Genomic DNA, 121,896 nt, shown 5'->3' with positions numbered 1-121,896 from the left:
AACAAAGGTGATAGAACTCCTAAATGGCAGAGAATTGAGTAGTGTAACTTAAAAGGAGTTATCTATACACCAAAACGGCTTCATTAAGCTAAAGTTGTTTTGGTGACTAGTGTCCCTTTAATTAAATGTTTGCATTCAGAGGTTTTTTTGTAAACTATATCTGCAAGCCCTTCAGCTTTGCTACAGCGATAACATGTTTTAGCATGAGATACATTTCAAACCGGATTGGAAAAGGGTTTTTTATTTCATTAGTTTGCTTTATAAGTAAATTTTTTGTGTACAAAATGCGAGTATTTAGCAGTTATACTGCAAAAGGCTAAAATTATTAAATAACTTTCTAAAAAGGTTTGTCATAAATTACATTAAGTTAAAAAAAAAAAAAATCCATCATGTGCAATAAAACTGATGAATAAACTGACAGAGAGACAGAGTCCAGAACAGTTCAGCAAAGAGTTTTAGATATTTAACCCAGACCGGGAAGTATGGTAAACAGGGAATGCACCAGCTCGAGAGACTGAATAGCGGTCACTGGCAAGGGTAAAATTTCTAAGAGGTCACATGTATATTTAGCAGCAGACAGGAAGAAAAAAAGGGAAACTGTGTAACCACGCAAAGAACGTGTTCAATTACGTAGTATTTCTGATTGGTTTAGAGGAAGCTTCCAAAGACCAATCCGTAAAATACTTTTCCATGGTAGAACGGGATTTGGGGCTTCCAACGTTAACTGTCGGGATTATTTTCTGAGGCTTACACCATTGAACAAAACGTTTCATTTCCAAGAAGCTGCTGTGTTCACTGTACGGTATACCTAAAATAGAAATATAAAAAAAAAAATATATAAAATATATATTTTGTCTAAAAACACAAACCAACCCACATCCCACCGAGAGCAGGCGTGGCCTCTGATAGACACAAAGACAGTTTGTACCATAAAGTGTGACTTTCCCTCTGGTCTCTGGTCTGAGATTTGTCACTGAACTGCATTGATCCGAATAAGTCCATCCTGTAGGCTTGAATGCCAAGACACGCTCATATTTCCCAGAAAACTTGTTGAGGTGAGCATACAAACCCTGTGTGGAACAAGAAAATATAGAGAAGACTTAAGAGACGTTACCTCGCTGTACTAGCTAAACTAAGAATACACACTACATATTGATACGCATATTACCAATAGTAAATGTTGGAGGAACTGAACATGTGAAAAAAATAAAAATAAATACATGAGCACACAATTTACGTTAATAAAATAGTTAAATATTTTATTTTTAACCAAACATGCAAATCCGTTATACAAGTTACAGCAATATTCCAAAATGCAAAAGTGAAGATGATATTCACCAAGTATCTTCAAATCAGAGAAACACAGATAATCCAAGTCAACAAACCACACCGAATATAGTACATACCATCAGATCCAGACAGCTATGAATGTGAGGAGAGAACCAGCAGATACCAAATAAGTCCAATAAGGCACTCAGCCTTTAAGGGAGGATTGAAGGTGGAGTGCAGTTATATTGCGGGGACTTATTTGGTATCTATTAGCACTCTACGCTCACATTCAAAGGGAATTCTAAGTCTATTTCAAGTTTAAGGTCAAAATAGCTGAATTGGAAAAATTCTGTAAGTCAGCAATGCATCAAGATCAGTTACTTTGGCCTTTGCCTGGTGCCTTACCAAGGTCAGCAGTTAAACGACTTCCAGACAGTTTGAGAACATAGTCGGGGCCTGCAAGGTGTCAGTCATCTCTTACTTTGAAGGCTGAAACTCGTGCATGGATCTTTACTGAACTAAGCCTTTGAGATGCTGAAGACATTCTCTTTCATTGTACGGTCTCCCACTCTAAGTAACCCATCAAAATGCACGAGGAAATTGAGCCTTACCTTAAAATTAACCTGCATCATGGGAAGAACATGAAGCGCAGTGCTGTGCCAGTCGGTAGTGACGAGCGAGCTGATTTCCTCGGACTCCAGACACAGCATTGTTTTATATTTGTCCTGAGACATGCTGACCTTACAGCCCAAGACTGCAGCGATAGCTGCACAGAGAAATAACATAAGACAGCGTTTACACAAAAATCAGACGTGGCTGGTAACGAGGGTACATTAGCCTTTGCAAAACACTCTTTCCATGATATTATGACGAGATTATAATATGGCTAAACCTATACAATTAACAGACAAATTGCCGAGAAGTGTAAGGATATAATTATTATTATTTTTTTTTAAACCAAACACACTTTTGCTGGGTCTGGGCAAAAGAGTTAAAGAAAAACCCATAATGGTGGTTAGAGTATGTGTTAGGGATCGACCGATATTGATACCGATATTCTGTGAACTTTCAGGCCGATAGCCGATATAATTTACCGATATTCTGTACATTTACCATTTTGGAAAATAAAAACTATTTCTAAAGGTAAATGCACAAAATATACATGCCACGTGTAGTGGATGCAGTGTGTTTAGACAGGGGAGCTGTGTATGTGTGTACTGGATGCAGTGTGTGTTTGTGTAGTGTGAGTGGTGTGGATGCAGTGTGTGTTTGTGTAGTGGATGCAGTGTGTATTTGTCTAGTGTGTATATAATGAAAGCAGAGTGTTTGTGTAGTGTGTGGGTAGTGTGCGTAAAGTGAATGCATTGTGTGTAAGGTGAATGCTGTATATACTAAATGCAAAGTGTGTGTGTTTGTGTAGTGTGTGTATATAAGGAATGCAGAGTGTGTGTATAGTGAATGTAGTGTGTTTATATAATGCAGAGTGTGTGTTTGTATAGTGTGTATATAATGCGCATTATATAAACACACTACACAAACACACACTGAATTATATAAACACACTACACAAACACACTGTATATAATGCAGTGTGTTTGTATAGTGTGTGCATATAATGCAGTGTGTGTTTGTATAGTGTGTATATAATGCAGTGTGTGCATATAATGCAGTGTGTTTGTATAGTGTGTGTATATAATGCAGTGTGTTTGTATAGTGTGTGTGTATATAAAATGCAGTGTGTTTGTATAGTGTGTGTGTATATAAAATGCAGTGTGTTTGTATAGTGTGTGTGTATATAAAATGCAGTGTGTTTGTATAGTGTGTGTGTATATAATTCAGTGTGTTTGTATAGTGTGTGTGTATATAATGCAGTGTGTATATAATACAGTGTGTTTGTGTAGTGTGCATTATATACACACACTATACAAACACACTGCATTATATACACACTATACAAACACTGCATTATACACACTATACAAACACACTGCATTATATACACACACACTATACAAACACACTGCATTACACACACACACTATACAAACACACTGCATTACACACACACACTATACAAACACACTGCATTACACACACACACTATACAAACACACTGCATTACACACACACACTATACAAACACACTGCATTACACACACACACTATACAAACACACTGCATTACACACACACACACACTATACAAACACACTGAATTATATACACAGTGTGTTTGTGTATAATAGAGTGTGTGTGAGGGGGCATTTTTTATTAAATGTTTTTTTTGTTTTTTTTATAGTAAATTATTATTTTTTTATATATTTAATTATAATTATTTATTTATTGTTGTCCCCCCCTCCCTGCTTGTTGCCTTGCCAGTGAGGGGGATATGTTAATCCCTGGTGGTCCAGTGGCATTGGCTTAGCTGGGGGAGGGGAGGGGAGGGAAGTGGGGTGGGCAGCAAGCGTTTACTCACCACCCAGCAGCTCCTCCAGCTCCCCAGTGTAAATCTCGCGAGACCCGCGGCCGTCAGAGCTGGCCGCGGGTCTCGCGAAATTTACACTGGGGAGCTGGAGGAGCTGCAGGGAGGTGAGTAAACGCTTGCTGCCCGCCCCTCCAGGACCGCCGGGCTTGTAATGAGCCTGGCGGTCCTGGGAGGTATTATCGGCAATATCGGTATCCCTATTGGCCGATACCGATATTGCTGAAAATACCGAATAGCGGCCGATTATATCGGTAAAACCGATAATCGGTCGATCCCTAGTATGTGTGAGCAATCATTGTGGGAGAGTCAGATGTGCGTACACAGGCAGCAGCGAATAGAACAAGTTCTCAATACACTAGAAACCGCCAGTAAATATAGCAATAAATTCCCCATCTAAAAACACTTCAGGCTGACAATGGGTGAAAACTGGCAGCAGGGCAGGAACCAAGCAGTTCTTGCAATATGGACATGGCCACGGTTAAAGTCACATAAACCATAAAACACTGAAATAATGTGGAAAATGGACATGAACATCTAGTCTGCATAGGGTTTTCCGTTGTGAGATATTAGTGACAGCAAGCAGAGAATACCTAGGAAGACTTTCTCCTTTCCAACAGAATAAGTTCCACAGACAACCAGTGTGCGTGGATGCGAGGTAACCATTTCAAAGGCAGCGTTTGCAGCAAACTCAATAACTTCGTGCTGGGGAGGGAAGGTGTATTCTGGGCTGCAGTATCTGGAACAGAATACGTAACAACTAATGAAGGAAAAATTATATTTGATCCAATGGGGAACTTATTCTATTTAATATTAACACTTATTAGCTTGTCATGTAATCTGCAGTAATAACCAACGACACGTCCTTAACTTGCACAGGGTGGAAGTCTGCAATTTGAGAAAAGTAACATCAGGGAGCCAAACGAGCCTCAGCTCAGACACAAACAAACTTGAAATCCTAAATCATTAAAAGCGCATGCTGCACCTCTCCGAAGCAGTCTGGAGAAGCATAACGTTTGTCAGAGATCCTTAAAATAGAGTTCCTGCATCAATGTATAAACAGAATTGTTTCAGGAGCAGTTTATTATATCGTACGACTAATGGGATGGTTTTGAAGGAAGAAACATTTTTATTAAAGCAGAAAGTCACTCCCCGGAGTGCATCTAGCAAAGAAACAGACTGTCCACAAAAGATGCAATCTGGCAAGAAGCTAAAATACTAGTGGACTAGCAGGTATGTCAACATATAATGTATTAGCTTTAGAATGCATTGCAATTGGTAGTGTTCATTTTCAGCATGTTATAACAAATTAAAGCTAGAAGGTTTTTGTTTTTGGTAAAAAAAAAACAAAAAATGTATTAAAAAAACAAAAAAAAAAAAAGCTGAAGGGATCTCTTAAATTCACCTCATCTTTGATTTATTTGTAATTTATATTTCTGCCACTTTCAGTAGACGTGAGCAGTTTGTTCTCCCTGAGAACAGATTTTCTAAACAGCAGAGTGGTGACAAAAGTCTTACGTGGTGTCGAGGTAGAGCGTGTTTATCTTCTGGCCAATTAGAGGCAGATAATTCTCCATTGATGGATCGGCACGGAAGTCTCCTGTATGCAATACTGTGGTCCCATTGGGGAGAACAAAGAGGAGCAAAACAGCCCCAGGGCAACTAGAAGAGAGCAGATCAGGGATAAGAGATAAATTCACCACAAGTAATTCTGTGCACAATAAGAATGCTTCATTGTAAATGAATGTTCTTTTAGCATGTATAAGCTGGCTGGAGGAATAAGTATTTATTTTTTAAACATACTTCAGAAAAAGTAAAAAAAAAAAAAATTTATATATATATATATATATATATATATAATCTATTTTCAATCCTTTATGTAATAATTTGGTTTTGTTTTTTTAATTGAGGCAACAGTTGTCATTTAAAGACAAGACATGATATAAAATAATATTTTTATAAGTAAGGTGCAAGTGTAATAAGCAGAGATAAACCTCAGAAGTTCCATAGATCTGTATCCAATTTAATACATTGTTTACAGTGTTTTTATCTCCTACCAACACCAAACACAGGAGACAGTGCTCTGGCAAAGACTTTATACCGGCAAAGTGTGGTTGATATAGTGACAGCTTACACGGCGCATGTTTGTGTTTTACTGGTGACTGGCAAGTATCAATGCAAGCTTGTAAACCATGACAAATTTGGAAACCAGTCACAAATTAGTAACCGCTGATAGCTACGAGTAACAATTTCCTGCAGAAATATATTGAGGAGGCTGGAAATGAGCCCATAGAGTATACAGACAGCTGCACAGGGCACACTGCAAAGCCCGGGCCATCTCAGGAAGCACAGGGCATTTGGCGGAGGGGCAGCTGTTGAAGTTGTATAGCAGGTGAAAATTTGTAATAGCAAGTAATTTAAGCCTGGCTAGTAGCAAGGCACTTCGATTTTGAGCCCTGTATTACCTCCCATTATTTTTCAGAGCCTATGTGCGGTGTGTTATGCAGGTGTGAACTAATTAAAACGCAACGTACTGATTGGCATCCAGCAGAAATACTTTGATGTTGTCCACCACGCACTCTGTGTTCATAGGTAGAACGTTTATAAATTCCTTCTCCACGCGCAGCTTGCTCTGTACCAGATTTCCTGTGATCTGGAAAACAAAGACACGAGAAAGCTCCATTTATCTGATACCGAATCCCACGTCTGGCCACTGACCTTACAGCTATGGTCTCCGTGCCACCAACAAACCCAAAAGAAAAACACACTCCTTCCTCTCAATTTGACTTCCTCCTTTCCCTCAGAACTGCCACCTTAATACACAACCTTGGATTTTGGAGTTACATCCTTATATATAACCTATAGGACGTTAATGGCTGCAGCTCATTTGTATCTTGTACAAATGATTACTCCCTCTACTGGACTGTTCTGTATAATGGTCTCATATGAAGACAAATCTACCTTCCAGGGGCACAGGCAATGCCCACCGCCAGGCATCCTTTCCAGGGGCACAGGCAATGCCCACCGCCAGGAATCCATTTAAATCACAGGGCAAAGCCCACCACCAGGCATCCATTTAAGGGCACACCAAGTTATTAGCAAGTAATGAAAAGATAAACCAATCCCATGCTAAGCAGCATGTTTTACCTTACTGCAGTAAATTGGGAATCGGAATTTCTTTGTGAGACCCCCATAGTGATCCGAGTGGAAATGAGTCAAAAAATATGCAGAACATCCCTCTATCTGTCCATACTGAAAGGCGTCCACAGTGAAGTTAGTCCCTGCAAAACACCAGAGAAAGATCACCACTTGGATTTATATTAGAAAAACACTTGGTGGCAAGTCTGCATTTTAATAAAGTTTTGTATATGTAGGGGAGGGAGGTGGGTAAGAAATACACACACACACACACACACACACACACACACACACACACACACACACAATCATTTTTGGCAGGTTCTTTTCTAACAACCCAACCTGCTTTAATGAGATTAACCATCTTACTTGGGAAATCGCTGCCGTGCAAGGTTAAATAAGGGCACTGAATTCAGGTACTTGTGACAAAGGGGCCAAAAAGAGAGTTGGCCTGGATACCCAAATATCACGTATTACAGGGCTTTGAATACACACCTCAATGCAGCCCAGAAAATGTAACAGTTGAATCTGGATTACAATTTGCTGGTTGACAATAGGCCACAACCCAGCTGGCTGAGTGAGATGTGAGTGAGACCCCAAACGTACCATGTATTATGGGGTGTATGAAGGGTGGCCTCACTAACCTCAGGAATATTGATAATGGAATTGCAAATATGAGGACAAAATAGCCAAAAAGAAGGTCTAAGTTAGAGGTTTTTTCACACAAAACCCAGTTGTGAAAATACTTTAGCAGCATTATTCGCTAACATCGTTATTAACAAGTGTTACTTGTGAGGAATTTATAGGGATTTCAAATTTTAGGTCACAATGGTTGAATCAAAAAAATTCTCTAGATCTCAGATCGACTACTATAGCCTGAAGTTTACTGAAAAGTTAAATCCGTACGCAGATTTATATTACAGGTCAGGGACAGGCGGCACATGGATTTTCTTTGCAGCAGGGGCCGGTGTTAGTCTTGACACAGGTGAAAAGAGGAGTTAAAATGTTTTCCCATAAAACCGCAGTAAGTCAGGACATACCTGGGATTTTCTTGTAGAATGGACATTTCTTCTTCCCACTCCCCTCTCCTGTTGAGTTTTGCCTGAATTTCTTCCCCTGTCTTTTGTGGCTCCCCATCTCCACTGAATTAGGAGTTTCATTAAGAGAATCGGTGTCTCCAAGCGAGCCCTGAGCTTTCCTCTTCCTTGGGCCGCGTTTATTACCCCCCTGGGCTGTAACATCATTCAAACTCTGGGACTTTAAAGGGAACACAGCTTCTTTCTCTATGACAGGTTTGGGTTTAAGCCCAAAGAACACCCCAATGTCCATCTGTTTCTTTGCCTTGGCAGGAGCGATTTCTACAGAGGGCATAGCAGCACTTCCCTGGGGTACAGGTATCTCTCCTATATGACCTTTTACTGCAGGTTGAGAAAGTCCTGGTGTGTGCTGCGGTTTCTGTGTACAGAGGAGACTAACCTGCTTTGTCCTGTCTTTCAAACTGTCACAAGCACTCCGTTCAGATTGAATGTTACCGAGTAAAATCACTTTGTTCATCTGGCTGGAAGAGACAATTAGTCTGTTATCACGTTCTGCTGTTAACCAATTGTTAAGCTCAGGGCGGTGTACATCCCAATCATTAATGCAGGAGGCAGGTGAGCTGTATATGGACCAATTATCATCTTCTGTGATTGGTGTAGTTTCAGGCTGATTAGCAGCACATGGGAAAGGCTCATGGGTGATGCTCTCTGAGAATAAGGGTTCTGAGCTACTTCTATTGCATGTTTCCCCATTGCTATGAGAGTCTTCAAGCTGCTGATTTCCAGCTAAACGCTCTTTATTCCTGTGCAAATTCTCCTCCGCAGACTGACAGGGAAGCGCACTCTTTATTGAGCCAGTGATGCTATCCTTCTCATCGCTGTATAGCTCCTCGTCACTGTGAAGAGGAGAATAAGAGATTTCACAATCAAAATAATTGGGGGCTTGATGTGGGAGGTTTGGGGCTGTGACATTGTTTAACCTATTATAAAGAGGATCAGTACGGCTGTTTGGGGACAGTGAACCTTGTGATGGCACACTTTTGGATGGGGATGAAAGCCAGACATCAAGCGATGTCTGTTTTACTGATTCCTGAGAGCTTGCAGGTGATTGTGAATGAGGAGATCTTTGGCTCCTAGGTGTATTGCTAATATCTAGTGCAGGAATGCAGTTTTCAGGTCTGATTTCATTGTCCTGTCCACGATTAGAACGATGAGTGGCTGGTGATTTGGCAGTTTCAAGAGATGAATGAAGGGCTGAGTATAGTGGAGAACAGTTAAGCTCATCCATTGCACGACTCTGAGCAAGCTGGAAGTGGCTGAACTTCTTGTAGTGTGACGGGATAGTGGAACTGCATGTAATGCCATCGGGGCATTCTGAAAAAGAAACAAAGGAACAGATGAATGTATACCCCAGTGTCCTATTGTAAACAGATCATTTGATAATTTACCATGTTCGACCATAACTGTGTAAGATGTCAATGGGCTTTAACTTATGAAATGCCAAAACAATCAAGCCTGTAAGAAAACATTATCTGGATTATTTACTAAACTGTTATCAGGAAAACACTAGGGGATTACAAAAAGCATGTCAGCTGGAGAGAAATACCGGAGTTGGATTTTTCAGATTGTCTATGTTGGTCTAGGGCAGTGATGGCTAACCTTGACACCCTAAATTGTTTCTGGACTACATTTGCCATGATGCTCAGCTAGCTTTTAGAGTCTTAAACATGAACATCAAAGGGAAATGTAGTCCAGAAACAATGTATGGTGTCCAGGTTAGCCATCACTGATCTAGGGTGTGTGATTCTCTGGCCAGTTCTTAGTTTAGCGAATAACCCTTTAAGTAAATCTAGAGAATGCTGAGACTTCTAGTCCTTGGCAGCTACAATCTGTTCTAAAAAGTCTGTAAATTCTACCTTTTCAATTATTGAATACATGTAACAACTAAACATTGTCAATGGTGAAGTTCCCATTACATAACTGAATTCCCTATATTTGCACATTTTAAGGTGAATTTTTTTTTTTGGTCCCGTTGTCTAGTTCCATGATATTAAACTGGGTTTAATTCCCCATTTTCTAGATCGGTGGTTCCCATACAACCTCATGGCCCATTCCAGGTTTTGTCAGAATCTCCGATGGAATAGAATAGAAAAATACATAAATCCTGGATTGTAGCTGGGTCATTAAGGATGGTTTAGGAACCACTGACCAAGAGGACTCTACTCTCCAATGGAAGCCTCACATGTTCTCTAAATCAGGGATCGGCAACATTCGCACTCCAGATGTTTTCGACTACATCTCCCATTATGCTTTGGCAGTAGATGGGGCTGTAAGAGCATTAAGGAAAATGTAGTTCACAACATCTGGAGTGCCAGCGGATGCCTAACCCTGCTCTAGATTTATATTTATATGTACTGGTCAAATGCTGGCAGTGTCCAACAATGCTGACTTACAGGAAAGTGCTAAAATCTACATTTGCCATTACCCACAAACAGATCTAACTTTGTTGTTGGAGTTGACTGGTTGAGAGTGATCGTAATTGGCATAAACCGGAGCTGCAGGAGGTCAGATTGATTTACCAGAAAGTAAAGGATGGGTTACCTTTATCTGTGAGAGCTGGCGTGTCCAAGCACTCGCTCACATGCCATCTGGGTGTCTGTACCAGGAGTATAGAAAATGGCATCTGGCAGCTGGGACAGTGCCCATTGTGCCGGGGGGAGCTGGTCCCAGGACTCTGGGTTTTATTGGACCTTTTTGTTGTTGGTGTACAAGTGCCAAGTCTGAGTCCATTTTGTTTCCCAGCTGTCCTGGGATCTTTTGTGGTATCTGCCTGCCTGGATTTCAATCTGTCTGTCTTTTCCTGCTCACGTTTGGCTGATGCTGCAGCTTGTCTGTTGTGTTGTTGTGCTGCAGCTTGTCTGTTGTGTTGTTGTGCTGTTCTCTCCTCACTGGTCTTTAACTGTTTACTTTTCCTCAGGGATTTATAATCCCATATATCGATTTCTGGGATTTCATTATCTGACATTACTGAAACAGAGTTACCGGTATGTAAAAATTTACATTCGAGTAATTTAGACATTACATGGTTATTAACACATTATAACAGTTATTCAGACATTAGGCACTTTAAAGATAAGATTATGTTTAACAGAAATATAACAGTAATGTCTGAGAATTTCTATCAACCTATAAATACTATAATATAATAATACTATAATATACTGCACTCACTATATAATACTATAATATACTGCACTGACTATCACAATATAATAATAATACTATAACACTATATAATAATATAATAATACTATAACACTATATAATACTAATAATAATACTATAACACTATATATAATAATATAACACTATATATAATAATATAACACTATATAATAATATAATAATACTATAACACTATATATAATAATATTAATATAACACTATATAATAATAATAATATAACACTATATATAATAATATAACACTATATATAATAATATAACACTATATAATAATAATATAACACTATATATAATATAACACTATATAATAATATTATAACACTATATATAATATAACATTATATATAATATAACACTATATAATAATAATATAACACTATATATAATATAACACTATATATAATAGTCACTGAGGTTAAGTGAAGTTCCATCTCGCGCCGATCACTTCCTGTCTGTCTGTTTAAATCAGCACTTTCCTCACACAATCATTATAAACATTAACATTATTATTATATTATATACCCAGTGATATCAGTCAGTGCTGAATTATATTATTATTATTATTATTATTATTTCCCGGATATTCTATTGTAGTAATAATAATAATTAATAATATTTGTGGAATCTGTGTGTGAAGCTTTTTACTGTGATTTCTGTCAGCACTTTCCTCACAGGTATTATTATATAATAATAATAATAATAATAACACAGTGCTGTATTTTATTATATATTATTATTATTATTTATTATTATTATATATTATTATTATTATTTATTATTCAGGTTCCAGTCAGGCCGGTACCCGGGGAGGTCACAGTGAATCTGCGGCTGCAGACTGTCTGCCAGGTGTTTCACGGGGTGGGCGGGACGGAGCCCAGTGGGCGGGGCGGAGCGGAGCAGTAAGATGGCGGCCTGGTCCCAGTGGGCGGGGTGGGGTGGAGCAGTAAGATGGCGGCCTGGTCCCAGTGGGCGGGGTGGGGTGGAGCAGTAAGATGGCGGCTCCGGGCAGCGTGTTGTCGCTCAGTGCCGGGCAGTCCTCGCTGGAGCTCGCCCTTGGGGAGGCCGGGAACCGGGAGGACAGAGAGCGGCTGGTCCTGGATTATGTGGGGAACCTGTCCACCCGGGCCGGAGAGCTCACAGTGCCAGAACTCGCTGCAGGTATCGCTATTTACTAAACGGCGATAAATGGCTCATAGCCTACTGTGACAGAGAAACTCTCACTTTTATAAATAATAATAATAACCTGACGGTAAATAATAGCCTGTCATTAAATAATAATACTCATTATAACCTGACAGTAAATAATAATCTTTCAGTAAATAATAATAATAATAACCTGACCGTAAATATTAATAAAAATCTGTCAGTAAATAATAATAATACTAATAATAACAACCTGCCCACCCGGGCCGGAGAGCTCACAGTGCCAGAACTCGCTGCAGGTATCGCTATTTACTGAACGGCGATAAATGGCTCATAGCCTACTGTGACAGAGAAACTCTCACTTTTATAAATAATGATAATAATAATAACCTGACAGTAAATAATAATACTAATAATAATAATCTTTCAGATAATAATAATAATCTTTCAGTAAATATTAATAATAACCTGACCGTAAATATTAATAATAATCTGTCAGTAAATAATAATAATCTTTCATAAATATTAATAATAACCTGACAGTAAATATTAATAATAATCTGTCAGTAAATAATAATAACCTGGCCACCGGGGCCGGAGAGCTAACAGTGCCAGAACTCGCTATTTACTAAACGGCGATAAATGGTTCATAGCATACTGTGACAGAGAAACTCTCACTTTTATTAATAATAATAATAATAATAACCTGACAACAGTAAATAATAACAACCTTATAGTAAATAATAATAATAACCTGACCGTAAATAATAATAATCTTTCAGTAAATATTAATAATAACCTGACCGTAAATAATAATAATCTGTCAGTAAATATTAATAATAACCTGACAGTAAATATTAATAATCTGTCAGTAGATAATAATAATAATTCTAATAATAACAACCTGCCCACCGGGGCCGGAGAGCTCACAGTGACAGAACTCGCTGCAGGTATCGCTATTTACTAAACGGCGATAAATGGCTCATAGCCTACTGTGACAGAGAAACTCTCACTTTAATAAATAATAATAATAACCTGACGGTAAACAATAGCCTGTCATTAAATAATAATAACCTGACAGTAAATAATACTAATAATAATCTTTCAGTAAATATTAATAATAATCTGTCAGTAAATAATAATACTAATAATAACAACCTGCCCACCCGGGCCGGAGAGCTCACAGTGCCAGAACTCGCTGCAGGTATCGCTATTTACTAAACGGCGATAAATGGCTCATAGCCTACTGTGACAGAGAAACTCTCACTTTAATAAATAATAATAATAATCTTTCAGTAAATATTAATAATAATCTGTCAGTAAATAATAATAATCTTTCAGTAAATAATAACCTGACAGTAAGTATTAATAATAATCTGTCAGTAAATAATAATACTAATAATAACAACCTGCCCACCGGGGCCGGAGAGCTCACAGTGCCAGAACTCGCTATTTACTAAACGGCGATAAATGGCTCATAGCCTACTGTGACAGAGAAACTCTCACCTTAATAAATAATAATAATAATCTTTCAGTAAATATTAATAATAATCTGTCAGTAAATAATAATAATCTTTCAGTAAATAATAACCTGACAGTAAGTATTAATAATAATCTGTCAGTAAATAATAATACTAATAATAACAACCTGCCCACCGGGGCCGGAGAGCTCACAGTGCCAGAACTCGCTATTTACTAAACGGCGATAAATGGCTCATAGCCTACTGTGACAGAGAAACTCTCACTTTAATAAATAATAATAATAACCTGACAGTAAATAATAATAATAATAACCTGACGGTGAATAATAATAACCTGACAGTAAATAATAATACTAATAATAGTCTTTCAGTAAATATTAATAATAATCTGTCAGTAAATAATAATACTAATAATAACAACCTGCCCACCCGGGCCAGAGAGCTCACAGTGCCAGAACTCGCTGCAGGTATCGCTATTTACTAAACGGCGATAAATGGCTCATAGCCTACTGTGACAGAGAAACTCTCACTTTAATAAATAATAATAACCTGACGGTTAATAATACTAATAATAACTGTGGCGAAACCAGCTTCGCCACTGTGAACTGGAGAGGCCTGGCTGCTAGCCTCCTGCCCTGCGACTACGGCCCCTGGACATATTGCTCTAGAAACACTATATTTGGGCATGTAATAATTCATATTGCTGCTACTGGCCCTTTAAAAGCAGCGATGGACATATTGGGACTTTTGGGACTACTGTACCTTTAAGACTGTGGAGCGTAGTACAGTAATCCTGCCTTTAATACTTTAATGTCATGTATGTATTTTTGTATGCAGTTTAACCCCTTCAGGACGGAGTCAATAGTGCACGTTCTGATCAAAACAAAACGTAAACAAAAACTGGAATTTGCGCTATGTGTCTGTTCACCCGTAGTTCCCCTCTTTCAAATTATATGCACCCACACTTATTATATATCATTTTGTTCAGGAGAAACAGGGCTTTAATCTATCATTAACTATTCATATATGGAACATCATTTATTATGAATAAAAGTAAAAAAAATGTGAGAAAATAAGATTTTTTTTTAAATTTGCATTTCCGTCTGACATTTTAACTGTGAATGTCATAATACTGTTAGGTTTTACTGCAAAAAAAATGCACATATTTGTAATCAGCGATGTCTCACGAGTACAACAGTACCCCCCATTAACAGGTTTTATGTTGTTTTGGAAAGTTACAGGGTCAAATATAGAACATTACATTTTCAAATTGAAATTTGCCAGATTGGTAATGTTACCTTTGAGACGGTGTGGTAGCCCAGGAATGAGAATTACCCCCATAATGGCATACCTTTTGAAAAAGTAGACAAGCCAAGGTATTGAAAGTGGGGTATGTTTAGTCTTTTTTAGTAGCCACTTAGTCACAAACACTGGCCAAAGTTAGCGTTCATATTTGTTTTTGTGTGAAAAAAGCAAAAAACGAATATTTGGCCAGTGTTTGTGACTAAGTGGCTACTAAGAAAGACTGGACATACCCCACTTGCAATACCTCGGGTTGTCTACTTTTGCAAATGGTATGCCATCATGGGGGTAATTCTCATTCCTGGGCTGCCATACGCTCTCAAAGGCAACATAACCAATCTGGCAAATTTCAATGTGAAAAAAATGAAATGCAAGCCTTATATGTGACTCTCTAACGTTCCAAAACACCATAAAACCTGTACATGGGGGGTACTGTTATTCTCGGGAGACTTCACTAAACACAAATATTAGTGTTTTAAAACAGTAAAACATATTACAACAATAATATAGACCATAAAAGTGCAGTTCGCTTGTAAAAAATGCAAAAAACGTCACTTTTACTTAAAATATCATCGTTGTAATACAATTTACCAGTTTGAAACACGAATATTTGAGTTCAGCGAAGTCTCCCGGGTAAAACAGTACCCCCTATGTACAGGGTCAAATATAGTGCTTGCAAATTAATTTCTCTGCACTTTCTCCCTGTGTTGTCATGCATGTCAATCAAATTTTAATTAATCAAATCACATAATTACGTTAAAAGATTATTTAAATATACATGTAGAATTTTAATATATATGCATTTATAGGTATTTAAATTCTACGTGTATACTGATGTAATCTTTTATGTAATTATATGTATTTATCTATATATATATATATTTGCGGTTATTTGCATTTTATATATAGATAGATATATATAGAATGTCATTCTAAGTGTATTTTGTTACCGATATATATATATATATATATTAATAACAAAATACAGTTAGAATGAAATTACATATGCATATATAATTTATATTAAATTTTGTTTCAATATTTTATTTATTTATTTTATTTAATTTATTTATTATTTTAATTATACGTATTTATATATAATATATATATGTACATCTATTATATATATAATATATATACATATTATATATATGTAATGTCATTCTAAGTGTATTTTAATATTAATATATATACTTATATTAATATTAAAATACACTTTGTATAACGTTACATATATATAATATGTATATATATTATATATATAATATATATACATATTATATATATATAAAAATGCATTTATTTTATTTTTACACATGTCTAATTATTTTTTTTAATTCTTCCCACCAGCAGGGGGACTGTCTGATATTTCAAACAGTCCCCCTGCTGGCATATCCACAGCCAGCTATAGAGGGCCATGTGATCGCTCTTTGAGAGCGATCACATGGCCCCCGGGGGCCTCATTTGCCGTGGGAGGGCTGCCTGGGCTGTGAGGCAGTCCTCCCGAAGCGGATCGCGGCGGAGGTAAGTATAACTTACCTCCTGGGGCTGCAAGCCGTTACGGCGTGCTATGCCGTCATAACGGCGTTAAAGCCCACTTAACCCGTGACGGCATAGCACGCCGTAACGGCGTTAAGGGGTTAACCTGGGTTATATATATGTACAGCATTCATCTGATTGTTCGGTAGAATCACTCCATTCATTATATTGAGGAAACTACCGAACAACCAGACCACCCAGGACTAAGTGTGCCTCCAATTACCGTTTGCAACAATGTTGCAAACGGGTAATTGGCAATCAGTGTAATGTATTCTTTGTCCTCTGGGTGGCCGCCATTCGGGAAACAAACACGTGGCGGCGGCCATCTTAAACTACCGAACAGCGGTGTTTTGCCGTCGAGTGTCTGGAACTAAAATCGGACACTTGACTAGGCAAACACCGCTGAGACCTCCATACTTCCAGAAATTCGTATGGAAACTACCGAATGACCCGCCGTTCGGTAGAAAGAACCCCACAAACAAGGGAATTTATTCAAACCCTCTCCAGGCTCTATAACACAGGCAATTCGTCTGTTTCATTCACTTGTTTGTGACCGACCGCAGGGCCAAAATGCATGGAACTGTTTTCGGATACTTTACCCATGCGGTCGGTCAATACTTTAAAGTCCCATAACTCCCGAACCGTTTATCCGAATGGGCTGATTCTTGCATATGTTGTCCCCCTGAATAAGGGCTATCAGGGGATACCTGTTTTGGAGGTGTAGCCTATGTATTTGGGGTACATCCAGGAATTGGGGAAAAAGGTGTACGGTATAATTGTGTTAAGTGTTAATCTAAGGGGAGGAAATGTGTGGGAGGTACATCCATGTGATTGGTTAATTTCATCCTCCCCCTGGGAGTGTCCTGTATGTACTTGTTTGTAATAAAAGCCAGACTGGGTGTCCCAGTCCACAGTTCTTGCTTAACCCTCAAAGCGATGTGTCGTCTCGGTCTTTGGGGGAATGGGATTGTATGCTGACTGCCAAGAGTGTAAGCCGATGTCTGCTTTTCTTGTTCAGCTGTTCCAGTGTTCGTGTGGTTCCAGTCGGGAGAATGGTGTTTGCAGTAGCTGCCTGTGCATCTGTAAAGGGGATTATCGCCTAAACTGGGTTTTATTCTCTTGTAAGTGAAACGGTCCGTTACAATAACCTGACCGTAAATAATAATAATAATAACCTGACATTAAGTAATAATAACCTTATAGTAAATAATAATAATAATAATAACCTTATAGTAAATAATAATCTGACAGTAAATAATAATAACAACCTTATAGTTAATAATAATAATAACCTGACCATAAATAATAATAGTAATAATAATAACCTGACCGTAAATAATAATAATAACCAGTCAGTAAATAATAATAATAATAATCTTATAGTTAATAATAATAACCTGTCAGTAAATAATAATAATCACCGGTCAGTAAATAATAATAATCTTATAGTAAATAATAATAACGTGATAGTAAGTAATAATAACCTTATAGTAAATAATAATAACCGGTCAGTTAATAATAATAATAACCTTATAGTAAATAATAATAACCTGACAGTAAATAATAATCTTTCAGTACATATTAATAATAACCTGACCGTAAATGTTAATAATAATCTGTCAGTAAATAATAATAATCTTTCTGTAAATATTAATAATATTAACCAGTCAGTAAATAATAACAGGTCAGATAATAATAATCTATAATAATAATAACCTGCCAGTAAATGTTAGTAAATAATAATAATCATAACCCATCAGTAAATAATAATAACCAGTCAGTAAATATTAATAATAACCTGACGGTAAATAATAATAACCTGACAGTAAATAATAATACTAATAATAATATTTCAGTAAATATTAATAACCTGTCAGTAAATATTATTAACCTGACAGTAAATAATAATACTAATAATAATCTTTCAGTTAATAATACTAATAATAGTCTCAGTAAATATTAATAATAATCTGTCAGTAAATAATAATACTAATAATAACAACCTGCCCACCGGGGCCGGAGAGCTCACAGTGCCAGAACTCGCTGCAGGTATCGCTATTTACTAAACGGCGATAAATGGCTCATAGCCTACTGTGACAGAGAAACTCTCACTTTAATAAATAATAATACTAATAATAACCTGACTGTAAATAATACTAATAATAACAACCTGCCCACCCGGGCCGGAGAGCTCACAGTGCCAGAACTCGCTGCAGGTATCGCTATTTACTAAACGGCGATAAATGGCTCATAGCCTACTGTGACAGAGAAACTCTCACTTTAATAAATAATAATACTAATAATAACCTGACGGTAAATAATACTAATAATAACAACCTGCCCACCCGGGCCGGAGAGCTCACAGTGCCAGAACTCGCTGCAGGTATCGCTATTTACTAAACGGCGATAAATGGCTCATAGCCTACTGTGACAGAGAAACTCTCACTTTAATAAATAATAATACTAATAATAACCTGACGGTAAATAATACTAATAATAACAACCTGCCCACCCGGGCCGGAGAGCTCACAGTGCCAGAACTCGCTGCAGGTATCGCTATTTACTAAACGGCGATAAATGGCTCATAGCCTACTGTGACAGAGAAACTCTCACTTTTATAAATAATGATAATAATAATAACCTGACAGTAAATAATACTAATAATAATAATCTTTCAGTTAATAATAATAATAATCTTTCAGTAAATATTAATAATAACCTGACCGTAAATAATAATAATATTTCAGTAAATATTAATATTAATAATAACCTGACAGTAAATAATACTAATAATAGTCTTTCAGTAAATATTAATAATAATCTGTCAGTAGATAATAATAATTCTAATAATAATAACCTGCCCACCCGGGCCAGAGAGCTCACAGTGCCAGAACTCGCTGCAGGTATCGCTATTTACTAAACGGCGATAAATGGCTCATAGCCTACTGTGACAGAGAAACTCTCACTTTAATAAATAATAATACTAATAATAACCTGACGGTAAATAATAGCCTGTCATTAAATAATAATACTAATAATAACCTGACGGTAAATAATAGCCTGTCATTAAATAATAATACTAATAATAACCTGACCGTAAATAATATTAACCTGTCAGTAAATAATATTAACCTGACCGTAAATAATAATACTAATAATAATCTTTCAGTAAATATTAATAATAACCTGACAGTAAATAATAATAATAATCTGTCAGTAGATAATAATAATACTAATAACAACCTGCCCACCGGGGCCGGAGAGCTAACAGTGCCAGAACTCGCTGCAGGTATCGCTATTTACTAAACGGCGATAAATGGCTCATAGCCTACTGTGACAGAGAAACTCTCACTTTTATAAATAATAATAATAACTTGTCAGTAAATAATAATAACCTGTCCACCCGTTATCGCTATTTATTAACCCCTTAAGGACAGACGACGGATGTATTCCGTCATGATTCCCTTTTATTCCAGAAGTTGTGTCATTAAGGGGCTAAACTGCAAGATAATGATGATAACCTGTTGGTAAATAATAATAATACAAATAACAGCCTGTCAGTGTCTCTTCAATTTGGCTTTTAGTAGATAACCACCAGGCGTGGTGACTAAAGTGTGAATTGCCAGGAATTCGGTGTATATTTCATAGTTTTAGGTCAGAGTAACTAAAACTTCACACATGCCAACTTTTATTATTTCATGAAATATTGTACAGTTTTAATCAAAATTATTCAACCCCCATTGAATAACAGGTTTATTGTCGAAATGTACAGACTTTCAGCTGTTTGCAATGAACCAATCAAACAAAAGCAATTTAAATTAACTCAACACAACAAATGATTCAAGTATAATGACTTCTCCACTCTCAAAATTCTTCAACGCCTTTATGGCCAGTATCTGTAGTACTTATAGCGCTCCCTTTAGCTGTTAAGATCTGTGACAAATGAGATGCATCGTTTCTGAGGAATCTTAGCCCATTGCTCATGAGCAGCGGCCTCCAGTTCAACCACCTTCTTCATATCCTTAACCCCTTAAGGACACATGACATGTGTGGCATGTCATGATTCCCTTTTATTCCAGAAGTTTGGTCCTTAAGGGGTTAAAGGACCACTATAGGCACCCAGACCCTTCAGCTCAATGAAGTGGTCTGGGTGCCAGGTCCCTCTAATGTTAACAACCCTGCAGCTGAGGGTTAATCAAGCCTCTTTTAACCCCTTCAGCCCAGCGGGGGTGGGGGGAACAGAATGACCCTATAGTGCCAGGAAAACAAGATTGTTTTCCTGGCACTATAGTGGTCCTTTAATTGTTATATCAGTTGTTCGTTAACTACTTCCCAGCAGGTAACCTTAGTAGATTCCCAGTTTGCCACCAATAATTTTGCAGCCAACAATATGTGTATAACCAATGCAGAGAATTGCCTAAATATTTGAAGCATGTTTAGATGCAATACAAAAATATAGAAAGTATTTAAATAAAAAGATTTAACTTACAAGGAAAGGTTAAAGGATCTTAACATGTATAGCTTGGAGAAAAGACGGGAATCAACACAGTAAAGGAGGAGACTACATTTAATAGAAGAAAAACTACCACAAGAAGAGGACATAGTCTTAAATCAGAGGGGCAAAGGTTTAAAAATAATATCAGGAAGTATTACTTTACTGAGATGGTAGTGGATGCATGGAATAGCCTTCCAGCTGAAGTGGTAGAGGTTAACACAGTAAAGGAGTTTAAATTGGGCAGACTAGATGGGCCGAATGGTTCTTATCTGCCGTCACATTCTATAAGATGCAAGGGAGTAAATCGAACTCCATAGTAGTCAACTTCTTTATTTTTGTGGCTATTGTGGCAAACCTAGCCACTTCTGGACACTTAGGGTGAATATTTTGTTAACTGTTGCTATGCTCGTTTTATATGCAGTGTGGAGCAGTCGTCTGAATATTATATCAGTTATGTTTTTTTTTATGTAAAACTGTATATTTTGCTGTACGGAGAGATAATGTGATTAACAGTACATTCTTGCACGCTTATCTCTCCTGTACAGCAAGGCATGCTGGGAAACAGCCTTGCAGGCTAAGTTCCCCACACAGTTCTCTGTAGTAAAACCCCTGGAATGTCATTCAGGAAACCCCTTGCATGGGGACTTGCATAAATACTGTGACCGTGGAATCAAATAACAGTTGGCTCCCAGACTGTGTGTCGTCTAGTCCTTGGGGAAGAGGGATTATTATTATGCTGCCTGTGTTTTACCTGCTTTATCCTGACTACCAGTGGAGATACTGTGATTATACTGCTACTCCGCTACAGCCATCATAATCCAAAAAAGAAATGACGCGCAATCCCACCAGATATGTATCAACCCTCCCATTACGAGAGTCGCATCTCCAGCTTCCATCAAAGATATTTAAATTAATTTTTGCAAATCTGCTTAGAGTTGAGTACCATTTATTCGTGATCTTATACTGTACCTCGGACAAATTGAGACCATGAATATTCCTTGAAACTATACCTATGGATCTTTTCCATTCATCATAACTTATATTAATATGTATATCTTTTTCCCTGTTTATTTATTGTGAAACGGATAAGATTTTCAGGATCTCTTTCATATAGATTTAAACAGTTTGACATTATTTTCTTTATAGCATTTCAGTTTTGTAAATTTTTTTATTCAAGTTTTACTTGTTTGATTTATCCTTGATTAAATGGTAGTTCAGATATCCCTTCACCCTTATATAAGTGAATATCTCTTTACTATCAATATTAACAGATTAAAAACATTAAAGTAATTTTAATTTTACTGTTTCTTACCATATCGTCAATTGCCTTAATACCATGGTTAATCCATTTCTATATATTTAAGTCAATCATGTTGCTGTTTGGTTGGCATATGGGAAGACTAGCAAATATTTTATCTTGCATTTAAAAGTAATTTCTAATCTTACTCCATCTCTTTAAGATATTATTTAGAATTAGACTATTTGAGTCGAAGTGATACCTAAATTTATTTTTACCTCTCTTTATCCAAAATAAAGTACTTAATTCCTCCTTCTGTTTTCCTTTGTTATATAAAAATTGTTCCATTTTTATACCATATTTGGTTCTTTGCATTGTCAGATTGGGTAATACCGTAATTGCCGGTGCAATATTACACGCTTTCCATGTTTGTTGTAACTGGAATACCCAAGCCCCCTTGGTTAATCTTTTACGCCAATTGGTTAGAACCAATGCGTGGGCGTTTCCCTGCCCAAATGAACTTATTGAATATCGATTGAACCAAAGACAACGAACTTTCTGGACAGTGTAGAGATACCATGCGGAAGAGATAAATCCACTTTGGATATATATATATATATATATATCATTTTTTTTAATTTTTTTTTTATTATATTGATTCTCCCCCACCATGATACCTCCACACATTTCTATTTGAGGGTTTTACTCATATATTTCAACAAATCTAACAAGTTGCGTTTCATCATTCTGGTTGGCTTTTTGGTAACTTCTATTCCCAAGCACTCAAAAGAATTTTTAGTACAATCAAAACCAAATTTTTCTATTTTACTGTTTGTGATAAATTAAAAGACGTGCTGTAGATTTATTTAGATTTAATTTATATCCTGAGTATAATGAGAACTCGCTTATAATATCCGTTACCTTATCCATGGATATCAGAGGGGCGCTCAACGTGAGTATCACGTTGTCTGCATACATTGTAAGTTTTATTATCTCTTCTGATACCTCTACCTTTAATGGAATCTTTCTCTTATTATACTCGCCAGTGGTTCTATTGTCATTAAATATATTTAATAATATATATATTGGTGGGGAGTGTGGGCACCCCTGCCTTGTGCCATTCCTCAGCTGCAACCACCTTTTTCAGATCCCACCAGAGATATTTTTTTTATGGGGTTCAAGTCAGGTGACTGCAGAAGTCGTCCTGGAAAATTCTACAGTGGCAATCACAACCAAACTTTGGTGGAATATGAGGTATGCTTGGGGTCATTGTTTTGTTGGCAGGTTCAATAACTGCCACGCTTGAGCTTCCTCAGAGATGGCATGATGTTTTCTACTAGGATTTCCTGCTACTTTAATGAATCCATCTTGCCTTCCACACACTACAGGTTTTCAGTGCCAGAGGATACAAAGCAGCCCCAGACTATCACCGAGCCACCACCATGCTTAACTGTAGGCAGAGTGTTTATTTGTGTATGCGTCATTCTGCTTAATTCAGAAATACCGCTGACCCATTGCGCTGAAAAGTTCCAGTTTTGTTTCATAACTCTACAGAATCCCAAACTTCTGTAGCTTATTTATAGGATTTTGAGCATAGTGGAGCAGATTTTTCTCGTCCCTTTTGGGTTGGAACTCTTCTGCGTTTTAGTACACACCTTACTGTGCTCTCTGAAACCTCAGTGCCTGTTGCCACCAAGTCTTGTTGAATTTAGGGAAGCCACTTGAGAACTGAGCGTGGATCCAGCGAAGGGCAGGCTATTTGAGCTGCTGTCCATTCTCAGCACTCTCTTGTGACTAGTTTTTTGCTTTCATTGTGTTGAATTATTTCAATTGCTTTTGTTTGATTTGTTCATTGCAAACAGCTGAAAGTCTGTACATTTCGACAATAAACCTGTTATTCAATGGCTGTTGAATAATTGCATTACAACTGTATGATAGATATAAATATATCATTTCTCTCTTTTTTTTTCTTATTTCAAATTTGCAAAATATAAAATATGAATATGAAATATAAAAAATGAAGCAAAAATAGCCAGTATGTGGCTTAACCTAAGCAGTAGAACTCCTCAAATTTAGCAATTTTAAACCCAAGTTCGCAGTTAAAGGAACACTGGAGCTTTAGGAATGCAGATGTATGAAACGTGGAAAGGAAGCTTACAGGAAGGGGGTGTACTGACCAAAACACTCTTTTCTTACAACACAGTTTTGTTGGAGTAACTTTTTCATTTTCAATCAGGTGAAAATTCTGGGCCGAGACCGAAACCAAAAATTTAGGATGCCCTTGGGCGAAAACCGAAAATGACTTTTTTCCCCAAATTACCGTATATACTCTAGTATAAGCCGACCCGAATATAAGCCGAGGCCCCTAATTTTACCCCATAAAACTGGGAAAACTTATTGACTCGAGTATAAGCCTAGGGTGGGAAATGCAGCAGCTACGGGTAAATTTCTAAATAAAATTAGATCACAATAAAATTACATTAATTGAATATTTATTTACAGTGTGTGTGTATATAATGAATGCAGTGTGTGTTTGCATTCATTATATACACACTGCATTCATTATATACACACACTGCATTCATTATATACACACACTACATTCATTATCCACACACACTGCATTCATTATCCACACACACTGCATTCATTATCCACACACACTGCATTCATTATCCACACACACACTGCATTCATTATATACACACACTGCATTCATTATATACACACACTGCATTCATTATATACACACACTGCATTCATTATATACACACACTACATTCATTATCCACACACACTGCATTCATTATCCACACACACTGCATTCATTATCCACACACACACTGCATTCATTATATACACACTGCATTCATACAGCGTGCGTTTGTGTGAATGCAATGTGTGTATATAATGCTGTGTGTTTGTGTGAATGCAGTGTGTGTTTGTGTAAATGCAGTGTGTGTATATAATGCAGTGTGTGTTTGTGTGAATGCAATGTGTGTATATAATGCAGTGTGTGTATATAATGCAGTGTGTGTGTGTGTGTGTTTGTGTAGTGTGTGTAAACTGGGTGAGGTGGAGGGCATTTTTATTACTTTAATTTTTTAATTTTAATATCATTTTAATATTAATATATTTTAATATTATTATTTAAATATTATTATATTATTTTAATATAATTTTATTTTAATATTTGTATTTTTTTATTGGTTTTTGTCCTCCCTCCCTGCTTGTTGCCTGGCCAGGGAGGGGGGCTCTGTTAATCCCTGGTGGTCCAGTGGCATTGGCTGTTCAGTGGGGGGGCTGGCAGCGAGCTGTTACTTACCTCCCAGCAGCTCCTGTCAGCTCCTCCGTGCAGCTCCCCTGTCAGCTCCGTTCTGCTCACAGATTAAGTCTCGCGGTCTGTGTGCCGCGCGGAGCGTTGCCACGGTAACCCGTGGCAACGTTCTGACGGCCGCGGGTGTCGCGAGACTTACTCTGTGAGCAGAACGGAGCTGACAGGGGAGCTGCACGGAGGAGCTGACAGGAGCTGCTGGGAGGTAAGTAACAGCTCGCTGCCAGCCCCCAACAGGACCGCCAGGCTTGTAATGAGCCCGGCGGTCCTGGTCTTTAGACATTAACTCGAGTATAAGCCGAGTGGGGGTTTTTCAGCACAAAAAATGTGCTGAAAAACTCTGCTTATACTCGAGTATATACGGTATTTAAAAAAAGTTTTTTTCCTATAATTTTATTAATATTAGACTTTTTAATGAATTTAATTAAAAGGACCACTATAGGCACCCAGACCACTTCAGCTCAATGAAGTGGTCTGGGTGCCAGGTCCCTCTAGGGTTAACCCTGCAGCTGTAAACATAGCAGCTTCAGAGAAACTGCTATGTTTACATTAGGGTTAATCCAGCCTCTAGTGGCTGTCTCATTGACAGCCGCTAGAGGCGCTTCTGCTCTTGTCACTGTGAAAATCACAGTGAGAAGACGCTGCCGTCCATAGGAAAGCATTGAGACATGCTTTCCTATGGACTGATTGAATGCGCGCGCAGCTCTTGCCGCGCATGCGCATTTAAGCGGACTTTGGCAGAGGGAGGAGAGTTCCCCCAGAGGGAGGAGAGTTCCCCAGAGAAAGGTAAGTCAATAACCCCTCTTGAGCCTGGCGGGAGGGGGCCCAAAAGACCCTATAGTGCCAGGAAAACGAGTTTGTTTTCCTGGCACTATAGTGGTCCTTTAATCTAATATGAAAAACTTCCCTTCTCTTTTAGTGGTCCCCCATAGTGTTCCTCTCCCCTCCCTTTTTTTTTTTTGTGTTCTTTCCTCCCCAGTCCCAGTTAATGCAAGCATGTCTGTTAAGCTATACACTACCAAAATAAAAAATGTTGAAACTTTTTTTTTTTTTTTACATTTTGGCAAATTTGATACGTTTTTGGCCGAAACGGGAAAGGCCCATTTTCGGTAGAAGATTTTGGTAGCCGACATTTCGGTACATCTCTAATCAGGTGTTTACTTCATACGTTTTTACCTCCTGCTATGTAAGTTGAACTTCAATCACACAAAGGAGGCTCTACAAGGCTTTTAACAGACCAGACAATATGATATTCTAGATCAGGGCTGTCCAACCTGCGGCCCCCCAGATGTTGCTGAACTACAACTCCCATGATTCTTTCCCAGGGAATCATGGGAGTTGTAGTTCAGCAACATCTGGGGGGCCGCAGGTTGAACAGCCCTGTTCTAGAATAAACAGATTGTGCAATAAAGGAAGTTTAAACATTACATGACACTTTGCAGGAAGGTGTTTAGGGAGGTGTGACTAGGGCTGTATAAGCAAAGTGACTTAACTCCTAAATGGCAGAGAATTAAGCAGGGGCAAGATCTGTACACCAAACCCACTTCATTAAGATACAATTATTTTGGTGACTATGGTGTCCCTTTAAATAGAAAATTGGTCCCTGGCCTGCCTCTTTGGCTGAGATCATCAGAATTGGTCATCTCCGCCAATTCAATGCTTTCCTATAGATCATCATTGCTGATGCCAGCAAGCAGATCAGGGGCAGAGTCAGCAGCATCAGACTGGAATAAATATACGATTTTACTATATTTAGGGGGGCTATATGGTGATTGTAACACTATAGGGTCAGGACTATATGTTTGTCTTCCATTAAATAAGGGATCCAAAAGCAACTAATTTACGTGATTGACTTCCCTTCTGTATGAATGATTCACAGGCTGTCATGATTTGCCGCCTCTAACGAAGTTCTAATTCTTCCAAAGCCACTGATGTACATTTTGGCCACCCCATTCCACTTACACATCTATTTGTAAACATGGCATACAGCCACAACTCCTTAAGGATGCTGGATGGAAATTTTCCCTCAAGGCAGTACTACCCTTAAAGGCACATGATGAAAAATTTCCAGAATTTACTAAAATTAACTCCAGATTGTCGCAATCATGGAAATTTGGGGTTAATGCTACTGCAGCCAGGCTCAATGTCAGAGGCAGACCGGCAGCAGCCAATTGCTCTGTCCCAGCCCATGTGATCGCTCTGACAGTCAGAGCGATCACATGTGCTGCAGGGTCTGCTGAGCCACCGCCCTCCAGTGACTGCTGTGACCAAAATACAGATAACAATATTTTATTTTTATTAAAGCCCTAAACATTAACATTTACTTAATTTTAACACTTGGGGGTTTCAATTTGTTTAATTTATTATTGTAATATGTAAAAACTATTTATTTAGCTGGGATGGGTGTAAGTTACTGGGATATTGAGAAATTTAGTATTATGCTATTTAAGGGTGTAAGGAACACTATAGGGTCATGTATTCCACCATTTACACCCCTCTCCACCCCTTACCCTCCTAGCCCCACTAGTATTACTTGTATCCTGCAGCTGCTGGCTCTGCCTCTAATCTGCCTTCTTGGCTGACCTCAACAGAAGTCATTCTCTGAGCTAATCACAATACTTTCCCATAGGATTGGCTGAAACTTTCGAGGAGCCAGATCAGGGGCAGAGTCAAACACAGCCCTGTCCAATTAGCATCTCCTCATAGAGATGTATTGAATCAATGCATCTCTATTAGGAAAGTTCAGTGTCTCCATGCAGAAGGAAGTACCTCTGGTAGCCATCTGAGGAGTTGCTGGTGGAGTTATCCCTAGGCTGTAATGTAAACACTGCATTTTCTCTGAAAAGACAGTGTTTACTGTAAAAAGCCTAAAAGGAATTATTATACTCACCAGAACAAATACAATTAGCTGTAGATGTTCTGCTGACAGTAATAAAAAGTTTACATACAAACAAAAAGTTTGCATTCGCAACCTGCTAAAATGCTCCAAAATGGGACATGGAACCAGCATCAGTATTCAAAGTTTTGAGGAAATAAACCCTGCAATGGCTGTGTCTCAAATGAGCCCATTCAAAATCCACATATACCTGGCAAAGGTACATATGGGGTAATTGCTGTACTCAGACGACATAGCTGAGAAACCTATGAAGTATTATACAGCAGTAGCACACATAAGGCTTGCAAAATATATAGTAAAAGCTCTTTGTACGTGTCAAAAAAGCAGAAAAAGGCTTAAGGTCAGCCTGCCTAGGCATAGGGCCCCCAGGGTATTAACCTCGAAGCATTACCCACACCAACGGAGAGATACCCGCCGCAGGCGTCGACTTACCACCAGGGCCTCCTGTCGCCCACGAGGTGGGATGGACTTGGTCTCCCTGAGCCTCCAGATCCATGGCTCAAAGTTGCTGGCCCGCGTGTCGGCCTAGGGCAGGGAGAATGTCCCGTCTTCCTCACACTGTGCCGTGGCCTCTATTGAATTCCCTGCCTCCATCATGAACTTCCCACATGTGGGCATCAGCTAAGCTTGGACTGGCTGTCTGTAAACCACTACTGTGCAGGATCCAGCTGGTTTTCTCTTGTATAGCCCCCCAGTGTGATATGAGGGGGGGAGGGGGGTATACAATCACTTTGGAGATGTATTGAATCACTTTGTCCCTTTAGCATGCTAGATTGGGGGTAAGTTATATGCTAAACATATGCTGAGGGTATATACCAACTTGCTTGAATTTGTAGGCTTCTACTAGGGATGGGGGTTCACACCTTTACTTATTGACTTGTGATATGGCTGTACATAATTTGCTTAGCAGGATTTCACTCAGCATGTTCATCTCTTTAGCCTGTGCATTCATTTATTTTCATTTCCACATGTCTAGCAAGTCCATATAGTTACTCAAAGCAATCTATTGTTAATCTCTCATGTCATGTGACATTGCTGAAACCTGTATTTAACTCTGCACTCAAAAATAAATATATATTTTTTTTTAAAGCAGAAAAAAATGCTTATTACCACTACATTTGGTACAAACGAGTGAAAAAATGACTTCACGCTTAGGTTCAAAATATGCCATTTGAAATATCCTGGGGTGTCTTCTTTAAGAAACCGTAAGCCATTATGTGGTAGTTTAAAAAGCAACCTGCTAAAATGCTCCAAAATTGAACACTGACCCATCAGCACCATCTATGAAAATCCACACTTCAAAAACTGAAATTGCCACGTCTCTTTTACAGCACTGTAACTTCACAAAATAGCCCTACCCACTGTAGGACTATTTTGTGAAGTTACAGTGCTGTAAAAGAGACGTGGCAATTTCATTGTTTTACTCAGAAGATGTAACGAATCATAATTTGGTGGATTTTATCACAGTGAAGACTTTTTTTTTCCCACCACAAAGTTTGACATAAATTGTTCAAAAAACAGAAAAAACAAAAACAATCTTACTACAATATTCAAGAAACGGCTACATAAAAGTGCCAAAATAACCTTGGTTAAATATCCCGTGATGTCTACTTCATGTAAATATACTCTTTTGTGTGGCAATTTTGTTTTCTGTGATGGCTATAAACTTACAAACATACAAACTTCTAAAATTGTTTCACATTGAATTTTTTTTTAGGCCTTGTATTTTGTAGCCTGTAACTTTGTGTAATCTATAATTCAAGACACATAAATGAATTATTTTGAATTACTTTTCCTAAGCTGGACATATTATTCACATGTTATTATTGCAGAAACTACGGGGGAATTATTATTATTTTTTTATATTAAATAAGAATTTATATTATGTGTTGGTGCAATAAATAAGAAAAATGCAAAATGTACCAAAATGGTTTGTGTCCTTAAGTGTCTCTCCAACTTCTGAAGCTGTGTCCTCAAGGGGTTAATACAATAAGAACCTGCAGAATTGTAGCATCTGAGGCGATTTGCTAGAAGTTGGTTGAGTTACACAAACCGCTCCTGCGCTTACGTCCGTGTTTGTACAATAACATGTTCAATGGCAGTTAAAGGGACACTATAGTCACCAGAACAACTACAGCTTAATGTAGTTCTGGTGAGTATAATAGCTCCCTTCAGGCATTTTCATGCAATTGCTGCCTTTTCAGAGAAGTCTATAACAAGTGGAAGTTGGGCTCTGTTTCAGCGCATGATGAGGGTCCTCCAACACGATCTGTTCCTGTCATTCAGTAACCATATTAAACAATTTTTCCGTGAAGCCAATGCTCGCTTCAGAAACCTGAAACCAAACCTTGTTCATTGTTTTATGTAAAACTGTAAAAGCAGAGTGTTGCTTTATTACAAGTGGCGTCTTGAAGCAGCCAATTGATTTGTTCTTGTTGAGCCGTTTTTATTAAATGGGTTCTATTGCTGTTCTAGGTCTGGAATGGTTGAACACAGAATGTCCGCTGTCTCTGCACGGCAATCTGCACGGGAAGGTTGTGGTTCTGGACTTCTTTACATACTGCTGTATCAACTGTATTCACCTCCTGCCGGATCTACATGCCCTCGAAAACAAATATTCTGATACAGGTATTAATTGCATTATTAATGGTAATTATAGAGCACTGCCATGTCCTGGACACATGAGCTTACTATCTAGAGCAGTAGTTCCCAATTCAGTTTTGAAAGCCATAAACCGTCCAGATTTCACAGATTTCCCAATTCTGTTCCAATGGTGGAACTGAGAGGATTGATGTGTGGGCTGAGAACCACTGAGACCATTAAAGGATGTTTTATTTTATTCTCCTTTTTATTATTTATTGACAACAGACAAACAATCTTAATCTTCTTTTAAAAGTGCTTTTCTGATGTAGAGGTTCTGATTGATGACACCAAGTGGCTTTCCCAAACATAAATAACCAAAAAGTGATGGCACTGGGGTAAATCCAATTTGTTTTTTTTATCAGGGTTCCAGCAGTAGAACTTCTTTGATTAATGATATAAATTTGCAGAGATCCTAGATATTCAAGGCTCGAGCACACCAATCTCCAGTTTTTTAGCACCTCGATACAGCGCACACAGAGAATTTGCAAGAAATTTCTTCTTTTTTTGATCCAAAGGTCAAAAATCGATCAATGTTTCAATGTCACATATTTACACACACAATCAATGCAAGAGGAGTTGCACGAAGACCTTTATCAAGGTGTATCATTTTTATTACTGGAAATTTAGTGACCTAATTAATAAATGACAATTCATGCAAATAAAGAAATGCAGCCCTTCCAGTTCTCTGTGCTCATTATACTTTTAAAGGTACGCTATAGTATCAGGATACAAACCTGTATTCCTGACACCATAGTGCTGGTGTGGCTGTTTAGGCCCCCAGTCCCTCACTCAGAAAAGCGAAAAGGTTATTTTACATTCCTGTATCCCAATATGATGATCTCAGCCAATTTGCTGTTTTCCCATTGTAAAGCATTGGGAGACTATTGCACATGCGCGGTAAAACTCCACGCTGCGCCAATCGGCATCTCCTCATAGAGATGTTTTGAATCAATGTATCTCCATGGGGAGCGTTCAGGATCTCCATGCAGTGCAGTGAGATGCTGTACGTGACACAGGAAGTACCTCTAGTGGCTGGCTGAGTGACTGCACCTAGAGGCGTTACTAGGCAGCAATGTAAACACTGCCTTTTCTCTGAAATGGCAGTGTTTACACTTGTATAGCCTGCAGTGACAGGCTTTAGACACCAGAACCACTACATTAAGCTGTATACTGTACATTAAGCTGTATACTGTACATTAAGCTGTAGTTGTTCTGGTGACTAGTGTCCCTTTAAATGCCATAAGACTCCAAGTTTAAAAGTCCTACAATTCATGTGTAATCTTTCTTCAGATGGTCTTGTCATTGTTGGTGTGCATTCGGCGAAATTTCCAAATGAAAAGGTTCTGGATAATATAAAGAGTGCGGTTCTCCGATACAACATCACGCATCCAGTGGTGAACGATGCTGACGCAACCTTTTGGCAGGAGCTGGAGATCACCTGCTGGCCCACTCTGGTTATACTGGGTCCTCAGGGAAACCTTTTATTCTCCCTGATTGGAGAAGGGCACAAGGATAAGTTGTTTCTGTTCACTGCCATGGCAATAAAGTTTTACAAAGACAGAGGCGAATTAAATTTGGAAAGAATTCCTGTGAAATTGTACAAGGACTCTCTGCCTCCTTCACTTCTGCTTTTTCCTGGGAAGGTGACTGTAGATGTTTCAGGGGACCGTCTGGTGGTGGCAGACACTGGGAATCATAGAATTCTGATTTTAAAGAAAAATGGTCACATCCTTCACATTGTAGGAGGTAAGTTACAAACACAATGCCAGTCTTGTCAAATGATGTTTTAAAGGGGCCTCACATAAGTTCAGGTGCAATGTGTAGGTTTGATGACTTAAATGAAAGGGATCACAGTATTTCGCTAATCTCACTGCACAATAGGGGAGAACAGGCCAAAGAATAGGTTGGTATGCAGTGCATCATAAGGTAGTTATAACAATATAATAAAATAACCCTTGCTATTAAGCAACAGTATTGTCATTCGTTATCAACATGAAAATACAATAAATCCAAAATAAAACAAAATTACTTGTACACTGCAACTCCATGAATGCACAATAATATGCGACTGGTTCAGGATCAGTTTCTGGTGAGAGACTTGCCAACGCTCTGTTTCCATATTCATAAACCTGGTTTACTTTATACATGGAGTTGAGTCACGGCAGCTGCAGTTCTAGGAATTGCTTACACCGCCATTTATAAAGTTTCTATATTACTTCTATCTGCTTTTAGAATACGGTTTATGATGATTGATTAGTTATTACTTTGCTTTCCTTCTTACAGCTGATTTTATGTTTACTGGGCTGTCATTAAATGGTCACTCTATCGACATTGCAGCTCATCGTGGTGACATTGAAGTCAAGTTTATGCCACCTCCCCTTCTCCCCCCTGCTGGCAATGATAGGTGGACAATGCCAGGGGCTTGGGTTACTTATATAAAATAATATAAGGAATCTAGTATAGGTATTCTCTCTCCATTATTTAAACCAAACGCATAACTTGCTTTATGCTAAATATTAAAAAATATCTCCTCCCTGCATGGTATGTAACGGCAGTGACCGTGATCGAGCTCCCAGCATGCTTCACTTTAAACCTGTCACCTTTCTGCATGGGAAGAAATCGTGCATGTTCTTGCATGCGAATGATTGTCAAGGGAAAGGTTTGCGATGCTGATGGCTGTGTCCCCTCCTTTGAAATTTGGGGACTTTTTCCAGTGTTCAAGGTCTCAGTGAAACAAAATAGATTTCTGGCACTTGGGACGCAAGCAATCGTACATCTAGATGTAAAAGACTCCACGGTAGAGTACATGCCAGCATCTACGTCTTAGGGAAACAGGTTTTTGTCTTTCTCTTACCTAATGAAGAAAAAAAAAAAACCTTTCACTAAATCTAGGCTTAATCCATGAATTCCCTGTCTGGTGTAGGACCTGAAAGTGGCTGGAAGGATGGAACTTTCTCAGAATCGTCCTTTAATTCCCCTCAGGGAGTCGCTATTAAAGACAATGTCATCTATGTGGCCGACACGGAGAACCATTTAATTAGAAAGGTAACGTGCGTATCTATAATTCCTATAGACAAACTGATGTGGATCCATAGAACAGGAACTACACTCGTCCAAACAGAACACGCAAGGTGCAATCTGTAACGAGGTCGGCACAACCTCCGTATACATATAACGCAGCAGAAGGCCCAGGCACACAAGGGTTCAGTGACAGTTTAAATGGGACTTTACGTACAAAACAAGCAGTGATCCTTGTGTGCCTGGATCTTTCTCGATGTTTCTATATGTAATGTGGATCCGTTCAAATAGAAAGGCAACATGTATGTGTATCTATAATTCCTATAAACTGATGATGATTAGAACGGTTAGCTGTATGGTTGGCGGGCAAGGCTGCAGAGAACCCGTTGTGCCCAGCAAGTGTACCATCCCTGAATACCCATGGTAACAATGGTAGCTGAACTCCTGTGCAGTATTCCCCCATTAGAAACAATGGTAGCTGAGTACCTGTGCAGTATTCCCCCATTAGAAACAATGGTAGCTGAGTACCTGTGCTGCAGCATTCCCCCATTAGAAACAATGGTAGCTGAATACCTGTGCAGTATTCCCCCATTAGAAACAATGGTAGCTGAATACCTGTGCAGTATTCCCCCATTAGAGACAATGGTAGCTGAACTCCTGTGCAGTATTCCCCCATTAGAAACAATGGTAGCTGAATACCTGTGCAGTATTCCCCCATTAGAAACAATGGTAGCTGAATACCTGTGCAGTATTCCCCCATTAGAGACAATGGTAGCTGAACTCCTGTGCAGTATTCCCCCATTAGAAACAATGGTAGCTGAATACCTGTGCAGTATTCCTCCATTAGAAACAATGGTAGCTGAATACCTGTGCAGTATTCCCCCATTAGAAACAATGGTAGCTGAATACCTGTGCAGAATTCCCTCATTAGAAACAATGGTAGCTGAACACCTGTGCAGTATTCCCTCATTAGAAACAATGGTAGCTGAATACCTGTGCAGTATTCCCCCATTAGAAACAATGGTAGCTGAATACCTGTGCAGTATTCCCTAATTAGAAACAATGGTAGCTGAATACCTGTGCAGTATTCCCCCATTAGAAACAATGGTAGCTGAATACCTGTGCAGTATTCCCTAATTAGAAACAATGGTAGCTGAATACCTGTGCAGTATTCCCCCATTAGAAACAATGGTAGCTGAATACCTGTGCTGTATTCCCCCATTAGAAACAATGGTAGCTGAATACCTGTGCTGTATTCCCCCATTAGAAACAATGGTAGCTGAATACCTGTGCAGAATTCCCTCATTAGAAACAATGGTAGCTGAACACCTGTGCAGTATTCCCTCATTAGAAACAATGGTAGCTGAATACCTGTGCAGTATTCCCCCATTAGAAACAATGGTAGCTGAATACCTGTGCAGAATTCCCCCATTAGAAACAATGGTAGCTGAATACCTGTGCAGTATTCCCTAATTAGAAACAATGGTAGCTGAATACCTGTGCAGTATTCCCCCATTAGAAACAATGGTAGCTGAATACCTGTGCTGTATTCCCCCATTAGAAACAATGGTAGCTGAATACCTGTGCTGTATTCCCCCATTAGAAACAATGGTAGCTGAATACCTGTGCAGAATTCCCTCATTAGAAACAATGGTAGCTGAACACCTGTGCAGTATTCCCTCATTAGAAACAATGGTAGCTGAATACCTGTGCAGTATTCCCCCATTAGAAACAATGGTAGCTGAATACCTGTGCAGAATTCCCCCATTAGAAACAATGGTAGCTGAATACCTGTGCAGAATTCCCTAATTAGAAACAATGGTAGCTGAACACCTGTGCAGAATTCCCTAATTCGAAACAATGGTAGCTGAATACCTGTGCAGAATTCCCTAATTCGAAACAATGGTAGCTGAATACCTGTGCAGTATTCCCCCATTAGAAACAATGGTACCTGAATACCTGTGCAGTATTCCCCCATTAGAAACAATGGTAGCTGAATACCTGTGCTGTATTCCCTAATTAGAAACAATGGTAGCTGAATACCTGTGCAGTATTCCCTAATTAGAAACAATGGTAGCTGAATACCTGTGCAGTATTCCCCCATTAGAAACAATGGTAGCTGAATACCTGTGCAGTATTCCCTCATTAGAAACAATGGGAGCTGAATACCTGTGCAGAATTCCCTAATTCGAAACAATGGTAGCTGAATACCTGTGCAGAATTCCCTAATTCGAAACAATGGTAGCTGAATACCTGTGCTGTATTCCCTAATTAGAAACAATGGTAGCTGAATACCTGTGCAGAATTCCCTAATTAGAAACAATGGTAGCTGAATACCTGTGCAGAATTCCCCCATTAGAAACAATGGTAGCTGAATACCTGTGCAGAATTCCCTAATTCGAAACAATGGTAGCTGAATACCTGTGTAGTATTCCCTCATTAGAAACAATGGTAGCTGAATACCTGTGCAGTATTCCCCCATTAGAAACAATGGTAGCTGAATACCTGTGCAGAATTCCCTAATTAGAAACAATGGTAGCTGAATACCTGTGCAGTATTCCCTCATTAGAAACAATGGGAGCTGAATACCTGTGCAGAATTCCCTAATTCGAAACAATGGGAGCTGAATACCTGTGCAGAATTCCCTAATTAGAAACAATGGTAGCTGAATACCTGTGCAGAATTCCCTAATTAGAAACAATGGTAGCTGAATACCTGTGCAGTATTCCCTAATTAGAAACAATGGTAGCTGAATACCTGTGCTGTATTCCCTAATTAGAAACAATGGTAGCTGAATACCTGTGCAGTATTCCCCCATTAGAAACAATGGTAGCTGAATACCTGTGCAGTATTCCCCCATTAGAGACAATGGTAGCTGAATACCTGTGCAGAATTCCCTAATTAGAAACAATGGTAGCTGAATACCTGTGCCGTATTCCCCCATTAGAAACAATGGTAGCTGAATACCTGTGCAGAATTCCCTAATTAGAAACAATGGTAGCTGAACACCTGTGCAGTATTCCCTCATTAGAAACAATGGTAGCTGAATACCTGTGCAGTATTCCCCCATTAGAAACAATGGTAGCTGAATACCTGTGCAGTATTCCCTAATTAGAAACAATGGTAGCTGAATACCTGTGCAGTATTCCCCCATTAGAAACAATGGTAGCTGAACACCTGTGCAGTATTCCCTCATTAGAAACAATGGTAGCTGAATACCTGTGCAGTATTCCCCCATTAGAGACAATGGTAGCTGAATACCTGTGCAGTATTCCCTCATTAGAAACAATGGTAGCTGAATACCTGTGCAGTATTCCCCCATTAGAAACAATGGTAGCTGAATACCTGTGCAGAATTCCCTAATTAGAAACAATGGTAGCTGAACACCTGTGCAGTATTCCCTCATTAGAAACAATGGTAGCTGAATACCTGTGCAGTATTCCCCCATTAGAAACAATGGTAGCTGAATACCTGTGCAGAATTCCCTAATTAGAAACAATGGTAGCTGAATACCTGTGCAGTATTCCCCCATTAGAAACAATGGTAGCTGAATACCTGTGCAGAATTCCCTAATTAGAAACAATGGTAGCTGAACACCTGTGCAGTATTCCCTCATTAGAAACAATGGTAGCTGAATACCTGTGCAGTATTCCCCCATTAGAAACAATGGTAGCTGAATACCTGTGCAGTATTCCCTAATTAGAAACAATGGTAGCTGAATACCTGTGCAGTATTCCCCCATTAGAAACAATGGTAGCTGAACACCTGTGCAGTATTCCCTCATTAGAAACAATGGTAGCTGAATACCTGTGCAGAATTCCCCCATTAGAAACAATGGTAGCTGAATACCTGTGCAGTATTCCCTAATTAGAAACAATGGTAGCTGAATACCTATGCAGTATTCCCTAATTAGAAACAATGGTAGCTGAATACCTGTGCAGAATTCCCTAATTAGAAACAATGGTAGCTGAATACCTGTGCAGTATTCCCCCATTAGAAACAATGGTAGCTGAATACCTGTGCAGTATTCCCCCATTAGAAACAATGGTAGCTGAATACCTGTGCTGTATTCCCTAATTAGAAACAATGGTAGCTGAATACCTGTGCAGAATTCCCTAATTAGAAACAATGGTAGCTGAATACCTGTGCAGTATTCCCCCATTAGAAACAATGGTAGCTGAATACCTGTGCAGTATTCCCTAATTAGAAACAATGGTAGCTGAATACCTGTGCAGAATTCCCTCATTAGAAACAATGGTAGCTGAATACCTGTGCAGTATTCCCTAATTCGAAACAATGGTAGCTGAATACCTGTGCAGTATTCCCCCATTAGAAACAATGGTAGCTGAATACCTGTGCAGAATTCCCCCATTAGAAACAATGGTAGCTGAATACCTGTGCAGTATTCCCTAATTAGAAACAATGGTAGCTGAATACCTGTGCAGTATTCCCCCATTAGAAACAATGGTAGCTGAATACCTGTGCAGTATTCCTCCATTAGAAACAATGGTAGCTGAACACCTGTGCAGTATTTCCTCATTAGAAACAATGGTAGCTGAATACCTGTGCAGTATTCCCTCATTAGAAACAATGGTAGCTGAATACCTGTGCAGTATTCCCCCATTAGAAACAATGGTAGCTGAATACCTGTGCAGTATTCCCCCATTAGAATCAGTGGTTGCTGAATACCTGTGCAGTATTCCCCCATTAGAGACAATGGTAGCTGAATACCTGTGCAGAATTCCCTAATTAGAAACAATGGTAGCTGAACACCTGTGCAGTATTCCCTCATTAGAAACAATGGTAGCTGAATACCTGTGCAGTATTCCCTCATTAGAAACAATGGTAGCTGAATACCTGTGCAGTATTCCCCCATTAGAAACAATGGTAGCTGAATACCTGTGCAGTATTCCCTAATTAGAAACAATGGTAGCTGAATACCTGTGCAGTATTCCCCCATTAGAAACAATGGTAGCTGAACACCTGTGCAGTATTTCCTCATTAGAAACAATGGTAGCTGAATACCTGTGCAGTATTCCCCCATTAGAGACAATGGTAGCTGAATACCTGTGCAGTATTCCCTCATTAGAAACAATGGTAGCTGAATACCTGTGCAGTATTCCCCCATTAGAAACAATGGTAGCTGAATACCTGTGCAGAATTCCCTAATTAGAAACAATGGTAGCTGAACACCTGTGCAGTATTCCCTCATTAGAAACAATGGTAGCTGAATACCTGTGCAGTATTCCCCCATTAGAAACAATGGTAGCTGAATACCTGTGCAGAATTCCCTAATTAGAAACAATGGTAGCTGAATACCTGTGCAGTATTCCCCCATTAGAAACAATGGTAGCTGAATACCTGTGCAGAATTCCCTAATTAGAAACAATGGTAGCTGAACACCTGTGCAGTATTCCCTCATTAGAAACAATGGTAGCTGAATACCTGTGCAGTATTCCCCCATTAGAAACAATGGTAGCTGAATACCTGTGCAGTATTCCCTAATTAGAAACAATGGTAGCTGAATACCTGTGCAGTATTCCCCCATTAGAAACAATGGTAGCTGAACACCTGTGCAGTATTCCCTCATTAGAAACAATGGTAGCTGAATACCTGTGCAGAATTCCCCCATTAGAAACAATGGTAGCTGAATACCTGTGCAGTATTCCCTAATTAGAAACAATGGTAGCTGAATACCTATGCAGTATTCCCTAATTAGAAACAATGGTAGCTGAATACCTGTGCAGAATTCCCTAATTAGAAACAATGGTAGCTGAATACCTGTGCAGTATTCCCCCATTAGAAACAATGGTAGCTGAATACCTGTGCAGTATTCCCCCATTAGAAACAATGGTAGCTGAATACCTGTGCTGTATTCCCTAATTAGAAACAATGGTAGCTGAATACCTGTGCAGAATTCCCTAATTAGAAACAATGGTAGCTGAATACCTGTGCAGTATTCCCCCATTAGAAACAATGGTAGCTGAATACCTGTGCAGTATTCCCTAATTAGAAACAATGGTAGCTGAATACCTGTGCAGAATTCCCTCATTAGAAACAATGGTAGCTGAATACCTGTGCAGTATTCCCTAATTCGAAACAATGGTAGCTGAATACCTGTGCAGTATTCCCCCATTAGAAACAATGGTAGCTGAATACCTGTAACGGACCGTTTCACTTACAAGAGGATAAAACCCAGTTTAGGCGATAATCCCCTTTCCAGATGCACAGGCAGCTACTGCAAACACCATTCTCCCGACTGGAACCACACGAACACTGGAACAGCTGAACAAGAAAAGCAGACATCGGCTTACACTCTTGGCAGTCAGCATATAATCCCATTCCCCCAAAGACCGAGACGACACATCGCTTTGAGGGTTAAGCAAGAACTCTAGACTGGGACACCCAGTCTGACTTTTATTTCCAACTCACACATACAGGCCACACCCAGGGGGAGGCATAAAATAACCAATGACATAGATGTTACCTCCCACACATCCCCTCCCCTTAGTGTGACACATAATCCCATTATGCATACAGTTTAAAATATACTTTTACACAACTTCCATAACTTTAAAACCATACATCACATTCACATAAAAATACATATCCACAATCAATCCATTCAGGGGAACAACATATTAAAAAATGGCATGAATCCGACCAGGGGTTTAAAAGTTACTAAAAGTATCTTTTGGGCCTGGGCTTGCAGCATGGCACAATCTGGCTCAAACAGAAGTAAAACATCCCCCACAATGCATCCCGGCTTCCTCCCTTCTGCCCTGGAGATAATTGGAGAAGTAATTCAATTATCTAGGACTAGAGTCAGACTCCATTAACCACATGGTTGCAAAAAGACAGTAAAAGACATAAACTTACATACTGATACATTTAACACATAAAACACCCATTTCTACATATCCCCAGTTTAACTGAACACATAAATACCTACATAATATTTAAGACAGTATTACTGTGATATGTTACAAAGTCTTAAAGGGACATTAGTCCCAAAAGTCCCAATATGTCCATCGCTGATTTTAAAGGGCCAGTAGCAGCAATATAAATTATTACATGCCCAAATATAGTGTTTATAGAGCAATATGTCCATGGGCCGTAGTCGCAGGGCAGGAGGCTAGCAGCCAGGCCTCTCCAGTTCACAGTGGCGAAGCTGGTTTCGCCACAATACCTGTGCAGAATTCCCCCATTAGAAACAATGGTAGCTGAATACCTGTGCAGTATTCCCTAATTAGAAACAATGGTAGCTGAATACCTGTGCAGTATTCCCCCATTAGAAACAATGGTAGCTGAATACCTGTGCAGTATTCCTCCATTAGAAACAATGGTAGCTGAACACCTGTGCAGTATTTCCTCATTAGAAACAATGGTAGCTGAATACCTGTGCAGTATTCCCTCATTAGAAACAATGGTAGCTGAATACCTGTGCAGTATTCCCCCATTAGAAACAATGGTAGCTGAATACCTGTGCAGTATTCCCCCATTAGAATCAGTGGTTGCTGAATACCTGTGAGGATTCCCCAATTAGAATCAGTGGTTGCTGAATACCTGTGAGGATTCCCCAATTAGAATCAGTGGTTGCTGAATACCTGTGCAGTATTCCCCAATTAGAATCAGTGGTTGCTGAATACCTGTGCAGCGTTCCTTTTAATGAGGACTATGCTCTATTAATGAATTGCTGCATGGATTATTTTTAGAAGAAACACAGTGATCCTCTAAGCGAGGAGGTGTGTCTGTTAATTAGTGCTTTAAAAAGGTTAATGGATAAAAGCAGCTCTTAAACCCTCCCCACAATCTAAGATAGAATGTGAAACAATGCTTTATAGGGTTTTAAGGCACATATAAATATAGTGGAGCGCTTACAAAAAGTAAACATACCATTAAGTATTTATTTTAATGATGTATTTCTGTCTGCTTGTAATTGTTCTCATCTTGTTTTCTAGATAGATCTTGACACTCGAATGGTCAGCACAGTGGCTGGTGTCGGAACTCAAGGAACCGACAAGGATGGAGGGGCACAAGGAACAGAGCAGCCAATCAGCTCCCCCTGGGATGTCACATTTGGGGCTTCAGGTATGCAACGCTGAGCACATGTCAGAACGATAATATATATATTTTATAACGGAATAAGTCATGGATTCCATCAAGGTGTATATTGGAATTCTTTGGTTACGGCAGTTGTAAACACTTCTCAAACCTCAGGACTCTGCCCTTAGGGTAATACCCACAACGTCTACGCGTTTCGCATTGTAAACTTTGTCCAGGCCAATATTGGGTTTGTATTGTACACGTTGCCTTGACTTAGTATTTTGTATTTATTTTATCTAATTGTTCTATTGATTGTCATTAATAGAGGCACGTTAGTATTCCGTTAATATCTGGCCGTGGTTCATTTTATTCAGATTATTGATTTACCCCAGTTATGCACTTCCGGATTCTTCATATGGAAATATTTTGGCCAACAATTTGCAATTCTTTCATTCTCGGAAAATATCAGCCTGTTTTGGATAGAAGCCCACAGCGTGCGTTAAAGCAGCCAGCGACTAAAATCTTCTAATTGGCCCTCTAGTTCTCCCTATTGGAGAGCTTACACTCTAAATATGTGCTGCTATACACAGCAGGTCCAAGCACTCAGACATTTGGGGTGGATAAATTCATCAATGTGTGTTGGAGTAAATGTGTTTCAAAGAACTTTTAATCCACAACTGGACAAATTGATCTGTCTGGGATTTACCTTATTGAATGAATAGGACTCCCCGGGCAAATTCCAGCCAATCGAATTGTTCTGGCTGGGATTAAAAGGCTTTAGATTAGCTTGTACCAGCTAAAACACATTTGTGGCAGAGAATAGCCTCAGCTGTAATGTGTAACTATTTAGTAGACAAAAGAATATAACAGTTTCCATATAATTAACATTGGGTGAATTAGTAAGCGTCCCTCTTCTTGTCTAAACTTTTTCTACCGGTCATAAACTTGCTGATAATTTTCCAGAGCTGGTTATTCCTAAAGAGAACATGGCACTAATCATGTTATTCTTAACGTTTGTGTAAATTGTACAGCAATTAATGACCTTACAGTGCACCTGTCATGCAGATATGCTTCATGGCTATACATTGTCATAGCCTAATGTGGCAAACATGCCTATGGCACGAGCTCCTGAAGGAGCCTGCTAGCTAGCCTCCCGCCCAAGGACTATGGGCAGTATTCAAATACCCTGTTTGAGAGTTAACCTGCCCGGCCTCCCCAAGCAACTTTGCCTCGGTGCCCCTGGTTCGGCATTTTCCCTTCTATTGAACTGAACCGAACGATAGCTCCCTGGTGGTTGTTCGCATGAAAAAACCCACGAATGGTCCTAAGCAGTACTTAGCCGCGACCGCTATAGAAATAATTTCGGCATGAGAGCTTTGTGGGTCTCCGGTCACCCCGCGAATGTTATGGAACTGTTTTCGGCATGATGTGACTGTGCGGTTTCCGAACAACTTGGCCTGGTGTTTTGAACCACTTTGAAACCCACCAGGAGAGCACTTTATGGAGGGAAGGTGTCTGAGACTAAGGGGAACATACTCTACCTGAGAGCCGGGTGGAGCACCCCGTAATTCGGGGCTGACCGGGAAAAACACCCTGGAATTATTTTGGGCATAGAACCACGAGTGCAGCCGGTCAGAACTTTGACACGTAGTGTTTCCCCTATACTGCATAGATCTGAGCACAATTTGTACACATTGGGCGCTCAGATCAAGGCTATTTGGTGATGTAAAATATGTGGGGTTACTGTATATTTTTATGATGATTTGGGGTATGTTGATGTTTTATGTTTGCTTCTCTGTTCCTGGGAGATAATTAACTCCATTATCTCCCAGGCACAGAGATCTTTGGGAGGGGCTTGCATTGTATTGTGTGGAGACCCCCTGCTGGGGGTTGTGTATATAAGCAGGCAACTTGGTCATAATAAACTAGTGACGGTCATCTTGTTTGCATGAACCAGGCAGTGGTGTTTGGTTGTCGAGTTCATGGAACTATTTTCGGACACTGAAACTCCCGAACACCGCTCGACTTCTGTGATCGCCTGGGTTCGGTTCTACAACACTTAGAAAGGCGCTGTTCAGTGGAAACGTCCCTACGAACAGGGGGAACAAGCTCCAGGATAAGAACATTGACTATGTTCGGTAGTTTGTTCGGTTTTTAAACTACCGAACTAGACCGACCACAAGCCCTGATTCTCCGGAACTGTTTTGGACATGCGACTATGCGTGCGGTCGGTCAAATTATGACTTCCAGGAAATTCCTGAACCTATCTGGGTGATTTTTGGATATGTTGGTTATCCAGATCGCGGCTATCAGGGGTTGTAACTTTTGTGGGGGATTTAAGGTACTTTTGGGGTGTTTGGGAAATGTGTGTGTTTTGTACCTGGAGCTAATTGAGTTTAATACAGTACTTAACTCGATTATCTCCCAGGCACAGAGGAGGGATTATCGTATGATGTATGGGAGTGTCCTGGATCTTAGAACCAATGTAATTGTGTATTTGCTTCTACTGTAGTCTACTCTCGGGTCCAGGGGGGAGTGCCCCTTGCATGGGGACCTGCATAGAAGGCCAGTTGTGGCTACCAATAAAGGTATTCCAGCTTGTACTCCAGAACTATGTGTCATCTGGTTACTGGAAGGGGAAAGGACTATTCTTCTATACTCACTGTTCCAGTGTGGAGGATTCAACTGGGAAAGAGTTCCCAGCACTGAGTGTCGTCCAGTGCCTGGAGGTGTCTAGAGCGAATTCCCCATTCAGCTCCAGCAGGGAGTGTCGTCCAGTGCCTAGGGGTTGCCATTCGGTTCCAGGACTCCAGTCAAACCACGGGGACTCAGGGCAAGAGTGCTGAGTTTTGTCCCCTGTTCCAGCGGAAGCAGTCCTTGGCGGAGGTACCCAGCCAGGGGTACAGGGAGCTCTGTCACACAGTCCTCAATAATTTTATATGTCCGCTTTAATTTATAAGAACCATCCGTAACATTGTATCTCTTTCATATGCAAATTATATAGATTTCCACATCATTTAGCCAATGAGAGACAAGGTTTCAACTAAGTGTTTTTTTTTGTTTTTTTTTTTTTTATATTGGTAAACAAAGAAATGACAGCAAAACTTGCTCTTCATGTATTTTCCAATTTATTTATTTTGTCTTCATTATTTCAGATGGAATCCAGCAATCCGTTCTGTGGATCGCTATGGCTGGAACACACCAAGTCTGGGCTCTCCTGTTGGAGGAAGGAAAGCTTCCAAAGGGGAGGTAGGTGGTTTTACCCAAGCATCGTAATATGCTATTATAAGTATGGCATTTCAATTGGAACATTATTAAAGGGACACTAAGCACTATCACAGCTTTCATTATTCTGTGATACTTTAGTAGGTATAGAGCATGGAATCTTAAGGTGCAGTGTCCTTCTGGTTCTTGTCAAACTGTTTTTTGTGTGGTATGAGATAGACTTGGGGTTCCAGATCCCAGCCACCTCTGCCAGTGACGAGTTAATGAGAAATTAGATTTGTTCCTTATGCCTGTTTGGATATAAAATAATGGCTGTGAGCACAGGATAATGCGGCCAGCCTTCTCAGTCTGTCATTGCTGTCCTCTCATTTGGGCAGATTTGGATGGTTAAAGGTTAAACCAACTAAAAACAGTGTTTTAATAAATGACTGTTTTGGGTGTAGTAACGCTTGCTGGCATGGCTAAACGTAACGTCGATCCCACACTGAGGCTAAGCTATCCCTGCAGCCAGACCCTCTGTAGTAACTTTCAATGGCCGGTCTGAGGGAGGACTGAGCGGAGAAGCTGCATTGGTAATCTGTGGGAATCATGCTTGCAAAGCGCTGGCGTTAACCAACGCTGTAACTGTCCATTGCTGGTTATGTGGGTAGTTTAGGTAGAGACAATTATAGGGCGAGTTTTATCAGATTTGTAACGGCAAAAATCTGTTAATGTGATTGGCTAGCATTTTTCAGGTGCGTGCATCACTGTAGAGATAGATATAGCAGCTTTTTTTGGTGGGCTAAACCTCTTCTTTCCGCTTACCAGGACAAGGATCCCACCCACCCCATTATCTGTCGTAAGCTTTAATGCCAAGGATAAGGTCGCCTCCAATTATTGGGGTCAGTGAAGGCGCAATAACAACAATCTGGCTCTGAGTGTTTTCCATGTGTTTGCATTTTATTATAATAAAAGAGAATTTATATATGTATATGTCAATATACATGTATATGCCTCTCGAACCCTTTAAATAAAAGCTACAGCCATTGTTTCCATTACATGATATTTGTGTTTTATTTTATTTCTCTAATAAGTTCTTTATTGTCCTTACAATGGACGTGTGCGTTCTGACGACGGACACCTTGTATTTACAGAAATGACATTAGCCTGGGACTGCCATGCTACTGCTGAGGGTAGAGTTACTCCTTGGCAGCAAAGTTCTGCACTACGACCACTCCAAATAATGGAAATTGTCATGGCACTTGGAATAACCCTGCAATGGGACATTGAACTCCTCTGTATACTGTGGCAAATCCAGGCACTCAGAGATCCAAACTGTAGTTTTAAAACGAATTGTATAATTTTCCTGCTATGCTTTGCATTTTGCAATGTATGCGGCATTCCTGTGTTACAGCACATGAATACCGCTAATGTTAAGCCTGAGTACCCACGAACAGTGAATCACCGCACTGTTCGTGGGATAAGCAAAGTACCGAATGGGAGACCACCCATAGCCGGTCGTTTGTCTCCAATTAAGTACTTTGCAACATTGTATCCAAGTTAATTGTGGTTTGTTGCGGGTGGCCGCCATTCGTGTACCGAACACGAGGCGGCGGGCATCTTTGTTCGTGGAAAGCCAGCGGGGTTTTGTCGTCGAGTGCCTGGAACTAAAATTGGCTACTCGACAACACAAGCCCCGCTGGAGCCGTTCGGGAGTTTACAGTTTTCGGGACTTTCATTCCCTCCATTCAGGCAATCGGTTAAACAAAGTGGTCCTGATAAGGGAAACTGAACGGCGTTCGGTTATTTGTGCTGGGATCTGGGCGCAAGTTTACTTAACTATGCGCCCAGGTCCCAGCTATGTAATAAATGGTTAAACAGCTGTATGGCATAAATATTATGTTATAGATTTTAATATGAAAACTGTGTTCCTCTGTACCAAGGGATACTCCCATTAGCAATGCATTCTGGGATAGTTATCTCCTTGGTACAGCAATGTATGATGGGTATTGTATGTGTAAAACCCAGTCCCCCGTGTAGTCCCCTACTGGACAAACCCTGCATTGAGACTTGGGAAACCCCGTACATCTGTAACCACATAAATACTGTGACTGTAATTAAAAACCTCAGTTGACCTCCAAGCTAGGTGTCGTCTAGTTCTTGGGAGGAAGGGATTGTAACTACGCTACCTGCATTTTGCCTGTTTTATACCTGCTTCATCCTGTCTACCAGCGGAGATACCGTGGATAATACTACTACTCTGCTACATATACAATACTGGGGAAGGTTTTCTAAATAGAGAAATAATTATCTTGGAGGTAGCAGATGTGGGTGGCACATCTTACTAATTCAGGGCGCAGGAAAATTACAGGTGCAGGAGTGATTGGCAACTGATTGCTGTGTGGTTTGATTTCAGTTTGTAAAGAGGCCTCTAGGGGCCGCTGTGGTAGTAATCCTTAGTTGAGCCAGCTGCTCAGTGTAGAGCTCCATGTGTATGCAGATTATAACTTCTAATATAAGGAAACTGCCTTTAATCAAATAGTTTAAATAAAGTATGTTTTCAAAGTAAAATCTGTGATTGCACTTGAAAGTAGAAGCCTGCACTGCTGGTAATTGTGCAATTATTCATGAATATCAACTGCAAGACAACTAATTTTTGCTCTATTTTCAGCCATAGCATCTTGTTAAATGTTTCATAAAAATTGACGAATAGGTCACTAAGGAAATGGCATGTATGTAACCTGAATGCCTGCTAAGAAAGGTCAAGAATCTCTGCTGTAAAGGGTGATCTCCCATCTCTAGAAGTGACAGGTTCCACAACATTTTGGTAACTCAGGGCTCAGTACACCCATTGCAGGTTATTTCTGGGGCCCTGTGTGAATGTTACATGGTAAATTGACTCATTCCGATCTCCTTAGAGTTCAAAGATCCAGGCTGTCATATTGCCTCCTAACCTTAAAGCTTTAGTAGTTATGATTCTTAGCTCCATGACCTTGTCTCAACCTGCCTCCATCAGATTTATGGCGGTGCGTTGCTTCGGGAAACCTGCGTTCTGTGCTTCTACATGCGCAGGAGAAATATTTTGGTGACATATCTGCTTGTATTTACATGATTAGCATGACTGTAGCAAGAGTTATTTGTTTAGGAAACCAGCCTGCAATTACAAAACTCTCTCTACCCCACAGCCCTCTTCCCAAAGGATCATGCATTCGCTTCGCTGGGAATGGTAATGAGGAAAACCGAAACAATTCCTATCCGCACAAGGCTGCTTTTGCTCAGCCCTCTGGCCTGACCATGGGCTCCGAGTCGTGGAACTGTCTGTTTGTTGCAGATAGTGAGAGCAGCTCAATCCGGAGTGTCAGCCTACAGGATGGGGCAGTGAAACACGTTGTGGGTGGAGAGCGTGATCCAATGGTAATCCTCGTCACATGTGTTTATATGACTTAGCGTGTTCATTTAAAACATGAAATTACACCATGTAAACCGTATGTTATGTCCACTCTGAACATCTGGCTGGATAGTATTACCTGTCTTTATTTACATTGTGCAGTTCACAAATGGAAAATAAATCATCACACATTCAGCTACAAGTAAGAAAGCCTTTGTTCATTTCTAATTGGTCTCCGGGGCTAGCTGCAGTTACAAGTCATCATGTATTGGCGGCTCACTAGGCTGCTACCTTGGGTGCCGGCCATGTGTAAGTAGCAACTCTGAGAGGCATCCAAGGCATATTGTTCTAGTTCATCTAGATTAACCTCCACTTCTCATACTGAACACATCATCTAAAAAAACAAATCTTTCAGTATAAAAAAAGATTAAAGCTAAGATCACAGCTGGAGGGCCAGTGTTGGACAGCCCTGCTGCTACAGAGCAAGAACATGTGTATCCGCTTACAGACAGTACAACTCACAGCTAATCGTTGAGTGAAATCCTCGTGTTTATCAAAACAAGTAAAAAACTCCTAATGATTCATGATTTGCTTATTATTCATATCGGCTTAATGCGTGTGGAGTGACCTTAAAATGACACCCATCCCTCCTGTAATAACACGTTACCTGCACGGCTCTTATTAGTGACAGTGCAATTACTTTAATGGCCGAGCTATAATTGGGGATTTCAGCATAAGTATAGTATATTAAATCAGAAAATAACCCTTAAACAATGCAATAAACAGTATATTTATATTGGTTAATTTATGAGTTTGCTAAAAATACACAGCACTCTCTCATGACGGCTTAGAACAGATTTGTCCTAATTTCTCAGTTTTGTGGTGTCATTCTGACCAGGTTATTTGGAAAACATTACTATGGGTTCCCACTCTGCTATCCTCATCCTTTCTAATGTCCTGTCCGTTCCTGAATATTTTGCATTTAGTAAGAGACCCTGTGGTTAAAGAGGAGAGGAGAGACATTTAGTTAAAAATGGAATTGTAACATTTTGCCCGTGATTAGCTGGCTCCAACTATTTAAATCCCTTTTTATTCTTTTTCTAATAGTCTTATTCTATATGTGGCGTTATGTCCCATTTCTAGCCCAAATAACCTGTACAAATATTATAAAACTTACCTTGAATCCAACACTGGCCCAAGATCTCCCCATTCATTTTCACTCCTCATTGTCATACAGCCCATCTTCCAGAAATGCTGGCTCGGAGTCCTGAATGTAGCCCATAGCAAGCTTCCCCTAAGGGTGTAATACAAGAACCCAATCTGCACCCTTACAGCATCCTTAAAATGATTCTTTAAATCACTCCAACAATGCTTGTACGGTCAAACACCCATAACCTCTGTCCGTGTGTCCCACGAGTGACTGCACTTCAGAACTTCATTTTTTATCTTTGTCCATCAATGACACAGTGTGTGGTGTTCTCATTTATTGGGATCTTAATTCTAAAAGGAAAGCAGTTAATTCCTGATGCCAAAATGTCTCATTGATTGATTTGGACTGAATAATTGTGGTTTATACATGTACCAGCACTCCTACTGTGAGATAGTTTGTATTATTTCCAATCCTCGCGACTCTATCTTCATGGTTTTTAGGAAGGGCCTTTGACAGTGAGTGGCGTGTTAGGCATTGTCCCAGGTAAGTACACAGAATGTATACAGTCAGTGTCCCTGACCGTGCTCTGTTTTGCAATCCTCAGAATCTTTTTGCTTTTGGTGATATTGATGGAATTGGAATCAATGCTAAACTCCAGCATCCACTGGGAGTAGCGTGGAGCCCATACACTAATCTCTTATATGTGGCAGATTCGTATAACCACAAGGTAAGTCCTGCTTCTCAACCTTATCTTACTTTGTCCAAAGGCAGAGCAAGGTTATTCCATTTTAGAAGATACAAATCCTAGAAGTGTGGACTGTGCCATCAAAAAGGGGGGGGGGGGGATTTCTTCTAATTCTCCAGATTAGAGATACATAGATATATATAATTTGTTAATTTCTTTATATAAAGGAACACTTGGGGCACTTAAAACACTTGCTTTGTGTCTGAAGTCTTCCATTTTGTTTGTGTTGTATTTTTTAAAAAAAAACTGGTTATCAAAGTGTATATATCTGTAGCAATCAACGCTTTTATCACTGGGGCAGAAACCCCTCCCTGCCAATCATTTAGACACGAACCGCCATGGAGGTCTTCGGCCTCCGAGCTCCCCTGAGCTAAAACACGCTGCAGCCATCCCCCCTCAATTACCTGCGCTACAGCTTGCTGCGAAGCATTGGCCAGCATCTCTGGCACAGGCTGAAGGAGGGGGACAAGCCTGCGATGGCTACAGACAGTCAGTCTGCAGCTATTGGAAGTTGTTGTTTTTTCATATACCAGCAAGGCAACCTGCACAAAGACAATACATGCATGTCTCATGTGGTCGTATATCTTCTAAACAATTTTAAAAAAATTTAAAAAAAATTCTGTCAATTGTTATTTTTCAAATATTGGGTTTATTTTGAAAACATCTAATAGATACTTTGGCTGGATAAAAAAAAAAAAAAACCTTACAAATTATTACCTGATCGTATTCTGGTTCCATTGTGAACTGTCACCAGGTAAATCTAATATTCGGTATTTTGGGAAGTGATCGATTATTCGCTTTACTCCTCCACACCCACCCATATTCACCCTAATAAAATATGGTCGATTTATTTATTTAAATTCATTTTTTTCTTGTGAAGCGTTTTATATTAACAAATATTGCAATATCATCTCCGTGTCAGTCATCTGAATCCCTTTTTTATTGACTCTAGCTCCTGGGCACATTATTTTTTAATGTATGTGCGGATGTTGATTTCCATGGTGGAGGATTGGCTTCTGTCTAATAAATATTTATGTTGTGTTGAAAATCTCCCAGATGCCCCTATATTAGCTCCATGAAATCAGAGGCATTGCAGTAAGATCCTAAATCCTTGGCAGGTATTATCTCCCTGGGTTTGGCTGCTCTCCAGGCTCCTTATTGCAGAGTAATTCCTTCTTATTGGAATTATTTATTTGCTGCTTTCTGGATCACTCGGTGCAGCCACCTTTCAGGGAAGCTCAGGGTGTATGTACACACCCTTTCGCTTTTTTACAGCCGCGTGTAAAGTAAAATTACCAGTCTGACTGTCACTACACTCAATTCCTTTCATTTCTGGTCATGCAGCCTATTCACCTGAAGATCCAATATCACTTTTTCTTTCCATTTTGAGTTGTACTATTTACATCTTTGGTTGTTATAAATTATACCATTCTGCATATTATGCCTGAGGATTGCCGTTGGGGTACCTCAGGCTTGTATGTAGTATTCTTATGCACTGCAAAAAAAAATGAATCGGCCAATTAATTTTAAATCAAATTAGTGCAGCAGTCCAAATGACATATACATCGTGTTAGCTTGATGACCCAAACTAGCCAAATTGGCCGAGGAGTCTCCTGGTATGTAAAGAGACTTGTTTTACGATTTATTTTAAATGGCTAGCTAGCTGTAAATTTTAAAGGGCCAAAAGATTGTAACCAGGCCTGGGCTACTTAGTGATAATTAAATAAAACACAGACTCTGCAACATAGTATATGTTTATCCCACTTATAAAAACTCGAAACATGCTGTGGGAACTGGAGGGTTAAATGTCTGAGCAAATTCTGCCCGTTTACCCTCTTCAGCAATGTGATGGCGTAACGGACCTATTCTGGTGTCTATGGAAATGTTCACATTCATCTGTTTTCAAAACAAAACAAAATATTTTGCTAACAGTAGTGCTACCTCACCGAGGGCCATTTAACGTCACTTGGGAAACAAAATAAAACAATTGTACGCTTTCTGTTAGGGCTATAATTAATGGCTTCCTTTATTTTATGGGACTTGGTAGAGCTGGGAGGGAGGGATATAACTGCAGTTTCTAACCTGCAGCCGATACAGCTGTATTCCCATCATATATTTAATATCTGATGACATGGTATTCCATTTTAACCCTTTTGGTCCGGTTCTGTTAGATACCTGTAGCCGTGATGCAGTTAACAGTATTCCCTCATTTCCTTAACACTCTGAGCTGTAATCACAGCCACAATCCTGCAATGAATTTCACAAAACGGCGATTTAACCCTTTCTCTGCCTGAGAGCACAGAGACAAATATGGTCTTTTTTTTTTTTAAGTTCAGCTTTTTTCACAACCCTTTCTTATTAAGAATAACCTTAAGAAAGTACCTCTGATTTCAGTATATTTGATTCAGAAGGTTATATATATATATATATATATATTTCTATTTATATGTCAGTCGATATATCTTCGGCTTCTCACTCCAACTTTAATAAAAATATATTTCCCGGCGCTTGGCATCTCAGTAAATATTGTTCAGCATGAAACCAGCACTCAGGGATTTCCAATAAGCCTTCTTTATTCAAGTGCATCTAATATAGTCATCGTTTCAGTACCACGTGGGAACTTCCCTCAGGGCTATATATATATTATATTATTCCTTGCCATTTTAAATTATATACCTTTTAAAGGGGGGAATGTATTTGATTACAAATGTAGATTGTCATGTTTTAAAAAATTATATGTTGACCTCACATGTATGTCTGACCATATCAATGAATGTGTTAAATAGTTCACTTGTGTAATGTCACCCCTTAAAGGGACATTCTAAGCTGACCGTATGCCCCGTAATACAATGTGTGCAGGGAGACAGGGGACATCCTTACACCATAACCTTATAACTGCAGTTATAATACACTGTGTGTGGGGAGACAGGGGACCTCCTTACACCATAACCTTATAGCTGCAGTTATAATACACTGTGTGCGGGGAGACAGGGGACCTCCTTACACCATAACCTTATAGCTGCAGTTATAATACACTGTGTGCGGGGAGACAGGGGACCTACTTACACCATAATCTTATAGCTGCAGTTATAATACACGGTGTGCGGGGAGACAGGGGACCACCTTACACCATAACCTTATAGCTGCAGTTATAATACACTGTGTGCGGGGAGACAGGGGACCTACTTACACCATAATCTTATAGCTGCAGTTATAATACACTGTGAGACAGGGGACCTCCTTACACCATAACCTTATAGCTGCAGTTATAATACACTGTGTGCGGGGAGACAGGGGACCTACTTACACCATAATCTTATAGCTGCAGTTATAATACACTGTGAGACAGGGGACCTCCTTACACCATAACCTTATAGCTGCAGTTATAATACTTGGTGATTTAGGGTCCCTTTAAGGATTTTCCACCTACGGAGAAATTAAATATATATTGTATTTAAAACACAGGGCACAAACCTTGCCCGGGGGTGTCATTCAGCTACAGACTATCTTTGCTCTTTTGTGGTACTTTATTATTCATGTTCTGTTTAATTCAGTTAGAAAATCAAGTTTAGATTTTGATGCAGATTATTGTAGATAGACTTTGTAAAAGGAAGTCTGTTTTCACTGGTGACAAGGCCTGCAGACAGGGCTATGGTTTTCTTGTATCACCCTGTCCCGTGTTATGCTTCATCTAACTTGTATTTTTCCGATTTACGTCAGATCAAAGCTGTAGATCCGAAAACAAAGAACTGTGTTACCATAGCTGGCACTGGTGAGGCTGCTAATGTCGCTGGTGTAGACTTCACGCACGTGGCATTCAATGAACCTGGTGGTCTGTGCGTTGATGGCCACTTGTTGTATGTTGCAGACACCAATAATCATCAAATCAAAGTGCTGGACCTGGAGCGCAGGACTGTTACTGAGGTATGGCAACTAAATACATTGTGAACAATAACGCTCACTCAGAGGCTCCACAGTAGGGGTAACCCTTAAGGGATCCATAGACAAAAAATATTTTGCATGCGTCGGTAACAAAACAAGATAAAAGTGGTCTTTATTATCGCCAAGTAGGTGCTTATGATAATACATACAGATACAAATGGTATGCTTCACTCCTATCAAGGTGGACTAGTAAGCTCTATGAGCTCTCTGTATCCCTGCTACTCCTGTGTTCAGCCTATATTTATAGTTTGCCTACACCATAGAGAGCTGTTTCTTCCTACACCTCTAATGCTATCTTGCATTTGGTATGCAGTGCTGTATGCATTCTATTCATTAGACATATAGATTTCCTTGGAGAGCTCAGCAAATATCATTGTTCTCTTGTTACTGATACATCACTGGGCCACTGTGTTTTAATAAGGTGTTTTGTTTTTTCTCTATTGAGGTTATGTACATTCCAGCTTTATCGCACACACTCCTAGCGGTTACTTTTCGAATAGGAGAGAGAGAAAACGCATCCCTTGTAATGGCAGACTGCGAGCTGCATTGTCCGAGTATCTGTGTCTGAGAAATAAGTGAACCTTGCTGGAAACTCAACCCTCACAGCGCTCACTTTCAGACTTAATCCATTTTTTTAGTCCAAAATTGCAGATTTGTAAAACTTCCTGCCGATCAGGACTTCAGTAAATAACTCTGCAATGCTGTCAGTTTATTGATTGACACGTGAGCTGAGGAACCTGTTAAAAAATAAGCTACAGCGAGCGAGTCAAATGGTCTACCCTGCGTTATGTGGGTGGTTTGTTTATGTAGCGGAGAGGTAGTATAATCCACAAGGTCTCCGCTGGTAGACAGGAAAAACAGGCAATAACCCAAGTAGGCAAGTACAGCATACAATAATCCTGGTAGCGTTATAGAATCCTTCCCTCCCAAGAACTAGACAACACATAGGCTGGGAGTCAACTGAGGTCTTTATTCACAGTTCCAGTATTTATGCAAGTCCCCATGCAAGGGGTTTCCATACTGACATAACAGGGGCATTCTGCACATTTCTCCCATCAGGCACTGCTGGACGAGAGGGATACTCCCACTAAAATGTAAAGTTAAGTGGATTATCCCTCCGTGCAGCAGAACCGACAATTTACATTAAAACCCATAACTTTTGTAATATTCGTTACATTTAAACGTATAGACGTTTGGTAGATAGCTGGGGTCTAAACGCACATTTCGTGAAAGTACCGCTCAGATCCCAGCCCAAATAACCGAACGCCGCATGAAATACACATTACATTTATGTTCGCTTCAAACTACCGATTGAGCTTAGGGGACCACATTACCGAAGGACCGGGACTCCCGAACGGCTTGGAAGTCCAGCGGTATTCGTGCCGTCGAGTAGCCGATTTTAGTTCCAGGCGCTCGACGACCAAATACCGCTGGACGAACAAAGGATCCAAAATGGCCGACCGCCGCGTGGTCGGTAGTCGAACGGCGGCCACCCTGAATCCTCTTAAATACCGATTGCAACATAGTTGCAATCCTTAATGAGGGCCACACGACCTCCTGTTTGTGGTCTCCCTTCGGTAGTTTGTGTGTTTCACGAACAGTGACAAAATTCACCGTTCGTGAAACGATTTGCAGAGAGGCTGGCGGCTTTCCTGCCGCCAGCATACGAATACCATTGTTCGCAAGAACCACATTGCAGACTCTTGGTTCTTAAAGGAATCCACACTTGCAATAAAATACAGTAACAACAGTTTACATTGGCTGTGTTTGCCACAGTTTATATTCCTTGTCTTCCTCTTTTCGCTTTTCTAACATATCCATGATTGGCCCAGTTGCTATAGTTCGCTGTGTGGTTTATAGGAAAACTTGCTCTCATGCTGCCATTGTTTTTTGTGTGTAACGATAAGTGGCTTGAGGTTAAAGCAAGAAGTCCCAGTGTAGTTGGAGTATTACTCCGTGGGATGTTAATGTAACACGCTTTGCTTTATTTTAAATAGTTATGTAACGTGTTCCCGATCGTCCCATTATTTTGCCATCTCTTTGCAGTGCAGTGCAGAGTGGAGAATGATTTACTGATCAGACATTACAGAGTCCTAGTCATTATACAAGTGGTAGAGCAGCATAGCTTTACCCGTTACCACAAAACAAGGGCTAATAGCCCAAACAACTTACAGACACAATAGTAACATCAAAAGCCACTCTCTTTAAAGTAAGGAACACTCAATGTAAAAGGATTACGTTTTAGTGTCATTGGCTTTTTGTCTTAATTCTTTAAATGAATTCCTTCCATCAGGCCATGTCTACTATAAATCTGTCATAAATTTACATTAAAATAATCACATTAACATCATGGCCTCCAACCTGTGCTGCAATCACACAGACATGGTAGGTTCCCATAAAGCCGACTGGCCCACTCCCGGCCTTCAGATTTTAGAATTTTACTAGTATTGCAACTCTATGAACTAAGTGTTTGAAAACCATGACCAACAAAATGCTTGTTTCCCACCTGCGTTAGTGTTTGTTTTGTCCTCCATAAACTGTGATCATTCTCGGACCTTCGGGTTCCTGGCGTCACACTAGCAGACAATCTGTATAAGTGACTCTGCCACCAAAATGATTTATTATGTGTGTTAAAGAATTGAAAAAAAAACCACAAAAAGACATTATGGGAAATAAGCATAAAAAGTATCATTTAATAGTTTGTAGTTTAGAACTAAACTCCTGGCAGTATTTATTTAATTCAAGATATTGGAATAATAATAGATAATCCTAACACTGATAGTCTCACAAGGAGCAAGTTGTGTTCTTCCATCTTGTTCACTCCGCGATGGCTTCCATGGGGATAACTGGTGCTTGCTTCGTGAGTTGAATGCTCAGCACATGCTGCTAACTATCAGACACAATGTGGCTCAGTGTGTGGTGAATGCTCAGTACATGCTGCTAACTATCAGACACAATGTGGCTCAGTGTGTGGTGAATGCTCAGCACATGCTGCTATCAGACACAATGTAAAATATGGCGTATACTGCGCCCAAGGGTAATACGTACATACACCTCTGAGAGGGAGAGTTGGTAAATACCTCGGAGTGATAAAACAGAGAAAAAAATAATAGTGCAATACAGTATATTACAGTGCAAATATTTGTGCTGGATAACTGTAGGAAAACCACTCACATAGGGTAGAGCTATATAAGAGCTCTGCTTTGTTCAGCGTGGACGGTATAATCCCCGTCTAAGGATACAGGATGGTAAAGATGGTATTGGTCCTCCAGATGCAAATGTAAATAAAAGAGAGAAGCACTCTGATAGTGTAGTAAGTACTGTAAACCAGGATAATAGAATAAAGTATTGTACTTACAATTTGTAGAGCAAGACCTGCTCTAGTAATCACAGCATGGGTGGTACTATCCCCACCTAAGTACCTAAGTATCCAAGGAAATGTCTTAATCAACACTCCCGCCCTCTGTTCCAGACTCCCATTTACTTCCTGCCTGTCCTAGTGCCTAGTCTGACCTGTATTTACAAAGCTTTCCTCCACTCTAGTTTATTTGTGAGCCCAATGCATTGAATTAAAGGCTGCCAAGAAGAATAACCTCTAGACTGTCATTTTGGTAATTTCCTTCTTGCTGTCCCCTAGGACATTGGCCGTTGGCTGCCGTACATCCTGGAACCCATTAGACTTGTTGCAGGTTGTTTGTGCCATACACTCACCAAAACAACTTTAACCAAGATCACTGCATGATCTCCATATTGTTACATCTAAATGCAGTCTCCTGGCTCAGTTCTGTTTTATTGGGATTCACTGACCTCTATGATGCACGGGTATCTCCTGTTGTCCCAAAGGGCACATTGCATTTTATCTTTATAGCAGATGCTGATGTTATTCAATTATTAAACCTTGTTTAGTGCAACTATTCCATTTTGTGTCTCTTTCAATCTCCAGCCTCCTACTTCTCAAATAGTTTGAGATAACCTACTGCTTTTATTGTGTTTGAAAACCTTAGCAATACTTTTCTAAATTGTTTAAGTATTCTCCACAGTTTTATTTGGTTGCATCATGCCTAGTTTTTCTTTATGTAAACTTTAAAATAAGAACACGTTGTCTTATTTCATTTACAAAGTGGGCGTCTTCACATCAATCTAGCAGACAGTAAAGAATTCAGGGGTTAGTTGTATTAAAGGACCTGTCAATTTAACAAACTCATCAGCCTGGGAATTAAACCGTCCGCCCCCTCTATGATTAGCCCTACATCCACGCATCACATTGTACCATGCCTGTCTTCACATTTGATTTTTTTGTTTAATGGTGTCTTAAACAGTGTGTTCGCATGCAGATTAAATGAATAAAGTGCAGATGTTCGACACATTTGTCATTTTATTTTCCTTCTGAGAGATTCATTTTTTTTATTTACTTGAATGCAAAATTGGAACTTTTCTTTTAAAACCTGTGTTTTCTTTATATTGTAAAAAAAATTGTGCATTTTATTGTCAGGTGATACAAACTACAATCTACTTTGAAATGTATCTCTTAAGACGTAACACACAGATTTCTAAAATGTTGATGGGAGAGAAATTCTAATTAGATAAATGAATTTACAGATTTGTACTGATTGTTTTGTGTATGAATTTTTTTTTTTTTTTCTTAATGCAGAGAGGGGAGTGTGTTCGTGTTCCAGTGCCAATGTAAACAGAAGAAAATATACTTTTTGGATAAAAAAAAAATTAAAACTTTTTTTTATAAAGAACCAGGAGAGTCAAAACGTTGATTTACTCAACAGAGAGTGATCCAATATTTTCTTCTGTATATGTGTGATGGATATATATATATATCTCTCACAAACCGTGCAAATCTGTAAACTAATTGCTCTAATTATGAAGGGAATTCCTGAATTCCCCTGTTCTTTAAAGCAGGATTATTTTCTGTATATTAGTAATTATTCCCATGGATTGTTCTCTGCGCATGTCTGAGCTGTGTTGTAACTGTTGCCTATTTTTACTCCCCTCTAGCTGCACATTCTGACAAGTGAAGGACCAGATGTCGTGGACAGTAGGCTGCCAGAGAAATGTAACTTACCAAAGTTGCCCAAATCGGCTCCTAAAATTAATCTTGCACCCATAAGTGTGAAGCCCAATGCAGCCCTTCAATATTTATTAACCCTCAAGCTTCCAGCAGAGTCAAAGTTAACAGAAGGGGCTCCGAGTTTCTGGTTTCTTTCTGCAGAAGGTGCCGTTTTTCTTCTTCAATCATCATAGCAGCATTGTTTAGTATTATTTTAATGTTATATTAAGATATGGACCTTGATTCTCCCCCATACCAAAATGAAACAACTTCTTCAGTACACATATAATATTACTAAAGACCAGCTTGTGTTACCCGTGTCTCCCCATAGAATGTTTCCAGTCCCTGCTTTCTGTTAATATTACAGTAATACTCCCAACGCTGGCACCATTTATTTGTTCAGTGTTAAGAATATTGTCTTCTTACTATTTTTGTCTTGTCAGGACATGAATGGCTCCTTGAGGGACAGAAGACCTATGGTGAGATTGAAGATCTGACAAAGCCTGTTCAGATTGAGTTGGTGACCCCAACGGATTGTGCATTAACAAACGCTGTGCTCCAAATCAATGCGTGCCTTTATTACTGTGCCGAAAACAGCAGCGTTTGCATGATGAAGGCAGTTTCATTCATTCAACCATTACTAGTAACCACTGGCCCACCAAGCAGTGCCCTCCAAAGGGACCTCTCTTACACCTTCTAAGGCAATGCTACAAAATGCTGAATATCAAAATGTACTTATTTATACACAATTTGCAATATACCAAGCTTTTGCAGTGGCTACAAGAACGGGATAATCATACAGGTGCCTAGTTAAGAATCTTTTATAATTAACATAAGAATTGTCCTTCCCTCCTGATTAAGAACTTATATCTAAGGGGGTTATAGCTCAGTGATTCTTCTGTTATAAAAGGATATTGTTTTAGGGCCGCAGGTGGGAAGGGTCTGATTTCAGGAGCCGGATTGGAAGCCTCATGTTGGTTGGTGAAGATCATTTGGGTCACGTTGTCGTAAGGAATGCCCATGTCTACCCATTAAATCTGCATTACGGACACCTAGAAACGCTGAAACCGTGCATCACCAACAAGTAGATCTTAATCAAAAAACACATCTTGCCAAAAAGTCCTTAATTAAACCCATGAAGAGGTGCCTTTCTCCTCGAGTCCTGGATACACATGCCATGGATTAGAAATCTAATTTCCGTGTATTTATATTCGTTTAACCAATTATTAGAACTCACAACCAATGTGCCTTCTGGAGCATATTTACTGTTCCTTTAATGCCGCTGCACTTTGTGTATCTTGAACGCAAATTCACGCCTATAATCATGTTTATTTGAGGAACATATAAATGCCATAGCAACCTGCATGGTTTGTAAGGGAACCAGCAATTCCCAGTTTTGCCATTAAAGCTTATTTTTTTGAACCTAAAAATACGTTTTTTTTAATTTACTAAATGATCACAACCATGGCTTTCACTTTTCTATACGTCTCTCAGGGTCCCTGGGTAATATGAGAATTATTAAGGTATCAGAAGTAAAACTGGAAGCATAGGTGATTTGGAGAATGTTTAAAGTTTAGCTTCTTGAGGGCGGGGCCGGGCCGCCGAGCCGAGCGGTCGCAAGACAGACCAGCTCCTGCTCAATACAACCTACAGACCACCTTTTACGCCTGTAAATCGGGATTTTGGATTGCGTGACTAGCCCACAACTGCGACCCCAGACGTCTAGGGCTACCAGAGCTGAGGAGAGGCTTGCCCTATGGGTTTTAGTCCCTCAGGGGAGAGGTCCCTGCGGCAACAGGCGAGACCCTACCCGGCAGTGAGAGGAGTGGACGGCCGCCACACCACTAACCTGCCCACTGGAGCCCGTCGAACAGGGACTCCATCTGCGGACCCGGTCCTGATTCCCCCCCCCTCTGGACCGGGGGGGTGATCCCGGTCCTCACCCCAAGGGCCTGAGCGGGATGCAAAGGATGACACCGCTGCACACAAAATGGCGACCACCATGTGCGTAGGAGACCTGAGCCCCGATTACAGCGGGCCAAAAGGAACAAGCAGGGTGCCCCAGCATGAAGCTGAACATCCCCCTTACCACACTCCCAGCCTGCTCCCAAGCGACCACAAGCAGCAAACACTAAGCCTCCCACCACGGCTGACCCAGGCTCTCAGGGGACCAAGCAATCCGCAAAGCAGCCGCAGCCCACGAGCACCCTCACCGCACGCAAGCTCCTTAGACCTCGTGAGTTCAGAAGCTGAAGCCGGCGCACAATCCACAGAGCAGCAGAGAGGAACGGAGGTCGGAAGCCTGCTTTCCCACTGCCTAGAACGAGCTGCACTGGCATCGGTCGGCAGTGGAACTTCCCCTCCAAGAACTGACTCGAGACCACCAAGATGGCGGCTCCCCGCGGAGACAAAATTCAACTCCAGCAAGAAACCATGACGAACTGTCTAAGGGTCCAATGCTTGTGAGCTGCAGCACATTTAAATGCATTAATGTATAGCTTTGGGGGACTAAGGGGTGAAGCTGTGTCTCTCATGCTTTCTTAACGGCATCTATGTGTGTTTATGGGGGCCTGAGGGGTGACACTATGTCTCTCATACCTAAGCATGTACCTAGCTAAACTACCTACCCTGCCTGCATGTAACCTTACCTTGCAACTACTAGAAAATGTGCAATGTCTAGCAACTACTATGTGTTAAATGCAATATCTACTTAAAATTTAAGGGGCCACAGCAGTTCACCTCTCAAGCGACGCTAGCTCACAAACCGGTAACCACTCTTATGTTGCACGGCCACTTTAGTTGCATTGGCCTGCTTCCACAACTGCAATATTGTTTTCACTTCAACCGTAATGTTCAAAGCGTGGTGGCCAGATTGTTAAATTGTTAAATTAAGCTTAAGTGGCAGTGGTTTACCAAGCTGAACTAACACAATGGGTCATATTTCGTGGCAGTAAGCAGTTAACTACTAAGACCCTAATCCTACGTCATACAGCATACTGCCCCAGTTCAATAATCTATGTTGAATTTACCCACATGTTATTTTCCTTGTTTAGCACTACCTTAACACAATCATATATGCCTAACTAACCAGATATAGCGACATCCTTTAAAATATAAAATGAAGCAGACACTCATGAGAATGTATATCAATGTTAACTGTTATTACATATGTGTGTATACTTTGCTGATATATTATTCTTCCTTTTCTTCCTCTCTGTAACAAATTCACAGTGCTTCAATAAAACAAAGATTGACAAAAAAAAAAAAAAAAAAAGTTTAGCTTCTTATTCCAATCACCGTGATCATTTCAGTAATTTGAAGTGGTCCTGGTGGCTGGAGTCTGTATGTGCAAGCACATACAGAGTTTAACCCCTTTGCTGCCACCTTGTTTCTATCTATGGATTTATATAGCGTATAGACAGAACATATGAACCAATCAGTCTATGGATTCTACACACTCTGCGCATGGGTGTGTTGTTATTTGTTTCTGTATTACACAGCTGCTATGTGACATTGTTGCTGTCAATGTAATAGGACACGACTGGGTGAACAAGTTTGTAGGGGTTCATAGGAATACTCCTTTCTGTCTCATTGCTAGACTTCAGTTTCAGAATAATTAGAATTGGATCATAAAACAAACTAAAGCGGAAATGGACAAACGGTTTCATGATTCACAGTTCTTTTCGTGGCACCAAAGAAAATTAAAAGGGATTTATGAAAAAAAGATTATTTATGGGTAGGATACAGCCACTAAATGTTGATTTTATTCACCGATTGATATGTTGATATTATTTTTATTTATATTATGTACCTAATTTGCCAAACACTGATAGACGCAATTTGTGCCATTTTGCTTTGTACAAAATAAAACTCCATGTGGACAAAACAAAACCTTTCACAGACAAATCAATTCAAACCACATTTTATTTTATTTTTTTGCCATATACAAGTCGACTCTTAAGAGATTTTACCTTTTTTTTTTTTTTTAATTCTTTATTTTTTCCAGTACAAGACATCACAAGCAGTTCACATACAGTATCTATTAGTTTGAACAAACAGGCAAGTACATTGTGGTAATAACACATTACTTTAGCAAGATGAGGTAACAGCCTAGTTAATCCAAATCCCATGCCTATAGACTGCGAAGTGCCAGTATGTGTCCGATCCTTAGAGTATACGTAGCTCTATAGAAGCTCGGATATCCCGCCTGGGTTTTAATAATATATAAAACAGTAAACAGATAACAAATGACCAGTGAGGACCGCGCTAAAGGCACAAAGAAAATAATAGGGATGATACAGCTATGCATAGTATAAGAGCAAAACATTTCCCCATGAACCTATCTCATTCCCTAGTGAGTTCCATCATGCGCGGTCGGGCCTAAAAGTAAAAATTTTAAGAATTGGAAAAGAAAGAATAGAGGAAGTGCCCCGAAGATCCGAGGACTTAGAAAAAAGGGATAGGATAAGGGGGGGGGGGGGGTTGGTCCGAGGAATATTGCCCAAGAAGAGTGCGACTCGAATATTGTACTATACTGACCTCACCCTCGCTAGAGTCCGTATCGATTCTCCCCATGGCCTTTTTGAGTTAACATAATGCACCGCCTTTCGGAGATGACCCCAGATATGCGTGCGGGAGAGCTGACTCCCCCTCCCTATCTCAGACGTTCGCAGTGCTATTTGTCCAAGGGTCCCAGATTCTATCAAATTTCTTCAGTGTCCCCTTGACCTGTGCCGTCAGCTTATCCATCAGGAAAGTATCTTTAATTTTTTGTTTTACCATCACTATAGTAGGCGTCTCCCTCTGCAACCACACCTGCGCCAGAGCTCTCCTAGCTGCCAGGTTTATTTTTTGGACGAGGGTTTGTTCTGCTTTTGTCCATCCATCCATCCAGGGACCTAGACAACAGATACACCCATGGGTTCAAATTGACCTCTCTGTCAAAAACTTGTTGCTGCAAAGCAGCAATCCGTTTCCAATAGGTTTGTGCCTCCGGACAGTCCCACCACATATGTATATATGTTCCCTTGAGGCCACAACCTCTCCAGCACAGGTCCGTCGGATTTACACCCATTCGACACAGTTTCACTGGGGTGGTGTACCACCTGAACAACGTCTTATAGGACTGTTCCTGCAAGGATACGCACACCGAAGATTTTGCAGTGGCCTCCCAAATATCTTGCCATTCTACACCCTCCAAAACCTCATTGAGGTCTGCTTCCCACTGATCCGCATATGTGAGATCTCCCCATTCCAATGTGTGCGTGCTCAACTGGGAGTACAAACAGGAAATTAGGCCGCTTGGGAATTGTCCCTTCTTACACATCTTTTCGAAAAACGTCAATTGTGTCAGCGCGGCCGCCTTGATCCGGGGGTCTCTGGCAAAATCCCTAAGCTGAAGATACCGGAAATAATCAAAGGGGCGCAGTGGAGCTCTGCTTTGTAGCGCATCGAACGTGACGAAGGAGCCGTTGTCAAACATCTCACACAGTCTTTGCATCCCCGTGCCCTCTATACCTTTGAAGTCCCGGGGGTGCATGCCCGGCGCAAATGCCTTGTTTCGTAAGAATGGGGTCATGGGCGACAGAGCTGAAGTCAGGCCATACTTGATGGCGGCTGCGTCCCAAATCTTAAGGGAGTTGCGTATTGCTGGGCATATCACCTGATCAACAGGTCTCTGTTCTTTAGGGGTCCACATAAGGAACTGGGGCATATCCGGGCCCATCATGGAGGATTCCAGATCCACCCATCTCCTCTTATCTGGGGGTGAGTGCCATAATGCAATTTGGGCCAACTGGGCCGCCGCGTAATAATAATAAAGGTTTGGAAGGCCCAGGCCTCCCCTGTCCCTAGCTCTTTAGAGGATGTTTCGAGAGATCCTATGCCTTCTATTCTGCCAAATAAACTTACCTATAGCCTGTTGAAGTGGACCCAAATTAGACTTAGTCACATGTATCGGAAGGGCCTGGAATAAGAAGAGTATCCTTGGCAGCACATTCATTTTCACTGTATGTATTCGTCCGATCCACGAAATCGGCTTGTCAATCCAGTTCTCCATATCGTTTATCAACTGTCTAATCAGCGGGGTGTAATTTTGCTGATCTAGTCGTGAGGGGTCTGCTGTCAACCAAACGCCCAAGTATTTGATCTGGTCCCTCTCCACTCGGATGTGATAAGTCCTTCCTATATACGATGCCTCGACTTCGTTCATACCAATGGGGATCGCGCTTGATTTGCATAAATTGACTTTATAGCCAGCTACCTCGCCGTATTCTGCCAGAATCCCGGTCAGAGCTGCCATTGAAGCCCTCGGATCTGTGAGCGTCAGCAATACATCGTCCGCAAATCCCGAGACAACGTATTGCGTGTCCCCTACGGTAACACCTTTGATATCTGGGGCGTCCCGTATAGCTTGCATGAGGGGTTCGAGCGAGAGGACAAACGGCAGCGGCGAGAGGGGGCATCCTTGTCTTGTGCCGTTGCTCAAATGAAACGGTGCAATTCTCGCTCCTGAGATCTGAATCTGTGCCCTAACGTTGGAGTACATAGCCTGAACAGTCGTTACGAACCTGGCCGGCATGCCGAAGTGATGTAAAACTTCGAATAAATAAGGCCATTTGACCCTGTCGAATGCCTTTTCGGCATCGAGTGACAACATCAATGTCGGGGTGCCCTTCTTAACCTGTCTCCCGATAAGGTCTATATTGCGTCTCGTGTTCTTGAACAGTTGTCTGCCCCCCCCTCCTATGTGACCGCGGGATTCCCCTACATGGCCCCCTATCTATCGCCGGGGACGGAGCAGCATTAAAATCCCCCCCTACAACAACTATGCCGTGTGGCAGCCTGTGTACTATGTGCGTCAACTCCTTCCAGAATGCACTGGACGGATCGTTAGGAGCATATATGTTGAGGAAATGCATAGCCTGAGAATGCAAAGACCCCGACAGTAACACGTAGCGCCCACCCGGGTCAGCACTAACCGCGCTGACCCTGAATGGGCATCTATGATGCACAAGGATGGCGACACCAATCCTCTTATTGAGGGCTCTAGCCTCATATGTGGTTCTGTATAAGTGATCTTTAAGGGCGAACTTCGCCGATTTCGACAAGTGTGTCTCCTGTAGGAAGGCAATATCGGGGTTCATACGTTTTAATTCCCGAAACATGAGCCGTCTTTTTTTAGGGGCGTTTAGGCCTTTAACATTAAGGGATAATAGTTTCACAGGCATGAGTTAACCTGTAGGATAGTTCTGTATTTAAGCTTTCTGTTACTCCTGGTCGTAATCGAGCCTTCCTGAGCGTCCTCCGACTCCCCCCCCAGAGGAGAAAGATAAGGAAAAGGGACAGACGGGAGTAAGGGCAGAAAAAGAGTAAAGGATAGGAAAAGAAAGAAACCAAACAGTATGTACATGTATCGCCTGGTCTTACCCATCGCCAGGCGTAGTTGGGGTAGATGTCCCGACATCCCCGGAACGACAAGAGATCCCTGGGGCGTTGGGGACATGGACCAGCCAATAAAGGCACTACTAGAGTGCCAATGGAATCAACGTAAGAGAAAAAAAAACACATTATAGTCTGTGCCCCTGCACTTAGTACATAGGGCAGCGATGGAAGATCTATCTAGGTACATATCCACATAACTGAAAGCAGATTGTCAAATACAATGCACAATATATCTATAACTTTTTTTTTTTTTATCTTTTTTTTTTTTTTAGTTATTTTTTTTTTATAAATTAAATTAAGGGGAATCCACATACACCATGGTTAAGTTAGGAACATGAGAAAATAAGCCGGTCTTCAATACACGTTTAGTACTTAACAAGCAAATACGTTAGGAGAGCTTAACTACCCAATGACGCGGGGCTTCACGGCCACCGGTCCGTAGGGGCTTCCCCAGGGGTTATCCTCTAGCAGTGAGCCGTGCACTTGAAAGCCTTGGGGTAAGAGGGATCAGGAATACACTACACCAACTATAGAAGGGGTCCTCAGTACAGGCGAGCTACTCCGGTCCCCTCCCCCCGCCCTAGGGCGGATGCAAGAAAGGGCTCCAGATACCGGCCCCCCGCCGCGTCTACCCGCCCCCCTCCTTCCCCGATCCTGGATCCGATTATAAAAGATTCTGCCAGGTAGCCCCCCCCACCCTCCCAGCTTCCGCATAGGACCGAGCCGAGCTGACTGAGCGAGCTCAGGCGACCCACCCCAACATAGGCCGCAACCCTCCCTCACACACTCTCCTCCGGCTGTCGCCTATGCGATCCAAGTTGAAGCGCTATCTCTGCACCAACATAAACACATTATAATGCATACAGATAAATAAATACGTCCGGGTAACCGCCGCCCCCACCCCCCCATTCAATCGTGGGCACCGAAAGAAGACAACAACAAATATAAAAACATTTCAACAGTTCCGTGACCCGCTCCGTGCCGGCCACTGGGCGAAGAAGTGGCCCCGATTCCCCCCTCCCTCCGACAACACCGCCACCCATAAAAATAAAACATCAATGCATACAGTAAATATCGAAACCAGCACAGTGGAACATCCCTAGTCCACCCAAAGAGGGGAGAAGACCCCCCCATGCCCGTTATGACTTGGGATCAGCCCGCGCAGCACTAGCGGCTGCTCCCAATCCCAGCACCCCAAGAGGGCTCACCAGAGTGGACCAGGCCCCCAAACCAGCCATCCCACACGCAACCTACATACCCTCCCCGAGTGCTACAGCCGACTCGATCCCCCTCCTGCCGACCTCCTGTGGATCTGGACCGACCGACATCCGTGGGCCTCACTCACCCGCCTCAAACCACTCACGAGGGAGAGGACAGAGCACCTCTTCAGCCGGGGGGAACTCCGCCATCGTGACCGTGTCCTGTATGCCGAGGCCCCTCAGGAACTCCGCCGGGTCTCCATCAGCGTTCAGGATTTTAGTGCGACCATCTTTGAACGCCAGCAACCGGAATGGAAAGCCCCAAGCGTATTTGACTCCATGCTGCTGCAGAAGCCCCGTCACCGGGCGCCAAAGCCTTCGTTTTTGGAGGGTAGCAGGAGTCAGATCTTGAAATAAGGTAAGTTCCGCCCCTCCATATCGGATAGGGCCTTCCCTGCCTCGCTTCATGAGGGCTTCCTTCGTCCTGTAAAACAGGAATTTGATAATAACATCCCTCGGGCGGGTATCAGTCGCCCGTTTCGCCCTGAGGGCCCTGTGTACTCTCTCCATGTGCCATTGGTGTTCAGGCACATCGAGCAGCAAAGGTTTGAGGATCTTGGCCACCACCTCCATCAGCGGGCCTTCACCCTCTTGTTCAGGTAGGCCCCGAAGCCTGATATTGTTTCTCCGGGATCTGTTCCCCATGTCATCCAGGGCAGATTCCACCGTATTTAATCTGGTAGAGAGCCGGTTAATCTGGGCTACAGCAGCGTTGTGGGCCACCGCCGTGGACTCCGCCCGCCGCTCAAGCCCTGCCGTCCGCACACCCAAGGCCTGTATCTCGGCCTTTACTTCGTGGGTGTTCCTGGTGATTTCGGCCGCCAAATAACTGCGGACCTCAGCCAACTTGGCCAGGATTTGTGCAGTGTTAGCCATTGATACCTCCGAGGCCGCCACCGCGCGTGGGCTGGGAGGTGAGCGTGGCGCCAGCGGGCTCTCCCGTCCGCCATCTTGGGTGCTTGATCGCATGGCGCGGGAGGCCGCGAACATATCAGGCACCGTTGCTCCCTGTTCCGTCGGCTTTTTAGACGGTTTCTTCGGGGCCCGCTTGTCCATGTCGACTCCCCGGCCCGTTGCCTCAGTCAGATAAGTGTTTTCTTTGCTTTAGTTTGCTATTGGCCTCGTGGTCCTAGCGGAGCTTCACTTGGACACGTCCATCTCGCTCCGGCTGCAGACCACGCCCCCCCGAGATTTTACCTTTTAACTGAAAGCAGCAAAGTAAAATTATTGTAGGGCCCCTAAAAAGGTTTGCATTGACTGGGCAGGTGAGCTTACACTTTAATGGCCATTGGTGTTGTACTTAAAACCTCCTGTCCTTTAAATGTTCAGAGGGATTAAGGATAGTGTGCAGGTAACTTTGTTTGTTTTTTGTTCTATATATTTTGGCTGGCGTATTGTGTAATCATTGCTGCCGCCCAGGATTAGTGGGAGTTTGAGAGCAGGTTTTAATTTTGTGTAATTGCATCTGAATTAAACAGCCATGTTACTGTGCTACCATCCTCCACGGGTTAATAAGTGTGTAGGGATTTGGTATAGTGCACAGGTCCCTTTTTTGCTTTTGTTCTTACTATGAGCCTTAATTTTAAAGGAGAAGAAACGCTGAATATTTGATATTTCTATTTCCTGTTACCCTATATGTTTGTTAATGTAGAAGAAATCTGATTTACTTGGTAATTAGTGGTTTATTCATTTTTAATTCCACACATTTCAGTAGAGAAGCTGACTTACAAACCATATTATTTTATTGTCACATTTTTTACTTTATCCTGTTTCGTTGAAGACCCTTACTAAGTTTTATTACTGCTTGTTGAAGGGATTTTACAAACTCAGCTAAATGTTCTTAAATAGAGTAATACAAATTGGCCTTTATAGCCACACTCCCGCTATTTTCATCAATGGAATGCAGTAAATGGCTTCTGCAAATAATAAGGGATTATTCTAGCTTGAGTGAAGGAATAATCAAAATTTTATTTGAGACCGAAGGCGAATATTTGTTAATCTTTCTTAACTGAACCTCCCAACAGCAAAGAAACTGTTAACAGCAATGTAAAAAAAATTCAACCTTTTAAGAGTGTACAACCAGGGCCGGCCTTAGGGGTGTGCGAGCTGTGCGGCCGCACAGGGCGCCATGGTGCAGGGGGCGCCCTGCGGCCGCATAGCTCACACGGCATGTCTGTTAGCCGCAATGCTAACAAGACATTTGCCTTGGGCGGCATTTTCCAGGGGGCGGCAAAAAAAGCCGCCCCCAAATGCCCAAGGCAAATGTCTTGTTAGCCTTGCGGCTAACAGACATGCCTGGCTGCTGGGCGGTCGGGCGGCGCTGGCGGGCGGCTGGCGAGGGAGCACTTCCTCTGAGCTGTATGCTCAGCTCCCTCGCGCGCCGCACAGTGTGGCTGGGAGGTGGAGCCGGAATATGACGTCATATTCCGGCTCCCAGCCTCACTCTGCAGCGCGCGAGGGAGCTGAGCATACAGCTCAGAGGAAGTGCTCCCTCGCCAGCCGCCCGCCCGACCGCCCAGCAGCCACTGGACCACCAGGGAGGAAGAGACCCCCCCCCAGCATTCCCAAAGGTAAGGAGGCTGGGGGGGGTCTAAATAAATGTTACAAAATGTGTTAATGTGGGTGTGTGTGTGTGTGTGTGTGTGTTAGTGTGTGTCTGTGTGTGTGTGTGTATGTTAGTGTGTGTCTGTGTCTGTTAGTGTGTGTATGTTAGTGTGTGTGTGTCTGTTAGTGTGTATGTTAGTGTGTGTCTGTTAGTGTGTGTGTGTATGTTAGTGTGTGTATGTTAGTGTGTGTCTGTGTGTATGTTAGTGTGTGTGTGTATGTTAGTGTGTGTCTGTCTGTTAGTGTGTGTATGTTAGTGTGTGTGTGTCTGTGTCTGTTAGTGTGTGTCTGTGAGTGTGTTTGTCTGTTAGTGAGTGTGTGTGTCTGACTGTGTGTGTGTGTCTGTTTGCCTGTGTGTGTGTGTGTGTGTGTGTGAGACTGCGCGTGTGTGTGTGTGTGTGTGTGTATGTTAGTGTGTGTATATTAGTGTGTGTCTGTGTGTATGTTAGTGTGTGTCTGTTAGTGTGTGTGTGTGTATGTTAGTGTGTGTGTGTCTGTTAGTGTGTGTATGTTAGTGTGTGTCTGTATGTTAGTGTGTGTGTGTGTCTGTGTCTGTTAGTGTGTGTCTGTGAGTGTGTTTGTCTGTTAGTGTGTGTGTGTGTCTGTTTGCCTGTGTGTGTGTGTGTGTGTGTGTGTGACTGTCTGCGTGTGTGTGTGTGTGGGAAGGGGTAAGGAGTGGGGGAGGGGGGGACGGGAAGGGGGGGGGCGCTGTGAAGATTTTTTTGCACAGGGCGCCCAAATGCCTAAGGCCGGCCCTGTGTACAACAATATTATATAATGTCATCAAGCTCCTCCCAACTCCTCTTTCTTGCTGTAGCCGACACTAGCATAGATCAGCCATGTAAACAGAATAACTTCATGAGCAATGGACCAAACAGAAGGTCCTGTGCTTGGTCAACCCTGTAAACCGAGAACTGTTGAGCTGTAGGCTCACGACCGTAGAAAATCTTCACACTAGAAGTAAGGAGAGAGAATTCTGTGAAAGTATAGATTCTCTTACCAGAGAAAATCAAGTCTATTAATTACCCATGGTTAACTTTAATCATTAACATACCATCAATAGTAAGTATGGTGAGAATATAATAATTCTTCAATATGATTACCAGGTTGTGTTGCCTATGGCATATGGTACATAAGACTAAGTTGGAATGGATATGTACCCAACTATTTAATAACTTATATGGGAGTAGGAGATTTAAAGGGAGGGAAAATATTCACCTCCAGTCCTGTATGAGGAAGCAGCATGTGGCCTAGGTTTGAAATAGAAGGTACAAAACGTGGACTCTCTGGACCAATCCGCAGAGGATATGATGTCAGAAAGGGAACTTACTACTTGAAAGGCAGAGGATGCGGCCACTCCCCTGACTGAGTGTGCTCCAAAGGATGGGTCAATCCCAGCCTGGGTAAGAAGCCATCTGATCCACCATGCAAATGTGGGGGAGGAGATCGGTTTGTGCGGTCTGACATAAGAGACCAGGAGAGGTCCCGAGGGGGAACGCAGCGTAACCGTGGTATCAATATAATATCGAACACAACGCGTCATGTAGTTTGGCCAAGCAAATGCCTCGTAGAAGTCTACGAATGGAGGGATGTTTCCCTATCGAAATGTTATCAATGGAATTATGAGCTGCAGAGATAGCAGAATGAAACATTAATAGATCTATAGGATTTGCCCTCCAAAGAGGGTAGATAGGAAGTTTAGAATGGCTGTAAGAGGTGCTGAAAAGGGATCAGTGTCCCTTTCCAAACACCAGCTAACCCATGTCTGCCATGCAGAGATACAAGCACGTCTAGTGCCTGGGGCCCATGAATCCCACAGCTTGAGCTGTCTCCGAAAGTCCTGAGACATTCCAAGATCCCCTGAAACGGTCCATGCTACAAGCTGGAGATGTTCTTGAAGGGCAAGTGGATGACAGTCCGCTGCTGGGTTCCTGAGGATGTTTGGGTAAAAGAAGTGGGTAATTCACTGATAGTTCCAGAAGAGTAGGGAACCAAGTTACAGTTACAGTGACCCGTGACTATTAGAGCTTTGACCTGATAAAGGGTGCGTTGGATCATGGAAAAAGGCGGGAATGCATCGGCTGCCAGGGATTGGGGGTCTGGAAGCCAGCTGAAGGATGCCTCCGTCTGGCGGTTCAACCGAGACGCGAAAAGGTCCAGCGTGAGAGGACCTCGAAGGAGATAAATGTGATTAAACAATAGTGGGTCCAATTGCCAGTCGCTGACGTCCCTCCAATGTTGGGAGAACCAGTCTACGACTAGGTTGTCTGGGCTTGGAAGATATTCCGCCAGGTGGACAGATTCCTCTCTAGGCAAAAGTGGTAGAGATCTTTTGTAAGATCAGACAGTAGTTTGGATCGGGATCCTCCCAATCGATTCACATAGCGCACTGCGGAAACATTGTTGATGCGTAATACTAAGGAGCAATTGAAGAAATCTTTTGTAAAACTGCGGATTGCAAAGGATCAGTTTGAGACAGTTGATTTGTAGGGCCTGTTCCATAGAAGACGTTGCACCCCATCCCAGCAAGCTGGCATCAGATTCCAGAATAAAGTCTGGCTGCGAACTGAAAATGGCTTTGCTATTCCAGGCTTCTATGTTGTGACGCCACCAGTGAAGTTCTATACGGACTTTGTCCGTTAGGCAAATCAACTGGTTGTAGGAAGTGGACCGATGGAGATAAAATGTTTTTAACCGCTGCATAGCTCGATAATGTAAAGGTCTGGACGATATTCTGTATTTTCAGCAATATCGGCATCGGCCAATAATGATACCGATATTGCCGGTAATGCAGACCCGGGCCGCCATAAGGGTACTGGGGGGCCTGCGGCGATCCTGGGGGGTCCAGCACACTCTTACTTACCTTCCCTTCAGCTCCCCTGTCTAACTCTTGCGAGTCCCGCAGCCGTCAGAGCGTTGCCACAGAGTTAGCAATACTCCACGTGAGTTAGACAGGGGAGCTGAAGAGAGCTGCTGGGAAGGTAAGTAAGAATGTGCTGAGCCCTCCCTGTGCACAGTCCATGCCACTGGACCACCAGGGAATGCCATACTCCCCCCTCCCTGGATAGGTAAGACACAGGAAGGAGGGACTAAAACATTATTATTATTTTTTAACCCCTTAAGACCGCAGCCAAATGTACAAGTTGTGAACCAAAAAAAATGTAAACAAACCACAGATTTTGACTATATGTCTGTTCAACAATAATTTACCTCTTTCATATTAAATGCACCCACACTTATTATATATCATTTTGTTCAGGGGAAACAGGGCTTTCATTTAACATCAAATATTTAGGTATGGAACATAACGTAATATGAATAAAATATAAAAAAATGAGAGAAAATATGATTTTTTTTAAATTTTCTTAGTTCTATGTGACATTCTAACTGTGAATGTCATAATACTGTTTGCTTTTACTGCAATAAAATACACATATTTGTATTCAGCGATGTCTCACGTGTAAAACAGTACCCCCTATGTACAGGTTTATGGTGTTTTGGGAAGTTACAGGGTCAAATATAGCATGTTACACTTTTCAGTTTTTTCACATTGAAATTTGCCAGTTTGGTTATGTTGCCTTTGAGACTGTATGGTAGCCCAGGAATGAAAATTACCCTCATGATGGCATACCATTTGCAAAAGTAGACAACCCAAGGTATTGCAAATGGGGTATGTCCAGTCTTTTTTAGTAGCCACTTGGTCACAAACACTAGCCAAAGTTAACGTTAATATTTGTTTGTGTGTGAAAAATGCAAAAAACTAATTTGAAAGCCAATTTTGGCCAGTGTTTGTGACTACCGTATATACTCGAGTATAAGCCGACCCGAATATAAGCCGAGGCCCCTAATTTTTCCCCAAAAAACTGGGAAAACTTATTGACTCGAGTATAAGACTAGGGTGGGAAATGCAGCAGCTACTGGTAAATTTCTAAATAAAATTAGATCCTAAAAAAAATATATTAATTGAATATTTATTTACAGTGTGTGTATAATGAATGCAGTGTGTGCGTATGAGTGCAGCGTGTGTATGAGTGCAGCGTGTGTATGAGTGCAGCGTGTGTATGAGTGCAGCGTGTGTATGAGTGCAGCGTGTGTATGAATGCAGTGTTTGTATGAATGCAGTGTGTGTATGAATGCAGTGTGTGCAGGGCCGGTGCAAGGATATTTGCCCCCCCCCCCCATATGTCCTGACCTCCCCTCCTCCTCCCTCAGTGGTCCTTACCTCCCCACCCCCGTGTTCCTTCACCCCCCTCCCCCAGTGGTCCTGACTCACCCCTCCCCTAGTGGTCCTTACCCTCCCCTCCCCTAGTGGTCCTTACTTCCCCCTCCCCTCCCCTAGTGGTCCTTATCCCCCCTCCCTCCCATAGTGGTCCTTATCCCCCCTCCCTCCCATAGTGGTCCTTATCCCCCCCTCCCTCCCATAGTGGTCCTTATCCCCCCCTCCCTCCCATAGTGGTCCTTATCCCCCCCCCTCCCTCCCATAGTGGTCCTTATCCCCCCCCCTCCCTCCCATAGTGGTCCTTATCCCCCCCCCCCTCCCTCCCATAGTGGTCCTTATCCCCCCCCCCTCCCTCCCATAGTGGTCCTTATCCCACCCCCTCCCTCCCATAGTGGTCCTTATACCCCCCCCCCCCTCCCACAGTGGTCCTTATACCCCCTTTTTTTTTATTATTATTTTTTATTATTTTTATTATTATTTATTATTTTATTTTATTATTATTTTTTTTCGTCCCCCCTCCCTGCTTGATACATGGCAGGGAGGGGGGCTCTCCTTCCCTGGTGGTCCAGTGGCAGTTCAGTGGGGGGGGAGAGGGGGGCTGGCAGAGCTGTAACTTACCTGTTCTGCAGCTCCTGTCAGCTCTCTCCTCCTCTGCGCCGTCCGTGCAGCTCCTTCTATCAGCTCACACTGTAAGTCTCGCGAGAGCCGCGGCTCTCGCGAGATTTACACTGGGAGCTGACCGAGGTGCTGAACAGACGGCGCGGAGGAGGAGAGAGCTGACAGGAGCTGCAGAACAGGTAAGTTACAGCTCTGCCAGCCCCCACAGCCCCCAGTCTGTATTATGGCAATGCAAATTGCCATAATACAGACCTTGACTCGAGTATAAGCCGAGTTGGGGTTTTTCAGCCCAAAAAATGGGCTGAAAAACTCGGCTTATACTCGAGTATATACGGTAAGTGGCTACTAAAAAAGACTGAACATACCCCATTTGCAATACCTTGGGTTGTCTACTTTTGCAAATGGTATGCCATTATGGAGGTAATTCTTATTTCTGGGCTACTATACGGTCTCAAAGCCAACGTAACCAATCTGGCGAATTTCATTGTGAAAAAACTGAAACGCAAGCCTTATATTTGACTCTGTAACTTTTGAAAACACCATAAAACCTGTACATGAGGGGTACTGTTATACTCAGGAGACTTTGCTGAACACAAATATTTGTGTTTCAAAACAGTAAAAAGTATGACAGCAAAAATATTGTCAGTGTAAGTGCCGTTTGTGTGCGAAAAAGGCAATAAATTTCACTTTCCCTGACGATATCATTGTTGTAATAAATTTTACGGTTTTGAAACACAAATATTTGTATTCAGCGATGTCTCCCAAGTAAAACAGTACCCCCCATGTACAGGTTTTATAGTGTCTTGGAAAGTTATAGGGTTAAATATAGTGCTAGCAAATTAAATTCCCTATACTTTCGGCCTGGGTTGTTAGGCAGGTCCCGCTAATTGTAATTAATTAGGATACCTAATTATGTAAAATTATTACATAAATATATATGTAAAATTATTATATATACACGTGTGTGTGTGTATATATATATGTATATATATGTATATAATTTTTTTACTATTATTTTTATTTATATATAGGTATACATATAGTGATGTATACGTATATACTTGGGTATATACATATATATATTATTTCGTTCTACGTGTATTTTGATATCTATATATATATATATATCTATATATATATATATATATATATATGATCAAAATACAGTTAGAATGAAATTACACACATATATTTTTAATTATTTATTTTTTTATTTAAATTTTTTTTACGTATTTACATATTTTTTTATTATAATATATATATATATATATATATAATTATAATTATGTATATATTTAATCAATATCCTTCTACGTGTATTTTGATATTAATATATATATATATAATTATATATATAAATATTAAAATACACTTAGTGTATGTGTAAATGTGTGCGTATATATATATATTATATATAGATCATATATATAATATATATAAATGATGTAAGTGTATTTTATTTTTAACTTTAATTTTTTTTTTTTTTTTACATTAAGGGGTTAATAGGGGAGGAGAGGGGCAGAGACAGTGTCAGCCAGTGATTTTACATCACTGGCTGACACACAGGATCAGTGATCACAGTGACAGGCTGTCACTGTGATCACCTCCTGCAGATCGCGGTAATTGGCCACAGGGGGAGTGCCTGGGTGGCCAGGCATGCCCCCCACCGCGATCTGCAGGGGGATCCTGCCTGAAGTTACTATGGGTCAGCCAATAGGCTGACACATAGTAACTCTGATCGCAGTGACAGGCTGTCACTGCGATCAGATCGCAGGGAGAGGCTGTCTCTGCATTCAGATCGCAGAGACAGCCTCTCCCTGCGATCATACTCTGCAGATCGCGGTCACTGACCGCAGGGGGACTGCCTGGGGGGCCAGGCATGTCCCCCGACCGCGATCTGCTGCAGAGAATTCCGCCGGCTCCATGTGTCAGCCGATTTTAAAATCGGCTGACACATGGTAAATACCGATCGCAGTGACAGCCTGTCACTGCGATCGGAAGCTGCAGACCGTGGTCCCCAGGCACAGGGGGGCTGCCTGGGGGGCCAGGCATGCCCCCCGACCGCGATCTGCAGCGGCCATGTTCCGCCGGCCACGTGGGGGGTAAGACCGCCCAGGACGTACCATGCCGTCCTGCGGCGTTTAGAGCCGCCCAAATAAGGACGGCATGGTACGTCCTGCGGTCTTAAGGGGTTAAATTAAATATTTATAAAAAAATTTAAATGCCCCTTTCCCCCCATTTTACACGCTATACACACACTACACAAACACACACACACACTGCATTTATTATATACACACACTCTACACAAACACTGCATTCACTATACACACACTGCATTCATAATATACACACTACCCAAACCCACTGCATTCACTATATACACATTAAACAAACACACACACTGCGTCCACTATACATACACTACACAAACACACACTGCATTCACTAATCAAATACTCTCACTGCATCCACTATACACACACATATTCTTGAAAACATTCTGACTGGCATGTATATTTTGTGCATTTACCTTAATAAAAAAAAAAAGATTTGCAAATAAATAAACATGTTCAGTTAACAGTAGATTTGTGTAGAAATAGTTAATTTTTGTAAAAACTGTAAATGTACAGAGTATCGGTAAGTTATCGGCTATCGGCCTTAACGTTTACAGATTATCGGTATCGGCTCTAAAAAATCAAATCAGTCGAGCTCTACCGGGTATATATCTTGAATAGAGGCAGAAAGGAGACCTATGATATGAGCCAGATCGCGAAGGTGAATCCATTTTTTTTATGGATTTGATTTTTGCGGAAGGCAATTGTAAGATTGCCTGTATGGAATCTTTGAAATCCGAGGAACAGGTCTGATTTCTGGAAATTTATAACAAAGTCCGAGTTTTGCAGCAAGGGCATTGTCATGTTCGTCTGTTGACGGAGACGGATTGGGTCTTGAGCCATAATCAATATGTCATCCAAATATATAATGGAACGGATCTCCTGAGAACGGACTAATGCCATGACTGGAAAGTAGATGGGGAAGGCAATCGTTTGATTACCCCTTTCTCCCTGAGGTTGCCTAACGCTTGTTTGTAACGCTAAATCGTCTGTTACAGACATCCATATAGGTGTTGGAGGTGTCTCCTGAAAGGGTGGGGTGAGAGTCTATTTTGAAACCCTTAATTGCGGGAAGGATCCATTGATCTTGAGAAAGTCGTTCCCACTGTTAATTGGCCTGCAATAGGTACATTTAAAAAGGAAGGTTTATTACCTGGAGCAGTGCGTCCGCATAGCGAGGCAGATCCACGTGCCCGGATGGATCCTCTAACTAATTGTTAGTGGTAAGGTCGGGTGGTTCCCGAATTCCAATAGTCTGTGGGACAAGGCCTGTAGCCTGTGAAGGCAGCTCTGCTGGTGCCTTGGCCTCTGTAGCCCCCAGCTCTTCCAGAAAAACTCTGTGGGTGGGAGCGAAAGACCTTGAATAATAAAGCTTGGGCTTTATTTAAAGTGGTAAATACAGAGACATGTTTAGAGAGATCCCTCACAAAACTGTCTCCAAATAATAAGCTGTTGGCTTTAGGTCCTAATTAAGTCCTTGCTCAATACCCTTACGTGGGTCTTTGCCAGGCATACATTCCGATACAACACTACAGGGGCCTACAGTGTCATCTGGTGGAACAGTCTCCGATGACAACCAGTTACCACACATACAGTTGACTGTGGCCCATGACTCACCACATTACCCAACGCAGTTACCCTAAAAGCTAAACCACTGTTTTCTAAAGTTTACTGAAATACTGCTTGTTGCTACAATTGTGGCTCTACAAGCATCTGGCCACCACTCACACTACACTAATTCATGAAGACAACCAAACAGACCTCCCAACCCTTAAACGGTCACTGACCACAATGCGGGCACCTGCATTGGGGGTAGTGGGCTTAGTCTCATTATGGAATGATTGCTATTATTTCTCCACCAGAACCCAGTGGCATTTCTCAGTTTCTCTGTTCACGTGGCTAATCATGCTCCCAAAGATGATAAAACACATAACCCTCTGTATTAAGACATGTTTCTACAGCTTGTTTAGTTTATAAACATATAATTAGGCAGTTTATCTAAATACCAACCTAGTACTGTACACCTGTCATACAAATGTCATTTGCTTACCTGACCAAGCTCTGTTATTATCTTGTACTGTACCGTACCTTGCTTTAATAAAAAAAAAAAAAAAAATGTGAATGTCAAAAATAAACCAAAATATATACAGTGGGGGTTCATCCACTAAAAATATACAGCGGGGGTTCAACCACCTAAATGATGAAGTAAGGTGGGATATGACCACACAATTCAAAAGTGGGATTAATCATTGATAATTCAAATAGGTGATGTACACCTATAATTGTTAAACAGTGGGGGTCGCCCAGAACAATATTGGTGATATACACCTGAACAGTAAATAACAAGGTGGGGGTCACCCACAATAAGGTCAAACATAATATGCACATAACTAAATACATAGCAAAATGTTCTGGCGGCTCAGAGAGGAAGCAGGGGTGTGAAGAGAGCTATGGCGCTCGGCAATCGGCGGCCTTCGTCAGGAGAGGAAAAATATCACGCATTATAATAAACACTGTCCCACTGCCTGCAAGTAGAGTATTACAGGATAAAGGGAAATCCCCAATGCTAAGTAATTGGTTAATGAGAACAGAGATACTCGGTGGTCTGAGGGAGCAGTTAAAAGAGGGGTTACTGGGAGTGGGCTGTCATTTACAGCACATGCCCTGTTATAAGAATTGTAGTCTTAGTTTGAGTTTTTTTTTTACATTCTTTCATATGGTTTTCTTTGCTGCTGAGGAATAAAGAAAAGAGAGTAACATAATCAGAGCCTCCGTGTCGTTAATAAAATCCACACCGCTTTATCCTGTAACTGGGCGCCTCCATCTTAGCTCCCTGTCAATCATTGTTATAAGCTCCGCCCTTTACACCTGGCAGTCGGGATAGAGAGAGTCACCTCCATCTTAGCTCCCTGTCAATCATTGTTATAAGCTCCGCCCTTTACACCTGGCAGTCAGTATAGAGAGAACCACCTCCATCTTAGCTCCCTGTCAGTCATTGTTATAAGCTCCGCCCTTTACACCTGGCAGTCAGTATAGAGAGAGCCACCTCCATCTTAGCTCCCTGTCAATCATTGTTATAAGCTCCGCCCTTTACACCTGGCAGTCAGTATAGAGAGAGCCACCTCCATCTTAGCTCCCTGTCAATCATTGTTATAAGCTCCGCACTTTACACCTGGCAGTCAGTATAGAGAGAGCCACCTCCATCTTAGCTCCCTGTCAATCATTGTTATAAGCTCCGCCCTTTACACCTGGCAGTCAGTATAGAGAGAACCACCTCCATCTTAGCTCCCTGTCAATCATTGTTATAAGCTCCGCCCATTACACCTGGCAGTCAGTATAGAGAGAACCACCTCCATCTTAGCTCCCTGTCAATCATTGTTATAAGCTCCGCCCATTACACCTGGCAGTCAGTATAGAGAGAGCCACCTCCATCTTAGCTCCCTGTCAATCATTGTTATAAGCTCCGCCCTTTACACCTGGCAGTCAGTATAGAGAGAGCCACCTCCATCTTAGCTCCCTGTCAATCATTGTTATAAGCTCCGCCCTTTACACCTGGCAGTCAGTATAGAGAGAGCCACCTCCATCTTAGCTCCCTGTCAATCATTGTTATAAGCTCCGCCCTTTACACCTGGCAGTCAGTATAGAGAGAGCCACCTCCATCTTAGCTCCCTGTCAATCATTGTTATAAGCTCCGCACTTTACACCTGGCAGTCAGTATAGAGAGAGCCACCTCCATCTTAGCTCCCTGTCAATCATTGTTATAAGCTCCGCCCTTTACACCTGGCAGTCAGTATAGAGAGAACCACCTCCATCTTAGCTCCCTGTCAATCATTGTTATAAGCTCCGCCCATTACACCTGGCAGTCAGTATAGAGAGAGCCACCTCCATCTTAGCTCCCTGTCAATCATTGTTATAAGCTCCGCCCTTTACACCTGGCAGTCAGTATAGAGAGAGCCACCTCCATCTTAGCTCCCTGTCAATCATTGTTATAAGCTCCGCCCTTTACACCTGGCAGTCAGTATAGAGAGAGCCGCCTCCATCTTAGCTCCCTGTCAATCATTGTTATAAGCTCCGCCCTTTACACCTGGCAGTCAGTATAGAGAGAGCCGCCTCCATCTTAGCTCCCTGTCAATCATTGTTATAAGCTCCGCCCTTTACACCTGGCAGTCAGTATAGAGAGAGCCACCTCCATCTTAGCTCCCTGTCAGTCATTGTTATAAGCTCCGCCCTTTACACCTGGCAGTCAGTATAGAGAGAGCCACCTCCATCTTAGCTCCCTGTCAGTCATTGTTATAAGCTCCGCCCTTTACACCTGGCAGTCAGTATAGAGAGAGCCACCTCCATCTTAGCTCCCTGTCAATCATTGTTATAAGCTCTGCCCTTTACACCTGGCAGTCAGTATAGAGAGAGCCACCTCCATCTTAGCTCCCTGTCAATCATTGTTATAAGCTCCGCCCTTTACACCTGGCAGTCAGTATAGAGAGAGCCGCCTCCATCTTAGCTCCCTGTCAATCATTGTTATAAGCTCCGCCCTTTACACCTGGCAGTCAGTATAGAGAGAGCCGCCTCCATCTTAGCTCCCTGTCAATCATTGTTATAAGCTCCGCCCTTTACACCTGGCAGTCAGTATAGAGAGAGCCACCTCCATCTTAGCTCCCTGTCAGTCATTGTTATAAGCTCCGCCCTTTACACCTGGCAGTCAGTATAGAGAGAGCCACCTCCATCTTAGCTCCCTGTCAGTCATTGTTATAAGCTCCGCCCTTTACACCTGGCAGTCAGTATAGAGAGAGCCACCTCCATCTTAGCTCCCTGTCAATCATTGTTATAAGCTCTGCCCTTTACACCTGGCAGTCAGTATAGAGAGAGCCACCTCCATCTTAGCTCCCTGTCAATCATTGTTATAAGCTCCGCCCATCACACCTGGCAGTCAGTATAGAGAGAGCCACCTCCAGCTTAGCTCCCTGTCAATCATTGTTATAAGCTCTGCCCTTTACACCTGGCAGTCAGTATAGAGGGAGCCACTTCCATCTTAGCTCCCTGTCAATCATTGTTATAAGCTCCGCCCATTACACCTAGCAGTCAGTACAGAGAGACCATACTTAATTCCTTTTAAAGGAACATTACACACGCCATAACCAATAAAGTGCACCTTTATGCCTTTTCAGGGGGAAAAATAAAACTAACCAGCCTGCACTGACCTTTTAAGATCTATATTTTAGATCTATGTATGCATTGTATTTATTAAATTTTATTTTCTAGAATCCCCACACAAAGTAAAGCAAGGAAGCAATGGAGGACAGTCTCCAATTAATAGAAATGATCCTGACACTACCCCTCCCTCCGCGAGTTCCAGCGGTTTCCGGACTCCGTCCGAGATAAATAATAATGTGACTGACATTTACAAATAAATGCCTAGAATGGACAGCAGGCAATGTGGTTTAATCAGGAAACTTAAACAACTGAAATCGGTTTTCCATATATTTTCAGCGTGCGTTGCCGAAAGCAATATACAGGCGTTGCATTCATTACGTTTCAGCTGACGATCGCTTTGGGCGGTGGAGTTGGAATATTGTGCAGTATGTGCGATGTTTGTGAATAGAATGATACAAAGTAAGATTATTTTATTTCCCATCCTGAAGGCTCAATATCTAACCTTCTGCCGCCTTCCATCCAATCTATAAATATCGAAATGTAATAATCCGATTGGTGGCCGCAGCATGGGATGCTTCGCCTTATTTTAGCTCAGAGAACGTACAATAATTACATTTCTGTCCAGCTGTTCCACTGCCGAGCATGGAATTAGCCATAGTGTTATTACACTTATATTTCATTGTAAAGGGATTTCTGCTTTGTGACCCCCTCACCCCCAGCCACAAGAACCAGGAGTCCGATTCCTTGATGAAGATTCTGTCACGTGACGTAGCGATAGAGCACGTTTTATAAACTGAACAAAAGTGTAGGATGATGTGTTAAGGAAACCATAAAATGAATGCTTCAGAGAGTATATGTATTGCGAAGCAAAGCTAATGTATAAAATGAAGAAGGGATCCGGCTTATAATTACTGTTATACGGGGCGGAGCCTGACCAGCTTCCTGACTACACGCATGGCTGCAGAGCTCCTGCAACTAAAACTGAAAAACCACTAAATAATCAGGGAAAAAAGCGCTCACCCACATGAGACTGTCCTACCTAGACTCAGTGTGCCCCACCGAACACCCGGATACCTAACTCGAGAAAAACGGTGCACGGAGTCAAAAGATGCATGAACGCGACCTGTGGGCGCGGGAACCGGGGAGAGACGGCCACCTTCCCCGTCCTCTCGCAAGCAGCCTGGAATACATGGCGCTCCTGGATCAGTGGGGGTTATCCCGATCCAACCCTGGGAGAAAGCCCGGCTACCCAGGAGACAAGCGACAAACCCACACAGCAAGCCTGCAGCACCAGAGCAGGGCATAACGGCGGAAGCCAAATGCACAAAGCCCAAGACAACATGGGACTGTCCAGGCCCAAACAAAATGGCGACACGGACACAGCCTACCACAACACGCACACTAATCAAGCCTCCCAAGAAACCACAAGAGTTCTATGAGCGGATCTGCACCAGCCTTTGGAAAAAGCTTCATGCCCAGAGACGGATCTTTCAGATGGCGATAAGAGCGGTAGCTGCATGGATCCGCCCGGCAATCCGGCGCCGTCTAGGCGGGTATCCCTTTCGTACCTCCAGGGCGCCTCCCCGCCGGAGCCGAGGACCAGCACAGAGGGAAACAGCACCAGGTATCATGGGCACCAGCACACCTACCCTCACGCCTCAAGGATGGTCCCGCCGACAGGCTCGACCCGGCCGCACCTCAGCGGTCCCAACTACCCTCACCCAGCAAGGCGCAACCTCACACTCGACAACTCACAGTGCCGGTCGCAGCGCTGACCAGGAGCCAGAGCAGCTGGAAACTGGCGATAGACACAGGCGGAGAGCCCCTCCGTGGCCCACAAGAGGGAGAACCTCGACTTCTGAACACTATCTAGGGGCACCGGGACTTTACCTGACTGGCATGGGCTGAATAAAGAATAACTCACAAACTGTCAGTCCCGAGGACTAGAGCCATCTGGGCATATCAACCCACTATCACCCAGCGGTATTTCCCTCATTTTACATGACTCTTATTTGTTTGCTCTCTCTGGGGTATATCCCCAGCAGACCACCCATTATCGAACTCTAAGCGTGTTCACTTTTACTCTTACGTTTTTTTTAATGTCTTTTTTTTTTTTTAAGTTGTATTATGTTTTGAGAAGCCTTTTATTTTACAGTATTGTAATTGCTTCGAGCATTCAGGAAAAACGTAGCAGGCAGTGTGCTTTAACCAGCTCAGTTCTACTCCTTTACTATATGCAATGTGCTACTCGCTCATGCAATTCTCTTGATTCAGCAATGTAATTCGCAGCAAATCGTTTATTTAGATATGACATGTTCAGCCTGCATTTCGTCAGTGTTAAAACATACCCAAACCTGTACATAAAGCATCGTCAAGTTACATTTGCTCAGCATGTCCTCTACAAGTAACATTTAAACATTGCTATCACAGGATGCTAGAAAAGCTAGGATCTTATACTATGACCTGTTCACAGCCCAGGGCTGAGGTGCTTATCCAGGGAATACTCACCTTACTTACAATTGTTATGTTAGTGGCATTTCAGCTGAGTGATCGCTTACAACATGAAAACCAGACGGCCCTTTGAAGCACTAAGACACGCTGAGAGTTAACCAGTTATTACTTAACACAATAGTCATTATGACACAGCATCGCAGAAGGGCACAAATGTTGATACCATCTCATTGTTTTCTTTCTTAAGTGCAACTCTGAGGTCCAACGAAGTCAGGATGCTGCAAGCTTGTTCGTTCTCTAATAGTTTATCGTTTAGACATACCTGCCTAGCTTACTATGCCATTAAAACAAAAAATTTGCAAGTTTTCCATGCCACTGTTCAACCTATCTATGTTTATATGTAAGCGTACGCTGTTGTGGCGCATGACTATGCTCTGTACTTACAACAAAAATAAAGAATAAAAAAAAATAAAAAAACATCTGTAGGCCATAAGCCCTTAACTCAACTACAGGCAAGCCGTTGTTGTTAAATCTGTGATTCCGATGCTGTAGATTGTTTCAGAATCTAAAATCCGTGATTTTAAGAACTCATCCGAACTAACGTTACAGAATCGGTTGGACCAACTGAATCCTGACCGCATTTGGTGACTAATCCCGTTTATGGCTTTTCCCTAACCATCAATCATCTTTTTTTTTCCATTCAATTATCTTTATTTTTTTGGTGCCATGGGACAGAAGTTTGAACCCCAAATTAAACTGCTTGTTCATCCCTCGTTTTGTTTGTTTTGTGATTTGGCATATGACGATCCGGAAATTCAGACGGCTTGCTGATTGCACAAAATCTGGATGAATTAAGATTTGTTTGAAAATAAATGCACACTACTAAATGTCACTCATGGTTTTATAGGCCTAATCTATTTTTCCTGAAAAAACAATAGGCAGATTTGATAGTTGGATCTTATTTTCTGGATTTTGATAAATGATATATAGCTAATATGAAAATATACCATGTTTGTCCATGCATTTGGTTCAACTAGCAATATGGCTAACAATAAAAACGTGTTTAATATGAAAAAAAATAATAAAAAATTACTGTTATACACACTAGAATCTCAAAAGAGTGGTTTGTACTTTCGATTAATACCCAACATTCATTAGCCCCAGTAATAGGAGAATAGTTGTCTCATTTTTTAGACATGCCCTGTGAATAAAGTCTCGCACTGATTGATAGATTATAATTAATCAATTCAGTGCAGACCTTTCCTTTCTCTAAATCTTTGTGACATCAATAAGACCAAAGCTTTAGATGTCAAATACAGAATGAAATTACAGGAATCAGACGCCTCAATCAATAAGAGAAGGAAGAGCGATGGGAATTACATTAATACCTATTGAGACACATCTGGTAAACAGGCCGTGTGAGATGGATGTTACCCGTACCTACCTTATCGCCCGACTAAATGCTGCTCCGTAACTCGCTCGAGCCCCTTTGTGGGTAATTTTGAAATCCTATTTATTTCAAATTGGTGTTTAATAAATATAATTTTTTTCCTTGATTTTGTTTTGTTTAATAGAAAAAATAAACACTTTACTATAAGGCCGAGCTTTGTAATCAAAAAGAGAGAGGGTCTGCTCCCTTTTCGACATTCTTGGGAACCTGGCAAAGTTCCACATATATTGGGAAGCACTGATACTCCACCAAATCCGTGCTATATGTATTGTTACATGTAAGGGTGTTTTTTATTTGGCCCTGGCTACCACTGTAGGACTTGTTGTTTATACAACTCTGAAGATGAGGCGTTTAGTCTATCTGGTTTTTTTCATTGCATAGTGTTATGTGACCTCTAAATCCTGTATTCACTTCTTTTCTATACTTTTCTAACTTTTGTTTGTATACTGTATTGTGTCAATAAACCTTTACCGCACATTGCTTTAACCTCGGGATGGGTTTATAATGGAAGCTTCAACCGATGTCGGACGGGTTTATAATGGAAGGTTTAGCTGAGGTTGGGACAGTTTTATAATGGAAGGTTTAGCCGAGGTTGAGACAGGTTTATAATGGAAGGTTTAGCCTAGGTCAGGACGGGTTTATAATGGAAGCTTTAACCGAGGTCAGGATGGGTCTATAATGGAAAGTTTAACCGAGGTCAGGACGGTTTTATAATGGAAAGTTTAACCGAGGTCAGGACGGTTTTATAATGGAAGCTTTAGCCAAGGTCGGGACAGGTTTATAATGGAAGCTTAAGCCGAGGTCGGGACAGGTTTATAATGGAAGGTTTAGCCGAGGTCAGGATAGGTTTATAATGGAAGCTTAAGCCGAGGTCGGGACAGGTTTATAATGGAAGGTTTAGCCGAGGTCAGGATAGGTTTATAATGGAAGGTTTAGGTGAGGTTGGGACAGATTTATAATGGAAGGTTTAGCCGAGGTCAGGATAGGTTTATAATGGAAGGTTTAGCCGAGGTCAGGATAGGTTTATAATGGAAGGTTTAGCCGAGGTCAGGATAGGTTTATAATGGAGGGTTTAGCCGAGGTCAGGATAGGTTTATAATGGAAGGTTTAGCCGAGGTTGCAACAGGTTTATAATGGAAGGTTTAACCGAGGTCAGGACGGGTTTATAATGGAAGGTTTAACCGAGGTCAGGACGGATTCATAATGGAAGGTTTAACCGAGGTCAGGACGGGTTTATAATGGAAGCTTTAGCCGAGGTCGGGACAGATTTATAATGGAAGGTTTAGCCGAGGTCAGGATAGGTTTATAATGGAGGGTTTAGCCGAGGTCAGGATAGGTTTATAATGGAAGGTTTAGCCGAGGTCAGGATAGGTTTATAATGGAAGGTTTAGGTGAGGTTGGGACAGATTTATAATGGAAGGTTTAGCCGAGGTCAGGATAGGTTTATAATGGAAGGTTTAGCCGAGGTCAGGATAGGTTTATAATGGAAGGTTTAGCCGAGGTCAGGATAGGTTTATAATGGAGGGTTTAGCCGAGGTCAGGATAGGTTTATAATGGAAGGTTTAGCCGAGGTTGCAACAGGTTTATAATGGAAGGTTTAACCGAGGTCAGGACGGGTTTATAATGGAAGGTTTAACCGAGGTCAGGACGGATTCATAATGGAAGGTTTAACCGAGGTCAGGACGGGTTTATAATGGAAGCTTTAGCCGAGGTCGGGACAGATTTATAATGGAAGGTTTAGCCGAGGTCAGGATAGGTTTATAATGGAGGGTTTAGCCGAGGTCAGGATAGGTTTATAATGGAAGGTTTAGCCGAGGTCAGGATAGGTTTATAATGGAAGGTTTAGGTGAGGTTGGGACAGATTTATAATGGAAGGTTTAGCCGAGGTCAGGATAGGTTTATAATGGAAGGTTTAGCCGAGGTCAGGATAGGTTTATAATGGAAGGTTTAGCCGAGGTCAGGATAGGTTTATAATGGAGGGTTTAGCCGAGGTCAGGATAGGTTTATAATGGAAGGTTTAGCCGAGGTTGCAACAGGTTTATAATGGAAGGTTTAACCGAGGTCAGGACGGGTTTATAATGGAAGGTTTAACCGAGGTCAGGACGGATTCATAATGGAAGGTTTAACCGAGGTCAGGACGGGTTTATAATGGAAGCTTTAGCCGAGGTCGGGACAGATTTATAATGGAAGGTTTAGCCGAGGTCAGGATAGGTTTATAATGGAGGGTTTAGCCGAGGTCAGGATAGGTTTATAATGGAAGGTTTAGCCGAGGTCAGGATAGGTTTATAATGGAAGGTTTAGCCGAGGTCAGGATAGGTTTATAATGGAAGGTTTAGCCGAGGTTGCAACAGGTTTATAATGGAAGGTTTATCCGAGGTTGGGACAGGTTACCTGTGCATCAATGGGCTGTGGTAATTGGTTAAGTGTGTCAGTTGACCACAGTGCAGCGGGAGACGGGAAGAGAGATAAAAAGAATGGGAGACACGGAGAGAAATGGGGGAGTAAGAGAGGCAAGGAGGGAGCGGGCGAGAGGGAGAAACGGAGAGGGATGGAGGCCACATTAGGCTGTGCAGTGGTAAAAGTAGGTTTTGTGAACATGGTTTAAATATGGCAAGGATAAGTCTAGCCAATAAAAGACCTTAAACCTGTGTTGTCCAGCTTAGGACTTTCCCTCCCTTGCTGTCCATTCCTGATCCCCCATTGGTTACAACCTCTGTTTTGTTTGATTCCCTGAGATCTATGGCTGCATTGCGCCATTTCTCCCGCAGCCCCCTCACCCGGCCGCTGCCTGGATGTGAAGCTGTCAGTCCCCGCACAGCTCGCACACACTGTGACAGATGTATCATTATGTTTAAATAGTCCTGTCAGACGCAATTGAGGCTTCACCAGGTATGAGAACATTGGGGTGACTTCGGCTGCATTAATAAATTCTTCTCTCACGCAATTAGCAATTGTATTCACTTTTACCGTGGGATAATGTATTCAGTTCTTTATGGAGAAACGCAGGATTTAAACATCGTGAATGATAATGGCAGTATATCACGCGGCAAACAAAGGCCGTCTTTCCATCTGAGGTGCAGCTAGTTATAGAGGTGTTCATCTCGTTACAAAGTCACACTAACTCAGACAGAAGAACACGTTTCTGTGAATACATTGAATTGGTTGCAATTATCCGCCATTAAAGGGACCTGTCATAGTTGTGGTTTTTATGCTTTATACAGTGTTGTTGCCAGTAAACACTATTTATAGAAATGGTTTATACAATTTAAAAGCAGATGTGTATTTATAAAACCCACTTACCGTCGTCAACCAAACTGGGTTACGTGTGCTCCATGTTGAATTAGAAAGCCATATGGTCCAAATTCATTAAATAAAACCATTTTTACCAGAGAGGAGAGAAGCATCATTTGCATGCCATGCCCTGCTTGGGCCTTTCCAGAGGGCATTTTTAATTAGTAACACTAATAATGAGAACTTGTGTTTGCTATCTTCCCCCAAACTTTTTTTGTCAAATTAGACAATATTATATTTGAAAATGTTTTGAATTGTTTACAGCTTACATCATACAGTTTATTTTATGGAACATAGAGGTTAATTTCTATACGTGCAGCATTTCATAGCGAAACATGGCACAGACAGACTCTAAGCACCATAACCACATCAAATCACGGAAGTGGTCATGGTGCGTGTACTAACCCTTATTATATACCCAGCTCCCTACTGTTTGTAGACTGCAACTCCCACTAACCTTACCCAGGCACTTGTTACATACCCCCACAACATTGGCATCCCACGAGTGAGTTACCAACTCCACTTAAAATGGCGACCATTCGGAAATGGGATAGGTCCATCTGAATTACTGGCAGGTCTGCCTGGCGTGAACGCACTCTAGCTTGTCTGCTGATCAAATGACTTTACTTAGGTTAAGCTCTAATACCCAAATAAAGGAAGGATGGTGCCCATTATCCCGATGGAAATTTTTATCATTAATTAATCTCAGTAATACAAGCAGGGTAGGACTTGCTCTCTGCAGGGAGTGCGTCTAATAATGTTACACTTTTTTTCCCTGGTGTCTCAGGACCTTAAAATCTAGACTGTCCCTCCGAAATCAGGAAGGGTTCGAGGCAGGTTCTGGCTTACATGTGGTGGCCTGATATTTGCCTGTTCCCGGCACCGATATAGGATGGAAAACAGGACTGGACCTGTTTATGTACTGTCAGTGGGGTCCAGGATTAACCTCATGTGTACACAGCAAATGTATGCTTTGCATCCCAAATACCCATAATATGGGTATATACATTGTAGACAAATCTAATTTATAGGTGCATAAAACAATAAAACCGTGTGAATGTGAACATAATACATAAGAAGGCAAGATAGAAACATAGAAACATAGAAACATAGAATGTGACGGCAGATAAGAACCATTCGGCCCATCTAGTCTGCCCAGTTTTCTAAATACTTTCATTAGTCCCTGGCCTTATCTTATAGTTAGGATAGCCTTATGCCTATCCCACGCATGCTTAAACTCCTTTACTGTGTTAACCTCTACCACTTCAGCTGGAAGGCTATTCCATGCATCCACTACCCTCTCAGTAAAGTAATACTTCCTGATATTATTTTTAAACCTTTGTCCCTCTAATTTAAGACTATGTCCTCTTGTTGTGGTAGTTTTTCTTCTTTTAAATATAGTCTCCTCCTTTACTGTGTTGATTCCCTTTATGTATTTAAATGTTTCTATCATATCCCCCCTGTCTCGTCTTTCCTCCAAGCTATACATGTTAAGATCCTTTAACCTTTCCTGGTAAGTTTTATCCTGCAATCCATGAACCAGTTTAGTAGCCCTTCTTTGAACTCTCTCTAAGGTATCAATATCCTTCTGAAGATAGGGTCTCCAGTACTGTGTACAGTACTCCAAGTGAGGTCTCACCAGTGTTCTGTACAATGGCATGAGCACTTCCCTCTTTCTACTGCTAATACCTCTCCCTATACAACCAAGCATTCTGCTAGCATTTCCTGCTGCTCTATTACATTGTCTGCCTACCTTTAAGTCATCAGAAATAATCACCCCTAAATCCCTTTCCTCAGATGTTGAGGTTAGGACTCTATCAAATATTCTGTACTCTGCCCTTGGGTTTTTACGTCCAAGATGCATTATCTTGCACTTATCCACATTAAATGTCAGTTGCCACAACTCTGACCATTTTTCTAGTTTACCTAAATCATTTTCCATTTGGCTTATCCCTCCTGGAACATCAACCCTGTTACATATCTTAGTATCATCCGCAAAAAGACACACCTTACCATCAAGACCTTCTGCAATATCACTAATAAAAATATTAAAGAGAATGGGTCCAAGTACAGATCCCTGAGGTACCCCACTGGTGACAAGCCCAAGCTTTGAATATACTCCATTGACTACAACCCTCTGTTGCCTGTCACTCAGCCACTGCCTTACCCATTCAACAATATTGGAATCCAAACTCAAAGATTGTAGTTTATTGATAAGCCTTCTATGTGCAACAGTGTCAAAAGCCTTACTGAAATCTAGGTAAGCAATGTCTACTGCACCACCCTGATCTATAGTTTTAGTTACCCAATCAAAAAAATCAATAAGATTAGTTTGGCATGATCTCCCTGAAGTAAACCCATGTTGTCTCTGGTCTTGAAATCCATGTGTTTTTAGATGTTCAACAATCCTATCCTTTAACATGGTTTCCATCACTTTCCCCACTACTGAAGTAAGGCTTACTGGCCTATAGTTGCCCGACTCCTCCCTATTACCTTTCTTGTGAATGGGCACAACATTTGCTAACTTCCAATCTTCTGGGACTACTCCTGTTATCAATGATTGGTTAAATAAATCTGTTAATGGTTTTGCTAGTACACCACTAAGCTCTTTTAATAGCTTTGGGTGTATTCCATCAGGTCCCATTGACTTATTTGTCTTTACTTTTGACAGTTGAAATAGAACCTCTTCCTCTGTAAACTCACGTGTAATAAATGACTCATTTATCCTTTTTCTTAACTGAGGTCCCTTTCCTTCATTTTCATCTGTAAATACCGAACAAAAATATTCATTGAGGCAGTCAGCTAGACCTTTATCCTCATCTACATACCTTCCTTCTTTTGTTTTTAATCTAACTAATCCTTGTTTTACTTTTCTTTTCTCATTTATGTATCTAAAAAAAGTTTTGTCCCCCTTTTTTACTGACTGTGCTATTTTCTCTTCTGTGTGGGATTTGGAAGCTCTTATAACTTGCTTAGCCTCTTTCTGCCTAATCTTATAGGTCATTCTGTCTTCCTCACTCTGGGTTTTTTTATAATTACTAAATGCTAACTTTTTGTTTTTTACTATTTTGGCCACATCTGCGGAGTACCACAGTGGTTTCTTGAATTTTTTGCTTTTACTGACAAGCCTAATGCAATTTTCTGTTGCCTTCAGTAGTGCAACTTTTAAATAATCCCATTTCTTTTGGACTCCATATAAGTTGCTCCAGTCTGATAATGACTCCTTTACACATATTCTAATTTTAGAAAAGTCTGTTTTTCTAAAGTCTAAAACTTTTGTTTTTGTGTGGTGTGACTCAGTCACTGTTCTTATATTAAACCACACTGACTGATGATCACTGGATCCTAAACTTTCACCTACAGTAATATCTGATAGCAAATCTCCATTTGTTAACACTAAATCTAGTATGGCCTCTTTACGAGTTGGCTCCTCAACGACTTGTTTTAGAGACAATCCCAGTAGGGAGTTTAGAATATGTGTGCTCCTGGCACAAGTAGCTATTTTTGTTTTCCAATTCACATCAGGAAGATTAAAGTCACCCATGATGATAACTTCCCCCTTCATTGTCATTTTAGCTATTTCTTCAACTAGTAGATTATCTAACTCTTCAATTTGTCCTGGGGGCCTATAAATCACACCTACACGAGTTACTGTGTGATTACCAAATTCTAACGTAACCCAAACGGACTCTATGTTCGCCTCACTAACCTTTATTAGGCTAGATTTTATGCTATCCTTTACATACAGGGCCACCCCTCCCCCTTTCTTGCCTTCCCTGTCTTTTCTATATAAAGAGTACCCTGGTATTGCTAGATCACTGAGAATGGAGTGATCGGTGTGTTATGTTTAGAATCCTTTTAAGCTGCAGATGGTGAGGAAATGGTCCAATCATCTATGAAATATTCTGTATCAGTGTTCCAACCAAGGAAACTTTACTGATATCAGAATGAGTTATTATTGCAGTTCATATGGACAATATTTTGTGCATGTTGTCAATAGAGAAAAAAGGGTACAAATATTGCATATAGTTAATTTATATGGAAGAGAAACTTTCTACTGATATTTCAGATGTCATAGACTGAGGGATGGTGCCACTCTGAATGAAAAGAATATATTGAAATAACCTATATAGGGGATAAACATATAAGAAATAAATGGCCGAAAAAAAATATTTTTCCTACCAAAAGGTATTTTGTTAAGAACAGAGAGAATAGTAATAGACTGAATATTAAATGCTACTTACAAAGATAGCAATCAGATCTTAAAGGGGCAGTACGGAAAGCCATTATTGGTGCCTGGGAACTATAATGGTTCCCCATATTGTCTGCTTACCGACATAACCATAGTTGGTACGACCTAAACTAAATTATTTTTTAATTATGAATGAAGGGAGTGAAATTGAACTCCTCATTGAGCCTGTGAGGAGCCAGTGTTTTGAATTGATGTATCCATCTAGATTCTTTCTTCAATAGTGTAAGGTTGAAGTTACCTTTTCTTGTGTTGAGATGGATGTGTTCCAGAATTTGAAAATTCAAGTTAGTGGGATGAGTATTATGAAAATTTCTTACGTGATTTGCAACTGGTGTTGAAATGTTAAAATTTGTCACAGAGTTGACATGCTGTAGCACGCGCCTACGGAATTCTTGGTAGGTTTTTCCCACATATTGTAATTTGCAGCTACAGGTAATGACATATATGACTAGTTGTGCTGCAGTTCATGAATTCTTTGATTGTATATGTGGTTTTGGTGTTAGTGCATGCTATAGTTTTAGATGGCAAGATATATTTGCAAGCTTTACAGTGTCCACATTTAAACATCCCTTTGGATGGTTGTAGCCAAGTTGGAGATGGTTGTTGAGGCTCCAAGTGGCTGTGGACAAGTAAGTCGCGTAAATTGGTGGCTCTCCGTGGTTTAATGCTCGGAAAAGATTGTAGATTTGTTGCCACGTCGCTGTCGTGGGTAAGTATGGGCCAATTTTCAGTAAAGATCTTACGGATAGGATCCCAATACTGGTCATAAGTCCCAATGCATCTTGTAATATGTTTTTTGGGGTGACTTTTTTGATTTCTAAGACAGGAGGCTCGATCCATGAGTGACACACGCTGAAATGCTTGTTTAAGGATCCTGTTAGGGTATCCTTGTTCTTTAAAGCGTGTTCTAAGTGTGTTAGCTTCTTGTAAGAAAGTTTCTTCACTGGAACAATTCCTCCTTGCTCTTAGATACTGTCCAAAGGGAATGCCAGCTTTGAGCTTGTATGGACGGTGGCTATTCCAATGTAGTAAGTTATTACAAGAGGTGGGTTTTCGATATAATGAGGTACTAATCTCGCCTCCTGGTGATATATGAATGGTGAGGTCGAGAAACTCAAGTTGGTTTTCACTGATAACATAGGTAAGCTTTAGACCTATGTTGTTCAAGTTCAATTTGCAAACCATCTCTTCAAAAATGATAGTCGGGCCTGTCCAGAAAATTAGGATGTCATCTATATAACGATGCCAACTGAAGATGAATTGTTTGTAACCATGTTGTATTATTTCTATCAGGATGGTGGCTTCCCACCATCCAAGGTAGAGGTTGGCATAACTAGGGGCACAAGCTGTTCCCATAGCTGTGCCCCTAGTTTGTAGATAATAAACACAGTTGAAGACAAAAAATTGCGAGTAAGGATGAATTCCAAGATTTCCATCAAAAATGTTGTTTGCGTTATGGTAAATTTTTTAGACTTTTTTGAGGAGCTTCCGCTATTCTAAAACACTTAACGTCCATAGGAAACCATTGAGTAATGCTTTCCTATGGGCGGCTTGAATGCGTGCGCGGCAAGAGCATTTGGAGCTGAGAGGCGGAGGGATCCCCAGCGCCAAGGGAGTCCGGCGCTAGAGAAAGGTAAGTGCTGAAGACACACACACACACTCTCATGAACAGATGCATACACACCAGCTAACAGACATACACATTTACTGACAGACACACTCAGCGACAGACATACATACACACTCACTTACAAAACATACACTCTCACTGACAAACACACACTCACTAACAGACATCAAACAGACTCACTAATACACACACAAACACACTCAGTAAGAGACACACAGTAACACACTCACTGACACTCACTAGCAGACACACTCACTGACACACTAGCAGACACACACACTGACACTCACTAGCAGACACACACACTGACACTCACTAGCAGACACTCATTGACACTCACTGACACTCACTAGCAGACACACTCACTGACACTCACTAGCAGACACACACACTGACACTCACTAGCAGACACTCATTGACACTCACTAGCAGACACACACACTGACACTCACTAGCAGACACACACACTGACACTCACTAGCAGACACACTCACTGACACTCACTAGCAGACACACACACTGACACTCACTAGCAGACACACACACTGACACTCACTAGCAGACACACTCACTGACACTCACTAGCAGACACACACTGACACTCACTAGCAGACACACACACTAACACATGTTTTTTTTTTTTTTTATTTATTTAATCCCCCAGCCTCCTTACCTTTTGGAGTGCTGAAGGGATTCCCTGGGGTCCAGTGGTGCTGCTGGGCTCCTGGGCTCCTGGGCGGGCGGGTAGGCAGGCTGGCGGCACGCGCGTGCGAGGGAGCACTCCCCCATGTGTGCTTCCTCTTCAGCTCCCTCGCGCACTGCGTAGGGATGCCGGCGCCGGAAGATGACGTCATCTTCCGGCTCCGGTATCAGTATGCGGCGCGCAAGGGAGCTGAAGAGGAAGCACACATGGGAGAGTGCTCCCTCGCGCACCCGCAGAACCGGGTACTCGGCCACGCTACAATAGGTCGTCGGTTGGAGGGGAGCGCAGTGCGCTTCCCTCCTTCCGGTCAGCCAGATTTTGCGCCCCCAGGGCCGGTGCGCCCTAAGGCGGCCGCCTGGGCCGCCTTATGGTAGCGCCGGCCCTGCTGCCAAGCTTGGTCTAAAAAAGAACCAGCTCTCGATTGAAGTTCAGAATTTGTCTGTGGTACTAAATTCAGAAAAGAAACTGACTTTTCTTGATTTCTTAAGATTCCTTTTTGCAAACTCTGACTATCTGTTTTTTTAGAGAAAGAGTTGCTTCTAGATCTATTCCGTGAGGACTCGGAGTCAGATCTATCTGTATCTGAAAGGGAAGAATTTCTACTGTTCTAACGCCTTCTGGTTTGGGTTTTAACCTTCAATATATTCCCTTCACTAAAATCTTTGTGGTCACGTTGGAAATTGAAAAGTTTTTTCTCCCTGATGTTTTTAGTAAAATGTTCCAAATTAGTTTGTAGTTGTGTCTCCATAGGTTAATCCCTCAGTCTATGACATCTGAAATATCAGTAGAAAGTTTCTCTTCCATATAAATTAACTATATGCAATATTTGTACCCTTTTTTCTCTATTGACAACATGCAACAGGGCTCTGTTATACACTCAGACACATTACTGGGAGTATTATTACTGTGGGGCTCTGTTATACACTTAGACACATTACTGGGAGTATTATTACTGTGGAGCTCTGTTATACACTCAGACACATTACTGGGAGTATTATTGCTGTGAAGCTCTGTTATACACTCAGACACATTACTGGGAGTATTATTGCTGGGAGCTCTGTTATACACTCAGACACATTACTGGGAGTGTTATTGCTGTGGAGCTCTGTTATACACTCAGACACATTACTGGGAGTATTATTGCGTTGGAGCTCTGTTATACACTCAGACACATTACTGGGAGTATTATTGCTGTGGAGCTCTGTTAGACACTCAGACACATTACTAGGAGTATTATTGCTGTAGGGCTCTGTTATACACTGAGACACATTACTGGGAGTATTATTGCTGTGGAGCTCTGTTATACACTCAGACACATTACTGGGAGTATTATTGCTGTGGAGCTCTGTTATACACTCAGACACGTTACTGGGGGTATTATTGCTGTGGAGCTCTGTTATACACTCAGACACATTACTGGGAGTATTATTGCTGTGGAGCTCTGTTATACACTCAGACACATTACTGGGAGTATTATTGCTGCGGAGCTCTGTTATACACTCAGACACATTACTGGGAGTATTATTGCTGTGGAGCTCTGTTAGACACTCAGACACATTACTAGGAGTATTATTGCTGTAGGGCTCTGTTATACACTGAGACACATTACTGGGAGTATTATTGCTGTGGAGCCCTGTTATACACTCAGACACATTACTGGGAGTATTATTGCTGTGGAGCCCTGTTATACACTCAGACACATTACTGGGAGTATTATTGCTGTGGAGCTCTGTTACACACTCAGACACATTACTGGGAATATTATTGCTGTGGAGCTCTGTTATACACTCAGACACATTACTGGGAATATTATTGCTGTGGAGCTCTGTTATACACTCAGACACATTACTGGGAGTATTATTGCTGTGAAGCTCTGTTATACACTCAGACACATTACTGGGAGTATTATTGCTGTGGGGCTCTGTTATACACTCAGACACATTACTGGGAGTATTATTGCTGTGGAGCTCTGTTATACACTCAGACACATTACTGGGAGTATTATTGCTGTGAAGCTCTGTTATACACTCAGACACGTTACTGGGGGTATTATTGCTGTGGAGCTCTGTTATACACTCAGACACATTACTGGGAGTATTATTGCTGTGGAGCTCTGTTATACACTCAGACACATTACTGGGAGTATTATTGCTGCGGAGCTCTGTTATACACTCAGACACATTACTGGGAGTATTATTGCTGTGGAGCTCTGTTAGACACTCAGACACATTACTAGGAGTATTATTGCTGTAGGGCTCTGTTATACACTGAGACACATTACTGGGAGTATTATTGCTGTGGAGCCCTGTTATACACTCAGACACATTACTGGGAGTATTATTGCTGTGGAGCCCTGTTATACACTCAGACACATTACTGGGAGTATTATTGCTGTGGAGCTCTGTTACACACTCAGACACATTACTGGGAATATTATTGCTGTGGAGCTCTGTTATACACTCAGACACATTACTGGGAATATTATTGCTGTGGAGCTCTGTTATACACTCAGACACATTACTGGGAGTATTATTGCTGTGAAGCTCTGTTATACACTCAGACACATTACTGGGAGTATTATTGCTGTGGGGCTCTGTTATACACTCAGACACATTACTGGGAATATTATTGCTGTGGAGCTCTGTTATACACTCAGACACATTACTGGGAATATTATTGCTGTGGAGCTCTGTTATACACTCAGACACATTACTGGGAGTATTATTGCTGTGAAGCTCTGTTATACACTCAGACACATTACTGGGAGTATTATTGCTGCGGGGCTCTGTTATACACTCAGACACATTACTGGGAGTATTATTGCTGTGGAGCTCTGTTATACACTCAGACACATTACTGGGAGTATTATTGCTGTGAAGCTCTGTTATACACTCAGACACGTTACTGGGGGTATTATTGCTGTGGAGCTCTGTTATACACTCAGACACATTACTGGGAGTATTATTGCTGTGGAGCTCTGTTATACACTCAGACACATTACTGGGAGTATTATTGCTGCGGAGCTCTGTTATACACTCAGACACATTACTGGGAGTATTATTGCTGTGGAGCTCTGTTAGACACTCAGACACATTACTAGGAGTATTATTGCTGTAGGGCTCTGTTATACACTGAGACACATTACTGGGAGTATTATTGCTGTGGAGCCCTGTTATACACTCAGACACATTACTGGGAGTATTATTGCTGTGGAGCCCTGTTATACACTCAGACACATTACTGGGAGTATTATTGCTGTGGAGCTCTGTTACACACTCAGACACATTACTGGGAATATTATTGCTGTGGAGCTCTGTTATACACTCAGACACATTACTGGGAATATTATTGCTGTGGAGCTCTGTTATACACTCAGACACATTACTGGGAGTATTATTGCTGTGAAGCTCTGTTATACACTCAGACACATTACTGGGAGTATTATTGCTGTGGGGCTCTGTTATACACTCAGACACATTACTGGGAGTATTATTGCTGTGGAGCTCTGTTATACACTCAGACACATTACTGGGAGTATTATTACTGTGGAGCTCTGTTATACACTCAGACACATTACTGGAAGTATTATTACTGTGGAGCTCTGTTATACACTCAGACACATTACTGGGAGTATTATAGCTGTGGAGCTCTGTTATACACTCAGACACATTACTGGGAGTATTATTGCTGCAGAGCTCTGTTATACACTCAGACACATTACTGGGAGTATTATTGCTGTGGAGCTCTGTTATACACTCAGACACATTACTGGGAGTATTATTGTTGTGTATCTCTGTTATACACTCAGACACATTACTGGGAGTATTATTGCTGTGGAGCTCTGTTATACACTCAGACACATTACTGGGAGTATTATTACTGTGGAGCTCTGTTATACACTCAGACACATTACTGGGAGTATTATTACTGTGGAGCTCTGTTATACACTCAGACACATTACTGGGAATATTATTGCTGTGGAGCTCTGTTATACACTCAGACACATTACTGGGAGTATTATTACTGTGGAGCTCTGTTATACACTCAGACACATTACTGGGAGTATTATTACTGTGGGGCTCTGTTATACACTCAGACACATTACTGGGAGTATTATTGCTGTGGAGCTCTGTTATACACTCAGACACATTACTGGGAGTATTATTACTGTGGGGCTCTGTTATACACTCAGACACATTACTGGGAGTATTATTACTGTGGGGCTCTGTTATACACTCAGACACATTACTGGGAGTATTATTGTTGTGTATCTCTGTTATACACTCAGACACATTACTGGGAGTATTATTGCTGTGGAGCTCTGTTATACACTCAGACACATTACTGGGAGTATTATTACTGTGGAGCTCTGTTATACACTCAGACACATTACTGGGAGTATTATTACTGTGGAGCTCTGTTATACACTCAGACACATTACTGGGAATATTATTGCTGTGGAGCTCTGTTATACACTCAGACACATTACTGGGAGTATTATTACTGTGGAGCTCTGTTATACACTCAGACACATTACTGGGAGTATTATTACTGTGGGGCTCTGTTATACACTCAGACACATTACTGGGAGTATTATTGCTGTGGGGCTCTGTTATACACTCAGACACATTACTGGGAGTATTATTGCTGTGGGGCTCTGTTATACACTCAGACACATTACTGGGAGTATTATTGCTGTGGAGCTCTGTTATACACTCAGACACATTACTGGGAGTATTATTACTGTGGAGCTCTGTTATACACTCAGACACATTACTGGGAATATTATTGCTGTGGAGCTCTGTTATACACTCAGACACATTACTCGGAGTATTATTACTGTGGGGCTCTGTTATACACAGACACATTAGTGGGAGTATTATTGCTGTGGACCTCTGTTATACACTCAGACACATTACTGGGAGTATTATTGCTGTGGAGCTCTGTTATACACTCAGACACATTACTGGGAGTATTATTGCTGTGGAGCTCTGTTATACACTCAGACACATTACTGGGAGTATTATTACTGTGGAGCTCTGTTATACACTCAGACACATTACTGGGAGTATTATTACTGTGGAGCTCTGTTATACACTCAGACACATTACTGGGAGTATTATTACTGTGGGGCTCTGTTATACACAGACACATTAGTGGGAGTATTATTGCTGTGGACCTCTGTTATACACAGACACATTAGTGGGAGTATTATTGCTGTGGGGCTCTGTTATACACTCAGACACATTACTGGGAGTATTATTACTGTGGAGCTCTGTTATACACTCAGACAAATTACTGGGAATATTATTGCTGTGGAACTCTGTTATACACTCAGACACATTACTGGGAGTATTATTACTGTGGGGCTCTGTTATACACAGACACACTAGTGGGAGTATTATTGCTGTGGACCTCTGTTATACACAGACACATTAGTGGGAGTATTATTGCTGTGGACCTCTGTTATACACAGACACATTAGTGGGAGTATTATTGCTGTGGAGCTCTGTTATACACTCAGACACATTACTGGGAGTATTATTGCTGTGGGGCTCTGTTATACACTCAGACACATTACTGGGAGTATTATTACTGTGGAGCTCTGTTATACACTCAGACACATTACTGGGAGTATTATTACTGTGGAGCTCTGTTATACACTCAGACACATTACTGGGAGTATTATTACTGTGGGGCTCTGTTATACACTCAGACACATTACTGGGAGTATTATTACTGTGGGGCTCTGTTATACACTCCGACACATTACTGGGAGTATTATTACTGTGGAGCTCTGTTATACACTCAGACACATTACTGGGAGTATTATTACTGTGGGGCTCTGTTATACACTCAGACACACCAACAATATGGAACTCCTAGAAAAGAGGGACAGAGGGATTTCGGACTTTCCAAATACTGACACATGGGAGGTATACTTGAACCCACAATGCAGTTTCATGCTAGGTTTATGCACTAGTAACACATACAATGCTTCCAATAAATGTTTGGCTACAATTCTCTTTTTAGGCAAAATTAGCTTGGCACTTAATGTGTTAATTCTACCGTTATTTCCCCAAAATGTAATTTCATTAACTATAAAACTACAGGGATTTTAACATTTCCCCAAACACATTATTTTAACTAAACCATCTGGTGAGCAAAGATTAACTCAGCGGATACATTCCCAGCTAGAGAAACCCAGATCTATTATCCTATTAAAATATATTTATACTATTAATTTCTGTTTTATTAGGTGATTGGTTACAGAGAGAGGCTTGTTGGCACATTTCCTTTTATTAGCATTAGGTTTTCATTTCTGAACAAACACAATGAGGTGAAATGAATGATCCAAGTGATAAAAAGGATTCAAATAGAACCCGTGACTTTAACAGCATGTTGTGCTGCTCCGTGGGACCTAATAGCAAACACTAACACTACTTACAATGATACCCTACTCACTGTGCCATGTAATGCCCACCACCAGGGACATGATACCTTACTCACTGTGCCATGTAATGCCCACCGCCAGGGACATGATACCTTACTCACTGTGCCATGTAATGCCCACCGCCAGGGACATGATACCTTACTCACTGTCCCATGTAATGCCCACCGCCAGGGACATGATACCTTACTCACTGTGCCATGTAATGCCCACCGCCAGGGACATGATACCTTACTCACTGTGCCATGTAATGCCCACCGCCAGGGACATGATACCTTACTCACTGTCCCATGTAATGCCCACCGCCAGGGACATGATACCTTACTCACTGTGCCATGTAATGCCCACCGCCAGGGACATGATACCTTACTCACTGTCCCATGTAATGCCCACCGCCAGGGACATGATACCTTACTCACTGTCCCGTGTAATGCCCACCGCCAGGGACGTGATACCTTACTCACTGTCCCATGTAATGCCCACCGCCAGGGACATGATACCTTACTCACTGTCCCGTGTAATGCCCACCGCCAGGGACATGATACCTTACTCACTGTCCCGTGTAATGCCCACCGCCAGGGACATGATACCTTACTCACTGTGCCATGTAATGCCCACCGCCAGGGACATGATACCTTACTCACTGTCCCATGTAATGCCCACCGCCAGGGACATGATACCTTACTCACTGTCCCATGTAATGCCCACCGCCAGGGACATGATACCTTACTCACTGTGCCATGTAATGCCGACCGCCAGGGACATGATACCTTACTCACTGTGCCATGTAATGCCCACCGCCAGGGACATGATACCCTACTCACTGTGCCATGTAATGCCCACCGCCAGGGACATGATACCTTACTCACTGTGCCATGTAATGCCCACCGCCAGGGACGTGATACCTTACTCACTGTGCCATGTAATGCCCACCGCCAGGGACATGATACCCTACTCACTGTCCCATGTAATGCCCACCACCAGGGACATGATACCCTACTCACTGTGCCATGTAATGCCCACCGCCAGGGACATGATACCCTACTCACTGTGCCATGTAATGCCCACCGCCAGGGACATGATACCTTACTCACTGTGCCATGTAATGCCCACCGCCAGGGACATGATACCTTACTCACTGTCCCATGTAATGCCCACCGCCAGGGACATGATACCCTACTCACTGTGCCATGTAATGCCCACCGCCAGGGACATGATACCCTACTCACTGTCCCATGTAATGCCCACCACCAGGGACATGATACCCTACTCACTGTGCCATGTAATGCCCACCGCCAGGGACATGATACCCTACTCACTGTGCCATGTAATGCCCACCGCCAGGGACATGATACCTTACTCACTGTGCCATGTAATGCCCACCGCCAGGGACATGATACCTTACTCACTGTCCCATGTAATGCCCACCACCAGGGACATGATACCTTACTCACTGTGCCATGTAATGCCCACCGCCAGGGACATGATACCTTACTCACTGTCCCATGTAATGCCCACCACCAGGGACATGATACCTTACTCACTGTCCCATGTAATGCCCACCGCCAGGGACATGATACCTTACTCACTGTGCCATGTAATGCCCACCGCCAGGGACATGATACCTTACTCACTGTGCCATGTAAAGCCCACCGCCAGGGACATGATACCCTACTCACTGTCCCATGTAATGCCCACCGCCAGGGACATGATACCTTACTCACTGTGCCATGTAATGCCCACCACCAGGGACATGATACCTTACTCACTGTGCCATGTAATGCCCACCACCAGGGACATGATACCTTACTCACTGTCCCATGTAATGCCCACCGCCAGGGACATGATACCTTACTCACTGTGCCATGTAATGCCCACCGCCAGGGACATGATACCCTACTCACTGTGCCATGTAATGCCCACCACCAGGGACATGATACCTTACTCACTGTGCCATGTAATGCCCACCGCCAGGGACATGATACCTTACTCACTGTGCCATGTAATGCCCACCGCCAGGGACATGATACCTTACTCACTGTCCCATGTAATGCCCACCGCCAGGGACATGATACCTTACTCACTGTGCCATGTAATGCCCACCGCCAGGGACATGATACCTTACTCACTGTGCCATGTAATGCCCACCGCCAGGGACATGATACCTTACTCACTGTCCCATGTAATGCCCACCGCCAGGGACATGATACCTTACTCACTGTGCCATGTAATGCCCACCGCCAGGGACATGATACCTTACTCACTGTCCCATGTAATGCCCACCGCCAGGGACATGATACCTTACTCACTGTCCCGTGTAATGCCCACCGCCAGGGACGTGATACCTTACTCACTGTCCCATGTAATGCCCACCGCCAGGGACATGATACCTTACTCACTGTCCCGTGTAATGCCCACCGCCAGGGACATGATACCTTACTCACTGTCCCGTGTAATGCCCACCGCCAGGGACATGATACCTTACTCACTGTGCCATGTAATGCCCACCGCCAGGGACATGATACCTTACTCACTGTCCCATGTAATGCCCACCGCCAGGGACATGATACCTTACTCACTGTCCCATGTAATGCCCACCGCCAGGGACATGATACCTTACTCACTGTGCCATGTAATGCCGACCGCCAGGGACATGATACCTTACTCACTGTGCCATGTAATGCCCACCGCCAGGGACATGATACCCTACTCACTGTGCCATGTAATGCCCACCGCCAGGGACATGATACCTTACTCACTGTGCCATGTAATGCCCACCGCCAGGGACGTGATACCTTACTCACTGTGCCATGTAATGCCCACCGCCAGGGACATGATACCCTACTCACTGTCCCATGTAATGCCCACCACCAGGGACATGATACCCTACTCACTGTGCCATGTAATGCCCACCGCCAGGGACATGATACCCTACTCACTGTGCCATGTAATGCCCACCGCCAGGGACATGATACCTTACTCACTGTGCCATGTAATGCCCACCGCCAGGGACATGATACCTTACTCACTGTCCCATGTAATGCCCACCGCCAGGGACATGATACCCTACTCACTGTGCCATGTAATGCCCACCGCCAGGGACATGATACCCTACTCACTGTCCCATGTAATGCCCACCACCAGGGACATGATACCCTACTCACTGTGCCATGTAATGCCCACCGCCAGGGACATGATACCCTACTCACTGTGCCATGTAATGCCCACCGCCAGGGACATGATACCTTACTCACTGTGCCATGTAATGCCCACCGCCAGGGACATGATACCTTACTCACTGTCCCATGTAATGCCCACCACCAGGGACATGATACCTTACTCACTGTGCCATGTAATGCCCACCGCCAGGGACATGATACCTTACTCACTGTCCCATGTAATGCCCACCACCAGGGACATGATACCTTACTCACTGTCCCATGTAATGCCCACCGCCAGGGACATGATACCTTACTCACTGTGCCATGTAATGCCGACCGCCAGGGACATGATACCTTACTCACTGTGCCATGTAATGCCCACCGCCAGGGACATGATACCCTACTCACTGTGCCATGTAATGCCCACCGCCAGGGACATGATACCTTACTCACTGTGCCATGTAATGCCCACCGCCAGGGACGTGATACCTTACTCACTGTGCCATGTAATGCCCACCGCCAGGGACATGATACCCTACTCACTGTCCCATGTAATGCCCACCACCAGGGACATGATACCCTACTCACTGTGCCATGTAATGCCCACCGCCAGGGACATGATACCCTACTCACTGTGCCATGTAATGCCCACCGCCAGGGACATGATACCTTACTCACTGTGCCATGTAATGCCCACCGCCAGGGACATGATACCTTACTCACTGTCCCATGTAATGCCCACCGCCAGGGACATGATACCCTACTCACTGTGCCATGTAATGCCCACCGCCAGGGACATGATACCCTACTCACTGTCCCATGTAATGCCCACCACCAGGGACATGATACCCTACTCACTGTGCCATGTAATGCCCACCGCCAGGGACATGATACCCTACTCACTGTGCCATGTAATGCCCACCGCCAGGGACATGATACCTTACTCACTGTGCCATGTAATGCCCACCGCCAGGGACATGATACCTTACTCACTGTCCCATGTAATGCCCACCACCAGGGACATGATACCTTACTCACTGTGCCATGTAATGCCCACCGCCAGGGACATGATACCTTACTCACTGTCCCATGTAATGCCCACCACCAGGGACATGATACCTTACTCACTGTCCCATGTAATGCCCACCGCCAGGGACATGATACCTTACTCACTGTGCCATGTAATGCCCACCGCCAGGGACATGATACCTTACTCACTGTGCCATGTAAAGCCCACCGCCAGGGACATGATACCCTACTCACTGTCCCATGTAATGCCCACCGCCAGGGACATGATACCTTACTCACTGTGCCATGTAATGCCCACCACCAGGGACATGATACCTTACTCACTGTGCCATGTAATGCCCACCACCAGGGACATGATACCTTACTCACTGTCCCATGTAATGCCCACCGCCAGGGACATGATACCTTACTCACTGTGCCATGTAATGCCCACCGCCAGGGACATGATACCCTACTCACTGTGCCATGTAATGCCCACCACCAGGGACATGATACCTTACTCACTGTGCCATGTAATGCCCACCGCCAGGGACATGATACCTTACTCACTGTGCCATGTAATGCCCACCGCCAGGGACATGATACCTTACTCACTGTCCCATGTAATGCCCACCGCCAGGGACATGATACCTTACTCACTGTGCCATGTAATGCCCACCGCCAGGGACATGATACCTTACTCACTGTGCCATGTAATGCCCACCGCCAGGGACATGATACCTTACTCACTGTCCCATGTAATGCCCACCGCCAGGGACATGATACCTTACTCACTGTGCCATGTAATGCCCACCGCCAGGGACATGATACCTTACTCACTGTCCCATGTAATGCCCACCGCCAGGGACATGATACCTTACTCACTGTCCCGTGTAATGCCCACCGCCAGGGACGTGATACCTTACTCACTGTCCCATGTAATGCCCACCGCCAGGGACATGATACCTTACTCACTGTCCCGTGTAATGCCCACCGCCAGGGACATGATACCTTACTCACTGTCCCGTGTAATGCCCACCGCCAGGGACATGATACCTTACTCACTGTGCCATGTAATGCCCACCGCCAGGGACATGATACCTTACTCACTGTCCCATGTAATGCCCACCGCCAGGGACATGATACCTTACTCACTGTCCCATGTAATGCCCACCGCCAGGGACATGATACCTTACTCACTGTGCCATGTAATGCCGACCGCCAGGGACATGATACCTTACTCACTGTGCCATGTAATGCCCACCGCCAGGGACATGATACCCTACTCACTGTGCCATGTAATGCCCACCGCCAGGGACATGATACCTTACTCACTGTGCCATGTAATGCCCACCGCCAGGGACGTGATACCTTACTCACTGTGCCATGTAATGCCCACCGCCAGGGACATGATACCCTACTCACTGTCCCATGTAATGCCCACCACCAGGGACATGATACCCTACTCACTGTGCCATGTAATGCCCACCGCCAGGGACATGATACCCTACTCACTGTGCCATGTAATGCCCACCGCCAGGGACATGATACCTTACTCACTGTGCCATGTAATGCCCACCGCCAGGGACATGATACCTTACTCACTGTCCCATGTAATGCCCACCGCCAGGGACATGATACCCTACTCACTGTGCCATGTAATGCCCACCGCCAGGGACATGATACCCTACTCACTGTCCCATGTAATGCCCACCACCAGGGACATGATACCCTACTCACTGTGCCATGTAATGCCCACCGCCAGGGACATGATACCCTACTCACTGTGCCATGTAATGCCCACCGCCAGGGACATGATACCTTACTCACTGTGCCATGTAATGCCCACCGCCAGGGACATGATACCTTACTCACTGTCCCATGTAATGCCCACCACCAGGGACATGATACCTTACTCACTGTGCCATGTAATGCCCACCGCCAGGGACATGATACCTTACTCACTGTCCCATGTAATGCCCACCACCAGGGACATGATACCTTACTCACTGTCCCATGTAATGCCCACCGCCAGGGACATGATACCTTACTCACTGTGCCATGTAATGCCCACCGCCAGGGACATGATACCTTACTCACTGTGCCATGTAAAGCCCACCGCCAGGGACATGATACCCTACTCACTGTCCCATGTAATGCCCACCGCCAGGGACATGATACCTTACTCACTGTGCCATGTAATGCCCACCACCAGGGACATGATACCTTACTCACTGTGCCATGTAATGCCCACCACCAGGGACATGATACCTTACTCACTGTCCCATGTAATGCCCACCGCCAGGGACATGATACCTTACTCACTGTGCCATGTAATGCCCACCGCCAGGGACATGATACCCTACTCACTGTGCCATGTAATGCCCACCACCAGGGACATGATACCTTACTCACTGTGCCATGTAATGCCCACCGCCAGGGACATGATACCTTACTCACTGTGCCATGTAATGCCCACCGCCAGGGACATGATACCTTACTCACTGTCCCATGTAATGCCCACCGCCAGGGACATGATACCTTACTCACTGTGCCATGTAATGCCCACCGCCAGGGACATGATACCTTACTCACTGTGCCATGTAATGCCCACCGCCAGGGACATGATACCTTACTCACTGTCCCATGTAATGCCCACCGCCAGGGACATGATACCTTACTCACTGTGCCATGTAATGCCCACCGCCAGGGACATGATACCTTACTCACTGTCCCATGTAATGCCCACCGCCAGGGACATGATACCTTACTCACTGTCCCGTGTAATGCCCACCGCCAGGGACGTGATACCTTACTCACTGTCCCATGTAATGCCCACCGCCAGGGACATGATACCTTACTCACTGTCCCGTGTAATGCCCACCGCCAGGGACATGATACCTTACTCACTGTCCCGTGTAATGCCCACCGCCAGGGACATGATACCTTACTCACTGTGCCATGTAATGCCCACCGCCAGGGACATGATACCTTACTCACTGTCCCATGTAATGCCCACCGCCAGGGACATGATACCTTACTCACTGTCCCATGTAATGCCCACCGCCAGGGACATGATACCTTACTCACTGTGCCATGTAATGCCGACCGCCAGGGACATGATACCTTACTCACTGTGCCATGTAATGCCCACCGCCAGGGACATGATACCCTACTCACTGTGCCATGTAATGCCCACCGCCAGGGACATGATACCTTACTCACTGTGCCATGTAATGCCCACCGCCAGGGACGTGATACCTTACTCACTGTGCCATGTAATGCCCACCGCCAGGGACATGATACCCTACTCACTGTCCCATGTAATGCCCACCACCAGGGACATGATACCCTACTCACTGTGCCATGTAATGCCCACCGCCAGGGACATGATACCCTACTCACTGTGCCATGTAATGCCCACCGCCAGGGACATGATACCTTACTCACTGTGCCATGTAATGCCCACCGCCAGGGACATGATACCTTACTCACTGTCCCATGTAATGCCCACCGCCAGGGACATGATACCCTACTCACTGTGCCATGTAATGCCCACCGCCAGGGACATGATACCCTACTCACTGTCCCATGTAATGCCCACCACCAGGGACATGATACCCTACTCACTGTGCCATGTAATGCCCACCGCCAGGGACATGATACCCTACTCACTGTGCCATGTAATGCCCACCGCCAGGGACATGATACCTTACTCACTGTGCCATGTAATGCCCACCGCCAGGGACATGATACCTTACTCACTGTCCCATGTAATGCCCACCACCAGGGACATGATACCTTACTCACTGTGCCATGTAATGCCCACCGCCAGGGACATGATACCTTACTCACTGTCCCATGTAATGCCCACCACCAGGGACATGATACCTTACTCACTGTCCCATGTAATGCCCACCGCCAGGGACATGATACCTTACTCACTGTGCCATGTAATGCCCACCGCCAGGGACATGATACCTTACTCACTGTGCCATGTAAAGCCCACCGCCAGGGACATGATACCCTACTCACTGTCCCATGTAATGCCCACCGCCAGGGACATGATACCTTACTCACTGTGCCATGTAATGCCCACCACCAGGGACATGATACCTTACTCACTGTGCCATGTAATGCCCACCACCAGGGACATGATACCTTACTCACTGTCCCATGTAATGCCCACCGCCAGGGACATGATACCTTACTCACTGTGCCATGTAATGCCCACCGCCAGGGACATGATACCTTACTCACTGTGCCATGTAATGCCCACCACCAGGGACATGATACCTTACTCACTGTGCCATGTAATGCCCACCACCAGGGACATGATACCTTACTCACTGTGCCATGTAATGCCCACCGCCAGGGACATGATACCTTACTCACTGTCCCATGTAATGCCCACCACCAGGGACATGATACCTTACTCACTGTCCCATGTAAAGCCCACCGCCAGGGACATGATACCCTACTCACTGTCCCATGTAATGCCCACCACCAGGGACATGATACCCTACTCACTGTGCCATGTAATGCCCACCGCCAGGGACATGATACCCTACTCACTGTGCCATGTAATGCCCACCGCCAGGGACATGATACCTTACTCACTGTGCCATGTAATGCCCACCGCCAGGGACATGATACCTTACTCACTGTCCCATGTAATGCCCACCGCCAGGGACATGATACCCTACTCACTGTGCCATGTAATGCCCACCGCCAGGGACATGATACCCTACTCACTGTCCCATGTAATGCCCACCACCAGGGACATGATACCCTACTCACTGTGCCATGTAATGCCCACCGCCAGGGACATGATACCCTACTCACTGTGCCATGTAATGCCCACCGCCAGGGACATGATACCTTACTCACTGTGCCATGTAATGCCCACCGCCAGGGACATGATACCTTACTCACTGTCCCATGTAATGCCCACCACCAGGGACATGATACCTTACTCACTGTGCCATGTAATGCCCACCGCCAGGGACATGATACCTTACTCACTGTCCCATGTAATGCCCACCACCAGGGACATGATACCTTACTCACTGTCCCATGTAATGCCCACCGCCAGGGACATGATACCTTACTCACTGTGCCATGTAATGCCCACCGCCAGGGACATGATACCTTACTCACTGTGCCATGTAAAGCCCACCGCCAGGGACATGATACCCTACTCACTGTCCCATGTAATGCCCACCGCCAGGGACATGATACCTTACTCACTGTGCCATGTAATGCCCACCACCAGGGACATGATACCTTACTCACTGTGCCATGTAATGCCCACCACCAGGGACATGATACCTTACTCACTGTCCCATGTAATGCCCACCGCCAGGGACATGATACCTTACTCACTGTGCCATGTAATGCCCACCGCCAGGGACATGATACCCTACTCACTGTGCCATGTAATGCCCACCACCAGGGACATGATACCTTACTCACTGTGCCATGTAATGCCCACCGCCAGGGACATGATACCTTACTCACTGTGCCATGTAATGCCCACCGCCAGGGACATGATACCTTACTCACTGTCCCATGTAATGCCCACCGCCAGGGACATGATACCTTACTCACTGTGCCATGTAATGCCCACCGCCAGGGACATGATACCTTACTCACTGTGCCATGTAATGCCCACCGCCAGGGACATGATACCTTACTCACTGTCCCATGTAATGCCCACCGCCAGGGACATGATACCTTACTCACTGTGCCATGTAATGCCCACCGCCAGGGACATGATACCTTACTCACTGTCCCATGTAATGCCCACCGCCAGGGACATGATACCTTACTCACTGTCCCGTGTAATGCCCACCGCCAGGGACGTGATACCTTACTCACTGTCCCATGTAATGCCCACCGCCAGGGACATGATACCTTACTCACTGTCCCGTGTAATGCCCACCGCCAGGGACATGATACCTTACTCACTGTCCCGTGTAATGCCCACCGCCAGGGACATGATACCTTACTCACTGTGCCATGTAATGCCCACCGCCAGGGACATGATACCTTACTCACTGTCCCATGTAATGCCCACCGCCAGGGACATGATACCTTACTCACTGTCCCATGTAATGCCCACCGCCAGGGACATGATACCTTACTCACTGTGCCATGTAATGCCGACCGCCAGGGACATGATACCTTACTCACTGTGCCATGTAATGCCCACCGCCAGGGACATGATACCCTACTCACTGTGCCATGTAATGCCCACCGCCAGGGACATGATACCTTACTCACTGTGCCATGTAATGCCCACCGCCAGGGACGTGATACCTTACTCACTGTGCCATGTAATGCCCACCGCCAGGGACATGATACCCTACTCACTGTCCCATGTAATGCCCACCACCAGGGACATGATACCCTACTCACTGTGCCATGTAATGCCCACCGCCAGGGACATGATACCCTACTCACTGTGCCATGTAATGCCCACCGCCAGGGACATGATACCTTACTCACTGTGCCATGTAATGCCCACCGCCAGGGACATGATACCTTACTCACTGTCCCATGTAATGCCCACCGCCAGGGACATGATACCCTACTCACTGTGCCATGTAATGCCCACCGCCAGGGACATGATACCCTACTCACTGTCCCATGTAATGCCCACCACCAGGGACATGATACCCTACTCACTGTGCCATGTAATGCCCACCGCCAGGGACATGATACCCTACTCACTGTGCCATGTAATGCCCACCGCCAGGGACATGATACCTTACTCACTGTGCCATGTAATGCCCACCGCCAGGGACATGATACCTTACTCACTGTCCCATGTAATGCCCACCACCAGGGACATGATACCTTACTCACTGTGCCATGTAATGCCCACCGCCAGGGACATGATACCTTACTCACTGTCCCATGTAATGCCCACCACCAGGGACATGATACCTTACTCACTGTCCCATGTAATGCCCACCGCCAGGGACATGATACCTTACTCACTGTGCCATGTAATGCCCACCGCCAGGGACATGATACCTTACTCACTGTGCCATGTAAAGCCCACCGCCAGGGACATGATACCCTACTCACTGTCCCATGTAATGCCCACCGCCAGGGACATGATACCTTACTCACTGTGCCATGTAATGCCCACCACCAGGGACATGATACCTTACTCACTGTGCCATGTAATGCCCACCACCAGGGACATGATACCTTACTCACTGTCCCATGTAATGCCCACCGCCAGGGACATGATACCTTACTCACTGTGCCATGTAATGCCCACCGCCAGGGACATGATACCTTACTCACTGTGCCATGTAATGCCCACCACCAGGGACATGATACCCTACTCACTGTGCCATGTAATGCCCACCACCAGGGACATGATACCTTACTCACTGTGCCATGTAATGCCCACCGCCAGGGACATGATACCTTACTCACTGTCCCATGTAATGCCCACCACCAGGGACATGATACCTTACTCACTGTCCCATGTAATGCCCACCGCCAGGGACATGATACCTTACTCACTGTGCCATGTAATGCCCACCACCAGGGACATGATACCCTACTCACTGTGCCATGTAATGCCCACCGCCAGGGACATGATACCTTACTCACTGTCCCATGTAATGCCCACCGCCAGGGACATGATACCTTACTCACTGTCCCATGTAATGCCCACCACCAGGGACATGATACCTTACTCACTGTGCCATGTAATGCCCACCGCCAGGGACATGATACCTTACTCACTGTCCCATGTAATGCCCACCGCCAGGGACATGATACCTTACTCACTGTCTCATGTAATGCCCACCACCAGGGACATGATACCTTACTCACTGTCCCATGTAATGCCCACCGCCAGGGACATGATACCTTACTCACTGTCCCATGTAATGCCCACCACCAGGGACATGATACCCTACTCACTGTGCCATGTAATGCCCACCGCCAGGTACATGATACCTTACTCACTGTGCCATGTAATGCCCACCACCAGGGACATGATACCTTACTCACTGTCCCATGTAATGCCCACCGCCAGGGACATGATACCTTACTCACTGTCCCGTGTAATGCCCACCGCCAGGTACATGATACCTTACTCACTGTCCCATGTAATGCCCACCGCCAGGGACGTGATACCTTACTCACTGTGCCATGTAATGCCCACCGCCAGGTACATGATACCTTACTCACTGTCCCATGTAATGCCCACCGCCAGGGACATGATACCTTACTCACTGTCCCATGTAATGCCCACCCCCAGGGACATGATACCTTACTCACTGTGCCATGTAATGCCCACCGCCAGGGACATGATACCTTACTCACTGTGCCATGTAATGCCCACCGCCAGGGACGTGATACCTTACTCACTGTGCCATGTAATGCCCACCGCCAGGTACATGATACCTTACTCACTGTCCCATGTAATGCCCACCGCCAGGGACATGATACCCTACTCACTGTGCCATGTAATGCCCACCGCCAGGGACATGATACCTTACTCACTGTGCCATGTAATGCCCACCGCCAGGGACATGATACCTTACTCACTGTCCCATGTAATGCCCACCACCAGGGACATGATACCTTACTCACTGTGCCATGTAATGCCCACCGCCAGGGACATGATACCTTACTCACTGTCCCATGTAATGCCCACCACCAGGGACATGATACCTTACTCACTGTCCCATGTAATGCCCACCGCCAGGGACATGATACCTTACTCACTGTGCCATGTAATGCCCACCGCCAGGGACATGATACCTTACTCACTGTGCCATGTAAAGCCCACCGCCAGGGACATGATACCCTACTCACTGTCCCATGTAATGCCCACCGCCAGGGACATGATACCTTACTCACTGTGCCATGTAATGCCCACCACCAGGGACATGATACCTTACTCACTGTGCCATGTAATGCCCACCACCAGGGACATGATACCTTACTCACTGTCCCATGTAATGCCCACCGCCAGGGACATGATACCTTACTCACTGTGCCATGTAATGCCCACCGCCAGGGACATGATACCTTACTCACTGTGCCATGTAATGCCCACCACCAGGGACATGATACCCTACTCACTGTGCCATGTAATGCCCACCACCAGGGACATGATACCTTATTCACTGTGCCATGTAATGCCCACCGCCAGGGACATGATACCTTACTCACTGTCCCATGTAATGCCCACCACCAGGGACATGATACCTTACTCACTGTCCCATGTAATGCCCACCGCCAGGGACATGATACCTTACTCACTGTGCCATGTAATGCCCACCACCAGGGACATGATACCCTACTCACTGTGCCATGTAATGCCCACCGCCAGGGACATGATACCTTACTCACTGTCCCATGTAATGCCCACCGCCAGGGACATGATACCTTACTCACTGTCCCATGTAATGCCCACCACCAGGGACATGATACCTTACTCACTGTGCCATGTAATGCCCACCGCCAGGGACATGATACCTTACTCACTGTCCCATGTAATGCCCACCGCCAGGGACATGATACCTTACTCACTGTCTCATGTAATGCCCACCACCAGGGACATGATACCTTACTCACTGTCCCATGTAATGCCCACCGCCAGGGACATGATACCTTACTCACTGTCCCATGTAATGCCCACCACCAGGGACATGATACCCTACTCACTGTGCCATGTAATGCCCACCGCCAGGTACATGATACCTTACTCACTGTGCCATGTAATGCCCACCACCAGGGACATGATACCTTACTCACTGTCCCATGTAATGCCCACCGCCAGGGACATGATACCTTACTCACTGTCCCGTGTAATGCCCACCGCCAGGTACATGATACCTTACTCACTGTCCCATGTAATGCCCACCGCCAGGGACGTGATACCTTACTCACTGTGCCATGTAATGCCCACCGCCAGGTACATGATACCTTACTCACTGTCCCATGTAATGCCCACCGCCAGGGACATGATACCTTACTCACTGTCCCATGTAATGCCCACCCCCAGGGACATGATACCTTACTCACTGTGCCATGTAATGCCCACCGCCAGGGACATGATACCTTACTCACTGTGCCATGTAATGCCCACCGCCAGGGACGTGATACCTTACTCACTGTGCCATGTAATGCCCACCGCCAGGTACATGATACCTTACTCACTGTCCCATGTAATGCCCACCGCCAGGGACATGATACCTTACTCACTGTCCCATGTAATGCCCACCGCCAGGGACATGATACCTTACTCACTGTCCCATGTAATGCCCACCGCCAGGGACATGATACCTTACTCACTGTGCCATGTAATGCCCACCGCCAGGGACATGATACCTTACTCACTGTGCCATGTAATGCCCACCGCCAGGGACGTGATACCTTACTCACTGTCCCATGTAATGCCCACCGCCAGGTACATGATACCTTACTCACTGTCCCATGTAATGCCCACCGCCAGGGACATGATACCTTACTCACTGTCCCATGTAATGCCCACCGCCAGGGACATGATACCTTACTCACTGTGCCATGTAATGCCCACCGCCAGGGACATGATACCTTACTCACTGTGCCATGTAATGCCCACCGCCAGGGACGTGATACCTTACTCACTGTCCCATGTAATGCCCACCGCCAGGTACATGATACCTTACTCACTGTGCCATGTAATGCCCACCGCCAGGGACATGATACCTTACTCACTGTGCCATGTAATGCCCACCGCCAGGGACATGATACCTTACTCACTGTCCCATGTAATGCCCACCGCCAGGGACATGATACCTTACTCACTGTGCCATGTAATGCCCACCGCCAGGTACATGATACCTTACTCACTGTGCCATGTAATGCCCACCGCCAGGGACGTGATACCTTACTCACTGTGCCATGTAATGCCCACCGCCAGGGACATGATACCTTACTCACTGTGCCATGTAATGCCCACCGCCAAGTACATGATACCTTACTCACTGTCCCATGTAATGCCCACCGCCAGGGACATGATACCTTACTCACTGTCCCATGTAATGCCCACCGCCAGGGACATGATACCTTACTCACTGTGCCATGTAATGCCCACCGCCAGGGACATGATACCTTACTCACTGTGCCATGTAATGCCCACCGCCAGGGACGGGATACCTTACTCACTGTCCCATGTAATGCCCACCGCCAGGTACATGATACCTTACTCACTGTGCCATGTAATGCCCACCGCCAGGGACATGATACCTTACTCACTGTGCCATGTAATGCCCACCGCCAGGGACATGATACCTTACTCACTGTCCCATGTAATGCCCACCGCCAGGGACATGATACCTTACTCACTGTGCCATGTAATGCCCACCGCCAGGAACATGATACCTTACTCACTGTGCCATGTAATGCCCACCGCCAGGGACATGATACCCTACTCACTGTCTCATGTAATGCCCACCGCCAGGGACATGATACCTTACTCACTGTCCCATGTAATGCCCACCGCCAGGTACATGATACCCTACTCACTGTGCCATGTAATGCCCACCGCCAGGTACATGATACCTTACTCACTGTGCCATGTAATGCCCACCGCCAGGGACATGATACCTTACTCACTGTCCCATGTAATGCCCACCGCCAGGGACCTGATACCTTACTCACTGTCCCATGTAATGCCCACCGCCAGGGACATGATACCTTACTCACTGTGCCGTGTAATGCCCACCGCCAGGTACATGATACCCTACTCACTGTGCCATGTAATGCCCACCGCCAGGGACATGATACCTTACTCACTGTGCCATGTAATGCCCACCGCCAGGGACATGATACCCTACTCACTGTGCCATGTAATGCCCACCGCCAGGGACATGATACCTTACTCACTGTGCCATGTAATGCCCACCGCCAGGTACATGATACCCTACTCACTGTGCCATGTAATGCCCACCGCCAGGGACATGATACCCTACTCACTGTCCCATGTAATGCCCACCGCCAGGGACATGATACCCTACTCACTGTGCCATGTAATGCCCACCGCCAGGGACATGATACCCTACTCACTGTCCCGTGTAATGCCCACCGCCAGGGACATGATACCCTACTCACTGTCCCATGTAATGCCCACCGCCAGGGACATGATACCCTACTCACTGTCCCATGTAATGCCCACCGCCAGGGACATGATACCTTACTCACTGTGCCATGTAATGCCCACCGCCAGGGACATGATACCCTACTCACTGTCCCATGTAATGCCCACCGCCAGGGACATGATACCCTACTCACTGTCCCATGTAATGCCCACCGCCAGGGACATGATACCCTACTCACTGTGCCATGTAATGCCCACCGCCAGGGACATGATACCTTACTCACTGTGCCATGTAATGCCCACCGCCAGGGACATGATACCTTACTCACTGTCCCATGTAATGCCCACCGCCAGGGACATGATACCTTACTCACTGTCCCATGTAATGCCCACCGCCAGGGACATGATACCTTACTCACTGTGCCATGTAATGCCCACCGCCAGGGACATGATACCTTACTCACTGTGCCATGTAATGCCCACCGCCAGGGACATGATACCTTACTCACTGTCCCATGTAATGCCCACCGCCAGGGACATGATACCTTACTCACTGTCCCATGTAATGCCCACCGCCAGGGACATGATACCTTACTCACTGTGCCATGTAATGCCCACCGCTAGGGACATGATACCCTACTCACTGTGCCATGTAATGCCCACCGCCAGGGACATGATACCCTACTCACTGTGCCATGTAATGCCCACCGCCAGGGACATGATACCTTACTCACTGTGCCATGTAATGCCCACCGCCAGGGACGTGATACCCTACTCACTGTGCCATGTAATGCCCACCGCCAGGGACGTGATACCCTACTCACTGTGCCATGTAATGCCCACCGCCAGGGACATGATACCTTACTCACTGTCCCATGTAATGCCCACCGCCAGGGACATGATACCTTACTCACTGTGCCATGTAATGCCCACCGCCAGGGACGTGATACCCTACTCACTGTGCCATGTAATGCCCACCGCCAGGGACGTGATACCTTACTCACTGTGCCATGTAATGCCCACCGCCAGGGACGTGATACCCTACTCACTGTGCCATGTAATGCCCACCGCCAGGGACATGGTACCTTACTCACTGTGCCATGTAATGCCCACCACCAGGGACATGATACCCTACTCACTGTCCCATGTAATGCCCACCGCCAGGGACATGATACCTTACTCACCTTGCCCATGTAATGCCCACCGCCAGGGACGTGATACCTTACTCACTGTGCCATGTAATGCCCACCGCCAGGGACATGATACCCTACTCACTGTCCCGTGTAATGCCCACCGCTAGGGACATGATACCTTACTCACTGTCCCGTGTAATGCCCACCGCCAGGGACATGATACCTTACTCACTGTCCCATGTAATGCCCACCGCCAGGGACATGATACCCTACTCACTGTGCCATGTAATGCCCACCGCCAGGGACATGATACCTTACTCACTGTGCCATGTAATGCCCACCGCCAGGGACATGATACCTTACTCACTGTCCCGTGTAATGCCCACCGCCAGGTACATGATACCTTACTCACCTTGCCCATGTAATGCCCACCGCCAGGGACATGATACCCTACTCACTGTGCCATGTAATGCCCACCGCCAGGGACATGATACCTTACTCGCCTTGCCCATGTAATGCCCACCGCCAGGGACATGATACCTTACTCACTGTCCCATGTAATGCCCACCACCAGGGACATGATACCCTACTCACTGTCCCATGTAATGCCCACCGCCAGGGACATGATACCTTACTCACCTTGCCCATGTAATGCCCACCACCAGGGACATGATACCTTACTCACTGTCCCATGTAATGCCCACCGCCAGGGACATGATACCTTACTCACCTTGCCCATGTAATGCCCACTGTGCCATGTAATGCCCACCGCCAGGGACATGATACCTTACTCACTGTCCCGTGTAATGCCCACCGCCAGGTACATGATACCTTACTCACCTTGCCCATGTAATGCCCACCGCCAGGGACATGATACCCTACTCACTGTGCCATGTAATGCCCACCGCCAGGGACATGATACCTTACTCGCCTTGCCCATGTAATGCCCACCGCCAGGGACATGATACCTTACTCACTGTCCCATGTAATGCCCACCACCAGGGACATGATACCCTACTCACTGTCCCATGTAATGCCCACC

At 43.2% G+C, this 121,896-nt stretch overlaps 2 protein-coding genes across 2 annotated transcripts; one reads left to right on the top strand and one right to left on the bottom strand.

Annotated features, from left to right (window-relative positions):
* Positions 1-296: 296 nt before the first annotated feature.
* DCLRE1A (DNA cross-link repair 1A) lies at positions 297-10,830 on the bottom strand (the record flags this gene model as incomplete). Its single annotated transcript, XM_063434838.1, has 9 exons — positions 297-808; positions 929-1,070; positions 1,881-2,035; positions 4,344-4,489; positions 5,269-5,412; positions 6,285-6,403; positions 6,898-7,031; positions 7,929-9,299; positions 10,527-10,830. Coding segments are annotated over 9 exons (2,697 nt in total), but the record flags the coding sequence as incomplete, so codon positions are not given.
* Positions 10,831-12,152: 1,322 nt separating this feature from the next.
* Positions 12,153-61,222, top strand: NHLRC2 (NHL repeat containing 2). Its single transcript, XM_063433850.1, has 11 exons — positions 12,153-12,328; positions 31,073-31,225; positions 32,531-32,986; positions 34,164-34,285; positions 42,220-42,349; positions 45,460-45,553; positions 48,694-48,922; positions 50,651-50,773; positions 54,512-54,715; positions 59,741-59,957; positions 60,236-61,222. The coding sequence occupies exons 1-11, from the start codon at positions 12,163-12,165 to the stop codon at positions 60,490-60,492; spliced, it is 2,151 nt and encodes a 716-aa protein (XP_063289920.1). The 5' UTR covers positions 12,153-12,162; the 3' UTR covers positions 60,493-61,222.
* The last annotated feature ends 60,674 nt before the right edge of the window (positions 61,223-121,896 follow it).

This window comes from Pelobates fuscus, chromosome 10, assembly GCF_036172605.1.
Source record: "Pelobates fuscus isolate aPelFus1 chromosome 10, aPelFus1.pri, whole genome shotgun sequence".
Classification (NCBI taxonomy): Eukaryota; Metazoa; Chordata; class Amphibia; order Anura; family Pelobatidae; genus Pelobates; species Pelobates fuscus.
Note: the sequence above shows the minus strand (reverse complement) of the source record. Positions and strands in the feature narration are given on the sequence as shown.

Coding starts and splice junctions, on each gene's coding strand:
- NHLRC2 (XM_063433850.1), top strand. CDS start 12,163: ATGGCGGCTCCGGGCAGCGTGTTGTCGCTCAGTGCCGGGCAGTCCTCG. Junction 12,329..31,072: donor AGTGCCAGAACTCGCTGCAG/GTATCGCTATTT, acceptor TTGCTGTTCTAG/GTCTGGAATGGTTGAACACA. Junction 32,987..34,163: donor CATCCTTCACATTGTAGGAG/GTAAGTTACAAA, acceptor TGTCTGGTGTAG/GACCTGAAAGTGGCTGGAAG.